This window comes from Hemiscyllium ocellatum, chromosome 47 (assembly GCF_020745735.1).
Source record: "Hemiscyllium ocellatum isolate sHemOce1 chromosome 47, sHemOce1.pat.X.cur, whole genome shotgun sequence".
Lineage (NCBI taxonomy): Eukaryota > Metazoa > Chordata > Chondrichthyes > Orectolobiformes > Hemiscylliidae > Hemiscyllium > Hemiscyllium ocellatum.
Window position 1 is genome coordinate 11,821,434 of NC_083447.1, and position 113,922 is coordinate 11,935,355.

The 113,922-nt window shown below is 46.7% G+C and overlaps 2 protein-coding genes across 2 annotated transcripts; both read right to left on the reverse strand.

The window, feature by feature from the left end:
* Positions 1-18,152: 18,152 nt before the first annotated feature.
* Positions 18,153-32,320, reverse strand: rsph4a (radial spoke head component 4A). Its single transcript, XM_060856212.1, has 6 exons — positions 32,262-32,320; positions 27,106-27,343; positions 24,664-25,422; positions 20,831-20,972; positions 19,525-19,642; positions 18,153-18,459 (listed from the first exon to the last, which is right to left on the reverse strand). Exons 1-6 carry the CDS (start codon positions 32,318-32,320, stop codon positions 18,219-18,221), a joined length of 1,557 nt encoding a protein of 518 aa, XP_060712195.1. The 3' UTR covers positions 18,153-18,218.
* Positions 32,321-34,488: 2,168 nt separating this feature from the next.
* On the reverse strand, positions 34,489-88,554 carry sympk (symplekin). Its single transcript, XM_060856105.1, has 26 exons — positions 88,410-88,554; positions 85,514-85,579; positions 81,984-82,037; positions 81,709-81,782; positions 80,077-80,203; positions 78,477-78,726; positions 75,147-75,317; positions 71,540-71,779; positions 70,642-70,793; positions 68,814-68,964; positions 64,268-64,478; positions 62,459-62,606; positions 60,406-60,641; positions 56,758-56,839; positions 56,561-56,674; positions 54,919-55,066; positions 53,147-53,307; positions 51,618-51,726; positions 49,353-49,453; positions 48,172-48,262; positions 47,096-47,203; positions 44,721-44,908; positions 39,595-39,771; positions 38,580-38,669; positions 36,118-36,774; positions 34,489-35,742 (listed from the first exon to the last, which is right to left on the reverse strand). Exons 1-26 carry the CDS (start codon positions 88,521-88,523, stop codon positions 35,437-35,439), a joined length of 4,326 nt encoding a protein of 1,441 aa, XP_060712088.1. The 5' UTR covers positions 88,524-88,554; the 3' UTR covers positions 34,489-35,436.
* Between the last annotated feature and the right edge of the window lie 25,368 nt (positions 88,555-113,922).

Below are 113,922 nucleotides of genomic sequence, written 5' to 3' on the forward strand. Positions count from 1 at the left end.
TCCGATCTGACTGGTTTGGTGCAGAGATGAAAAGAATTTTGAGAGGCCTTTTGTTTATCTGTAAACAAATGAGACTTCGGGCCAAAGTGGTCACGTTTTAGAAGTGACCTGTATAATGAAAGGGGAGTGGTCAGCTCTCTAGCTGAGCTGAGCAGTTTTAGTTCAGTCTTGAACTGGTTGGAAGTTCAACAGGGAGCTGTGTGGAACTCTCTCTCTCTTTCTGCTCTTCAACATCTACCTGTAAGCGTGTTCCATTTATACTGGGTTTTAAAGGGAGTTTGCTTATTGGGACTGTTGTGTATATTTGGAACAGCATAATGAAGAAGGGCTCATGCTTGAAACGTCGAATCTCCTGTTCCCTTGATGCTGCCTGACCTGCTGCGATTTTCCAGCAACATATTTTCAGCTCTGATCTCCAGCATCTGCAGTCCTCACTTTCTCCCAACAGCATAATTAAGTCTAGTTGGATCGGCTGCGTTCTGGAGGGGTTCTTGATTCTGTTCTTTGTGTTTCATTGTGTAATTTTGTGAATAATTTTTTGTCTGTTTTAAAATCTTGTAGTCAACCTAGCTAACTTATTCTGGGTAATTTTCACTGTACACTTACTGAGACAAATTGCAAAGTTTCGGTCTGAGATATGTTTTGAGTGGTCTGGTCTAGTCCATAACAGTAAGGAGGGCACTGTTTAAGAATATATGGGTGTCTCTCCTTTGGGATTATCAGAACAAGGACTGGGTAGTTTTGTTTGATTCATTCAAGGGATGTGGCATCACTGGGGCAATGTTACCATTTGATACCTGTTCTGAATTACCTGTTGAAAGGTGGGTGAGTCACACTCTTGAGTACAGCTGACTGCTTATAGTTTCAGAGGATAGTTAAGAATCATGAGAAATGGGTGCAAGGGCAGATCATTTGGCCCATCCAGCCTTTTCTGCCATTCAGTACAAACGCGGCGAATCTGGGACTTCAGTTCCGCTTTTCTGTTTACTTCATCTAGCCCTTGATTTCCTGACAGACCAAACACTTTCTGTTCTGCCTTAAGTGATGGGATATTCCACAAGCCTCTGGTGGAGAGAGGTTCAAAGATTCACAATCCTTTGAATCATAGAATCCCTACAGTGTGGAAACAGGCCCTTCGGCCCAGCAAGTCTACAAAATATCCCATCCAAACCCATCCTCTTACTCTACATTTACCCCTGACTAATGCACTTAATCTATACAGCCCTGAACACTATGGGCAATTTAGCATGGCCAATCCACCCCAACCTGCACATCCCTGAACACTATGGGGCAATTTAGCATGGCCAATCCACTCCAACCTGCACATCTTTGGATTATGGGAGGAAACCGGAGCACCCGGAGGAAACCCACACAGACACGGGGAGAATGTGCAAACTCCACACAGACAGTCACCCAAGGGTGGAATTGAACTCGGGTCCCTAGCGCTGTGAGGCAGCAGTGCTAACCACTGAGCTAACCTGCCACTTGAGTAAAGTAATTTTTCCTCACTAAATCCTGGAGCCCCACTATGTTCTAGATTTCCCCAGAGAGAGAGAAACACCTCTCACTGTCTACCCTAGCGTGTCCTTTCAGAATCCCATCCGTTTCAAGGCGATCCCTTCCTATTTTTCAGAAGCAGTCATTTACCTTGCTCTAGATCAGACCAAACAACCAGATATTCCTCCCTGAAGGATGTGGGTGAATCGGATGGGTTAAAGATCGTAAGACATGGGTGCGGTAGTGGCCCATTCGGCCCATCGAATCTGCTCTGCCGTTCAATGAAATCATCAGTCAGCCTCAACTCCACTTTCTTACCTTATCCCCATAACCTTGATTCCCTCAATGACTAGAAGTCTATCTATCTCAGACTTGAACATAGTTTACAAACCAGTGTCCACAGATTCACTATCCTCTGAGAGAAAGTCATTTTGCATTGATGGCTTTCTACAACAGTCCTGTTGGTTCATCGGCACAAATACTGGCAATTATCCTTTTTCTTGGTTAATTAATACTGAATTCCCCACTGCCTGTAGTGGGAATTCAACATATCTCCAGCTCTTCCATCTAATAAATGGGGCGGCACAGTGGCTCAGTGGTTAGCACTGCTGCCTCACAGCACCAGGGAACCAGATTCAATTCCTGTCTATGTGGAGTTTGCACATTCTCCCTGTGCCTGCATAGGTTTCCTCCCACTGTCCAAAGATATGAAGGTTAGGGTGGATTGGCCACGCTAAATTGCCCCACAGTTAGGTGCATTAGTCAGGGATAAATATAGGGAATGGGTCTGGATGGGTTACTCTTCAGAGGTTCAGTGTGGAGTTGTTGGGCTGAAGGGCCTGTTTCCACACTGTAGGGAATCTAATCTAATCTAGTCACCTAATAGCGTAACTGTTAACCTATCCTACCACGTTGGAAGGATTCATATAACCCAATGCCAGTTAATAACCCAATTCCCCCCATGATTAGATTACTTACAGTGTGGAAACAGCCCTTCGGCCCAACAAGTCCACACCGACCCGCCGAAGCGCAACCCACCCAGACCCATTCCCCTACATTTACCCCTGCCCCTAACACTACGTGCAATTTAGCACGGCCAATTCACCCTGACCCGCACATCTTTTGGATTGTGGGAGGAAACCGGAGCACCCGGAGGAAACCCACGCAGACACGGGGAGAATGTGCAAACTCCACACAGTCAGTGATGTTGACGTTGCCCTGAGACTAGAGAGGAATTGTACTCTCCCTGACTCATGGATTCTTTCCAGCAAGTAGAGTTAAGGAGAGGAAAGCTAGCAATGAAAGAGTCAAGTGCAAAATAAGAGATGAGACAATATCACCTGGAGAAGATGTAGATGAAAGTAGAGATGGGGATTTACGGTCGCACATGAAGCTAAATGTTGTGAAGGGAAATGCTCGCCATTTATTGGGCTAATGCCCCTGACCAAAATATGCGTGAAAAGTTAGCTAATTACACCTTTCTTGATAGGAAAGAGTACAGTGATATCCAAGGAAGGCAAGATAGAAAGCATTACCTTGCCAGTCTTGGTCAGATTGTTGAATCTTTCCTTTATTTATCTAAGGTCCAAAGGTGTAATGTTGGCCCTGAATATTGATCCTGAATATTGATCCTGAATATTGATCCTGAATATTGATCCTGAATTGAGAAAGTTGGTGACCATGATCAGTCCTGGGGTAGACACACTTCCTTGACCCAGTGTTTGTGACATCTTTTGTATTTTCTGTACTATGATGAATGGGCTTGTATATTTTACAGAATGGAGGCTCACTTTTTAACAAATGGGTCTGTGTCCTTTGATGAAAACTTTAGGTACTTTAAAGAATGGGTCTTTTACTATAGTGAATGGGTCTGTGTACATCAGTAAATCTGTGTACTTTAGTGAATGATTCCGTGATCATTAGTAAATGGGACTGCATACTTTAGTCAATGGGTCTGTGTGTACTAGTTATAGGGTCTGTGTACTTTAGCGATGGGTCTATGCACTTTAGTGAATGGGTCTGTGTACTTTAGCGAATGGGTTTGTGTACTTTAGTGATCGGCCTGCGTACTTTAGTGAATGGGTCTGTGTACTTTAGCGAATGGGTTTGTGTACTTTAGTGATCGGCCTGCGTACTTTAGTGAATGGGTCTGTGTACTTTAGTATCAGTCTGCGTATTTTAGTGATGGGTCTGTGTACTTTAGTGATGGGTCTGTGTACTTTAGTGATCGGCCTGCGTACTTTGGTGATGGGTCTGTGTACTTTAGTATCAGTCTGCGTACTTTAGTGATGGGTCTGTGTACTTTAGTTAATGGTTCTGTGTACTTTAGTGATGGGTCTGTGTACTTTAGTGAATGGGTCTGTGTACTTTAGTGAATGGGTCTGTGTACTTTAGTATCAGTCTGCGTACTTCAGTGATGGGTCTGTGTACTTTAGTGATGGGTCTGTGTACTTTAGTGAATGGGTCTGTGTACTTTAGTGAATGGGTCTGCGTACTTTAGTGATCAGTCTGCGTACTTTAGTGAATGGGTCTGTGTACTTTAGTGAATGGGTCTGCGTACTTTAGTGATCAGTCTGTGTACTTTAGTGAGTGGGTCTGTGTACTTTAGTGATGGGTCTGTGTACTTTAGTGATCAGTCTGTGTACTTTAGTGATGGGTCTGTGTACTTTAGTGAGTGGGTCTGTGTACTTTAGTGATCAGTCTGCGTACTTTAGTGATGGGTCTGTGTACTTTAGTGAGTGGGTCTGTGTACTTTAGTGATGGGTCTGTGTACTTTAGTGAGTGGGTCTGTGTACTTTAGTGAATGGGTCTGTGTACTTTAGTATCAGTCTGCGTACTTTAGTGATGGGTCTGTGTACTTTAGTTAATGGTTCTGTGTACTTTAGTGATGGGTCTGTGTACTTTAGTGAATGGGTCTGTGTACTTTAGTATCAGTCTGCGTACTTTAGTGATGGGTCTGTGTACTTTAGTGATGGGTCTGTGTACTTTAGTGAATGGGTCTGTGTACTTTAGTGAATGGGTCTGCGTACTTTAGTGATCAGTCTGCGTACTTTAGTGAATGGGTCTGTGTACTTTAGTGAATGGGTCTGCGTACTTTAGTGATCAGTCTGTGTACTTTAGTGAGTGGGTCTGTGTACTTTAATGATGGGTCTGTGTACTTTAGTGATCAGTCTGTGTACTTTAGTGATGGGTCTGTGTACTTTAGTGAGTGGGTCTGTGTACTTTAGTGATCAGTCTGCGTACTTTAGTGATGGGTCTGTGTACTTTAGTGAGTGGGTCTGTGTACTTTAGTGATGGGTCTGTGTACTTTAGTGAGTGGGTCTGTGTACTTTAGTGAATGGGTCTGTGTACTTTAGTATCAGTCTGCGTATTTTAGTGATGGGTCTGTGTACTTTAGTGAATGGGTCTGTGTACTTAAGTGATGGGTCTGTGTACTTTAGCAAATGGGTCTGTGTACTTTAGTGATGGGTCTGTGTACTTTAGCGAATGGGTTTGTGTACTTTAGTGAATGGGTCTGTGTACTTTAGTGATCAGCCTGCGTACTTTAGTGATCAGTCTGTGTACTTTAGTGATGGGGTCTGTGTACTTTAGTGAATGAGTCTGTGTACTTTGGTGATGGGTCTGCATATTTAAGTGATGGGTCTGTGTACTTTAGTAAATGGGTCTGTGTACTTTAGTGATGGGTCTGTGTACTTTAGTGAATGGGTCTGTGTACTTTAGTGATGGGTCTGTGTACTTTAGCGGATTGGTTTGTGTACTTTAGCGAATGGGTCTGTGTACTTTAGTGATGGTCTGTGTACTTTAGTATCAGTCTGTGTACTTTAGTGAATGGGTCTGTGTACTTTAGTGATGGGTCTGCGTACTTTAGTGATGGGTCTGCGTACTTTAGTGAATAGGTCTGTGTACTTTAGTGATGGGTCTGTGTACTTTAGTGATGGGTCTGTGTACTTTAGTATCAGTCTGCGTACTTTAGTAATGGGTCTGTGTACTTTAGTGAATGGGTCTGCGTACTTTAGTGAATGAGTCTGTGTACTTTAGTGATCAGTCTGTGTACTTTAGTGAATGGGTCTGTGTACTTTAGTGATGGGTCTGTGTACTTTAGTAATGGGTCTGTGTACTTTAGTGAATGGGTCTGCGTACTTTAGTGATGGTCTGTGTACTTTAGTGATCAGTCCATGTACTTTAGTGAATGGGTCTGTGTACTTTAGTGATGGGTCTGTGTACTTTAGTGATCGGTCTGCGTACTTTAGTAATGGGTCTGTGTACTTTAGCGAATGGGTCTGCGTACTTTAGTGAATGGGTCTGTGTACTTTAGTGATCAGTCCGTGTACTTTAGTGATGGGTCTGTGTACTTTAGTAATCGGTCTGTGTACGTGAGTGAATGGGTCTGTGTACTTTAGTGATGGTTCTGCATACTTAAGTGATGGGTCTGTGTACTTTAGCAAATGGGTCTGTGTACTTTAGTGAATGGGTCTGTGTACTTTAGCGAATGGGTCTGTGTACTTTAGTGAATGGGTCTGTGTACATTAGTGAATGGGTCTGTGTACTTTAGCGAATGGGTCTGTGTACTTTAGTGAATGGCTCTGTGAGTTTAATGAATGGCTCTGTGCATTAATGAATGGGGTTTTTGTGTCCAAAGAGATTCTTGTTTGCTCTCAGTTTCTCAACAGGAAGTTTTAGTTAATGATTTATGGAGGGTGAGGTGCAGTAACAGGTGTGAGCCAAGGGCATACAGTGATACTGAGATAAGGCCCAGTGAGGCATTTACACAAGAATTCATTCTGTGATAACGAATACCCACGAGATAGTCAGTGACTTGCTACCAGTTGGCTTTCTGCCAACCAGCATGAAGTCACTCGTATTCATTGGTCTCATGGAGTTAGCTACCTCAAAACAGTCACACCGTCTCAGATCAGGAAGGACAAACTAAGACTGGGAGAGACAACAGAGTATAAGATAGAGGAACAATGAGGGTCAAATGTATTGGGTGAAAAACAAGGGAAAGATGTCAGGAGATTAGGTTCCTTTCTGTGTAGGATCTCACACAGTCCCACAATGGAACAGTGTCGAAGGCACTTAAGTGCAATCTTCTTATTTGTTTAATAATTTTGGTATTTCAGAAACTTTGCATTGTGCACAAATATCCGGTTCTGAATCCTGGAACTGTCACAATTAAACAAACAGAAAAGAAGGCTCAAGATTCCAGTATGAAAATCAGGGCTTGCCTCATGAAGGAGTGTCGGGATGTGTCAGAAACAAATTAATCATCCAGCAGTGAAGGCGCTACAATGGATGTGGTTCAGTACAGGACTGCAGCACATTCTGAAACTAGTGTGGACTAAAAGGACAAATATTTCTGTGGATTCCACAGACATAGCAAAGGTCAGGAGAAAAATGGACACACAACCAAGAACATTGTGATTACACACTACTGCACAGAGACACTAGGCTTACACACGACCACACACAAGGATACAATGATTACACACAGTCACACACCAAGACACAATGATTACACACAATCATACGCCAAGACACAATGATTACACACAATCACACACAAAGACACAATGATTACACACAGTCACACACCAAGACACAATGATTACACACAATCATACACCAAGACACAATGATTACACACAGTCACACACCAAGACACAATGATTACACACAATCACACACAAAGACACAATGATTACACACAATCACACACCAAGACACAATGATTACACACAATCATACACCAAGACACAATGATTACACACAGTCACACACCAAGACACAATGATTACACACAATCACATACCAAGACACAATGATTACACACAGTCACACACCAAGACACAATGATTACACACAATCACACACAAAGACACAATGATTACACACAATCACACACCAAGACACAATGATTACACACAATCATACACCAAGACACAATGATTACACACGATCACACACCAGGACACAATGACTGCACACAATCACACACCAAGACACAATGATAACACACGATCACACACCAAGACACAATGATTACACACAATCACACACCAAGACACAATGATTACACACAATCACACACCAGGACACAATGACTGCACACAATCACACACCAAGACACAATGATTACACACGATCACGCACCAAGACACAATGATTACACACAATCACACACAAGGACACAATGATAACACATGATCACGCACCAAGACACAATGATAACACACGATCACACACAAGGGCAGTCTAATTTGTATGGGTTAATTAGGCTCATGAAGACATGGTCTATGTATATATTTGAACAGAGTCATGAACCCGCTAGCTCTGAGCAATGAATGTAACCAGCCCTAGTGAGGTCCATGGACTGAGGAAGAGTCAATTTTAAACAGCTTTCTGGCTGATTTCACTCTTGCACATGTGTAGACCTTGATGAGGAACAGATAGCGCCTGTGCTGAGCTCACTGGTGGGATGTCTTTGGGAATCGAGACAGCTCGCTACAGTTAACAAATAAAGATGTTCAAAAATAGTCTGTGTGTATGTGTGGAATGGGGCAGGTTTAAAAAAAACAAGAGAGCTGTTGCATTACAGTGACTAAATTCATCTCGGGCCAGTCAGACTTCCTCTTCGGTCTAAATAATCAACACACAGTACTGTGCACCTCAACTGTGCCCACAGGCTGTTACTCAATGTACCTATTCATAAGGCTTCCTGTAGGAGTCCCAGCCGCCCGGCCCCAGTTAGTACACTCTGCACAGAATTATCTACAGAAACACTCTTATTTATTTTATCAAAGTTTACGTGGACGGGTCACCAAAATCAATGTCGTTTCTCATTACGGACAAGTGGAAAATGCTACAGGAACGCGGCAGGTCGTTTGAACATCGGAAGGGGGGGGGGAAGGCTGGTTAACAGCTGAGATCCACGAACTGCACAGCACAGGTCAGGCCAGACACTGTATGCCAGCAGAGTTGGAGGGAGATGGTGGCATTATGGGTCGCTCCTATAGATGAGCACATCTGGAGACCCAATGTCATAACGTAGGGGCTCCAATCTCACCTCCGTTGAGCCAATCAATTCGTAAAAGAATGTAAAAGTGTCTGCTGGGTATATAAAGCCAGTTATCAATAATGGTGACGGTGAACTAATGATTGTAAAATCCCATCTGCTTCAGTAAGGGCTGGCTGATGTGTCATTATGGCACTGAACAAGGCCAATACAGAGTCCTAGACACATACAGCACGGAAACAGACCCTTTAGTCCAACTCATCCATGCCGACCAGATAACCCAAATTAATCTAGTCCCATTTGCCAACACTTGGCCCTTATCCCTCCAAACCCTTCCTATTCATATATCCAACCACATGTCTTTTAAATTTTGTCTTTGTACCAGCCTCCACCACTTTCTCTGGCAGCTCATTCTACACACGCACCACCCTCTGAGTGAAAAAGTTGCCCCTCAGGTCCCTTTTAAATCTTGCCCCTCTCACCTCAAATCTATGTCCTCTAGTTTTGGACTCCCCCACCTTAGGGAAAAATCCTTGTCCATCCATCCTATCCACGTCCCTCATGATTTTATAAACCTCTATAAGGTCACCCCTCAGCCTCCGACGCTCCAGGGAAAACAGCCCCAGTGTATTCAGCCTCTCCCTGTAGCTCAAACCCTCCAACCCCAGCAACATCCTTTTAAATCTTTTCAGGTTTCGCAACATCCTTCCTGTAGCAGGCAGACCTGAACATAGTATTGAGCTCTGTGTAGAGCAAACCAGACTGTCCCTATCCTTGTGTGTTCATTCCGTTAAAGCGCCTCTCCAATTTCCTTTTGAAGTCAATGATTGTATCCACTTCCATCACCCCAACTCTCTACCGCAGTCAGTCAGTTCCAGTCGGTTGCTACTTGCTTCGTAAATAATGTTATTTTTCACATCCCATCCCCTCTCCCACCTTGTTCAAAAACTTGAATCTGTCCTCCTTGGTCTTTGTACCATCGGAGAACGGGTGCAGCCTTCCCTAGTTCCTCTTGTCTAAATCTTAGAACACAGAAAGTTAAGGTGGGATATGATTGAGATGTAGTCATTTATGAGGGACTCAGATAGGGAGGAAGTTTTACTCCCCTTAATAAAGGGGCTAATAACCAGGGAGAACAGATTCAAGGTAAGCAGCAGGGGGTTTGAAGGAGGTTTAAGGAAAACTATCATTCAGAGCTTGGTGAACATCTGGATCGCACTGCCCCAAAGGGTGGTCGAATCGGAAACCCAATATTTAAGGATTATTTTGATGAGCACTTGAAAGGCTGTGACATTCAAGGCTACAGGGCAAGTGCTGGAAAATGAGATTGAAATATGTAGAGGCTTGATGGTTGGTGCAGACATGATGGGCCCTTTTTAGTGCTGCAAAAGCTCTACATTTGTCATGATCATGTAGATCCCTATTAGGTGCAACGTGGTCAACTCTGATATGGCCCAGAAAAGGGCTTAGTTCTGTGTGTGAGGTAATAAGTGCTACCTTTGACAGCGTTTCCCATGTCTCAGGAAACATCTGCTGCGGGATTTCGCTTTTACGTAAGGATTCGAGAAATAGGAGCAGGAGTAGTCCATTTGGCCCATCGAGCATATGGCCTACTGGCTTTTATTGGTAGAGGAATTGAGTTCCAGAGTCCTGAGGTCATGTTGCAGTTGTATAAGACTCTGGTGTGGCTGCAACTGGAATATTGTGCGCAGTTTTGGTCGCCATACTATAGGAAGGATGTGGAGGCACTGGAACGGGTGCAGAGGAGGTTTACTAGGATGTTGCCTGGTAGGGTAGGAAGATCGTATGAGGAAAGGCTGAGGCACTTGGGGCTGTTTTCATTGGAGAAAAGAAGGTTTAGGGGAGATTTGATAGAGGTGTACAAGATGATTAGGGGTTTAGATAGGGTTGACAATGAGAATTTTTTTCCACGTATGGAGTCAGACATTACGAGGGGGCATAGCTTTAAATTAAGGGGTGGTAGGTATAGGACAGATGTTAGGGGTAGATTCTTTACTCAGTGAGTTCATGGAATGCCCTGCCAGTAGCAGTGGTGGACTCTCCCTCTTTATGGGCAGTTAAACGGGCATTGGATAGGCATATGGAGGAAAGTGGGCTAGTGTAGGTTAGGTGGGCTTGGATCGGTGCAACATCGAGGGCCGAAGGGCCTGTACTGCACTGTATTTTGCTATGTTTCTATGTCTCTGAGCCTGCTCTGCCATTCAATAAGAGCATGGCTGATCTTTTCACGGACTCAGCTCCACCTCCCCGCCCCCGCTCATTTACTGTTCAAAAATCTATCTATCTTTGCCTTAAAAGCATTCAATAGGTATTTTGGAGTCACTGGAGGTGACTCAGTCAATTGTGTTAATCAGGTGTAACCATTATATCGAAGGTGAATAGAGAGGACTCCTTTACTTGGATTGTCACACAACAGCCAACAGAGGGATCGTAGCATGTTACAAATGGAGTGTCATACGCTGACCAGACCAGCAAAACAAGGAAGGTCACTCAGAGAGTGTGCCACGTAGTGACCAATAAAGAGAAGCATGTTTCATGGACGATGTGCAAAACGGACATTTGCAATATTGACCAGCAGAGCAAATGAGAGAGGGAGTATTTTGCAGGCAGTGTGTCATTGGGAATATCGCTGATCAACAAGACAAGGAATATTACACATGAGTGTCATACACTTGGTGAGCAAGGAGAAATGTTACACAGGGAGTGTGTCACAAGATACTCACATAGGCAGAGCCACACAGAAAGTGGCACACTCTAACCAATAGTGCTACACGCTCAGGTATTGTTCAGCGTGTTACACACTGGGCAGGAATGCAGGGAGTGTTCGATACTTGAGGGGAATGCAGAGAGTGCTAGACACTAGGCAGGAATTGCAAGCAGTATTAAACACTGGGCAGGAATTCAGGCCCTTTTAGAAACTGTGGCGTGGCTATAAATGTGGGTCGCCATGTGGAAATGCAGGATATGTGAGATACTGGATGGGAGGACAAGTTGCTCCATCTTTTCTGTAGATGTTTCAGCTCCTGTTTTGAAGTGAATCCGGATTCCCAGATGCGAACAGAGTCCCTGACTGCAAGTGAACTGAGTGCAATCTCATCCGTAGGAAAGATTGACAGAATGTGGTTTTAAACGAAGGCAGTTTGTCCTATTCTCACTGCTGACCAATGTTAAAACCCAGCCACGTAGTGAGGGCCCTGGAATAATTCCCATGGCGATAGACACAACATTGATGCCCAAGGGTGCATGACCAATTAGTTACTGTGCAGACATTATGATCTTCAGCTTATTTTTATAGAGGGTTTGGAGCCCATCTGCTGTTTTTACATGTGGTAGTTAGATAGTGTCAGGCTGCTGGTCTCAGAGCACCAGTCTGTGCTGTTGGACGGTGATAGAGAGGCCTCTAGTGTCACAATCTGAAACTGCGAAGTTGATTGAGGAAAGTGCTGCTACACGTGGGGAAATGTTGACACCGGCCAGTTTAAATAAAACGAAATTGGGTGAGTTGTAAAGTCACATCGGGTCAAAATTACCTCAAGGTGTTGAGTAGTAAATCCCTCATTCATTTCAACTCCTGTCTCATCATGTTGCAAAGCTTTTAACTATTGAGAAATGTTAGCCCATACTTCTGTTGAGTTTCATAAGAACGTAAGAAATAGCAGCAGGAGGAGGCCATTTGGTCCCTCAAGCCTGTTCTGTCTTTCCATATGATTCTAGCTGATCTTTGCTTCAACTCCATTTTACCGCTCCCTCCCGTATCCCATGATTCTCTGAGACCAAAGTCTGCCCATCTCAACTGACTGACTGTGTGCAGTTTGCACGTTCTCCCCATGTCTGCGTGGGTTTCCTCCGGGTGCTCCGGTTTCCTCCCACAGTCCAAAGATGTGCGGGTCAGGTGAATTGGCCATACTAAATTGTCCGTGGTGTTAGGTAAGGGGTAAATGTAGGGGTATGGGTGGGTTGCGCTTCGGCGGGTCGGTGTGGACTTGTTGGGCCGAAGGGCCTGTTTCTACACTGTAAGTAATCTAATCTAATCTAAACTCTAAACATATTCAAAGAGGGGTCATCTAAAACCCTTTGGGAAAATGGGTCAATGGGCTGAAACATGGCAGAAGGAAGTCAATCTGGATAAATGCGAGGTATTGTGTTTTGGTACAACAAGCAAGAGTAGGGCTTATACAATTAATGGTACGGCCTTGGGTAGTGTTGTAGAACAGAAGGACCGAGGGGTACAGGTACGTAATTCTTTAAAGTTTGCGTCACATATAGACAGGGTGGTTAAAAAGGCTTTTGGCACATTTGCCTTCATTGCACACTCCTTTGAGTTGAGGAGTTGGGATGTTGTGTTGAAGTTGTACAGGACATTGGTGAGGCCACTTCTGGAGAACTGTGTCCAGTTCTGGTCGCCCAGTGAAAAGAAGGATATGACCAAGCTGGAAAGGGTTCAGAAGAGATTTACCGGGATGATGCCGGGTATGGGAGGCTTGAGTTACAAAGGCTGGATATGCTGGGACTTTCTTCACTGGAGCGTAGGAGGTTAAGGGGAACAATCGTTTGCCCCCAAATGTGTCATGACTCTGCAGAATATACAAGCTTATAAAACAATGACAGGTTTGGATAGAGTTGAGGATAATTGTCTTTTCCCCAAGATGGGGAATTTCAAGACCAAGAGGCACACTTTAAAGTGAGAGGAGAGAGATTTAAAAAAGACATAAGAAGCAATTTTTTTTACACAGAGGGTGGTTCAAGTTTGGAATGAACTTCCTGAGGAAGTGGTGGATACAGCATAATTACAATTTAAAAGAGATTTGGACAGATACATGAATAGGAAAGGTTTGGAAGGACAGGAGCACGCAAGTGAGACTAGTTTAGTTTGGGCTTATGTTCGACATGAACTGGTTAGACTGAAGGGTCTGTTTCCATGCTGTATGACTCTATGACTCTAAGAGAATTCCAAAGGCTCTCGGGGCAGCATGATGGCTCAGTGGTTAGCCCTGCTGCCTCACAGCACCAGGAACCTGGGTTCAATCCCAGCCTCGGGTGACTGACGGACACGGTAAAAGATGCCAAGCTGCACGACGTCTTCAGCACCCCTTCCATTGGAGCGCAGTGTAGATACACCTGGTCACGGGCAGACAGGTCTATCCGCTCAAGGATAGATTACCTGTTTGTGTCCCGAACGCTCTCGGTCAGATACACCGACGTCAAGCCGGTGTTCTTCTCTGACCACTGCCTCCTGCTGGCCGACTGTCACCTACAGGACGAGCAGCGGGCGGGTAAGGGAACGTGGAAGCTGAACACAAAGCTGTTGACCCCGGGAAACATTGAGGAGCTCAAGAGGGACTACGCAGGTTGGAGAATCGCGAAGCCCCTAGCGGACTGGTGGGAAACAGTAAGAGGGAACATCAAGAGATACTTCATCCTCAAAGGTGTTCAGGAGGCGAGAGAAAGGCAGGGAAAACTGTCCCAGCTCCAGGAAAGTGTGCAGAACCTGTTCCTGCTGCAGACGATAGGGGTCGATGTCACGGAAGACCTCAAGGAGGTGAAGGGTCAGCAAGCCTAGCTCTTTGCCTCAGAGGCCTCCAAGATAATCTTCCGGTCCAGGGTCCGCTCGGTGGAGCAGGACGAGACGTGCTCATGTTTCTTCTTCCAGAAGGTGCACAAAGAGAGCTCTGTGCTCAGCAGCCTGAAGGAAGAAGATGGCTCGACAACGTCATCTCAGGTTGATGTCATGAGGATCAGTAAATCCTTCTATGCCAGTCTGTATGACGCGAAGCCGACCGACAGCGCGGCCTCCCAGTCATTCCTGTCCTCTATCACGGAGGCCTTAGACGACAGGACACGCAAGAGACTGGACCAGCTGCTTTCTCTGGACGAGCTGACCAAGGCCCTCGAGTCCTTCAAAAAGAATAAAACTCCCGGAAGCGACGGCTTACCGGTCTAGCTCTATTCCGCCCTGTGGGACTTGATTGGCCAGGACCTGCTGGAGGTGTATGTCAGTATGCTTCGGGCAGGTACCATGAGTGAATCCATGAGAAAAGGCATCATCACCCTCATCTACAAGCAGAAGGGGGAGAGGGAGGAACTCAAAAATTGGAGACCAATCACACTGTTGAATGTGGATTACAAGATTCCGTCAAAGGTAATCGCCAACCGGGTCAGGTCTGCTCTGGGGTCGGTGATTCACCCTGACCAAACCTATGCTGTGCCGGGCAGGAAGATCGCTGAGAGTCTCGCACTCCTCAGGGATACGATCGCCTACGTGCAGGACAGAGGGTTAGACACCTGCCTGATCAGCCTGGACCAGGAGAAAGCCTTTGACAGGATATCACACAGGTATATGAGAGATGTTCTCTCCAAAATGGGCTTTGGGAAGGGAATCTGCAATTGGATCAGACTGCTCGACACCAACATTGTCAGTGCAGTCTCAATCAATGGGTGGGAATCAGATAGCTTCCCAGTCAGATCTGGGGTCAGGCAGGGCTGCCCTCTCTCTCCAGCCTTGTTTGTGTGCTGCATAGAGCCATTTGCCGAGTCCATCAGGAAGGATGCGAGCCTGAGAGGGGTGACTATTCCTGGCAGCAGGGGCCTGCAGGTTAAGGCCTCCCTGTACATGGATGACGTCGCCGTTTTCTGCTCGAAACTGCTGTCCGTGCGCAGACTCCTGTGCATATGTGACCAGTTCAAATGGGCCTCGGGGGCCAAGGTAAACCGAGGCAAGAGCGAGGCCATGCTCTTCGGGAACTGGGCCGACCAATCCTCGATCCCCTTCACCGTCAGGACCGACCACCTGAAGGTGCTGGGTATTTGATTCAGGGGGGGCTGGGGCGTGCGCCAAATCTTGGGAGGAGCGTATATCAGCAAAGTGAGGCAGAAACTGGGCAGATGGAAGCTACGGTCACTCTCCATCGCGGGAAAAAAACCTGGTCATCAGGTGTGAGGCACTGTCATTGCTGTTATACATGGCACAGGTCTGGCCTATTCCCAGAACCTGTGCCGCTGCAATCACCCGGGCCATCTTCCAATTTATATGGAGATCAAAGATGGACCGGGTCCGAAGGGACTCGCTGTACAAAGATCTGGGCAATGGGGGAAAAAATACACCCAATGCCACCCTCACCCTGATGCCCACCTTTGTGTGTGGCTGCATCAAGCTGTGCGTGGATCCCCGGTACGCAAACACCAAGTGTCACTACGTACTGAGGTTCTACCTGTCCCCGGTGTTGTGATGGATGGGCCTGGCCTCGCTGCCGCAGAACGCTCCGAGTAGTTGGACCGTTCCGTATCACCTGTCCTTCATGGAGAAGGTTATGAAGAAAAACACCTTTGACCACAAGTCCATCAGGAAGTGGTCAGCACGTAGTGTCCTCGAGACCCTTCGGGAAAAGGAGAGGGTGGATCCTATCGAGCGGTTCCCTGAACAGACTGTCAAAGCCATTTGGCAGAATGCCTCATCGCCAGAACTTTCCAACAAGCACCAAGACATGGCTTGGTTGGTGGTGAGAAGGGCTCTGCCTGTGAAATCCTTTATGCACACCCTGACTCTCTGCCCCATCGCATGCTGCCCTCGAAACGGCTGCGGGGGGGACGAGACTGTCACACACCTCCTGGAATGTGCCTATGCAGAGGAAGTCTGGAGAGGAATGCAGTGGTGTTTGTCGAGGTTCGTCCCGAGCAGCGCCGTGACGCGGGACTCCGTGCTCTACGGCCTGTTCCCCGGGCCGCACACCGAGACGAACATCAACTGCGCCTGGAGGATCATCAACTCGGTGAAGGACGCTCTCTGGGCGGTCCGAAACCTGTTGATCTTCCAGCTGAAGGCGTTGACCCCGACTGAGTGTTGCAGACTGGCACATTCCAAGGTCCAGGACTACGTGTTGAGGGACGCGCTGAAGCTTGGGGCAGCTGCTGCCAAGGGACGGTGGGGAAAGACCACCGTGTAACATCTACCTGCCTAAAGAAGATCAGGGAGCCCACGCAGTCATTTGGGCTCTGCTGACACCTCAGCTAAAAAAATGTTAATTGTACAGACCTGTAAATAGGAACAATTACTCTGTTTCGGGGTATGCAAAGAAATGGAATGTTTACATATGTATAGCATGTCCACTTGTATAGATCATCGAAGTATTTTATGAATAAAGTATATTTTTGAAATTAAAAAAAAGTAGTTAGCACTGCTGCCTCACAGCGCCAGGGATCTGGGTTCAATTCCCGCCTTGGGTAACTGTCTGTGTGGAGTTTGCACATTCTCCCCGTGTCTGAGTGGGTTTCCTCCGGGTGCTCCGGTTTCCTCCCATAATCCAAAGATGTGCAGGTTAGGGTGGATTGGCCATGCTAAATTGCCCCATAATGTTAGGTACATTAGTCAGGGGTAAATTCAGAGAAGATTTACAAGGATGTTGCCAGGATTGGAGGATTTGGGCTGCAGAGATAGGCTGAATAGGCTGGGGCTGATTTCCCTGGAGTATCGGAGGCTGAAGGGTGACCTTATAGAGGTTTACAAAATTATGAGAGGCATGGATAGGATAAATAGACAAAGTCTCTTCCCTGGAGTGGGAGAGTCCAGAACTAGAGGGCATAGGTTTAGGATGAGAGGGGAAAGATATAAAAGGGACCTACGGAGCAACTTTTTCACACAGAAGGTGGTACGTGTATGGAATGAGTTGTCAGAGGAAGTGGTGGAGGCTGGTACAATTACAGCATTTAAAAGGCATCTGGATGGGTATATGGATAGGAAGGGTTTGGAGGGATATGGGCCGGGCGCTGGCAGGTGGGACTAGATTGGGTTGTGATACCTGGTCGGCATGGATGGGTTGGACTGAAGGGTCTGTTTCCGTGCCACACATCTCTATGACTCTAAGTACAGACTCGGAAATGGGTCTGGGTGGCTTTCTCTTTGGAGAGTTGGTGTGGACTTGTTCGGCCAAATGGCCAGCCCCCATACTGCAGGGTATCTAGTCTAAGTGGGGAGACTGCGGAATTAGTGATGAACCCTGCTGTCTCGAAGGTCTTTCATGCAGTATAGGAACAAATTACTGTAGATGCTGGAACCTGGACTGAGAACAGAGAATGCTGAATATCAGAACAAGATCAGACAGCAGCTATGGAGAGAAAGCAAGCTAACGTTTTGAGTCTCGATGACTCTTCATCAGACCTGCTCAAAATGTTAGCTTGCTTTCTCTCTGTGTATACTGGCTCAGCCACTGTTCTGTTTTCAGTCCTTCATGCAATGCTCTCTGTACAACTTGCATCTCTCCCCTCAATTCATCCCTTATAATTCACTCCCTCTTCGTTCCTTGCACTCCCTCACACCCTCCACTCTTTCTCCAACCTTCTCTTTACACCTGCCCATCGGATTTGAGCGCAGATGATGGAAACTTTCGAGCAAAAGCGTAAAACCACAGATGCTGGATATGTGGCATAAACACAGTACAAGCTGCAAACAGGCTGCAGTGCCAGGTGGTGTCTGCAGACAGAGAAATAGAGTTACTGTTTCACATCAATGACGTCCCACCAGCTTGGGTTTGACTTACGCAGTTTAAAAAGAATCTTTTATTATCCTCTATGCAGTTATAAGAAATTAATTTACAAACTTAGTGTTCTTTGAAATATGAGGGGAGCAGCGAGTATCATATAAAATACAGAGAAAAGAAAGTGTCGAAGTTATTTGTCTAGGGGAATCCTTCTTTAATTAGTTGTCTTCGTCATCTTCCTCCTCTTCCTCCTCCTCCTCCTCCTCAGCCTCCTCTGCTGCTGCCAGTCGCTCCTCCAATGCAGCCCGCAGAGCCTGCTCCTCTTCCACCGTCGGGTCGTCTACCTCGGTGATATCGGGACCGCTAGCATACTCTGCCTGCACCGGTGGGGCTGAGGGAGGGCTGTAGTTTTCCGGGCTGTACTTGTGGCCCCAGCCAAAATATACATTCTCAAATTTCCTGTCCAACAGGGAAACGATTCAATTGGGTTACACGAGTTAGTCAAGTGACAGTTTGGAGAAGGTGGGGGAGCTAGGTGGTGGTGTAGCTGTAGCGTCAATGGATTGAAAGTGTGGAGGCTAAAGCTGTGGGGACCTGAATTCAAATCCCATTAGGTAAAAACAATGACTGCAGATGCTGGAATATTTGATTAGATTCCCTACAGTGTGGAAACAGGCCCTTCGGCCCAACCAGTCCACACCAACCCTCCGAAGAGTAACCCACCCAGAACCATTTCCCTCTGACTAAAGCACCTAACACTATGGGGCAATTTAGCATGGCCAATTCACCTGGCCTGCGGGAGGAAACCGGAGCACCCGGAGGAAACCCACGCAGACACGGGGAGAATATGCAAACTCCACACAGACAGATGCCCGAGGTTGGAATCGAACCCAGGACCCTGTGGCTGTGAGGTAACAGTGCTAACCACTGAGCCGCCCCATATCTACAAATATAAAGCTGGCTTTAGTACTGGTGACCATGATAACTACCTTCAACTGTTGTATACATCCGTCTGGTTCACTAATACGCTTTAAGGACAGAAATCTGCTGTCCTTTCCTGATCTGGCCTTCATGTGACTCCAGAGCCAAAACAAAATGGCTGCCTTTGAAACGGCCTAGCAAGCCCTTGATTTAAGGGTGACAAATGTTGGCATTGTCAGTGGCCCCCTTCATTTCTTATTAAAGAATATATCTTTTTCAATAAGGTGTTAATTTGCTAATTAGAGCAGAGCTCCTGAAACCTCAAGCTTCGAAGGTTGTCCCTGAGTTGACTGTCATGCTGTTGCCTCTCGGAGGTTTGAGGGCACACTGCAGCACCCCAACCCTCCAAATGCCAAGGTTCCCATCTGCAACTGTCCCAACGGAAAGAGCAGTTACTTCTCTCAATAACATAGCACGAGACCTAAAGATCCCAATGTACCCCTGATGAAAGGAAGAAGGTAAATACTGAGTTGTTGGCCAATACACCCAAAGCCAACGAACCCATCCCACATTCCCACTGCACCCAAAATAATAGATACTCACTTTCCGATCGCAAAGGTGTAGGCCCCTGGCCACAGGTTGGACCGGACCAAAGCACTGGCGTACTGGGGGATCAGGATGGATGAAGGTTTGACAGCCCAGGGAGGGATATTGTTGACCTCTGAAACAATGAAAGACCAGGAATGAGGCATGAGATCTGCTTCAGTTACTGACACCATCACCATAGAAGGGAAGATTAGATTAGATTACTTACAGTGTGGAAACAGGCCCTTCGGCCCAACAAGTCCACACCAACCCACCAAAGCGCAACCCACCCATACCCCTAACCTAACACTACGGGCAATTTAGCAGACGGGGGTGCACGTAGACACGGGGAGAACATGCAAACTCCACACAGTCAGTCGCCTGAGTCAGGAATTGAACCCGGGTCTCAAGCGCTGTGAGACAGCAGTGCTAACCACTGTGCCACCGTGCCGCCCAAATACACTGAATACAATGAATGTACAATGAGTACATTCCTTTTCCCACTTCCTATGAGACTATGAAAAATGGCGAGGGATAGGAACAGTAGCTTTACAAACACATTGGGAATGATAAATGCTGTGAGACAATGGATCGATGAAATTGAGGGATACAAGAAGAAATTGAGGGGAGAAGGTGGATAATTATGATTGAGGGATGTGGGAAAGACTCATGATATTTGGGGTAAAGTGACCCATGTTCATAGAAACAGTGGCATGGTGCATGCAAAGTTCAGCAGTAACCTGCCCGCTATAGCTATTGGACATAGGATTTGTCTGATACTGTAGCCAGTATCAAGGATCTAAAGCACTACTGTACGTAGACAATAAGTAGTATAATGATTGGTGGATATGGAGAGAATGTGGATAGTTATGATCGAGAGTTATGGGACAAGATGAAGCTAGAGGGTATGGAAAGTGAGTGGATAGTTAGGATTGAGGGATACAGAGAGCAGGTGAATGGGTGAAGTTCGGGGAATTTAGGGAGACAGTGGGTAATCGGAATTGAAGGACGTGAGAAGAAGGTGGGCAACTCAAATTGAGGAATATGGGGGGAAAAATGGATAGGTAGAGGGATATGTCGATCAAGTGGGATTAAGGGATAATTGGGAGGAGGTATGTGGGGACTGTATTAGTGAAAAACGGATTGGCTTGCCTGGCCTCTGGTCTTCTCCTGCTCTCAGAATTTTTCAGCAGTCGAACCCTTGAGGAGAGGGGAAGGAAGTTTCACGGCTAAAGGTAAAAGGTGACATGACAGGGGCAAATAAAGTAAAACCCTGTCCATGCCAGCTGGTGTAGAGGGCCTTACTCTGATGATATTGTGTTACCTGCATCCTCAGAGAGGGGAGTGAGCAGCGGCGGCCCCACCTCTGGTTCTGGTTCGTCTGGTGCTTCTCTCTCTTCTTCCTCCTCCTCTTCCTCAAAATCCTCCTCCTTTTTCTGAACAGGATTAAACCAAACACAACGGCCCTGTGTCAGAGAAAGCAATTTTAGTTAAGAAGCCGGACCTCTCGAACAGGGTTCGGTGTTCTTTAATTTAATCGACTCAACCCAATCTTCTCAAAAAGCTCACTGTAAACACAAGACAAGACGGCATTCCGAGGCACGTGAACAAAGGCAACTGATGAAAATCCTGTCTGAAATGGGTTTTAAGAAGCATCTTAAAGGAGCACAGAGACAGCAAGACTTAGGACTCATAGTGATGTCACTGGTACCACCGATCGTTACCATGCCAACAGTCAGGGAACATGGCCTCAAATCCCACCAGACATCACAGAATCGTTGGTGCAGATGAAAGATGGCCATTTGGCCCATTGTGTCTGTACTGATACTCCGAGCATTTTGACTGTGCCAAACTCCTGCCTTTTCCCTGTATTCCTACATATTCTTTCTATTTAAATAAACATCTAACGTCCTCTTCAATGCCTCGATTGAACCTGCCTCTACCACACTTCTAATCAGTGTAATCCAATCCCAGACCACTTGAGAAGATTTTTTTTCACCTCGTATTTGTTCCTCTTGAAAAAAACACTTTAAAACTATACCCTTTGGGTCTTGACCCTTTTGTAACTGGGAACAGTTTCTATGTATCAACACTCTCCAGACTCCATGCAATTTAGAAAAATTCTATCAATTTGCCTCTTAGTCTTCTCTCCAAGGGAAACAGTCCCAACTTCTCCAAACATCTGCGCTCATAATTGGACTCTCTCATCCCTGGAACCCATTCTTATAAATCTCCTCTGCTCTCTCTCCAATGCATTCCTTCCTAGAGTGTGGTACTCAGATCTGCCCATAATGTTCTAACTGAAGTCTATCCAGGGTCCGTTATAAGTCAAGCACCTCTCGTTTCTTGCAGTTTAAGCCCCTTATTAGTGAATTCTGGAATACTGTACGCTTTATGAAGTGCTCTATCTACCTGTTCTGGCATCTTTAAAGATTTAAGCATGTACACACCCAGGTATCTCTGTTCCTGCATGCCCTAAAGAATAATACCCTTTATTTTAGCTGTCTCTCCATGTGCTTACACCAAAGTGTATTACAGTACCTCTGCACTGAACTTCATCTGCCATTTCTTTGCCTACTCAACCAATTCCTTGAATGTCTACACAGTCCTCCTCAGAGTTTACAATGTTGCATCATCTGCAAAGTGTGAACACACACACACTCAAACACAGACACACATACACGCACACACACACACACATACACACACTCTCTCTCTGTCACACACACAAACACACAAAATACCAACCCTTGGCAACCTCTACTAAAAACCTTCCTCCAGCCCAAGAAATGCTCCTTAACAGACTCTCCACTTCCTAACACTCAGCTAACTTTATACACATTGGTACTGACCATTTCATTCCTTGGTCAATCACTTTCCTCAGAAATCAGTTGTGTGGCACTATATCAACCATCTTTTGGAAGCCTGTGTACACCATGTCAACAACATTGTCCTCATCAATCCTTCCTGTCACTTCTTCAAAAAACTCCAGAAGGTTAATTAGACATGAATTTCCCTTAACAAATCTATTGCTGACTTTTCCAAATAAATCCACACCTTTCCATGTAATGATTTATTCTATCCTGATTCCAGTTAATAAATCTGGATTATAAAGCTAGTCTCAGTTGTAGTGACCATGAAATAATCGTTGACTGTGGTAAAAACCCATGTGTTTCGTTGGTGCTGTGGATTAGCTGCTTCATGGGCCTGTTTAATCAACAGTAGATGGGCAGCATGGTGGCTCAGTGGTTAGCACTGATGCCTCACAACGCCAGGGACCTAGGTTCCACTCAAGCTTCATGTGACTGTCTGAGTTTGCACATTCTCCCTGTATCTGCATGGGTTTCTGCCGGGTGCTCTGGTTTCCTCCCACAGTCCAAAGATGTGCAGGTTAGGTGGATTGCCCATAGTGACCAGGGGCGTGCAGGTTAAATGGATTGGTCATGGGAAATGCAGCGTTACAATGGGGATGGGGATGGGACGGGGTGGTATTCTCTTCAGAGGGTCGGTGTGGACTTGATAGAATGAATGGCCTGCTTACACACTGTAGGGATTCTATGATTCACCAATTTCCTTCAGATAAGGAAATCTGGTATCGTTACACCGTCTGGCATACATGTGACTCCAGATCCAAAGCAATGTGATTGGCATTTGAATGGGTATATGAATAGGAGGGATATGGGCCGGGTGCTGGCAGGTGGGACTAGATTGGGTTGGGATATCTGGTCGGCATGGACGGGTTGGACCGAAGGGTCTGTTTCCATGCTGTACATCTCTATGACTCTCTGACTCTTAACTGCTGTCTGAAATGGCTGAGCAAGACACTGTTCAAGGGACAGGAGAGATAGGGAACATCCCAGGAAGGAATAAAGAAAGACAAAATCCAGGGCTTTGGGTCAAGGGAGCTGCAAGGGTGACCACCAAGGGATAGGCAAGAGGTCAGAATTGGGGAAGCACAGAAATCTTGGAGGTTGAAGGAGCCTACAGAACTTGGGAATCGTGAGACAGTGCAGACTCGTGTTATCAGTGAAGCATTCAATGGGTTAGCCCTGTCAGTGAAGAGCCACTCTGCTGAAGAAACCAGAAATATTGGAAGTAGAGAAGGGCAGTGATATTGCAAGTGGTCTCAATTAGGTAATCAGGAGAGCAGCCAAAATATTCTTTGGCACAACAATTTCCAAACTACAGAACCATGAGTCTCTAAATCAACCTTCAGATGGCCTCCCTGGCTGAGAGCAGGTCATCTACTCTATTATATTCCTGTCCTAAGGGCCTGTGATGTGGTCAATACTAATTAATGGCACCAATCTAGCAAACTGATGATCACCAGTCACTGAATTGATAAACTAAGTGACGAGTACAACTTCGCCAAGTATATTTGCAGAGCAGCTGAGTATCTCAGCAAACAAAGGTACAACACTAACATTTGAGTACAGAGGAACCTTGGTTATCAGGCATTTGATTATCTGAATATTGGATTGTCCGGCAAGATCACATGCTCCCGATGCTCAGCTAAACTATGTTATCCGGCAGGGTAAAAAATGAGGTCTGCAGATGCTGGAGATCACAGTTGAAAATGTGTTGCTGGTTAAAGCACAGCAGGTCAGGCAGCATCCAAGGAATAGGAAATTCGACGTTTCGGGCATAAGCCCTTCATCAGGAATGTTTCCTGATGAAGGGCTTATGCCCGAAACGTCGAATTTCCTATTCCTTGGATGCTGCCTGACCTGCTGTGCTTTAACCAGCAACACATTTTCAACTATGTTATCCGGCATTCAATTATCCGGAATTCGATTAACCGAATGAAATACTCCCCGTCCGTGTCCTTCAGATAATCAAGGTTCCTCTGCACCTCCTTAATTTGGTGGAATTTCTAAATGCCAATAACAGGTATCTCCCCATTCACGTGAGTTCCCAGCAAATGCAGGTTCACAATCTCTTTTATCATCACTTAACGTGCCAGATTTCAGCTCTCTGCTCATAAAGTCCCAGTCACCGTTGGCTCCTAGTTTTTGAGAGTTTATCACTGACTCAGAAAAGCTCATCATCACCACCGCCTTCTCACCTAGGGACCCTGAGAGAATCTTGCGAGTGAAGGATGAAGATTAGGAAGAAGATTAGGAAACTGAAACGTGGAGGTGTAAAAGGCAGGCTTACCTGTGGGAGGATGTGTTGTGTGTGATGGACCCAGTTGGCCATGGTGTCCAACAGCTCTGCTGTAGTAATTCCCTCAAATTCTGGATTCTCCTCGTAATTATCCCTCACTGTCCCTTCCTCCTCCTCCTCCTCTTCATCTCCAAACTGATAGAATCCCAGTGGGCTGATCTGAGAGCCAGCAGATATCCGCGCAATCTGCGCCCTCAGGTAATTCATCTCGTTACCGGGGAACGGTGGATAACTGATGACGGGCGCATCCAAGTTGCCGGTGAAGAATTTCTTGATCTTCCTGGCTACTGTGATCTGTGCTGGTGTAACAGGGGGCAGCTTTACCCATGGCTTGGCAGGTTCACTGCAAACAAAGTAGGTGTACCTGTTGGTGCCGGAGCGACTTTCTTCTTTCGGGATGACTGGTGGGGGTTTATATGTTGACTCTGGAGGCTTATCTTCAGGTTCTTCAGGCTCTTCCTCCTCAGTCCGTTCAAAGTCCTCTTTATCATCTTCCTTTCCCTCTGCGTCCTCCTCTTCACCCAACTCCTCTGCATCCTCCTCCCCCTCACGGTAATCCACCTCAGCTATAATATAATTCCCATTGATTCCTAAGACCTTCCCCCAGAACCGGCACTTCTGCAGTGGATGGGCTTCCACCAGTTGCTTCAGTGCCAGAAAGATGCGGTACATCTCATCACTGCTGAGGCCAATTCCCGCCTGCTCAAAGTAATAGGCCATTTCCATGATATTGGGTAGGGGTGTATCCGCCTGCCAGAGAGAAGAGAAGGATATTAAAGGGAATGGTGCTGAAGTCAGAGAGAGAGAGAGAGAGAGAGAGAGAGACAGAAAGAAAGAGAGTGAGAAAGAGAGAGCAAGAAAGAGGAAATGTTCAGAAAGATGTTGTGTAACTTGAAAGGGTTCAGAAAAGATTTACAAGTATGTTGCCAGGGTTGGAGGATCTGAGCTATAAGGAGAGGCTGAATAGGCTGGGGCTGTTTTCCCTGGAGCATCGGAGGCTGAGGGGTGACCTTATAGAGGTTTATAAAATCATGAGGGGCATGGATAGGATAAATAGACAAGGTCTTTTCCCTGGGGTCAGGGAGTCCAGAACTAGAGGGTATAGGTTTAGGTTGAGAGGGGAAAGATATAAACGAGAGCTGAGGGGTAAATGTTTCACGCAAAGAGTGGTATGTGTATGGAATGAGCTGCCAGAGCCAGTGGTGGAGGTTGGTACAATTGTATCATTTGAAAAGCATCTGGATGGGTATATGAATAGGAAGGGTTTGGAGGGATATGGGCCGGGTGCTGGCAGGTGGAGCTAGATTGGGTTGGGATATCTAGTCGGCATGGACGGGTTGGACCAAAGGGTCTGTTTCCATGCTGTACATCTCTGTGACTCTGTGAAAGACAGAGAAAGAAAGAGGGACAGAGAAAGAGAAAGGAAGGAAGGAAGTCACCTTTCACAATATGAGGAAACCCCAAGTTTACAACAAATAGAATACTTCAGAATGTTGTCACAATTGTCACATAGGAGGCTAATGTCTGTACCCAAAAACAGCGAAGAGAGAAGTGCCTAGTAGGATTATATTGCTAGCTGATGAAATGGTTATAAAGTGAAACTTTTAATGATATATAAAAAAACAGTCTGCAAAACAAGAAATGAACGAGTTGAGATAGGAATGATGCTTTGCTGGGATTTAGTTTCTGTAAAGGATACCGTTGAGAAAAATGTTGAAAGTTTGTTTTGCTGTTTATGATAAGGTATATCTAACCTGTCATGCAGAGGATATATCTCTGTAAATTTGTTTGGCTGTCATTTATGTACTAAACTTGTGTTCTTTTGTTAAAGAACACTGATAGCTTCATATTAGTATGTTGAATAAAGAGTACACACATTAAGCAACTGAAAACAAAAATAAACAAAAAAACTAACAAACGAGATTTCAGCCTGGGAACTGATTTGTTCAGTATTGCCATCAGCCAGGATCGTAACAGATTGGAAATTGCTTTTGGAGGTCCTGAGGTTATGAAAGGTGCTACAAAACCAAGTATTTTTTCCTCTATCTGTTTTAACAACGTTGGTTGAAGGATGAATATAGGCTGGGTCCTGAGAGGAACTCACCTGCTCTTCTTCAAAATAGTACTGTGGGATCGTGTTTATTCACCTCAGGAGGCAGACTGAGCCTCAAATGAGTGATTGGAAACACAGTAATAACATTAAAATGTCGGCCTAGATTGTGGAGAGAGCAGTAAGCCATACCTCTCTGACCAATAATGTGGAAGTGCTAACATTGAGCCTAAACACACACCAAGACTGAAGACATGATCTGAAAAGCATATAGAACAGACAACAATGTTTGAGCATCCAACACGTTGTGCTACCTACTCAGCCCTGTGCACTTCTATTCTGTGACAGTGGAGTACTAAACTGCTGATATCAGTATTTACCACTTCCTCCTCGTGATCTGCTGCCGCCCCTTCTTCTGTCTCAACTGTCTTCACAAAGAGAGATTTTTGAACCTCAGCCAGACCGTACGCCATTGAATTCTCATACTCGTCACGAAGAGTATCCATTTTCTTGGAGAACTGAGACCGTTTCACCTTCTTGCTGATATCTTCAATGATGTCCACAGCATTGTCAGGTCTCTCATCCAACACCCTGGTTAACACCTGTGACAGGTGATCATAACTAATAGAGAAATAACAGAGAACAGAAAGGACACTGTACTCAGTTGGTTCAGTGTTACTCCCTACCTTGTGCTCAATCATCTCAAACATTTAAAATTATATTTTCCTCCTATTTGCTAATACTGCTTACACCTTTCTCCTCTTGAATTTTCACAATGGTGCTGCTGCTAGCTAAGGCTGCCCTTAAATCCATTTACTGAAGTGATGATTACTTGCACGAGGGTTCATACTGAGTGGGTAAGCAGGTAAGTGTGAGAGGAAATCATAGCCCGACCAGATTACAAATGGATGGAGAAAGATACAAAATATATGCCCATTGCCATTGTCATTGCCCAATGTCTGTCTTTGCCTTTCAAGGACAAATACACAATTTAGCTACTCTCTTCCTTTTGTACACTTGAGAAAGCTCTTTCAATCTGCTTTTATATTTCTGGTCAGTTTACCTGGTCACCTCTTCTTTTATCTCTTATCAACTTTTTGGTGACACCTTTCTGACCTCTAAAACATTCTCAATCCTCAGACTTTTTATTATTCTTTGCAACTTGATAAACCTTTTCTTTTAATCTGGTACTGTCCTAAAGTTCCTGAGTAAGCCAATCTTTCTTGTTGAGTTTTTGATTTTTTTGATGGAATGTAATTTTGTTTTTATTTTGATTCTCTGTGGGATGTAGGGCATCACTGGCTAGTCAGCATTCATTCCACCTCTACCTCCTCTTGAGATTGTGGTGGTGAGCTGCCTTCTTGAACGACTGCAGTTCACGTGCTGTAGGTTGACCCATGATGCCCTTCAGGAGGGAATTCCAGGATTTTGAGGCCGAGACAGTGAAGGAACAGCGATATATTTCCAAATCAGGATGGTGAGAGGCTTGGAGGGGAACTTGCAGGGGATGGTGTTCCCATGCATCTGCTGCCCTTGTCTTTCTAGATGGAAGTGGTTGTAGGGTTGGAAGTTGTTTGGCGAATTGCTACAGGTGCATCTTGTACATAGCACACACTGCTGCTATTGAGCATCGGTGGTGGAGAATGTGGATATTTGTGGATGTGCCAATCAAGTGGGTGGCTTTATCCTAGATGGTGTCAAGCTTCTTCAATGTTGCTGGAGTTGCATCAACCCAGAGAAGTGGGGAGTATTCCATCACACCCCTGAGTGTGCCAGGTTGGATTTGTTATGCTTTTGTGTAGAGACCATACTTGAGCAATTTTCCATATTGTTGGGTAGATGCCAGGGTTGTGACTGTACTGGAAGAACTTGGCTAGGGGAGCACAAGTCCTGGAATACAAGTCCTCAGTAACACTGCCGCAATGTTGTCCGTGCCCATAGACTTTGCAGTATCCTGTGCCTCCAACCATTTTGTGACACCAAGGGGAGTGAATCAAATTGGCTAAACACTGGTATCTGTGATGCTGGGGATAACTGGAAAAGGCTGAGATGGATCTGCCATATCTTCTGTACTGATCTGCTAAGTTCTTCCATCCTTGAGGCTGGGAATAGAGGTGAAGTCTCTTCCTCCAGTGAGTTGTTTAATTGTCCACCAACATTCATGACTGGATGTGGCAGGACTGCAGAGCTTAGATAACGATCTGTTGGTTGTGGGATTGCTTAGCTTTGCTGTCATTTGCTGCTTATTCTGTTGGCAAGCAAGTAGTTTTCTTTGGCAAGTGCATCAGGGTATCACCTCATTTTTAGGCATGCCTGGTGCTGCTCCTGGCATGCCTTCTTGCACTCCACTGAACTGGGCTTGATTCCCTGGCTTGAGTGGATGATATGGGAGAAAGTGAGGACTGCAGATGCTGGAGATCAGAGTCGAGGAGCATGGTGCTGGAAAGGCACAGCGGGTCAGGCAGCATCCGAGGAGCAGGAGAATCGATGTTTCAAGCATAAACCCTTCATCAGGAATATGGGGGATATGCTGGGCAATTGGGTTGCAGATTGTGCTGGAGTAGCTGCTGTTGATGGCTCATAGTGCCTAATGGATGTCGAGTTTTGAGTTGTTAGATCTACTTGAAGTTTGTCCCATTTAGCACAGTGATAGTATCACAACACAAGTATTCTCAATGTGAAGGCAGGACTTGGTCTCTACAAAGCGGTCACTCTTACCAATGGACAGATGCAACTGCAGATTGGCAAGGATGTGGTCAAGTATGCTTTCTCCTCTTGTTGGTTCCCTCACCACTGGCCACAGACCCAATCTAGCAGCTATATCGGACTCAACCAGCTCGGTCAGTTGTGCTGCTGCCAAGCCAATCTGGTGGTGGACATCGAAATCTCCCACCCAGAGTACATATTTCAGCCTGGCCACCATCAGGGCTTCCTTCACGTGTCGTTCAACATGGAGGAATACTGAATCATCAGCCGAGGAGAGACGGTACGTGGTAATCAGCAGGAGGTTTCCTTATCCATGTCTAACCGGAAGCCATGAGACTTCATGGGGTCCGGAGTCAACGTTGAGGGCTCCCAGAGCAATTCCCTCCTGACTGTACACCACAGTGCTTCCACCTCTGCTGGGTCTGTCCTACCAGTGAGACAAGACATAACCAGCGATGGTGTAGTGATGTCCAGGACATTACCTGAAAGGTAGGATTCCATGAGTACGACTATGTCAGGCTGTTGCTTGACTAGTCTGTAATTTTGTTGTACATTTTGGATTGTTTGTTTAAATGCTTCTGTCTTTATATATTGGCCACCATCCCGTTTTGTGCATTGAATCAGTCCACCTCAGCAGTCTTCCAGTTACCCACATAACTGGCTCAGCTTAGGTATGAGATTCTTTATTCAAACTTAATGAGGAATTCAATTATACTATGATCAGTTTTTTTCCCAGTGGAACTTTTACTATGAGATTACTAATGAACACTGTCGCACTAGATCTAAAATAACCTTAAAACTTGCTAGTTGCACAACATTTTGTTCAGAAAAGTATCACAAATACATTGTTCAGTCTAAGTATCCAGAGAAACTTTGTCAATGTGATTAGTCCAGGCTACATGAAGATTAAAGTTCCCTACAATTATTACTTAATTCTGAACTCCAATTATTGTTTTCTTAAACAGTCTATGCAACAGTATCACTGTTATCATGGTACCTATAAACTAATCCAATCAGTGTTCTCTCACCCTACATATTTTATGAGGCGGAAGTGGGTACTGCAGATGCTGGAGATTAGAGTGGTGCTGGAAAAGCACAGCTGGTCAGGCAGCATCCGAAGGGCTGGAAAATCGATGTTTCGGGCAGAGGTCCTTTATCAGGAATGAGGCTGGGAGCCTCAGAGGTGGAGAGATAAATGTGAGGGGAGGGGTGAGGCTGGGGTGAGGAGCAGGAGATAGAGAAAGGGAGAGACGCTCTTTTTAGCTGAACTGCTGTAAACTCGGTGGGGGGTGGGGGTGGAGGCAAAAAATCAGATGATCCACTCCCAGGCAAGGGGTGGGGGAAAAGGAGGATAAATGTGTTAATCCAGTAACTTTTACCAGTTTGTTTCGAAGTTTACATACTCACAGGTTGAGGTTCGTTTTGGGGCTTTGCTGCAGCTGAGAGTTCAATAGGTGGACGGAGGTGGAGGTAAAGGTGATAGGTCAGAGAGGAGGGTGGAGCAGATAGGTGGGAAGGAAGATTGACAGGTGGGACAGGTCATGAGGATGGTGCTGAGCTGGAAGGTTGGAACTGGGGTAAAATGGGGGAGAGCATGGGAGAGGGGAAATGGGGAAACTGGTGTAGTCCACATTGATGCCATGGGGTTGAAGGGCAAAAGATGAGGCGTTCTTCCTCCAGGCATTGGGTGGTGAGGGAGTGATGATGGAGGAGGCTCAGGACCTGCATGTCCTTGGCAGAGTGGGAGGGGGAGTTGAAATGTTCGGCCATGGGACAGTGGAGTTGATTGGTGCGGGTGTCCGGGAGATGTTCTCTGAAGCGCTCTGCGAGAAGGCGTCAGGTCTCTCCAATGTAGACGAGACCGTATCGGGAGCAATAAATGACATGTGGACGTGCAGGTGAAACTTTGATGGCTGTGGAAGGCTCCTTTAGAAGGTGGTGAGGTGGGAGTGAGGGGGGAGGTGTGGGCGCAGGTTTTGCAATTCCTGCAGTAGCAAGGGAAGGTGCCAGGAGGGGAGGGTGAATTGTTGTGGGGGGGGGTATGAACCTAATCAGGTAGTCAAGGAGGGAATGATCTTTGCAGAAAGCAAATAGGGGTTGGGAGAGAAAATATATCCCTGGTGGTAGGGGTCCATTTGTAGGTGGCAGAAATGTTGGCGGATGATGCGATTTATGCAGAGTTTGGGGGGTTGGGAGGTGAGGACTGGGGGGTCTGTCCTTGTTGAGGTTAGAGCAGTGGGGTTCCAGGGTGGAGGTGCGGGACAGAGGTGCACCGCGTCTGCTCCCAGGAGAACCAGTTCCATGAACAGCTCACCAACTTCACCAACACATTCCATCCCGACCTTAAATTCACCTGGACCATCTCGGACACCTCTTCCCCCCACCTCCACCCCTTCCTGGACCTCTCCATCTCCATCAATGGTGACCGACTCAACACTGTCATTTTCTACAAACCCACCGACCCCCACAGTTACCTGGATTAAACCTTCTCCCACACTACCTCCTGCAAAAATGCTATCTCGTACTCCCAACTCCTCCTCCCAGGAGGACCAGTTCCACCACAGGACACACCAGACAGTCTCCTTCTTTAAGGTCTGCTATTTCCCCTCCCACGTGGTGGAAGATGCCCTCCAATGCATCTCATCCACATCAGGCAGCATTCAAGGAGCAGGAGATAGAGAAAGGGAGAGATGCTCTTTTTAGCTGAACTGCTGTAAACTCGATGATCCAAACAATCGGATGATCCACTCCCAGGCAAGGGGTGGGGGAGAAGGAGGATAATTGTGTTAATCCAGTAACTTTTACCAGTTTGTTTCGAAGTTTACATACTCACAGGTTGAGGTTCGATTTTGGGCTTTGCTGCAGCAAATAGGCCTTCGCATTTTGGATCATGATTTCATTTGCAGATGTCAGGGTGTGCTCAGACTCCACCTGAACCAACAACTCCTGACTACTTATGCTGCTGCCAAATTCACTGTGTTGTATTTTGCTCTCAGACTCCGACTGGCTCGGTTTAGGCGCTTCGTCTGACATTTTTGTTTCCTTCTGTATAATTTTCACTTTCTACAATCTATTTATTGTCAGCCTGACTCGGTCGCTAGTCGTTTATCCCACTTTTAGAAATGCCACTACGCCCTATACCTCCCTCGCACCCTTTTATTTTGTTTTCTCTTTTCCCATTTTTCCTAATTTTCTCTGCTTAATTACCCTGAAATACCATCTCTCTCTCTCCTCCTTAATCCAGTACCACAACTCTCTCTCTCTCTCTCTCCTCCCCAGTAATCTGTCTCCAGGTAACTCTCACTCTCTCTACCCTTCCCACCAGTAACTCACTCACTCTCCCCCAACAACATTCTCATTCTCTCCCACCCCCCAGGAAATCTCACTCCTCTCCTGTCCCAGTAACTCTCTCCCCCAGTAACAGTCCCCCAATTACTCACTCACTCTTGCCCCTCACAGTAACTGGCCCCCTTCCCTCAGTAACTCTCTCACTCACTCTCCCCCAGTAACACTCGCTGTTCTCCCTCTACCCCCAGCAACTCTTCCCCAAAGACTCATTCACTCTTCACACTCCCAGTAACTTTTGTCCTTCTCCCCAATAACTCTCTCTCCCGTCCCCTCTCCCCAATAACTCCCGTCCCCTCTCCCCAATAACTCCCTTCCCCTCTGTCTCCCTTCCCCTCTGCCCAGTCACTCTCTGTCCCCTCCTTCCCCCAGTAAGTCTCTCTCTCTCTCTCCCGCCGCTGTCTCCCGGGTGATGGTTGCTGGGCAACGAACAACGCGGTCCCGCTACGGCCTACGTCAACACGCTCGAACGTGAGTATACGTCAACCCCCTCCCCCTGGGAATGAACGAATGGGAATAGAGTGATGGGAGGTTACAATGAAGGGGGAGTGGATACAGTGATGGGAGGTTACAATGAAGGGGGATGGATACAGTGATGGGAGGTTACAATGAAGGGGGATGGATACAGTGATGGCAGGTTACAATGAATGGGGAGTGGATACAGTGGTGGTTAGAATGAATGGGGCAGGACACACAGGGTGGGTAATTGTTCAGAATTAATGGGGAAAGGTACTTAGAGCAATCGTCACGGGTACTTGAGGGCTCTGTTTCTGTGCTGTATGATTCTATGGTATATAAGAAGGTTTATTTTTAAAAAGTGCAGAATGCTTACAGTTGTTGCTCAAAGGGACAAGGCGCTGAAATAATCACACCCAAAATCCTGAAGTGGTGCCCTCGCAGAAGGGAGAACTCACCGTGCACCAAAGTTTAAATCCATCATTTTTCTTTTCAGACAGTTAGCAATTAATCTAATTAGCTGAGTACACATCCAGAAATAAATCGACAAGTCTCAGCTAGATCTTGCACTAAGGCAAGCAAGACAGGGAGCATGAGACAGCATATATCAACAAGGCTGAGCACAATCTAACGTATGTGGCACTTCACTGAAGTAGGGACCATGGATTGGTGTTTACTTCATCCTAGTCTGGAGCACGATGATCAACTGCAGTACTCCTAACCAAGCATTGACCAAAAACATAACTTGCGACACTGCCAATCCTTACTCGCCTGTTTGCTGAATTAATTTTGTAGGTAGTTAAGGCAGCTTTATAGTTCAAAAGCAGAATTCAAACATTCCACAACCTGTAAAATTTTGCACTGACAATGGGGATGAAGAGGGAGATATGGAAGACTGGAGAGAACAGGCAAGGCCCTGTTTGTGATGATGGCTGGGCTGAAGAGAGGTGGCAGGGCCTTAGAATTGAGGGATGGTGACAAACAGAGGGCAAGACTCTGGACATAGGATGGCTTGGGGGTAGCAAAGAGATCAGCAGGACTCCACGGTGTAGTGCTTGTGAAGGGTCACAGCAAGAATGTTGGGGATAGAGGCTAGGAGATGTAAGCAGAGAGAGATAAGGAATGCAAGGGTGATCTATAGCTGATTTATGCTATTTGACCAGGAATCCAGTTTCATTCTGACATCCAGGTGCACATACATACAATTTTCCATGTTCCAATAAAGACACCAACTTACTTTTGAAAATTTTAACCTACTCCAATCTTTTATTCATTTCACATTCTTGATGATTTAGGTGTAAAGTCATCCAAAACATTAGTCCCAGCTTGAACACAAAGGTAAACTCAAAACAGCCACAATATACTTTCTATTTTTAAATATCAAACAGACAATATTTTCACTACAGTTTTAAAGGAAAGAGCCTCAGCCCTTCTTGGGCCTTTTGGGGTTATACTAAAACACGTCTGAACTAAGTTGTTTATGGATGCACAATAAACATACTGAGATCCAGAGAGCAGCTGAACACAGAGGACAAAGCAACCCCGCAGCACAGCAGGAGGAAAGCAGGAGAAGCTGGGATGCATGCTCAATCCAGACACAATCTCGACTTCAAATTCAGCAAGGATCAAACATGGCCTCACATTCCACACCCAGCAGACACCCGCCAAGAATCAGTCCAACGGGTCCTCCCATATCAAGTCGATAACTGTCCCCTGGCAACAGAAGTCAGTCAAGTCTTTCAAAATGGGTCTGCGCTCTCAAATGGGCTTGTACGCCTTTGAAGGGCTTCAGGAGTTCAAGGTTCGTTCTGAAGGACTCGAACCCACAATCGGAAGTGATAGCCCCGGAGCTGTATCTGGGGTCAAGGGCTGCATTGTTGACATGTCCCGGCTGATGCGGACAATCTCTGGTCATTACCCATTCAGGAACAGGACCAGAAGATAAATCCCCTCCTCAACTATCACCCCCAAAAGATTTATTTCAGTCCAGCCAGTTGGGGACCTTCCTGGGTTTGAAAAAAAGAACTTAAATTGGATCCTAGTATTAATTGAAGCCCAGGGCAAAAAAGGAAACCGCAGGTAAGGGTGCACTTTCCTGTGAAGTGTGTGCTTTCTATCTGACCCTTTCAGCCAGTACTTGAACGCTATCCATGAGACGGCCAGTAACTTTACAAATACTATCGGCTGAAATCTCTGGTTGGGTTTCTTTAGCTGCTTTTCCTCAAAGCAGATTTGCGTTTGGTGATGGGTTGCTGTGCGTCATTGGCGACTGCCTGTTCCTTCTCCGCATCCTCTTCGACTTTCTCCTCGGACACCCCGCCCTCTGCTCCTTGCTCCATCGGCTCCTCCGGCGTGTTCGCCAGCTCGCTGCCCAGTGCCGGTTTCTCCGCCTGCACTGGCTCATCCCGGACGAGAATCACCTGCTCCGTGACGTCCCCGTGGTCCCGCGCCACCAGGTGTCCCACTTGGTGGAGGACTGGCTGCTGGCTGGCGTGCTCCCTGGGGGCAGAGTCCTGTTTCGGGGGCAAAGAGCACCAGTTACCGAGCTGCGACGGTCAGCATCACCAATCCCAAACATCGCCCATTGGTGCGCCCTCTCCCCACCAAAAGCCCACACGTATTCTCCCATCTGCCATCTCGCACATTACTCAGGAGCAGTCCCCTAACCCAGGACTGGAGATGTACTCAGAACATCCACGTTAAAAGTTGTCTGGTAATGGGCTGTGACAGCAAGAGAGGGCAGCAACATTCCCTCAAGATGAGATTTAATTGGAAGCATCTCCCGTTCAACAATTAAGTTGCACCCCATTGCTTGCCTATCACACAGTGCAAGTATAAGCCTGAACTTAACGTACTGCAATATTAACCACAATACGCTCTTTACGTACAGTATCCATGACAACCATCCCATGGGACGTCTCATCCAAAGCCATCGGTCCCTCCTCCTCTTCCTTCACATCGATGATGATCGTCGGATTCTCTGTCTCTCTGCTTGCAGTCGGGTCAGGAGCGCTGCTGCTGGTTTCCATCGGCTCATCCTTTGGCGCCACCACCAAGGCAGTGGTCGGTTGGGTTGGGGCTGCCTGGCTGGGTGGCGCCAAAGTGGCCTGGGTGGGAGACTTGGAAGCGGCCTGGCTGGGAGGGCCCGGGGCGATCAGGCTGGGAGGAGCCGGGATGGTTTTGACGGCGGGAGACGGGGCGATCAGGCTTGGAGGGGCTGGGGTGATCAGGCTCGGGGGTGCAGGGGTGGTCTGGACTGGGGGTGCCGGAACTATCAGGTTTGGAGGGGCCGGGGCAGACTGGACTGAGGGGGTGGCGACAATCTGATTCTGAGGAGCCACGGCAGTCTGGATTGGGGGCCCAGGGGCGGTCAGACTCGGAGGAGCCGGTGTGCTCTGTAGTGGGTGCAGCTGTGCAGCCAGATGCTGCTGCTGCTTGAGTTTCTGCTCCTCCTCCAGTTTTCTCTTCAAAGCTTTCTCCTGTGCCAGTCGCATGGTGATCAGATCCTTCTGGGTGTGAGCAATGGTCAGATGCTGCACTTCCTCCTAGAATACATCAAGTAACAACCCGCGGTCAGGAAATCAATGGATGAGTCCGGCTTCCAAATGAATCCGGCAAAGTTTATTTTCTATCAACAGAATCATAAAATCCCGACAGTCCGGAAGCAGGTCATTCAGCCCAAAGAGTTTATACTGACCCACTGGACAGCATCACACCCAGAACCACCCACTACACTATCCCTGTAACCCTGCTAATTCACCAAGCCTGAACAACCCTGGACACTATGGGGTAATTTAGCATGGCCTGGCCATCCTAACCTGCACATCCCAGGACACTATGGGGCAATTTAGCATGGCCTCGCCATCCTGACCTGCACATCCCAGGACACTATGGGGCAATTTAGCATGGCCTGGCCATCCTAACCTGCACATCCCAGGACACTATGGGGCATTTAGCATGGCCTAGCCATCCTAACCTGCACACCTTTGGACTGTGGGAGAGAACCAGAGCACCCGGAGGAAACCCTCGCAGACACGGGGAGACTGTGTAAACACCACACAGTCACCCAAGGGTGGGATCAAACCCAGACCCAGTGGATTGTGAGGCAGCAGTGCTAACACTGAGCCACCGTGCTGCCTTAAAAGTTAATGTTAAACGATAGACAAGGGCCAGTTTGTTGGATCAAAATGGTGCCAACAATATAGGGTGCCATCCCTGGGACCAATTCAGAACCTGCCTCCTTGCCCTATCCATAGTACAGGTTGTGTCATTGTGGGTCAGTGAAGGTAGATTTTGAACAGCCAGCTCTCTGTTCAGCCCATCTCTGCAGCAGATGAAGGGCTTACACTCGAAATGTCGATTCTCCTGCTTCTCGGACGCTGCCTGAACTGCTGTGCTTTTCCAGCACCACACTTTTCGACCTATCGCTACAGTAGCCCCTCAAAGAACCTGCAAATTATACCTAAACAAATAATGACTTCCAGTTCTTGAGAAACTTTGGGAAACTGATCAGTTAGTAGACTGTAAATTTCCAGATATCCCAACCCAATCTAGTCCCACCTGCCAGCACCCAGCCCATATCCCTCCAAACCCTTCCTATTCATATACCCATCCAAATGCCTCTTAAATGTTGTCATTGTACCAGCCTCCACCACATCCTCTGGCAGCTCATTCCATACACGTACCACCCTCTGCGTGAAAAAGTTGCCCCTTAGGTCTCTTTTATATCTTTCCCCTCTCACCCTAAACCTATGCCCTCTAGTTCTGGACTCCCCCACCCCAGGGAAAAGACCTTGTCTATTTATCCTATCCATGCCTCTCATAATTTTGTAAACCTCTATAAGGTCACCCCTCAGCCTCCAACGCTCCAGGGAAAACAGCCCCAGCCTGTTCAGCCTCTCCCTATAGCTCAAATCCTTCAACCCTGGCAACATCCTTGTAAATCTTTTTCGAACCCGTTCCAAGTTTCACAACATCTTTCCAATAGGAAGGAGACCAGAATTGCATGCAATATTCCAACAGTGGCCTAACCAACGTCCTGTACAGCCACAACATGACCTCTCAACTCCTGTACTCAATAATCTGACCAATAAAAGAAAGCATACCAAACGCCTTCTTCACTATCTACCTGCGACTCCACTTTCAAGGAGCTATGAACCTAGACTCCAAGATTTCTTTGGACGGATTGGACCGAAGGGTCTATTTCCCATGCTGTACATCTCTACGACTCGATGATAGGACCCCGCAGAAGCAGGATTATACCTCTGCTTTCAGTTAACTATTTTAGGGAGTTCAGGCCTAGTTAAGAAAAACAGGTTGTTTTCAGGAGAAATAAATGTGCAGCACCTACCTCACCCGCTGGCTTTTGCTCAACAGGCTCTGCATCTGGCTTCAAGTTGGCCTCCAGCACAGTCATTATTGACTTAGGAATGTGATTTTGCTGCAAATTAAGTTGATGTAATATTAGTGAAAGTTGCCTTGCCTGGCAGCAGGGCCTAGGTAACTATTCAACCACTTGGCTGCTTACCAATTCAATTCAGTGTAGTTCTTTCATGGAGGTGGGTACTGCTGCCAAGGCCAGCATCTGTTGCCCATCCCCAAGTGCCCTTTAAACTAACTGGCCTTTAGAGGACAACTGAGTGTTAACTCCGTGTCTGGAGTCACGTGTAGGCCAGACTGGGAAAGGATGGAAGATTTCCTTCTCTAAAGGACACTAAGGAACTGGATGGTTGTTCACAACAATCAATAATGGTTTTGTGCTCATCATCTCTTTCAACTCCAAATTAGCTACAAGATTAGATTAGTTTTGAGATAAAACGACGATGATAAGAGAATTGATAGGAGTCTACACAATTACGATAGAGTTAGATAAGGTGGGCAAAGAAACCAGTTCCTATTAGCTGATGCTACAACTACTTGGGGATACAGGTTCAAGGTTTTGGATTGAAGGTGCAGAGGTGTCTGAGGGAAGAACTTCACTCCTTAGCAAGTGTTAATGACCTGGAACATGGTCTCCATCAGGGTGGAGGAAATGGAGAAAAGTTCTTCTTTGCAATTGTTGATTATCAGATGCTTGAGGGAAATACAACTTACAGGGGTATGTGGTTAGAGCTGTAGAAAACAGAACAGTTTGCTTTACCAAGCACCAACACAGACACAATGGGCCAAATGGTCTCCTTCTGTGCTGTAATGGCTTTATGACCAGTGGCAGTTCAGGGTGGCACCAGTCCTGCTGTCAAATGAAGAAGGGAACCCTGAATGGTCAGGTACAAGGGGGAAACTACTTTGGTGGGACCGGGGTGGGGACGCAATTGTGGAAGGATGCACTTTACAATCTTTTCGAGAACTGGAGAGTATCGACATACCTGGTGGGGTGTGAAAGAACGCACGTGTGTCAAGAGTGGCTCGCGAAGCTCTGGACACTTCTCGAAAACATTGGCGAGTTGAGCAGGCGGGAGCTGCAGGAGCACCTGGAAGGACTGAGGTTTCGTTCGCTGGCAACACTTAATGAAGCCTTCCCAGACCTTGGGGTATTTCCAAACCTGCAGTAGCGCAATCAAGAGGAAACTTATGACACAACAGAGGCAGCAGCTTGGGACCACTGGATATTATAATTAGAGTTCACCAACTGCATTGCTGAGTCAGCTCCCTCCCTGTGTGGATGGATTGCCAGGCTAATCATCAGCTTGCTGAACTGTATCATGAACATTCCTAGTTGTCAACGTGCCTTGGAGTGTGTCTGGAACCTAGTTACTTGTTTAGAGGACCCACTGCACTGCAAGATCTCCTCTGATAGCACAGAAACCATGTTACACATAAAGTATCATTCCCACTCGTCCATCAAATGCTGCAGGGTCAAGTATGGCACAAGGAGAGGTACTTGGGCGGCACGGTGGCACAGTGGTTAGCACTGCTGCCTCACAGCGCCTGTAGACCTGGGTTCAATTCCCGACTCAGGCGACTGACTGTGTGGAGTTTGCACGTTCTCCCCGTGTCTGTGTGGGTTTGCTCCGGTTTCCTCCCACAGTCCAAAGATGTGCGGGTCAGGTGAATTGGCCAAGCTAAATTGCCCGTAGTGTTAGGTAAGGGGTAAATGTAGGGGTATGGGTGGGTTGCGCTTCGGCGGGTCGGTGTGGACTTGTTGGGCCGAAGGGCCTGTTTCCACACTGTAAGTCTAATCTAATCTAAACAGTCTAGATGGGTGGGAGTAAAGAACTCTTTACTTTGAGCTATTATACATTCCCAGGTATATCAGAGACAAGATTCCAGAGATGAAAGTAGAGAGGACCACCTAATCAGGCCCCAAACTGGATCTCACTGATCAATTCCTATTCAGATGTCACATCATTCTAACTCGGAAATATATTGCCGGCCCTTCACTGTTCAATTCCAGTCTCCTGGAGATCGCTATTTCACAGGATGATGAGAGTATTTTCACCACAACGCCAGGAGTTCAGGAAGAAACTCATCTTTGAAATGATAGTAAAAACATTGGTCTCGCCATTATTACCCAAGGCTGAACTAAACATCGCCTGCATATTAGAGTTGGTGGTAGGGAAACTATTAAAGAATTCTGAGGGACTGAATTAATCCCAACTTAGCAAAGCAAGGCTTAATCCAGGATGTGATTTGGAGATGCCGGTGTTGGACTGGGGTGTACAAAGTTTAAAATCACACAACACCAGGTTGTAGTCCAACAGGTTTAATTGGAAGGACTAGCTTTCGGAGCGACGCTCCTTCATCAGGTGATAGTGAAGGCTCAATCCTAACACACAGAATTTATAGCAAAAATTTACAGTGTGATGTAACTGAAATTATATATTGAAAAATTGATTAAGCCTTTCATCTGTTAGAATACAGCGATAGTTCTTTCATGTGTAAATCACAAAACCTTTTTTTTTAAAAAAGTTGCATTCTCGGGTTAGCTGTTAACAATGGTGATAGCTAGATAATATGTTGAAGGTGTTGGCCCTCTGTGTTCTCTGTCTATGCCATGATGTTTAGATTGATTCTAATCTAAAAAGTGAGATAACGGAGTTTTACATAAATTCATGCAGTTTTGTAGCAAGCTGCCCGGCCCTCAGGACAACTCCATACAACCCTGTCACGGTAGACGCTGCAAGACATGTCAGATTGTGGACATAGATACCACCATTACACATGGGGACACCTCCCACCTTGTACATGGCAGGTACTCCTGTGACTCAACCAACGTTGTCTATCTTATACGTTGCAGGCAAGGATGCCCAGAGGCATGGCACATCGGGGAAACTGAGCAAAGGCTACGATAACGGATGAATGGGCACCGCACAACAATCAACAGACAGGAGGGTTCCCTCCCAGTTGGGGAATACTTCAGTGGTTCAGGACATTCAGCCTCGGACCTTCGGGTGACCATCCTCCAAGGTGGATGTCGGGACAGGCAGCAGAGGAAAGTGGCCGAGCAGAGGCGGATAGCTAAGTTTGGTACCCATAGGGAGGGCCTCAACCGGGACCTTGGGTTCATGTCACATTACAGGTGATCACCATTGCACTATACACACACACACACACACACACACACACACACACACACACACACACACACACACACACACACACACACAGATATTCCTACACACACAGCTATACACACGGACACACATATGCACACACAGACACCCACACACTCTTACAGACACACACTCCCGCACTCACACATGCACCCCCTCACAGACTTAAGACATTCTGCATTCACTACACACACACACACACACACACACACACACACACACACACACACATCCCCCACCCCGGACAGACACACACACAGACAGACAAAGATCCACATGCACACACACATTTTGTGGGGTGAATTTGTACTTGCAGGGTTACATTGTACTTTGCTCAAAAACTGCATACATTCATGTAGAACACAGCTCAAAAACTGCATGAATTTATGTAAAACTCCGTTATCTCCCTTTTAAATTAGAATCAATCTAAACATCATGGCATAGACAGAGAACACAGGGGGTCAACATCTTCAACATATTGTCTAGCTATCACCATTGTTAACAGCTAACCTGAGAATGCAACTTTTAAAAAAAAAAGGTTTTGTGATTTACACATGAAAGAACTATCACTGTATTCTAACTGATGAAAGACTTAACAGATAATCAATTTTTCAATGTATAATTTCAGTTACATCACACTGTAAATTTTTACTATAAATTCTGTGTTAAGATTGGGCTCTCTACTATCACCTGATGAAGGAGCGTCGCTCTGAAAGCTAATGTGCTTCCAATTAAACCTGCTGGACTATAACCTGGTGCTGTGTGATTTTTAACTTATTCTAGGTTAGTTATTGTAGCTTTGTAAGGGGGAGATCATGTCTAGCAAATTTGATTGAATTTTTCAAAGTGTCTGGGTATGTAGATGACGTTACTACAGTTGAGGTAGTCTATTTAGACTTCATTAAGGTTTTTGACAAGATATCACCTAGAAGTCCAATTAAGCAGCAAAGAGCTGAGGTGATCCAAGGCAATTTGACAAATTTGATCTGAAATTGGCTTAGTGGCAGGAAGCAAAGGGTGATGGTGGAAGGGTGTTTTAGTGACTGGATGTCTATGTCCAGTGGTGTACTATAGGGGTCAATGTGGAGTCCCTCGCTGTTGAGTACATTAATGATCTAGAAGTGAATGTAGGAGATATGATCTGCAAGTTTGCAGAGGACCCGATGGGGAGATGAATTGTGAGGAGGATAGCCTTACACCACAGGAAGATACAGACGGACTGGTCAGGTGGGCTGACACGTGAATAATGGCAAATAGAATGTAATTCTGACAATTACAAGGCTATTCAGTTTGGGAGGACTGAAATGGGAAGGGAGCACATGTCGAATGGTAGGACCCTCAGATGTATCCAGCAACAGCGAGACCTTTCGGTGGATGTCCATAGAGCTTTAAAGCCAGCAGGACAGGCAGATCAGGTGGTTAATGAGGCGTATGGGATACTTGCATTAGTTGAGGCACTGAATGCATCAGCAGGGAGTTTCCTCAGATCGGGATTTAGGATCAGGACTTCCCAAGCTGTGCTTACACGTAAGGCTGTCAAGCCAGAAGGTTGGTTGAGGTCTCGAGTTCTGAAGCAACAATGGCAGCTGAATGCAGTTCAAACCCCCCATCACCTGCTTCCCCTCTCCCCTGCGTACTCAGCCCCTCTTCCACCCTCATAGGGTTTCACACACCTTCCCTATCCACCACTGTCCTAAATCTCTCACCTACATACTAGCGTGATGCCCTGTATCTGTTTTGTGGATGGCACGGTGGCACAGTGGTTAGCACTGCTGCCTCACAGCGCCCGAGACCCGGGTTCAATTCCCGACTCAGGCGACTGACTGTGTGGAATTTGCACATTCTCCCCGTGTCTGCGTGGGTTTCCTCCGGGTGCTCCGGTTTCCGCCCACAGTCCAAAGATGTGCAGGTTAGGTGAATTGGCCATGCTAAATTACCCGTAGTGTTAGGTAAAGGGGTAAATGTAGGGGAATGGGTGGGTGGCGCTTCGGCGGGTCGGTGTGGACTTGTTGGGCCGAAGGGCCTGTTTCCACACTGTAAGTAATCTAATCTAATCTAAAAAAAAAGCTGCAATGATTTAAAGAGGAAACAGGGTGGTTAGCACTGGTCAGAGATCTACACCAGCCATTGCTGTGTGAAGTGGAGCTCTCCGCCACAAAACTTCAGGTAAAAATCCCACAGGGGGAATCACAAACAAAAACAGCATTTATGAAGAGAAATCAGTTAAATTTTCAGGTTGAGTGACCCTTCTTCGGAACGGATGGCAGCTAAGAAAATGTTGGCTTAAATGCAGAAGATAGGGTGGGGAGGGGATAAGGAGTAAACAATGTGTGGGGATAGACATCCAGAAAGAGAGAGAAGAACAGTTCGACAAAGGAGTCAATAACAATCTGGCTGAAAAACTGTTAATGGAGCCGATGAGTGGCTAACAACAGGTAGTGTGTAGGTAACAATAGGCAGACTATGTGACAGTCTGATTAAGAGCTTTCCTGAAGGGCTTTTGCTCGAAAGGTCGACTCTCCTGCTCCTTGGATGCTGCCTGACCTGCTGCGCTTTTCCAGCGCCACTCTAATCTAGGCTCTGATCTGCAGTCCTCACTCTCACCTAGACTATGTGATAACATGCCTGACAAAGGAACATGGCTCTGAGAGCCTGTGGTTTTATATAAACCTGTCATAACCTGGTGTCATGTGACTTCTGACCTAGACAACGGAGAACAAGACAACTTAATCACTACGTAGTCCTGAGTATTTCTAAAAAACATAATCACTCTTCACGCATTTTTCTGGAAGCAATGTTACGTTTTAACCGCAGACTGTTGGCCGTAAGTTCATTGCTGTAGTTTACAGAATCTCTCTCCGAATCGATGCAGTTTACTGTTATTTGCACTGGCTGATGTTAACACTCATTCAGCTGAGCCTTCCTGGTCTTTTTCTTACCTGTTTCATTATCAGCCGAGACAGGATGTTCATGACAAAGCCCCCGAGCCGGGGGTACATTGTAAGCGACTGAATGACTGTTCGCATCAGCAGCATGGGGAGTGGGCTCTGTTCCATCAGCTGCTGCATCACAACAGCAAGAACCTCCGAGGTGTAGACATTCCTCTCTGCGAAGCACAGGTTCGTAGCTTTAAAGACAAAAAGTTTTTAAAAAGTCAAACCACACAAATGAATTCCAAAACAGTGTGCATTTATACAGTACCCTTTAACATAGCAAAACATCCTAAAGTGCTTTACAAAATTTAATATTGTTGTTGTGGTTCGGTTCGCCGAGGTGGGAGTTTGTGTTGCAGACGTTTCGTCTCCTTTCTGGGTGACATCCTCAGTGCTTGGGAGCCTCCTGTGAAGCGCTTCTGTGATGTTTCCTTCAGCATTTGCAGTGGCTTGTCTCTGCCGCTTCCGGTTGTCAGTTGCTGTCCGCTGCAGTGGCTGGTATATTGGGTCGAGGTCAATATGTTTGTTGATAGAATCTGTGGATGAGTGCCATGCCTCTAGGAATTCCCTGGCTGTTCTCTGTTTGACTTGCCCTATAAATGCCAGAGTAAAGATCACAGAAGCACTTCACAGGAGGCTCCCAAGCACTGAGGATGTCACCTAGACAGGGGACGAAACGTCTGCAACACAAACTCCCAGCTCGGCGAACAGAACCACAACAACGAGCACCCGAGCTACAAATCTTCTCCCAAACTTTGAATTTAATATTGTACCCACAGTGGGATTTTAGGATAGGTGACCAGAGTTACGGATTTTAGAAGCATCTTAAAGAAGTAAAAGGCAGGGGGATTTTAGGATGGAATTTATCAATAAGGCCCAGGCCAGTGAAGTCTCTGCCACCATATTTATCTCCATAACCAACTCACAGTCATAGAAATGTACAGCACAGAAACAGACCCTTCAGTCCAACTCGTCCATGCTAACCAGATATCCTGAGTTAATCTAGATTAATCTAAAATTAATCTCAAAGCCCTGAATGAAAATTCACATTGCTACAAAATAACAAGTATCAGTGTACGGTTAAATGAATGAGTGAATTGAATAAAAACAAATGCCCCTGAATCATTAGCCTCTGCATTTCTAGACTGGAGACATAACCACTGAACTATCTTTCCAAAATGAGACGGGTTAATTGAGGGACATTAATTTTAATTACATTACTAATGGCATGAGGTCAATTGATATTTCAAAGCAAAGAAACTTGGTTGGCATGGAGGGGTTAAAGCAAAGAGTCATCCAAGCACGGAAACAGACTCTTTGCTTTAACCCCTCCATGCCAACCAAGTTTCCCAAACTGAACAAGTCCCACTTGCCAGCATTTGGCCTCTATCCCTCCAAACCCTTCCTATTCATATACCCATCCAGATGCCTTTTAAATGTTGTAACTATACCAGCCCCTACCACTTCCTCTGGCAGCTCATTCCATACACGTACTACCCTCTGCACGAAAAAGATGCCCCTTTTAAATCTTCCCTCTCTCACCTGAAACATATGCCCTCTAGTTTTGCAGTCCCCTACCCTGGGAAAAAGACATTTGCTACTCATCCACTGCATGCCCCTCATGATTTTATAAACCTCTACAAGGTCAGCTCTCAGCCTACGACGCTCCAAGTCATCGAGATGCTTTGAAATATGAAATGAAGACATGGCAGGTCATTATGTAAATTTAAAATTAGGAGAAATGGTAATGTTGCTGTCTGAGTAAAACTGGGGGTCAAAGCTAATAGGCTCAAATCGAACCACGGCCACTGGTCAAATTTACGTTTAATGAATTAATAAGTATATCTGCTGTGCTGGGCCACAAAGTAACCATCAATTGTTAAAAAAAAATTCAGTTCACTCATGACTTTTAGGGAAGGAACTCTGCCAACCTGACCTGGTCTAGTCTATGTGCATCTGCAATATGGTTGACTCTGAATTGCTCTCTCCCCCTGTAATGGCCCAGGCTAACTGAGGATGTGCAACCCATTGCCCAACAATAGGAAAGAACAAACCAGCAGTTTTCACAGTCATATCTTTTACTGCTGACCAGATTTCCGATGTAGCGATGGGATGGGTGGCAAACAGTTGCCTTGCCACGATCCCCACTTTCCAAAGAACACAGAGAACACTGTCCTCTCAGGATCTCTCTTCCCACAACTCTCAGACGTTGAAAAGTCAAGCGTGTTATCACTGAGCCAACACCCCTCTGATTTAACTTCTTGACAATATCTAACCTGGATAGTTTGTAAAGGTCTCACATTCTTTCCTAGGACTGTGCCATCAATGGGTGATGAAGGGGAGACAGAATGAGCAGAAGGAAATTTGTGACTATTGATTACCTTTAATTATGGACTTCATGTCACATTTGGTGGAGTCAATGTTGTGCAGAGCTATCAGCAGGTCACCTGGGGTCAGAGGTGAAATTGCTGCTGACACACCTTCACCTACTGAGAAATGAAACCAATATTCAACAATGAGTATGTAATATTTGTAAAACACTGAAACGTGAACCAAATCATTTCCTCGCTCAGTTATATCGCGCTACCTCCCAGTAATGTTTCATTTCCTTTGCCTGCACACCCTCAATAACATTACGCAGCGTGAAATTACTGACCAATCCCCTCCAGCCCCCTGCAAAGTTAATATTGCATAGAGGCACTGGGAGAGAAAGAGAGAGAGGGAAGGAGAGGGGGAGGGAGGGAGAGGGGGAGGGAGGGAGAGGGGGAGGGAGGGAGGGAGAGGGAGAGGGGGAGGGTGGGAGGGAGAGGGTGGGAGGGAGGGAGGGAGGATAATATTTCAGATTGGGTTCACTAGGTCGATTCATGGGACAGAATTATCCGATGAGTGGAGATTGAGGAGACACAGTGACTACATTTTCTAGGGCTTAGAGAACGGGAAGTGACATCACCGACATGTACAAAATTCTTAAGAGTTGGGCAAGGAGACACAGGCATTTTGGGGATGGTAAGGGGTGATGTCTAGAACTGGGGGTGACAATCTCAGATAATAACATGATAGCAGATGGAGTCAAGAACCATTTCTTTAATCTGAGGCTACGAAGCTTTGGAATTTTCTACCCTCGGGAATTGTGATGGCTCAGGTCATTCAACAGAGATCAATGGATTTTTAGAGATCGAGGGATATAGGGACAGTGGGGGGAAAATTGGTCTGGAGGCAGATCAGCTAGGATCTAGTCAAGTGATAGAGCTGACTCGATGGGCTGAATGGCCGACTCCTGTCCCTACTTAAGTTCCAATTTCCGGGACAGGTTATCAGTTGTGAAATATTCCAGTCTTGTTCTCAGAGTATCATTCCTGAGCGATACAAGTCCTCTCCAGTATAATTCCCCTGGGTGCACAAATTCCATTCTCCTTCCCTCCCTCCTTGCCTCAGTGTCAAGTGCGGCAAGACTTACCGTGCGTGGTCCCCAGGAGCCGGTTAAACACCTCCTTCACCACAATGGGATTGAGTTTAATCAATTTGGGCAGGGCCTGGGTTACTTCTTTCTGTGGAAGACAGCCAGTACAAGGACACTAATCATCTAGAAACTTTCTTTAGAGCCACGCTGTATGAACTATACTCTCCAGTCCTGTTGCTGTCTTCAGTTTTTGATAAAGGTGAGACTTTCCTTTTGTTAAGGGGTAGGGGGCTGGATTTGTTTCAGCCTCTGTTTAAGGGTGTAGTGGTTAGATACATCACACAGTATGGCACCTCACCACAAAAACCCAGGAAGTTCCAGCTCCCAGTTACTTAGTTACTCCCAGCTGGACAGCAGCAGCACTGTCCCTATTACAGAATGGTGATGCTACACAGGCCACCTCTCCTCAATCAGTACTCAGCACACAGGCCACCTCTCCTCAATCAGTACACAGTGCCTCCTGTCCGATAGATGCACGCGATAAGATACAATTCACAGTGTGAGATCACCACAGGCATCAATCTGCTGACCGTGCTGGATTTTTATGAAGGTGGGGGGGGCGGCCTGGAGGGTGAGAAAATTAGTGGTTGGAAAAAAAAAGTCAATGAAACCCATAACCGCCACAGGACCCACACATTTAAGAAGCAGCAAACAGATCAAGGATAGCGAGTCACTGGGGATCGAAGTCACCACTATCAAGTGCACAACAGCTCCACCCTCCCAGTGTTTTTCATGCAGCATCCTCACTGACTGAAGAACACTCATCGCCCAACTTGTCCCAACATGCCCCTGTGGGACATGGTCAGGAAGAAGGAGGCCCCAAGAATCAACCACAACCAGACCAGGAGATTGAACCTGTGCTCTCGGCATTATTCACTCCCACCCTCCCCCGCTGCCACCAGTGAACCAGCTAGAAGGGATCAGCAGCCCTTTTCACAGGACGGTCACCTCACGCAGCATTTGGGACAGGGTATCCAACCAGGACCATCCCATTCCCTCACGCTTTGTCGAGTTTGGAAACCCAGTCAAATCCCGCCATCTAACATCCCACCATGGGCAGGATTTTTCTCCTCACCCCCCAACTCCACCAGGATGGAACCCTATCCCTTCTGTACTCAGCACACCACGGCCTACACCTACATCAGAAGCAGTTATTTTACACTGAGCTGACTCATTACCTTCTCGAGGCCATTAAGCACAGGGATTAGGAAGCGGACATCTGGGACCCTCTTGTGGTAGAGATCGCGGACTCGCTTCACTAGCTCAGGTGATGGCGGAACTGTAATTAAACAGAATCATTACATGACAACATGCAGGCCTCTCAACCCTGAATTCTGGTGATGGAAAGAGATAAGTAGTATGTTGGGAAGCAAAGCGCGTCATCAAAACTCTGTGCCACAGTCCGGTAAGTTGACTGGCAAGGATCTTGGAACTGCGTTACTATTGGAATAGTGGGCCGCACGTTAAAGGCTTCAAAATTCCATTGGAAAGGCAATTTAAAGAGAACCTAGTTCTCTGTGGTCATAGCAAAAAAAAACCCACTAAAGATGTCAGATTCTCTCTTTTTATAGAGATAGGCATCGTTGGCAAGGTTGGCATCTGTTGCTTCTCCATAGCTGGCCTTGAACTAAATGGGCTCTCTAGGCCATTGCAGGAGGTGGTGAACTAAGGGTCCACTACATTTCTGTGGGTCTGGAGTCACACGTGGGCCAGACCGGGTACGAACAGCAGATTTCCTCCCTTTAAAGTCAGTGGCGAACCAGATGGGCTTTCGCGACAAAACCAGAAATTACAGCATTAATGAGGAGAAAGCAGAGTTACTATTCCATCTGACGACTCCATCACTGGACTCAAAATGTTAATTCTACTTTCTCCAATGGATGCTGCCAGACTAGTTGCGTTTTGACGGCAATTTCTGTTTTTTTTTTAAAAAAAAGGTTTTGGATGATAATCCACAATGGTTACACGGACACCATTAGATTAGTTTGTCTAAATTCCAGATATTTCATTGAATTCACCATTTGCATTGGTGGGATTGAACCCATGTCCCCAAAGCATAAGCCTGGGTCTCTGGATTATTGGTTCATCAACATTATCACGCTTCCCCCCCCAACCATCATGAAGACCCAAATGCTTCACTCATGTCCTTCAGAGGGGATTCCTCTCTCCCTGGCCTAAGTGTGGCTCTATGCCCACATATAGTTGGGTTTTAGTGCTCTTCAGGGATTAGAGGTTTCTCCACATCCTGAGCATAAATAATAAATAAAACACACATTTCCTCGTCCTAAAGCAACCTTTTCTTCTGAGAACAGAAGGGGAAAATGGAATAGAATGTTTCTGCAGATTCCTCTGAACATGGTTCATCAACACCACAACCCCGAGGACTGTGTACCTGGGAAACCTGACAGGGGAACAGCAGAGAGAGAGTTAGACCAGAGCTTGCACCAAGTTACTGCCAAGCCTTTCAGAAATGATGTTCAGAAAGACTTACCCCACACAAAGATATTTGGAATTCCCTTCTGCTAACAGCTTTTGGTGTTAATTATAAACCAGAGACTGACAATATCTTTGGCCAACAAAAATCAAACAGTATTTAGGTTTGGATTGGCCATGATCTCAAACAGCAACTCAACACTGAGTCGTTTAAAAATATCCATTTAACATTACTAATTTCACTGCAACATCATTTTTGACACAGACTTCCTGATCTGTGGCCTCCCTGCACATGACCTTTCTCTCGATACTTCCACTGTTACTCTCAATCCTTCTTCCTCCGCTGTAGCCCTTGGTTCCTGCTTTTGCCTCCTGCTCTTGCTCCCAGACAATGCCTCCTGCATTTGTTCCCAGCCCCAACCCGAATCCTGGACCCTGCTGCCCTCCTGAGTGCCTCGGGTTCTGTTTCTCTCTCTCTCTCTCTGCCTTGGCCCTCACTCCCATTCTGAACTCTCAAAGAAGTTTGGCCTCCATCTAGTGGCAAACGTAGGTCAGTGCAGGTAATTCTCAGCTGCACTAATGAACTTCTGATACTAAATGAAAACTGGTCAATTTAATAACTGTAGAGTGAGTATCCTGTATATTGCATTACTTTTACATTTAGCGATGTATTTCAGCTCAGAATACCTAGTGCAATCCACGCACGGTACGGTATTTCAACTTGTACATTTGTTTTCCTGGACAGAAATGCCCAAAGGGACCCAACATCGGAACATGCTATACAACTCTACGATCCTATTACTGGGGCTTTAATATCGCATCCTGTGGCAAACTGCGACTCACTTAAAGTCATGATTCTCAGGAAAGCGACCATTACTTTAAGTGAGGACTTGCTGTATTCCATGCAGCGTTACTGCACTGTTTAAACCCAACAGATAAAGAAATCATATGATGTGGATAAACTGGTGAAATTGATACAGGCAGAGAGCAACACAAGGCTCTAAGGTCACCTTTGTCTGTCAAAATGTGCAGGCAACGAGTCACAAGGGTTTCTGCTCCTTTTGGACAGTTCTCCACTAACAGAAGCAGCTCAGGCGAGTTCATTCCCATCCCTCGGATCTGAAGCAACAGGAGAACAAAGGGTTACAACACCGATGTGGGAACGCATTCCTTGTGAGTCTCTTTTCTTTCTGCATTGCACCGTCAACTGAACCAAAAAGACTGCCAACCAAACCCAGGATCAGAAAAATGAGGCAGAGCCACTTGGCAGGAATTGAGCAATCTGGGAAGGGACCCAAGCTGCCTTCACGTTAGCTATTCAACAAGATATTAAAAACAAAAGGAACATCACACTTTCGGTAACCACTCAGTATCTCAGAGCTTCATGACCAATGAAGATGCTGTGGGTTGAAGTCCCACTTCAGACACTCGAGCACAATTGAGGCTGAAGCAAAGTCGGGGGGATGGGGGGGTTAAGTCATAAAGAAAGCCTGGGACCTCTTTCACTCGATTGTAGGAGCTTGAGAGGTGACCGTATAGAAGTTTATAACATCAGCCAGGGTATAGACAGGGCTAATATTAGTTGTCTTTTCCGTAGTGTGGGGGATTTCAAGATTAGAGGGTAGATTAGATTACTTAGATTAGATTAAATTAGATTACATTACAGTGTGGAAACAGGCCCTTCGGCCCAACAAGTCCACACTGACCCGCTGAAGCGCAACCCACCCCCCTACATTTGCCCCTTACCTAACACTACGGGCAATTTAGCATGGCCAATTCACCTGACCCGCACATCTTTGGACTGTGGGAGGAAACCCACGCAGACACGAGGAGAACGTGCAAACTCCACACAGTCAGTTGCCTGAGGTGGGAAATGAACCCAGGTCTCTGGCGCTGTGAGGCAGCAGTGCTAACCACTGTGCCACCGTGCCGCCCACGGGTACATTTTTTAAGGTGAGAGGAGTGAGATTTAAAATAGACATGAGAGATAAATGTTTTACACAGAGGGTGGTTCGCGTATGGAATGAACTTCCTGAGGAAGTGATGGATGTGGGTACAGTTACAATGTTTAAAAGACATTTGGATAAGTACGTGAATAGGAAAGGTTTCAGTGATAAGGGCCAAACATAGGCAGGTGGGATTAGTTTAGTTTGAGATTATGTTTGGCATGAACTGGTTGGGCCGAAGGTTCTGTTTCCATGCTGTATGACTCAGTGACTATGACAGCAAGGGGAGTTTGGCCAAAATGTTTCTTTTATTCATTGGCTGAGATGGTAGCCTGAGCCAGTGCAGGAACTGAAGGTGCTGTTAGCCTCCCTCTGTGCCGAGTGAGCTAACGGGTCTACAACAACCAAGGCACTACAGGGAACCTTCTTGCTCTTCTTTAAACAAAACTTCCACATCCATCGGTCAGAGGTAGACCCATCTGAAAGTTACCTCTGCCAGTGCAGCTTCCCCTCACAAGGACACTGGGACTGTCAACTTGATTGGGTGATCAGGTCTCTGGACAAGGGGCTGAAGCAGCAAGCTGCTGACTTACCGGCTGCTCGATGACACGCAACACCGTGCGCTTAATATCAGCGATGGCCTCAGTGTAGACGGCAGCAAGTTCATGAATAAGTTTGTGGTTCTGGGGAAGCAGAGCAAGGTACAGGTAGAGACACTGTTTCACCATTTCCTCTGTCCAAGGGGCTGCCACCTCTGTCAGTCAAAGGATTTTTGATTAAATTAAAAAACTTCAAATAAAAACCAGACTCCGTTCAGACATGTTCCCAATCCAGACAGCTGATCCGCACAGATATCCAAGCACCCACCACCACCTCGGTCAGCTGACCCACATCCCACCTAAACCATTTCTCACTGGACATGGGTGTCAGTGGACAAGGCTGGCAATTGTGCCAAGCCCTAATTGCCCTTGTATGGCTGGCTGGGCCATTTCAAAGGGCAGTTGGTCTGGAGTCACGTGTAAGACTGGCTGGGTTAGATTAGATTCCCTACAGAGTGGAAACGGGCCCTTCGGCCCAACCAGTCCACACCGACCCTCCAAAGAGTAACCCACCCAGACCCGTTTCCCTCTGACTAATGCACCTAACACTACGGGCAATTTAGCATGGCCAATTCACCTGACCTGCACATCTTTGGACTGTAGGAGGAAACTGGAACACCTGGAAGAAACCTGCACAGACACAGGGAGAAGAATGATTTCGTTTTTGCAAATACTCAGGACTTTGTGGTGAGATTAAGTTGCCTCCTTCTCTATTATCCAGGTCAGAAGTCACACAACATCAGTTTATAACAGGTCCATCTAACAGGCTTTCATTGCCATGTTCCTTCATCAGGCACATTATCACATAGTCTCGGTGAGAGTGAAGAGTGCAGATGCTGGAGATCAGAGTGGTGCTGGAAAAGGACAACAGGTCAGGCAGCATCCGAGAAGCAGGAAAATCAATGTTTTGCGCAAAAGCCCTTCATCAGGAATGAGGCTGGGAGCCTCCAGGGTGGAGAGGTAAATGGGTGGTGGTGGTTGGGGGGGTGGGGGGGAAGAAGAGAAGAGGTAACAGAGTGCAATAGGGGATGGAGGTGGGGATGAAGGTGATAGGTCGGAGAGGAGGGTGGAGCAGATAGGCAGGAAGAAAGATTGGCAGGATAGGATAGGTCATGAGGATGGTGCTGAGCTGGCAGGTTGGAATTGGGGTAAGGTGGCGGATGGGGATATGAGGAAACTGGTGAAGTCCACATTGATGCCCTGGGGTTAAATCACTCTATCCATGCACAGGGGAAATGGTGACTTGAGGTACTGTTATTTGGTGATGTTCTGGGGATGTGGGTTCATGGTAGGTGCTGGAATTTGAATTCAATAAAAATCAGGAAGTAGTGACCATGAGACAACTCCTGACTGCCCGAAAATACGCACCTGGGGAATCCCCTGCTCCAAGTGGCATTGTGGATCAGCCCACAGCAGCTCATCACCACCTTCTCAAGAATGATTTTTTTTAAAACCTGATTCAATAATGTCCTTAAGGGAAAGAAACTGATGCCCTTGCCAAGTCTGAGCTACACGTGACTCCAGACCTAGAGCAATGTGTTCCAACTCCTAACTGCCCAACTAGGGGTGGCAATAAACACTGGCCTAGCCAGCAATATCTGCACCCCGTGCATGAGAAAACACAGTGAACACACACACACACACACACACACACACACACACACACAGTCTCGAGTCCCGTTCAACAGCGAGCCAATGGACAAAGCACCCTAAACGTCCCCAGCCACCTATCACACAGTCAGAAAGGCCATGTGTAGAACTCCCACCTGTGTCCTTGTCAGCCCCGAAGAGGATGGAGGGTGGGTTGGGATGAACTAGCAGCTGCAAGTAATTCAGGGCAAACTTCTCGATGTAGTCACGTAGCTGCTCCTTGTCGTACATTCTTTTGATGAACATCAGTGCCTGGGAGCGGACCTGGAGAGGAGACACCTGACAGTGAACAGGTTGGCAGGAAGCAACCCAGTTCTCCATTTTAGATGCCCTCATTTTACAAACAGGTGGCTCCCAATGGTCCAATGAAACAAAGCATCTAGCAGGAGGGTGCTACAGGTAAAGAGGAGCCCAGCTGCCAACGCCCATTTATGGTTCTTCAGATCTTTCTCAGATGCTGGAGCAGTCGTGGCTACAAATGGCCTTAGTCTGCCTGGGGTTTAGGCGGTAAACAGTTTCCATTTATATGGTGCATCTCACAACCATCGAGACAAGACAAAGCATTTACAGCCAAAGAGCTAATATCAAAGTGTAATCGTAGGTGACAAAGCATGCATACATCTTGCCAGAAAACTGCAATCTGATAACAAGGTTTCTTTAAATGCTGGTTGAGGGATGTATATTAGCCAGGACACTAGGGGAAAGCCACCAAATTATTTTCTTGAACCACCGGCATAGTGGCTCAGTGGTTAGCACTGCTACCTCACAGCACCGGGGACATGGCTTCGATTCCAGCCTCGGGTGACTGTGTGAAGTCCGGGTGCTCCGGTTTCCTCCCACAGTCCAAAGAGGTGCAGGTTAGGGTGGATTGGCCGTGCTAAATGGCAGAGTTTCCAGAGTTCTACAGGCGAGGTGGATTCCCCCATGGGAAACGCAGAGTTGCAAGGACAGGGGTCGGGTCAAGTTAGGATGCTCTTCAGATGGTCGGGGTGGACTCGATGGGCTGTATGGCCTGCTTCCACACTGTAGGGATTCTAGGATTCTTTTCTATTCTATGAAAATACCATCATATCTTTTATACCCATTCCAGAGGGGAGACAATCACAACTGAACTAAAAGGCTCGAGAGTATAGAGCAGTAGTGCACTTCAGCGTCAGTTTAGGTGGGTGTTCGCCACACTCTGTGGTGAGACTTGAAAACTACCACCAGATTTGGAGGCAGGAGTGGGCTAGAGCTCTCTTGATACTCAACAGACGCAGGCCCAGTTTCTGTGTTGTATTAGCCCACCTTTGTGCAGCAGCCCAAGGGTGAACACTGGGCCTACTTGAGTTAGGAAGCTAATAATCCACCAAGAAGATTATTACAGGAAGGTTGGGGGTGGGCACGGATGAGCTGCCCAGTGACAGTCTGAGCCTTCAGGAATGAAGGAGGAAGTGAGGACTGCAGACGCTGGAGCTCAGAGTCGGGTGTGTGTTGCTGGAAAAGCGCAGCAGGCCAGGCAACATCCAAGGAGCAGCGGAGTCGACGTTTTGGGCTTAAGCCTTTCATCAGCAAAGAGTGATGCCCAAAATGTCAATTCCCCTGCTCCTCGGATGCTGCCTGACCTGGTGTGCTTTTCCAGCACCACAACTCTCGACCCTTAAGGACTGAAGGAAAACAGTGCTGGGGCATGGCAGGAGGGGGAAGACAGACCAGAGTGAGATAGAAATGGTGGATAATTAAACTGAAGCGGGGGTGGCTGCATTTTGAGTCTTTCACCTTGTCCTTCTCATGAGAGCTCAAATCGAGCAGCACATGGAGGTACTGCAGCTGCTTTGAAGGCCTCTTGAAGATCAGATCCCTTAGTGTTGACATTCCAAGGTAAATGCGAGTCTGCAAGAAAGATAAGGGAGGATCATCACCAGCACTTTGGAACTGACAAAAGGTCAGCCGACTGCTAGTATCCCGACACCTACCTTATCCTCGCAGTACCGGCGGATCACCTCTAACGCACTGTCAGTTATACACGGAGCCTCCAGAACCAGCTTTGTAAACAGCCTAATGGAGGAAGATGGACAATCAGAAATTACAACAACAACAAACTTGCAGCATTTGGGAAGCACACATCCATAATACATCCTTGCTAATATCAAGAGTCTGCTATTGCACTCATGGCATATGAATAGACTGGAGTGAATGGTGGGTGAAAGCAACAACTTGTATTTATACAGCACTATTAAACAGCAGAAAAGGCACCAAAACACTTCAGGGAAGCATTATCCCACAAAATCTGCCACACAAGGAGATATGGTGGGTGTTATGGACCAGAACAAACTTCTTCAAAATATGCTAAGATACCTTTAAAATAAGAAAATGTTATGAAGTCTAGGCTAAGTGTAAGGCATTGTTTTCAGGACGCAATTTGGTCAAACTATCAGATTTGAAGCAAAACACACTTCACGAAAACATTGTAGTTAAAATACGACAAGAAAAGGAAGCAATTGGAATAATTAACTCAGTTAGTAAGCTTAAATAGATTATTTTACTACTGATAAGGTAAGATCCTATAAACACACCCTTGACAGAGGCAAATTCAGGAAAATAGATAGTCTCACAGGCAATTCTCCAGTCCAGGAGGTAAATCATCGAGAAACCTCAGAGAGACAGAGTGCAACAGAGAGAAATAGAGACAGTGCAGCAGGGAGAGATGCACTGGAGCTTCCAAACTTCGCTTTCAGATCCCAGCAACCACTACTGAAAAACTCAAAAACATCCTGATTCTGTGGGATATTGACCCCACCCAATCAGGCTGCTTCTATTGTTCCAAACTTAAAAAACCCAAAATCTCACATGCTGTTTACTTTAAGGGCTTTCATTAGGCAGCTCTTCACCTCTGACTTAAAACCTCTCTTCAAAATAAAAGCAGGACAAAATACACTTCTTAAAGCCATAGCACAGTCACATAGATGACCACGAGCTTGGTCAAGGTGGCACCTTAATCAAGGGACAGCAGGAGGTTGAAATGTGAGGAGCACAGATGCTTTAGGGGAATGTAGGCCGGGGTGAAGATTACAGATCATTGGAGGAAGAGGTTGGTAAACCAAGGCCATGGAGAGAATTTAATGAAAAGGAGAATTTTTAAGTCAAAGTGCCGACTGACTGGGTGTCAATGTGGGTCAGCGAGCACCGGCCTGACGTGTGCCGTGGGTTATGACCTGGACAGCGTTTTAAATGAGCTTAAAATATTCTAAAGTGGTAGCTCAGCCAGGAGTGCGTCTACAAAGCAGAAGGCAGCTGCCTGGAACAAATAATCATCAATCTTTCTAAAGTTTACATTTGAGTGACCAACCAGGCTTAGGCCTGCATTGCAGAGCTCCCAGTGACAACAGGCAGGTTCTATTCATCCACACAACCCAAAAAGTTCAGCAGATGGTGTATCGATAAGCCAAATCTATCAAGAATGTCTGAGGTCCCATCCATAATTTCCTGCAGTCACCTCGTAGAAGGCAAGTCTATGAGGTGACTGCACGTAGAAAGCATACTAGGTGACTGCACGGTGGCTCGCTGGCTCAGTGGTTAGCACTGCGCCTCACAGCACCAAGGACCTGTGTCAATTCCAGCCTCGGGCGACTGTCTGTGTGGAGTTTGCACATTCTCCCAGTGTCTGCATGGGTTTCCTCCCACAGTCCAAAGATGTGCCATTCGGGTGAACCTGCTCTGCTAAATTGCCCGTAGTGTTAGCTGCATTAGTCAGAGGTAAATGGGTCTGGGTGGGTTACGCTTTGGGGGGTCAGTGTGGACTTGTTGAGCTGAAGGACCTGTTTCCACACTGTAGGGAATCTAATCTTGAGGGTGGCACGGTGACTCAGTGATTAGCACTGCTGCCTCACAGCACCAGGGTCCCAGGTTCGATTCCAGCCTCAGGTGACTTTCTCCCAGTGCCTACATGGGATTCCTCCGGGTGCTCTAGTTTCCTCCCACAATTCAAAGAATGTGCAGGTCAGGTGACTTGGCCATGCTAAATTGCCCGTAGCGTTAGGTGCATTAGTCAGAGAGAAATGGGTCTGGGTGGATTACTCTTCGGAGGGTCGGTGTGGGCCGAAGGGCCTGGTTCCACACTGTAGGAAATCTAATCTATCTAACCAGAACAGGACAAAACTCTGGATGTTGCGATCCACTCCATAACCAAATAATCTAATATTCACAGCTGTTTGAAATAAATGAAGAATAAGACAAGACCCTGGGAAACACCATGAATCAGAATGACCTTGGTGGGCATGTCCACTGGTCCCTTAAGGCAGGAGGACAGATCAATCAACTGCTTAATAAGGTATATGGCAGGTGGGACCAGATTGGGTTGGGATATCTGGTCGGCATGGACAAGTTGGACCGAAGGGTCTGTTTCCGTGCTGTACATCTCTATGACTCTATACGGGATACTTGCCTTTAGTAACCAAGGCAGAGAGTGTAAGAGCTGGGAGGTTATGCTGGAACTGTACAAAATGTTAAATAGACCACTGTTGCGTGCAGTTCTGGAATCCACATTATGGGCAGGATGTGATTGCACTGGTGAGAGTTGAGAGGACATTTACCAGGATGTTGTCTGGGCTGGAGAGTTGTAGTTATGAAAAGAGAATTGACAGACTGGAGTTGTATTCCTTGATACAGAAAAGACTGGGGGGGGATATGACTGAGATGTGTTAAAAACATGAGTGCCACAGATAGGAAGAAACCTTTCTCCCGAACATGGATCAACGACTGGGGGTGCACAGCTCGAAGGTAAGAAGCAAGATGTTTAGAGGGGATGCAAGGACATTTTGTGGAAGAATGCGGAATTCCCCACTTACAAGGCTGGTAGAAGCAGAAATCCACATAATTTTAGTAGTATCTAGACACGTGATGCCGAGCATTCAAGGGCATGGGTGAAGTGATGGAAGATGGGATCAGAATAGCACGGTTCTTGTTTTAGACAGACACAGACCTGATGGGCCAAAGGGTCTTTTTTTTTTATATAAGCAGCATAGAATCCCCACAGTGAGCAAACAGACCCATCGGCCCAACAAGTCCACACCGACCCTCTGAACAGTAACCCACCCAGACCCATTCCCCTATCCTATATTTACCCCTGAATGCACCTAACCTGCACATCCCTGAACATTATGGGCAGTTTAGCACGGCCAATCCACCCTAACCTACACATCCCTGAACACTATGGGGTAATTTAGCATGGCCAGTCCACCCTAACCTGCACATCCCTGAACACTATTGGCAGTTGAGCACAGAAAATCCACCCTAACCCACACATCCCTGGATTGTGGGAGGAAACTGGAGCACCCGGAGGAAACCCCCAGACACAGGGTGAATGTGCAAACTCCACATAGGCAGTCGCCCGAGGCTGGAACTGAACCTGGGTCCCTGGCGCTGTGAGGTAGCAGCACTAACCACTGAGCCACCACGGCTGCGTGGCACATCTCTATGACACTGTACAGGTTCATTCAAGAAGGATGGTCACTTTGGTGAGATACAGCAGGAAAGATTAGAGGGTGATGGAGAAAGCTGGAAAAACAATTAGCAAAGTTTGATTAGAAGTGTTGAGAGTGGATTCTATCAGCACAGTTACTGACCCATCCTTCTGGTCTGGTTTCTCCTGCAGCCCAGACAGTAAGCTGGTCAAACATTCATCGTAATTCTCCAGATTGCCATTGGGCCACTTGTCCAGGTACAGGTTGTACTCCTGGTACAGCCAGGCAAACGCAAGGTCCACACGGTTCCGGATATCCTCCAGGATGAAATCCATCATCTTGCCTTTCAACTTCCCATCAAATTGCGTCACGAGACGGGCAAGAATCTTCACACGAATCTGGAATTGAGAAGTGGAACAGTCAGAAAATTGTAACATAACAGCAGAGAATCTGACCAGAGAGGGCAATCTACATACTTCTAATGATACAAGTGCTGCAGTCCATCTTTCTCAATATAAAATCATGAGGGGTATGGAGAAGGTGAATAGCCTTTTTCCCAGAGCTAGAGGGCATTGGTTTAAGGTGACAGGGGAAAGATTTAAAAGGGATTTAAGGGACAACATTTTCACACAGAGGGTGGTGCGTTTATGGAAGGAGCTGCCAGAGGAAGTGGTGGAGGCTGGTACAATTACAACATTTAAAAGGCATCTGGATGGGTACATCAATAGGAAGGGTTTAGAAGGATGCGTGCCAAATGCCGGCAAGCGGGACTAGTTAAGTTTGGGAAACTTGGTCGGCATGAAGGAGCTGGACCAGAGTCATACAGCACAGAAACAGACCCTATGAGCCGATTTTGAAGCTAGAACGGGAATGAAGCTATTAAACTTCTGTCAGAGCCCCATAGCAGCCATTGTTGCCTCAAAACTCATGACCCCAATTTTCAGCTGGTGATCTCATTTGGTTACCCAATCTAACCCAACCCCAATCACCCCTTCCCAACCCAAATCAAACCCAACCGCACAACCCAAACCCAAGCATAACTGTCCTCGCCCCAACTCAACCCAAACCAAACTCAACTGCCCCTGCCCAACCCAACCCAAACCCAACTGCCCCTGCCCAACCCAACCCAAACCCAACTGCCCCTGCCCAACCCAACCCAAACCCAACTGCCCCTGCCCAACCCAACCCAAACCCAACTGCCCCTGCCCAACCCAAACTCAACTGCCCCACCCAACTCAACCCAAATTCAACCTCCCCCGCCCCACCCAACCCAAACCCAACTGCCCCTGCCCTGCCCAACCCAAACTCAACTGCCCCTGCCCAACCCAAACTCAACTGCCCCTGCCCAACCCAAACTCAACTGCCCCTGCCCAACCCAAACTCAACTGCCCCTGCCCAACCCAACCCAAACTCAACTGCCCCGCCCAACTCAACCCAAACCCAACCTCCCCCGCCCAACTCAACCGCCTCCGCCCAACTCAACCCAAACCTAACCTTATTAAAAAAAACTTGGATTAAATAGGAGAGGGTAGCTATAACATGAGACATACAAGGGTTATATGTACAGTAAGCAATTAGTAATCCAAATGGTATTGCATCCTTTATGAAAAGGAGTAGAAAGTATAAGATTAAGGAAGGCTTAATGCAATTATATAATCCTGACTATAATAAGACCACATTGAGAGTTTTGGGCTCCATATCAATGCAATGATATTCTTGCCTAAGGGATGCACAGCAAAGGTTCACTGGACTCATCCCTGACCGAAGGGTGCTACAAAGGGAGACCGAGTAGGTGGGTGTAAACTCCAGGTAATTAGAATAAATGAAAAATGATCTCAGAAATGTGTACACTTCTGAGAAGGTTTAATGGGGGGAGTTCAGACCGCCTGCTTGACACAGCTAGTGCAATGTCTCAGGATAATGATGTCAGCTACTTTGGGCTTAACAGAGAAGAGAATTCTTTGTTGAAAAAGTTGCATATCTTTGACACTGTCACCCTCAAAGATAAAGATGCTCAGTCGCTGGATAAAATACAATATTGGGACAGATAGACACTATGGGGAGAGGGCAGGAAAGTGGATTTGATGTAGAAATTCAGCGAGTTTATTGACTGGTGCAGCAGGCTTAAGGAGCAACTCCAACTCTCCGTTACGTCCCCACACACAAACGCAGAAGGTCCATGGTCACAAACGTTACAGGAAAAAGCACACAATACCGCTCCAGCTCCACCTCGCGCGACTGCTTTCTCCGCTTTGAGGATGCGTTGCACGGCTCCGAGCTTCAGCTTGTCGATCTTATCCGCAGGCAGCTGCTGGACGACGTCTCCCAGGCGGAAAACCTTCTTCCGCCCGCTCTGCCCCGGCCTGCAAACAACAAATAACCCATCAGCTACTAGGTAGGACCTAACCAGTACCCGGGCAAGGGAAGGTTTGAAAACATGCCAAAAGGTTACAGAAGCCTCAGCTCCGGTTAGGGATCTTAGGTTCGGAAGAACATCGCTGTTTCTCTGTTCAGTTAGCAGATCTCTGCAAACGGCCTACATGTCTCAGGGACTCGTAAATGGGGGAAAAGTGCATGTCCTGACAATGTCACCAATGTTTAGTGGGCTTTTTTTTTAAAGATTAGATTACTTACAGTGTGGAAACAAGCCCTTTGGCCCAACAAGTCCACACCGGCCCGCCGAAGCGCACCCACCCAGAACCATTCCCCTACATTTACCCCTGCTCCTAACACTAAGGGCAATTTAGCATGGCCAATTCAACTAATCTGCACATCTTTGGACTGTGGGAGGAAACCGGAGCACCTGGAGGAAACCCACGCAGATACGGGGAGAATGTGCAAACTCCACACAGTCAGTCATGTGAGGTGGGAATCGAACCTGGGTCCCTGGCGCTGTGCAGCAGCAATGCTAACCACTGTGCCCTAGTTGTTGAATACACTCGGATAGTGTACCCGATGCCCAAGGGCCCTCTTTGGCCTCATCCCGCTAATCGTATCATCAATTGAACACCCCTCAACAATCTGGAAACAGAAAATGCTGGGTCAGACAGTTTCCACGGACAGGGAGTAAGCTAATGTTTCGATCTAGATGACTCTGCATCAGAGCCCTCAGCAATCCTTGTGCTGTTTTCAAGTCCTTACATCCATCCTTCGGAAGCAGTACCTTCAGCTTTTGTTTCAAATTAATTCGCAGGATGAGGCTGTTGCTGGCTGGACCAGCATTTATTGCCCAACCCATTTGATGTCAACCACATAGCTGTGGGTCTGGAGTCACATGTAGTCCAGACCTGTTAAGGTGGCAGTTTCCCTCCCTTAAGGACATTAGTAAACAATCAACAATGGATTCATAGTCTTTGTTACAGCCTTAATTCCAGATATTTATTGAATTCAAATTCCACCATCTGCCATGGCGGGATTCGAACCGGAGCCCCCAGAATGCTACCTGGGTCTCTGGACTAACAGTCTAGCGAGAACACCACAAGGCCGTTGCCTCCCCTAGCTTCCAGTTGAACTCTTTTTAAAACCCATCCCCCGTCAAAGATGCTCCGTACAATAAACTTTTTGGAGCAAGTCTTTGGTCACACATCCATTTTTCTCTACAGGCAGAGTGTCAGAGGGCCTTTTTTTTTCTTTCTACTGTTTTTTTTTATTAACCCCCACACTACCGCCTAACAGCGATAGTGCTTATTTTTCCCCAGCACCCATGGTGTGTGTGTGTGCAGGTGTGAGACACAGTGTAGGACACAAAGTGTACAAATCTTTATTCAATTTCTACCACCAGGAAAATAAGAAAACACCGAGTGGCCTGTGACGAGCAGTGCCCTTCACATCAAAGGGCAATGCTGTGACAGAGGGACTTTATTGATGCTCCTCAAACAGCCTTTGCATATTCTTCTACATTAGAGAGAGGATGCTACAGTAATGCAGGCATTTGTTGAGCTTGTTGGTTGGGGACATTCTATTCACAGCCTAGGTACCTGAGCAACACACCCATGAGTGTCCATTTTCCGAAGTGACCACCTACCTTGACTGACTAGACTGCAAAATGGGTTCCACTCGACGCTTTGCTTGCATCTCCTCCTCTTTGGTGGGCTGGGTAAAGGGTGCTCCGACAACAGAGATGGCTTGGCCGTGCCGCATCATGGAGTAACGCCGCTTGATAACCAGCCCCTCGCTTTTCACATCTTTCCCCTGTTTCAGGTCCTCGTCAGATTGGAGCTTCATCTGGTCGACGCCTGAGGGAAAAGCAGGCAGATAATGTCAGGGGTGCCTGCCCCTCAGACACAAATCCACCTCAAGGGGCAGCCATTTTCCCTCCATTGTAACATAATCAGCACCATCAGGAATGCCTTTGCTGAGACTACTGCACTAAAAACGCAGCCTGTGACATACTGAAAGAGTGCTACAAGGTTAGAGGTATCGCCATATATAGGAGACATCACACAGGCTCTGGTTGTACCCTCAGACAAATGTTTAAAAACTCCATGACATTATTTCGAAGAGCAGGGGATTCACCCAGGTGTTGGAGACAATATTTACCTCCAAAAACTAACGCTAAAAACAGATTAGCTGACGTTTTCAAATACATTAGGTGAAATCTTGCCATGTATAAATCGGGTGCCACACTCCCTGTAATTAACTGGAAAACATTTTAGAACATCCAGAGGTCATGAAAGGTTCGACACAAATGCAAGTCTTTCTTTTTGACGCCCTTGATGACCTCTTGACCCAGCATCTGAAAATTTCCATCTTCGCTCCAACTGTTTTTAAAAAAAAGGACCCGAGGGGCAACTCTTTCACGCAGAGGGTGGTGTGTGTATGGAATGAGCTGTCAGAGGAAGTGTTAGAGACAGATATAATTACAACATTTAAAAGATGTTTAGACAGGTACATGGATAGAAAAGGTCAGAGGGATATGCAGGCAAACAGAACTAGTTCAGTTCAGGAAGCCTGGTCGGCATGGAAGAGTTTGGCTGAATGGCCCGTTTCCGTGCTGTACAACTCGATGACGTAAATAAGCATTTGGAGCAAAATTTAAAATGGTTTAAAAGGAATGATCTCCGAGTGACACTTCAGTGTTCATGGCCATGGCCATCTCTCTGCCCATGTTCCAGTATTACCTACTGACAGGATAGTAGCAGGCTCATTGTGCACTACTTGAAGACCACAGCAGTGACTGGAGTTACAGAAGATAAGGACATTCAGTCTGGGATACTGTAAGTACCTGAACCCAGTGACATCCAGAATGACGCAATTGCAAACAAAGGTAAAAATCACAAAACACCAGGTTATAGTCTAACAGGTTTACTTGAAGGCACTAGCTTTCAGAGCACTGCAATGATGATGGAGCAGCGCTCTGAAAGCTACTGCTTCCTAGTAAACCTGTTGGACTATAACTTGATGTGTTGTGATTTTTAACTTTGTACACCCCAGTCCAACAACGACACCTCCAAATCATAGCAAACGAAGTTCTGAGCGTGGAACAAATAAACAAAAGGCACTCCCTTACTTTTGCTTGTCTCAGTGTCCATGTGTAGTGGGAATGCAGCTAAAGAGAATTTTGACTGAAATCACGAAACTAGCTTCGAGTCTCAATCGGTAATTAACGTACAAGTCCCTTTCAGTGATGGCTGCACTGAGTCATAACGAAACGTGCTGTGGTCTCTCTCAAATGATAAAGAACTATTAGTGGACAGCATTACTGGGAGGACATGCTTTTTAGATCATGAGAGCACTGCTGAGTTGCTCAGGGGAGTTTTATTTATCTTGCATGCAGACAAACGCCACAGATTCCTGTCAATCAAAACATCTGTTATAGATGGTATTGTGCACAATAAAGTATCTCACAGTCACAACATTAAACACGAACTGTACCCAGGACTATAGGAGTTGGAAAGTCTTGTTGCAGCTGTACAGGACATTGGTTGGGCCACTGCGTACAATTTTGATTTCCCTGCTATAGAAAAGATGTTGTTAAACTTAAAAAGGTGCAGAAAAGATTTAAAGGATGTTGCCAGAGTTGGAGGGTGTGAGCTATAGGGAGAGGCTGAACAGGCTGGGGCTGTTTTTCCAGGAGAGTCGGAGGCTGAGAGGGTGACCTTATAACGGTTTATAAAATCATGAGGGACATGGATAGGGCAAATAGCAAGGGTCTCTTCCCTGGGGTGGGGGAATCCAAAACTAGAGGGCATAGGTTTAGGGTTAGAGGGGGAAGATATAAAAGGGACGTAAGGGTCAACGTTTTCACACAGAGGATGGGGCAAGTCTGAAATGAGCTGCCAAAGGAAGTGGTTGATGCTGGTACAACATTTAAAAGGAATCTGGGTGGGTACATGAATAGGAAAGGTTTGGAGGAATACAGGCCAAATGCTGGTATGAGACTAGATTATTTTATGGACAAATTGGGCCATAGGGCCGGTTTCCGTGCTGTACTACTCCATGACTCTACTGAATTTTCTGAAACTTCTTTTTCTCTTGCAGTTGGACTAAAACATGGCCGCTGAGGGCATAGTGACTTTTGCAATTTCTACAAAGATTCAGATACATCTGAAGTTTCCAGGTGAATAATCATAGGCAGCTCACTCGAATTGAAGGACCAAAACTCATTTGTGGAATTCTCAATGTTTGTGGAATTGTCCAAACCTCAAGAATCGACAGACTGCTGGACCAGCTGCCTGCAAGCTGGACGTTTAGAGAGAGACAGAACGGCTACAGCGTACGAGGTGGTCACTTGGTATCCAAAACATTGATTCGCCTGCTCCTCGGTTGGTGCTTGACTTGCTGTGCTTTTCCAGCGCCACACTTTGACATGGCATGTTACGCCCACACCTGCTCCCGAAGGGACAATGCAGATAGCTCCACTTCCCTACTCCATTGTCACAGCCCCACATGCATCTCCCAGCCCAAAAAATCCATTCCCTTCTGTATTTCACAACCGAGCCTCCTTCCGCCACTGGCCCAGATAATGAAAGTTACAGAGAAACAGAAAGATGTTGTGAAACTTGAAAGGGTTCAGAAAAGATTTACAAGGATGATGCCAGGGTTGGAGGATTTGAGCTATAGGGAGAGGCTGAACAGGCTGGGGCTGTTTTCCCTGGAGTGTCAGAGGCTGAGGGGTGACCTTATAGAGGTTTATAAAATCATGAGGGGCATGGTTAGGGTAAATAGACAAGGTCTCTTCCCCAGGGTGGGCGAATCCAAAACTAGAGGGCATAGGTTTAGGGTGAGAGGGCAAAGATATAAAAGACACATACGGGGCAACTTTTTCACCCAGAGGGTGGTACGTGCATGGAATGAGCTGCCAGAGGAAATGGTGGAGGTTGGTACAATTTAAGAGGCATTTGGATGGGTATGTGAATAGGAAGGGTTTGGAGGGATATGGGCCGGGTGCTGGCAGGTGGGACTAGATTGGGTTGGGATATCTGGTCGGCATGGACAGGTTGGACCGAAGGGTCTGTTTCCATGCTGTACAGCTCTATGACTCTATAAATAGGTGTGGATGTGCACTACCTATCCCCCTTGTGTAGCACCTCAAACCATTCCAGGTGGGTCAGAGTGGTCACCTAGCTGAAAGTGATCACAAATAACAGATGACCCCAAGCAGCCAAGATGTGATCAATCAGTTTGCAAATGACGAGATCCTGGCAGCAAGGGAACACTACCAAAGCTTGAAAGCTGGAGCTTACAACATCTGAAGGACTCCAGGTCTGTACAATTCATCAGCGGTCGAGAAAACTGACCTCCTGATACCAACTAACTTCATGACTTCCTGAAAAACTCTCTCTTCAGAGGAATACTCCTCATTAGGACACTGGCTATTGAATCGACCTGGACTCCTCTTCAGGCCTTCTTCACAGAGTCTGCTTCTTTTCCAAAGTCACATGATTTGTACATCAGTTGGGAAGGCAATGGCCTCTTGGCATTATCGCTGGACTGTTAATCCATGGACCCAGGTAATGTTCTGGGGTCCCAGGGTTCAAATCCCAGAACACTGAATTAAATTCAATAAATATCGGGAATTAAGAGTTTCAAAGACCATAAAATCATCGCCAATTGTCTGAAAAAAAAATCTGATTTGCTGATGTCCTTGAGGGAAGGAAGCTGCCATCCTTACCTATCTGGTCTACACGTGACTTCAGACCAGTGCTGTCGTTGACTCTTAACTGCCCTCTGGGCAAGTAGGGATGGACAAAAAATATTGGCCGAGCCAGTGACACCTTCATCCCATGAAGGGATAAAACAAAACATATAAAATGGCACTATCCTCTAACTGTATTTGAGTGAGAGAGTAATAAGTGACTGAGCATTAGGTTTTCAGTGTACGCCCAAACAATCAATCTTATTTAAAGAATCGAAGGTCATTGTTGGTTATTAAAATTGACCATAACTCACATTAAGAAAGACACACTGATTTCAGAGTTTCAGTTCTCTCTCGTCTCTGTCCGGTACAGATGGTGATACCATCAAGAAACCCAGATTCTCATGGGAAACAGGTAACATCAGACAAGATAAAACCCACAACCAGATACTCATTCCCATCCATCTGAGAGACCTCCGCCTTTCCACCTTACCTGGCCCGAGACCTGCTGATGTCATCTGCGTGGCCATGAGCCGGGCTAAGTGTTTTATCTGGGCGTCAGTCCCTGCCGATTCAACCGGGGTGTAGGTGGCCTGGAAGGAGGCTGGCATCACATCTGGAAGGTACACCATGCTGATCAACACCTGAAACATGCAAAAAAGGTAAGCTCTCTGTGGGGCCTAGCACTGAACATAACCATCAATACAACAGAGCAAGCACCTGCTGCCCCTCAAGAACAACACAGAAATGACAACAGCAACGGGTTAACCAGTCTCTGCATTCGAGTAACCCAATGTTCATGCAAAGCACTTTCTCCAACAACCTGGATATATACCGCCCCTTGAACACAGACAGAACCCTCTCTGTTTGGACCACTAACTCCAATGGCACATTTCACAGCATCACACCATCTTTGGAACAAGACTTGCTGGGATTCTGTTTTAATTTATTTCCTCTTCTACCTCATTTTAAACATAGGAACTGTTCCATTTGGTGCCATTCTTGCTAATCTATAACACATCTCCAAAATCACACGTCAATTTGTCTGTTTTAATGAAAAGACCCAATTTTTCAGAGGTTCCCTTTGTAGGTGCTTATCCTCAGACTCACTCAAGTGAGTCCATACTTTCCTAAAGTCTCACTACCCGCTTCTTATAGGTTAAATGTCTTCCCTCTCTTTGCTGCGTTTCTGTACTCATGACCCATTCAAATCAGAGCTCTGTCATAGCTCAACAGCTCTCAACTTCAGAGCAGAATATCGAAACATAGGGAATCTGGCCCTTCAAGCCTACCATTCTATTAAAACCATTGACCTTCTGCCTTAACCCCATCTTCCTGCGCTGTCCCATCACCTTTGATTAGATTAGATTACCCACAGTGTGGAAACAAGCCCTTCGGCCCAACAAGTCCACACCGACCCGCCGAAGCGCAACCCACCCATACCCCTACATTTACCCCTTTACCGAACACTACGGGCAATTTATCCTGGCCAATTCACCTGACCCGCACATCTTTGGACTGTGGGAGGAAACCGGAGCACCCGGAGGAAACCCACGCAGACACGGGGAGAATGTGCAAACTCCACACAGTCAGTCGCCTGAGGCGGGAATTGAACCTGGGTCTCCAGGCGCTGTGAGGCAGCAGTGCTAACCACTGTGCCACCGTGCCGCCCACTTTGGTGTCATAAACATCTCGAAGTCTATCAATCTTAATCTTAAAGATGCTGAAAAGCCCGAGCCTTCAGATTTTATGTTATAGCTACAATATGATATAATCTGCACAAGGCACTAAAAATAGGTCATCCTTTCCAACAGAGATTCTTCTGAAAGGAAAAAAGAAGGTTTCTCTCAGACAGCAGGCTCTCTTGTGTAAAGCTCCACTGAACCAAGCAATCCTGCTCAAACAGCGTTTATATCTTTACATACCGATAAGGAAGGACACTACTTCGATTGGGACAACACATCCATCTTAGGACAGGCCAAACAAAGACACACGAGAATTCCTAGAAGCATGGCATTCCAGCCGGAACTCTATCTACAAACACATCAAGTTAGACCCCTATCTACCACCCCCTGAGAAAAGGAACAGGAAGTGACTTCACCACAGGAAATGACATCACCACCCCAAAGAAACCCAAACATATAAATAGAAAGCAGGAATTTTCAGCGGTGCTTCGCCTGAGGCCCACTAAAGATGTTATCTAGTATGGTGACGAAACATCTGGAAATGAACCTTCCAGCTCAGCGAGCAAGCCTCCACCCAAAACCTCAACCTGAGCTACAAATCTTCTCAAAAGTTTGGTATAGCTATCCAAAACTTACCAGATTCGCTACATTCTCTGGTGAAAGTAGCGGCATTAGAAACTGAGCTGTGACATCAATGGCGGACTGTGTACTCTGGGACGATGATGGTTTAGAAGTGGAAGTTGCCGCTTGTTCAAGGTCCTTGTCTTCATCATCCTCACCTAACGGCTCTGTCAGCAAAACAGACATTGGTCAACAGCAGTAGCAGCACTTAACCAGCCACCCAAAACAAAATTACAGTCAGCCATGGCTCAGCAATTAGCACTTTCCACCTTGCAGGGTGAGAATTCATTTCCCACTCAAGACTTGAGCCCAGAACCCAAACAGATGTGCTTCACAATTGAGGAACTGCGCCAGACCTTTCTATGAGGCATTTACCACAAAATACAACAATTGTCAGTAATTATCTCAGCCTCCATTTCGCTTCTCATGACTTTGCTTTCGGACAGCAGTTCATTGTTTTGCCATTCACACCTCCTCTGGACCCATCTATCATTTCTTCACTTGACCCATTATCATGCCTTTTGACTCTATAGCACCAACCTTTTGTTTTGTCATCCTCCTATCTTCAACCTTATCATTAAATTTCTCATTTCTTCTTTTTCCACCCACTTGCTTAAAACCTAACGCATCTCTGAATTTCTGCAGAGCTGACTGATGTCCAATGTTGTGCGATCTTCCACTCTTTATTCCAGGAACCCCAAAATTAAGCTCTGATCTCCAGATCAGAGAAGTAAATCACTCTACAAAATCCTCAAAAAATCAAGGCAGCAGATACCAATTGGATTTTGGAATTTTTCAACTCAAAATCTGATGACAACATAGTAGTACAGGTCACACCAATGCTCTACCAATCCATAACGGAGATATTTTTTGCCAGGGTGGATCATTTCCAAGGTCAAAACAGCCCTCTTACCTATTTTGATTTTCTTCATGCCCTGATCAGTGTCCTCTCCCCGCCGTTTCCTCATGTCCTTCAGGTTGGGCATGTTGCGGGCAATCTCCTGTTGCTGCGTGCCCAGGTCCAGGAGCAGCGTGGTGATCTGGGCATGGAATTCCACGGAGGACGGGTGCTTCAGCACGCTCAGCAAGTGCAGCTTCAAGTTCTTCCGCACACTGCTGACCTGCGACTTGGCCAGGGTCGGAGGCAGGTTCGCTGAAATCAAGAACAGGGCATGAAACAAAAAAAAAAAAAGAGGATGGCCCCTCAGACAAATGAGGGACCCAGCACTTCTTCACAAACCAGAAGAGCACAGCTCACTGGACGAGCCTTCTGCAACTAGGGAAGTGATAGCCTTGTGGCATTATCACTGGACTATTAATCCAGAGACCCAGGCAATGTTCAGGGGACCTGGGTTCAAATCCTGCCACGGAATTTGAATTCAATGAATACCTGGAATTGACAGTTTAACAATGACCATGAATCCATTGCCAATTATCCGGATAAGCCCACCTGGTTCACCAGTGTCCTTTAGGGAAGTGCCATCCTTACCTGGTCTAAACAGGCAGGAGGCTGGAAGAACACAGCAAGCCAGGCAGTATCAGGAGCTGGAGAAGTCAACGTTTTGGGTGTAACCATTCTTCACCTCTTGATACTGCCTGGCTTGCTGTGTTCTTCCAGCCCTGTGTATTTTGGATTTCAGCATCTGTAGTCTTTTTGTTTCCAACCTTACCTGGTCTGGCCTACATGTGACTCCAGACCCACAACAATGCGGTTCACTCAAATTACCTTCTGGGCAACAAACCTTGGCCTGGACAATGACACCAACATCCCATGAATGATTCTTCTTACTTTTACATTTCCTGATCTTCTAGGCCAGTGATTCTTAATCTGTTCTGGCTGAAGGGCCTCTTTACAAGTGGATTAATCAGACACCCTCCAATAAATTATACTATTGTGTAACACGATGTGACAGTGCTTAAACATAAATAATATTTTGTCCATAATCCTGCTTAAGAAAACAGGGTCTTTACCATTCACATATAAATGAGATGGAAATGAAAACAAAAAAAAACGCCGGTGATCACAGTGGGTCAGGCAGCATCCCTGAAGAGAAACCGAGCGAAAGCTTCGAGTCTTGATGACTCTTCATCAGAGCTGACGTAAGATGGAGGAGCCTGCTCCTCACTGCAACATCAACCCCTGACAGAGGCCCGAAGGTAGATGCACCCAAGGAGAACTTAGCATAGAGAAAGCCCTGAGAAGAGTTAGAAAGCAGCTGCCCCTAGGCAACAGCAGCCCCTGAGTGGACAGGGGTGAGGTAGGTCAGGAGGCATCAGCTGGCAGGGGGTGGGGGAATGGGATCTGGAAGAGGAGCTCTGATGCAATGCTTTTGAGGAGGTGGGGCTTTTACGAGAGGAAAAGCAAAGCAATTGTAATATGGAACCTCAAACAGGTAGAGGAGAGTAGGCAAGAGAGCAGCGGTGAAGGAGGCCCAGGACCTCCATGTTCTCGGCTGAGTGGCAGGGAGAGTTGAAATGTTGGGCCACGGGGCGGTGTGGTTGATTGGTGCGGGTGTCCCGGAGATGTTCCCTAAAGCGCTCTGCTAGGAGGCGCCCAGTCTCCCCAAAACCCCAGGGCATCAATGTGGACTTCAACAGTTTCCTCATTTCCCCTTCCCCCACCTCACCCTAGTTCCAAAATACCAGCTTAGCACTGTCCCCATGACTTGTCCGGACTTGTCCGACCTGCCTATCTCCTTTTCCACCTATCCACTCCACCCTCTCCTCCCTGACCTATTACCTTCATCCCCTCCCCCACTCACCCATTGTACTCTATGCTACTTTCTCCCCACCCCCACCCTCCTCTAGCTTATCTCTCCACGCTTCAGGCTCACTGCCTTTATTCCTGATGAAGGCCTTTTGCCCGAAATGTCGATTTCGCTGCTCCTTGGAGGCTGCCTGAACTGCTGTGCTCTTCCAGCACCACTAATCCAGAAACACCCTTTACCCTGTCAGTCCCTTCAGCAGCAGAGCGGAGCACTGAGCGAGAGTTGGAGGAGGGTGACAGCACTACAGCAGAGGAGAAGGGATAGGAGAAAAGACAGGGAGTGTACGAGGGGAGTCGAGCTCACCTCGCCTCATCACTCATGCATTTTCTCTCAACCACAGAGTAACCTTGACAGGAACCTATGAAGCCAGCCATGCAACGCTGATTCCGTGAAGGTACCTCCAGTCTCCTGCCTAAGGATGACTCTGCTCTGCGTGAGACCCCTGGAGACCAGCAGGCACCAGGTTTGAATCAAACACATTCTGCCAACTTCAGAACCAGCTTCAAGGACAGGTGGCTGAGACGCAAGAAAACTCAAATATCCTCAACCAGTGATTCACAAGAGGTGCAAATACAGGAAGAAACACCATTTGGCAATGGACACAAGTGAAATTAAGAAACAGGCATTTTGACAAAGCTGTTGACTTCCAAAAGAAAACCTATGAATATGCTTAAGCCTGGGTTCTTCCTGGATTTCTGTAATAAACCAAGTATTTTCAACTCAAAATCAGTTATAGGCCAATTAGCTCACTTCAGTCATAAGTCAAATGGTTCAAACTGCACCTCAATCTCAAGGGGCACTCCACTGCAAGACTGAAGCATTGTTTGCACATTTGGAGGTGCCTTCTTTCCAATGGGTCTTTAAACCTGATAGCTCTGTTAGCTGATCAAAGTTTGTGAGAAGATTTGTAGCTCGGGTGTTCGTTGTTGTGGTTCTGTTCACCGAGCTGGGAGTTTTTGTTGCAAACGTTTCGTCCCCTTTCTAGGTGACATCCTCAGTGCTTGGGAGCCTCCTGTGAAGCGCTTCTGTGCTGTATCCTCCGGCATTTATAGTGGTTTGAATCTGCCGCTTCCGGTTTTCAGTTGCTGTCCGCTGCAGTGGCCGGTATATAGGGTCTAGGTCCGTGTATCTGTTGATAGAATTTGTGGAGGAGTGCCATGCCTCTAGGAATTCCCTGGCTGTTCTCTGTTTGGCTTGCCCTATAATAGTGGTGTTGTCCCAATTGAATTCATGTTGTTTGTCATCTGAGTGTATGGCTACTAAGGATAGCTGGTCGTGTCATTTCGTGGCTAGTTGGTGTTCATGGATGCACTGACAACCGGAAGCGGCAGATTCAAACCACTATAAATGCCGGAGGAATCAGCACAGACGCGCTTCACAGGAGGCTCCCAATCACTGAGGATGTCACCTAGAAAGGGGACGAAACGTTTGCAACAAAAACTGTTAGCTGAGCATAAAAGGACTCGGGACTCAATTTGAACAAACACAGGGGAGACCTCCCTCTTGTTCAGACCAATACTTATCCCCTAAAATTTATTTTTACATGATTGATATTTATCACTTATCAAGATCTAGTCATCACATTGTTATCTGTGGGAGCTTGCTGTGTACGAATTGGTTGCCATGTTGCCGACACTTCGGCAGTGACTACACTTTGAAATTACTCCAGTGGTTGGAAAGCTCTTTGAAATGTCGCAAGATCACGAAAGACCCCACAGTAACAAACGTCTTTCTTTCTGATAAGATCCTTACCGTGTAGGGTCTCGTAGGCCTGGATGACCTCAGACATGTACATCGGGCGTTGCCTGGCGATGGTTGCCAAGGAGCCCAACGCAACAGTCAGGTTGATGCTGGAAATGGCGGGATGCACCATGAACTTCAGGAGTTGATCCAGTGCCATTTTACCTTCTTGCTGAAGACTGCCTGGAACAGGTGTGTACAAAAAGTAATCAGAAATATGACCATCAAATTTGCAACTCAATAATGTAAGGGTAATGGTGATTAAACGAGGAGCAGAGTCAGTAATTGCGTTGCATTCCTCCTCTGTAAGTGGTGACGTGTCTCCTCATTCCCACCACAGTGTTAGCTCCTTAAAATAGAGCATTCCATTCACACCCAAGAATGCTCCAGACAGTGGGACTAACAAACAAAGGGCACAAATTCAAGCAAAAAACAAAAAAATGAGTTGTAGTGGTGGGTGAGTAGGTGAGTGCATGAATGTGAAAGAGAGCAAGAACAAACATGAAAGAACGTGCGTGCGCGAGAGAGAATACAGAGTACTTGGTGAGTAGTGAGTGTCTGTGTGCTCACATATGTGTTGTTTTTGGCAGCAAGATGACAGGTTGTTATCCCCCTCAGCAGTAGGTTACGAACTGCAATGCTTAAAAACTGGATGAGGCAGATTTGTGACCAAGTTTGGAAAGAGAATCAAAGCTACCTGAAGAGAAAACGTCAAGGGAATGGAACGAAGTAAACAGCTCTTCCAAAGAGCCAGCAAGGGCACGATGGTCCAAATGGCCTCCTTCCAAGCTGCAGATTTTATTCAATTAATAGGCCACTGGCGCACATTACATTTTGTTCAGAAAAATAAGGAGTTCACTTGGAATAAACAATCGAAATGGAGGGTAGCAATGAAAGGAGTTAAGCAGTCAATTCATTAAAAATTGTGACAAAGCTTAATAAGACCACAACAAAAACCAACCAAGGAACAAGGATTAATTTGCAGAGGAACAAGATTAAGTAGAGTACTTATGATAAAGGCATGTCAAACCTTGGGTTAGCCCACATTAGCAGTATTATGCCCCCTTGTGGTTACCTTATTATTAAAGGATTTTGAGGTACTGAAGAGGATGCTAAGATTTACAGGGATCACAAAGAAATGCAAATTTATACCCATAGCAAAGGATGAACAGACTGGACCACTTCTCTCTGGAAAGGAAAAGGCCCAACAAAGGCTTTTAAAATTATGAAATGCTTTGGGAGGATAACTTGAAGGTAACACAATGATCAACAAATCAAAAAAGGAATTCTAAAAAACTGAACGATGAAAATACAGAAGTCTCTGCTACAGGGGAACCTTTCAAGTTAATGTGCAGATACATTGAAGGACAAGCTGGGGGAACACATTGGTCAGTGTTTCCTCAGCTTTCTTCTGAGAGTGAACCTATTTTAAAGCCCCATACACTTGCTGTGATTTCAAACTGGTAGCCTTCACTTACTGAGTAGCGGGTCATAACGTCATAGAGATTTACAGCATGGAAACAGGCCCCTCAGCCTAACTTGTCCATGCCGCCCAGTTTTCACAATTCATCCATTTTGGTCCATATTCCTCCACACCTGACCCATCCAGGTAGCTACCCATGGATGACAAAATTGTACTTACCTCCAACACTACCTCTGGCAGCCCATTCCAAATTCTCACCAGCTTCTGTGTGAAAAAAAATTGCCCCTCTGGACCCTTCTGTATCTCTCCCCTCTCACCTTAAACCTCAAGTGTTACACTCCCCTTCCCTTGGAAAAAGGCTGTTGGCTTCCATACCTTAGCTATGCCTCTCAGGATTTTATAAGGTCACCCTTCCCTACACTCCAGGGATAAAAGATCCAGTCTCTCCTTATAAATTTAAATTTATAAATTCATAAAATCATAAATTTAAATCCTTCCAGTCCAGGTAGCATCCCAGTAAATCTCTTCTGCTGGTGCGCACTAGGGAAAGTTTTAAACAGCAGATTTTTGCTTTGCAAAAAAAAGAAACTTTTATTTCTGCAGCAGACCTCAAAATATATATCCCTTAGGGCAGCCATTCTCAATATGGAGCCCAATGAAACATGCAGGAAAGCACCAAGCTCAAGGACCGCGTTAGTCCTGATGGATGTTTAATGTCATACAATCTTTTTTTTAAAAGTTTTGTACAGTGTGTCAGAATGTTCAAGTTTTCTTGGTGTTCAATAATGAATGATTTTCTGTCTAGCTGTTTGTGTTGTATCCCTGTTCGGAGGGGTGGGGGAGGGGCTCTGGAACCGGAGAGGGGCTCCTGAGGTAAGTACAATTCTGTCGTTTTAAGAAACATTTGGGTAGCTACATGGATGGGTCAGGTGTGGAGGAATATGGACCAAACGCAGGAAAATGGATGAATTGTGAAAATGGGCGGCATGGACAAGTTAGGCTGAGGGGCCTGTTTCCATGCTGTAAATCTCTTATGACGTTATGACACGCTACTCAGTAAGTGAAGGCTACCAGTTTGAAATCACAGCAAGTGTATGGGGCATTAAAATAGGTTCACTCTCAGAAGAAAGCTGAGGAAACACTGGCCAAAACACAGTTGAGAATCACTGCCTTAGGGCAGTGCCCACTGGATAATTGGGAACAGCCTCAAAGCTGATCGTGTACAATCCCAGCTCCACAGCATCCACTGCTGCCTAGGAGCTCATGAACTCAGAATTTCATTTTGCAACCACACAGAGCTGTGACCCATTGGTTTGGAAAACCTTGAATTCAGGAGAAGGTTATACTGATGAGAGCTAGCTTAGAAAGGGATTCGAGGAGGCTCGAATCGAACATAGAGGCTGGAATGGACTGGTTGCCGCACATACTACAGAATCCAAACAAGACTCCCCCGGCAATCAGCATCATTATCTGGCATTCCAACACACGACCATGTAAACAAAGCCAAGCACGTGCCAAATCTCAACCATGTAATTGTGGAGGTGGACAAAGTCACACAACGCCAGGTTATTGTCCAACAGGTTTATTTGAAATCACAAACCTTCGAGCGCTCCAAAAGCTTGTGACTTCAAATAAACCTGGTTAAAAATAACACAACACCAGGTTATAGTGCAACAGGTTTAATTGGAAGCACACTAGCTTTCGGAGCGCTGCTTCTTCATCAGGAGACTCTAAATCAAATAAACCTGTTGGACTATAACCTGGTTACATGATAAACTGAACAGACATGGGCAGAACCCATTGGACCTTGCTTTATGTCCACCCAACTAATTGTCCATGCACCTTTGAAGGTAGATGGACTGGCCATTGTCTTTAGCCTTTGAATTACTGCTAACCAGTGACAAGCACACGATACCCACTGGCATTAATGTAAGAGTGATCCTTCACGATGCGGTCCAAGCTGATATCATTCTCCTGCCGTTTGGGGACATCTGAATCCGGGGTGCGAGGCGACAGCGTGATAATCAAACTTTCGATGAACTTGATGGCGTGAGTGCGGATTCCATCGTTGTCAGAGTCCAGCATCAAGACAATATCATCCTGCATGTTACTAACCATGTCCCAGCACGCCTCCTTGACCTCATTGATAACCTTGGACTTCACCATCCACTGAGGAAAGAAAAGAACAATCATAGAATCCCTAATGTGACAGTTGGCCATTCAGCCCATCAAGTCCACACCGGCCCTCCAAAGAGCATCCCACCTGTGACCCATGCCCCCTATCTTATCCCTGTAATCCTGCATTAAGCACCCAGATGAAACCCACGCAGAGAATGTGCAAACTCCACACAGACAGTTGGTGGAAGTTGGAGTCGAACCCGGGTTCCTGAGGCTGAGAGACAGCAATGCTAACCACTGAGCCACTGTGCTGTTAAAATCTCCATAGGACAAGGGAGGCCGAGGGACATGTTCCTGAGCAGTACTGTTCTATGTTTTAAGCAGAAGAGAAAAAAGCACAGATGGCATGTTATGCTCCTTCATATTCTTTTTGCTGCCACACAGATCTCCAAGGTCAGTGTGCAACAGCAATTTCCAAATTCAGGGCTTTCCGAAACCAGAAGTTAGTGTGCCCGAACACAAACCATCACATGTGGAACTTCAGCACAGCTGAGGGAATGTTAGTGGTGTGTTACAGTTCACTCAGAGCAATAGCAATATGTGCTTAATCTGGAGCCATGGATATTTGTGGTAGAGGTATTCCTTCCATCTGAGGCAGACCAAGAATCTCTTCCCACTCTTTCTGTCTCCCATTGATATATGTTGGAAAAACTCACAAGTCGATCCCAATTCTGTTCGACCGTCGAAAAGTGTGCTGCTGTAAAAGCACAGCGGTCAGGCAGCATCCGAGGAGCAGGAGCGTCGACGTTTCTAGTATAAGCCCTTTGTCAGGAATTTTGAGCTTATGCTCAAAACGTCGACTCTCCTGAACCTCGGATGCTGCCTGAACGGCTGTGCTTTTCCAGTGCCACACTTTTCGACTCTGATCTCCAGCATCTGCAGTCCTCACTTTGGCTGTGTGTTGACTGCACCCTTCTTTGGCCATCCCGTTTACATTCATGTGTGGCAGGGTGGGTTTATATAGGGTTCAGAATTAAAACGTGTAAAGTTTAACAATTTGGTTTAATTGTTGACCTGTAACTAGAATCTAAAGACCTGTAGTAGTTCACAATTTGTCATGTACAGAAACCTCGTCTGTGCTTTCTATCAAGCTGGGTCTGAAAATCAGATAGTTTGCACATTCATTTTAGAACCTTTTGGTGATGCCTCTGGGAACAACAGGGCAAGAGTGAGTTGTGACAATTTGTAGACAAGCATCAAATATGTCTTTGTCCCTCTGAACTGCTCAATATCTCACCAATACTTTCATTCCCTTTCACCAGGTGACAACCGCACAAACAGAACCACCTCTGATGTCAAACATGACATGCTGTTAGATTCAGGATGTGCATGCAAACTTACCTGGAGAGCCACCTTGTATAACTGTGTCATGGTCAATATAACCTTCTTCACCACGTTGACATTCTCATCCTTTAGCAGCATGTTGAGGTTGGCAATTAGCTTAGGCAGCAGCTCATTATCCCGCTTACTAGAACGGAAAATAATTGAATTGAATAATTTCTTGTATTTTATCTTGAATACACATGACAATCAAAGGTTTATATTGTTGCTGTGCATTTACTTAAAACATTATTAACTTTCTTTATTCTTTATTTGAAGTTAAATTAAAGAGAATCCAATTAAGGATCAACAGAAACATGTTTTGGAACAGTCCAATGTAGAGTCAGAGTTGTACAGCATGGAACCAAACCCTTCAGTCCAACTTGTCCATGCCAACCAGATATCCGAAATTAATGTAGTGCCATTGGCCAGCATTTGGCCCATATCCCTCTAAACCCTTTCCTATTCATACACCCAACCAATGCCTTTTAAATGCTGTTATTGTACCAGCCTTCACCACCTCCTCTGGTAGCTTACTCCATACACCCACCACCCTCTGCGTGAAAAAGCTGCCCCTTAGGTCTCTTTTATATCTTTCCCCTCTCACCCAAAACCTATGTCTTCTAATTCTTGACTCCCCCACCCTAGGGAAAAGACCTTGTCTATTTACCCTATCCATGCCCTTCATGATTTTATAAACCTCTATAAGGTCACCCTTCACTCTCCAATCTTCCAGGTAAAACAGCCCCAGCCTAGTCAGCCTCTCCCTGTAGCTCAAACCCTCCAGTCCTGCCAATGCCCCTGCAAATCTTTTATGAACCATTTCAAGTTTCACAACATCTTTCCTATAGGAGATCAGAATTGCAGACTGTATTACAAAAGTGGCCTAACCAATGTCCTTACAGCCACAACATGACCACCAAGCTCCTGTACTCAATTCACTGACCAATGCGGGAAAGCATACCAAATGCTACATTAGAATATAGAAAAGTACAGCAGAGTACAGGCCCTTCTGCCCACGATGTTGTGCTGAGGATTAATCCTGATCTAAAATAAAATAACCTAACCTAAGCACCCCTCAATTCACTGCTGTCCACGTGCATGGTCAGTAGTCGCTTACACATGGACAGCAGTGAATTGAGGGGTGGATAGGTTAGGTTATTTTATTTTAGATCAGGATTAATCCTCAGCACAACATCGTGGGCAGAAGGGCCTGTACTCTGCTGTACTTTTCTAAAGGCGGCATTTGGTATGCTTTCCTTCATTGGTCAGTGAATTGAGTACAGGAGCTTGGTGGTCATGTTGTGGCAGTACAAGACATCTGTTAGGTCACTTTTGTAATACAGTGTGCAATTCTGGTCTCCCTCCTACAGGAAGGATGTTGTGTTTACTATCCTGTTTACATGGGACTCTACTTTCAATGAACAATGAATCTGCACTCCAAGATCTCTTTGTTGAACAATACTCCCCAGGATCTTACCATTAAGTGTATAAGTCCTGCCCTGATTTGCCTTTCCAAAATGCAGCACCTCACATTTATCTAAATTAAACCCCATATGCCACATCTCGGCCCATTGGCCCATCTGATCATGATCCCGTTGTACTTTGAAGTAACCATGTTTTAGCAGAAAAAGGAAGTGAAAAATTACTAACCATGCCTCCTCCATGAATCCAATGACAAATTTACGAACATCGATGGATTTATCTGACTGAAATGCAATGATCTCCTGCGAAGAATAAGATTTTTGTCAGTTTCCTGAATTGCAACATCTCAAGTGATCTTGACTGTACAACCAGAAATCAACGGCACCTCGTGTTGCTTTCCACCCCCGAGCACAGAGCATTAACCCCACCACCCCTACCTCCAAACAAAAAGACAGCCTACACCACCAGCTTCTCTTAAAGCTCGAAAGGTTCGGTTTACTCACATCCAGAAAGTTGTCAAGAAGCGTCGGATCCTTATTCAAAATTAGCTCCTGGACCTGAGGGAAGGAATAAAAATTCCAATAAAAGCCACAATGTACCTTTCTACACATTTAATGGAGGACAGGGAACTACTTTCTAGTCAGCCTGCTCAGTCATGTTATTACACACTTCTGATACAGATGGGAACTTGAATCTGAGCCTCCTGGCCCAGAGGTAGGGACACTACCACTGTGAGGCAAGAACCCACTTAGAGGACAAGTGGATTTTTTTTAAATCAACCAGTTCAGATACACTTCTGGAGCAGGAACTTCAACCTTCTAGCTTAGAGTTAGGGACACAACCACTGCAACACCATTAGTTTAAACCTATTTTCTAATCAAACCTTTTAGACACTTCTGTAACAGGTGGGACTGGAATGTGGCCTCCTGGTTCACAGGTAGGGACATCAGCACTGTGACTTAAGAACTCTATCAGAGCACAGGTAGATATTTTTAATCAAACTGTTCAGACACACGACTTGAACCTAGGCCTTCTGGGTTCGATAGATTAGATTTGCTTCCCTACTATGTGGAAACAGGCCCAACCAACACTCCGAACAGTAACCCACCCAGACCCATTTCCCTCTTACTAATGCATCTTACACTGCGGGCAATTTAGCATGGCCAATTCACCTGATCTGCACTATGAGGGGAAACCGGAGCACCCGGAGGAAACCCACACAGACACGGGGAGAACGTGCAAACTCCACACAGACAGTTGCTCGAGGCTGGAATCGAACCTGGGACCCTAGTGCTGTGAAGCAGCAGTGCTAACCACTGAGCCACCGTGCCACCCCTAGGATCACGACCGCTACACCACGAAACAATTGGAACACTTATCTGACAGCCGCTATCCACCACGGAGCTATTCACCCCATCACAGATTGAGGAGCGTGAACCTGTATTAGACTTCAGAATTTGGAAATGGATACAGTAAAGAGTATGGGGAAGATTCTCAAGAATGATACCAGGTTCAAAGTTTGTGCGAAGATTTGTAGCTCGGGTGCTTGTTGTAGTGATTCTGTTCGCCGAGCTGGAAGTTTTTGTTGCAAACGTTTCGTCCCCTGGCTAGGAGACATCATCAGTGCTCTGGAGCCTCCTGCGAAGCGCTTCTTTGATGTTTCTTCCGGCATTTATAGTGGTCTGTCCTTGCCGCTTCCAGGTGTCAGTTTCAGCTGTCCGCTGTAGTGGTTGGTATATTGGGTCCAGGTCGATATGTTTGTTGATGGAGTTTGTGGATGAATGCCATGCCTCTAGGAATTCCCTGGCTGTTCTCTGTCTGGCTTGCCCTATGATAGTAGTGTTTTCCCAGTCGAATTCATGTTGCTTGTTGTCTGAGTGTGTGGCTACTAGGGATAGCTGGTCATGTCGTTTCGTGGCTAGTTGATGTACATCACTACAGCGGACAGCTGAAACCGACACCCGGAAGCGGCAAGGACAGACCACTATAAATGCCGGAAGAAACATCAAAGAAGCGCTTCGCAGGAGGCTCCAGAGCACTGATGATGTCTCCTAGCCAGGGGACGAAATGTTTGCAACAAAAACTTCCAGCTCGGCGAACAGAACCACTACATGATACCAGGCCTGGAGATGTTCGAGCTAGGAGGCAAGGCTGGTTGGCCTAGCGTGCTTCCCCGAGAAACAAAACTCAGGAGGCTGAGAAAAGGTCAAGAAGCTGACCTGGTTTCTAAGTTTACAAACAGACTTGCTGAGGTAAAGTAGCTGGGGGAATACCAAAACCAACAACGGTAACAAGAGAAGAGTCATTGAGAAGGCTGTGATGATGACAATCAGGAGGAACATGAAGTGTAGCAGTGAAATTTCTGAAACAAATTGAAATACAGAGTGATAAAAGCGAAAACAATTAAAACGGTGAACAGAAAAAAACCCAAATAAAGTACTTTAATTTTAAAAGTATGCTTTATAACGGGCACATGCAAACGCATTAAAAACAAACTCGAGGTGAGGATGCCCAGTAATTATCATTATTGGTTCACACCAACCATTCACTCTCCATTGGAAAATCCAACTGGGACTTTACTCCGAGCAGAATTTGCTGCCACAATTGAGAGGAAGAACATGAGGAAGTTGGATGAGTGCATGAGGAAGAAAGGAATAGCAGAATGTGCTGACAGGTCACGAGAAAGGGCTGGATGAGGACATCTGCGCATGAACCAGAGGTGGGTGAATGACTTGTTTCTATATTGTACACACTTTACAATGAGGGGCAAAATAATTAATAACTGAGAATCTGCCCACCTGTAATGAATCCATTTGTTTAAAGGATATTGTTTACGCTAAACAAGACCATTGGGAAATGACTTGAAAGCAACAGGCCAGAATAAAGACTACTCTCACACTCATCTGATATTGATTTGCTGTTTAGTCTGCAAGGGTCCTCAAGATGGTCCATGTACTGGGGCAAAACGGGAACCACTGGCTTGGAACAAAACAGCCATGGCAGCATGAGAGCGCGAACGTTTCCCACCACTCGCTTGGCACACAACCAGACTGCCTCCCATGTACACATGCAATGTACTATCTTAAGCAAGATTTATTTCACTGTTATAACAGGCGACGGGTGTGACCAGACTGTGGATGCACAAGTTAAACAAGGAGAAACTGACTGAATGTGGAGCCTGGCATGAGATTAAAACTCTCCAGCTTGAAATCAGGCATCACTTAAATAGTCTCTCAGCAAATGCAGCAACCATTATCCCCATGAATGCAATTTAGCATTTCTTGTGGTGGCAAGGGAAACTGGGTGGGTCAGGACTGTTGGGTGGTCCATTGGGGTCTTTTGCCCTACCTAAGTGGAGAAAACAATGTTTGGGAACCACTGCCACAGAGTACATGGACAAACTAACCACAAGCAAGGCGACAGACGTTACACTAATACACGCACCCTTGGAACTAAGACCTTGCTGGAATTTTGGATTAGGCCGCAGGCAGTGCAGGTCACTTGCAGCAACAACCCGCACGCAAAGCTGGTAACCTGCCCCCAGCTACACGTGCCAACGCAGCACGTAACTGACGCTCTGGAATTCTCTTCCAAACAGCGCTGAGTGTTGTTACAGCCCAAGAATGACAACAGTTCAAAAAGGCAGCTCACCACCACCCTCTTCAGGGCAATAAACATTGGCCTAGCCCATATCCCATGAATGAATAACAAGATAAATTGTCCAGGTACATTATTTTTAAATTTTCCTGAGTTAAATTGGAACATTGTCGAACTAGCTAGCTAGCTGGTTTTTGGGTAGCAGGATTTGAGGTACTCCACTTGTGCAGACTAAAATTAAAAACAGCCACAGGCTCCATACATTTTCCCCACGTTACTGGGTTCGAAAGAGGCGGCATACTGGACACAAAACATGAACTGCTTCTTTCTTCACAATGCTGCCAGCCCTCTGGAGTTTCGTCTGTACACTGCTTTTATTTTAGATTTCTGGCATGCGCAGTATTTGGCTTTTCGGATTTATTCCTACATGACTGACCTGTTTGAGAACACTGATCTTGTTGTCAGTGACAATCAGTGCTGCTTGATTCAACAGATCCACCACCTACAAGACAAAATGAACCAATTACTCTGCAGTCGGTATTCAGTAGATGTGCTGCCATCTTATAAACTTAATTGTAATAACATTATAATGGTCAGTTATATAAACTTGGCTTTGTGTTCTTTGACTTTATAAATATTTTTAACCAACCTATTCATTCATGTTATCACAGACCTCTGGAACTGGAGGACTTGAACCTGAGCTCTGGACCAGAGGTAGGGAGTAAAAAGTGAGGTCTGCAGATGCTGGAGATCAGAGCTGAAAATGTGTTGCTGGTTAAAGCACAGCAGGTCAGGCAGCATCCAAGGAACAGGAGAATCGACGTTTCGGGCATTAGCCTGATGAAGGGCTTGTGCCTGAAACGTCGAATTTCCTGTTCCTTGGATGCTGCCTGACCAGAGGTAGGGACACTACCACGACACAACAAAAGTCCTACTCTCCTTTTGACTTGATAAAATTGGGCTGATCTCGCTGAGGAAATAAGGTTGATAGAATTTCCCTTGGTCTATCCCATTCTTCATCACCCTGTGCTCACTGATCTATAATGGCCCCTGATCCTGATCCTTGTTTCCAAATCCCTGGCCTCACTTCTCCCTACCCCTGCAACTTACACCAGCTCAGTAATCTGAGATTTTCACCATAGAACTGTTTTTCCAAACAGCACCCATCGCCTCTTCTGAAATGGACATACCCCGCTCCCCCCTTTGCCCTAACCATCCTCCTCCACCCAAACCCCAACTTTTCTTCAGCCTCCTCCCCCATTCCCTGGACCCCGAGCCCTATCTCGCCATTCTCCTGAGCTCTAACCCACCTGCGCTTCACCCATCCCTCACATTCCCCACCCCATCACCATACTCCTCTCCTATCCCTTCCGCACCTCCCTCATGCTCCCTTCCACCCACCAAACCCCACTCACCTCCAAACCCCTTGCTCCTTCCCAATCACCAGCCCCTCCCATAACCCCACCAGCCCTCTCCTCTCCCTTCCACCCGATCTCTATCTCCACCTAAACCCCCAATCTGCTCTTCCCTTTCCCTCCCCAAACTTCCACCGTCACACTCCTCTCCCTCACCTTCCCCCATCAGCCCCTCAACAGTAACCCTAGCTCCAATTCTCCCCCCCCACATCTCCACCCCAACTTCCACCCACACCACTCCCGACGCCCCCCCCAACACTCCCCGACGCCCTCCTCGACACTCCCCTCCCCCGACGCCCCCCCGACACTCCCCCCTCCCAACACTCTCTCCTCCCGACACCCCCTGACACTCCCCCCCGACGCCCCCGACACTCCCCTCCCCCCGACGCCCCCGACACTCCCCCCTCCAGACACTCCCCCCTCCCAACACTCCCCTCCCCCCGACGCCCCCGACACTCCCCTCCCCCCGACGCCCACCGACACTCCCCCTCCCCCCTCCCCCGACACTCCCCGCCCCCCGACACTCCCCCTCCCCCCTCCCCCGACACTCCCCCCTCCCCCGACACTCCCCTCCCCCCGACGCCCCCCGACACTCCCCCTCCCCCGACACTCCCCTCCCCCCGACGCCCCCCGACACTCCCCCTCCCCCGACACTCCCCTCCCCCCGACGCCCCCCGACACTCCCCCTCCCCCGACACTCCCCTCCCCCCGACGCCCCCCGACACTCCCCCTCCCCCGACACTCCCCTCCCCCCGACGCCCCCCGACACTCCCCCTCCCCCGACACTCCCCTCCCCCCGACGCCCACCGACACTCCCCCTCCCCCGACACTCCCCCGACACTCCCCCTCCCCCCCTCCCCCCGACACTCCCCCTCCCCCCGACACTCCCCTCCCCCCGACGCCCACCGACACTCCCCCTCCCCCGACACTCCCCCTCCCCCCGACACTCCCCTCCCCCGACACTCCCCTCCCCCGACACTCCCCCTCCCCCCGACACTCCCCTCCCCCGACACTCCCCCTCCCCCCGACACTCCCCCTCCCCCCGACACTCCCCCTCCCCCCGACACTCCCCCTCCCCCGACACTCCCCCTCCCCCCGACACTCCCCCTCCCCCCGACACTCCCCTCCCCCCGACGCCCACCGACACTCCCCCTCCCCCCTCCCCCGACACTCCCCCTCCCCCCGACACTCCCCCTCCCCCCGACGCCCACCGACACTCCCCCTCCCCCGACACTCCCCCTCCCCCCGACACTCCCCCTCCCCCCGACCCTCCCCTCCCCCCGACACTCCCCTCCCCCGACACTCCCCCTCCCCCCGACACTCCCCTCCCCCCGACACTCCCCTCCCCCGACCCTCCCCCTCCCCCCGACCCTCCCCCTCCCCCCGACCCTCCCCCTCCCCCCGACCCTTCCCCTCCCCCCGACCCTTCCCCTCCCCCCGACCCTCCCCTCCCCCCGACCCTCCCCTCCCCCCGACACTCCCCCTCCCCCGACACTCCCCCTCCCCCCGACCCTCCCCTCCCCCCGACCCTCCCCTCCCCCCGACCCTCCCCTCCCCCGACACTCCCCTCCCCCCGACACTCCCCCTCCCCCCGACACTCCCCCTCCCCCCGACGCCCCCCGACACTCCCCCTCCCCCCGACACTCCCCCTCCCCCCGACACTCCCCCCGACGCCCACCGACACTCCCCGCTCCCCCGACACTCCCCTCCCCCCGACACTCCCCCCGACACTCCCCCTCCCCCCGACACTCCCCCCTCCCCCCGACGCCCACCGACACTCCCCGCTCCCCCGACACTCCCCTCCCCCCGACACTCCCCCCGACACTCCCCCTCCCCCCGACACTCCCCCCTCCCCCTCTGCCCCCAACTCTCCCCCAAATCTTCTCTCTCCCCTGAAACCCCTCTCCGTCCCCTCACCCGCTCACTGGTCGTCAGGCTCTCGATCGCATTATTCTCCTCCTCGTTGAAGTACTGGGTGGCGAGGCAGCGGCGGGAGGAGCCGCTCTCCGCGGCCGGAGTGCTGGCGGCCATCGCCAAGCCTGAAGCCCGAGGCCTGGCCCAGCCCGTCACTACGCATGTGCTGAAGAAGGTGCGCGATAAACCCCACTGCGCATCCCACCCCTAAACTACAACTCCCGGCAGACCCCGCGCCAGCCGAACCCTCAACCAACTTTATTGGTACTTTCATTGTCCTCTCTCTTATTCAATGATCATTGCAGCTACCAACCTGGACTAAAAGAAGTCCCTCATTGCACACTGCCAATGGCTGATAGGTTAAAGCAGTTTGGCTGCTAGTTATAGAGTCATACAGATGTACAGCATGGAAAGAGACCCTTTGGTCCAACTTGGCTAAACCACTCATATCCTAAATTAATCTAGTCCCATTTGCCAGCAACTCTTCCTATTCATGTACCTCTCCAGAAGCCTTTTAAATGTTGTAATTGTACCAGCCTCCACCACTTCCTCTGGCAGCTCATTACATACTGTGGGATATAGGAAATTTATGTTTCTTCTGCAATTCTAAAATTCATTATATAAAAAATAACTGAACTCCATTAGTGTGCAATTGTTTCAGCCAGGAGCTGAGTCAACAAGAATGTGAACTCTGTGGAGGAAATGCTAATTGGTTTGCTAAGGATGTAACACATGGTAAAGCCATTTAGAAGGGCTTCTTGATAAGATGCTTTGAAAACAGACAGTTAAACTCAATATGCCTGTATAAACATCTGTTTCCCATTTTTACAGAAAGAGGAACAAAACCACAATTAATCGAGTCTTAATAATAAGATGCTGAGAGGAGCAGCACCAATGGAAGGAGTAAATCATGATTAGGGAAGCAGGCAAAGGGCAAACAGCCCTGAGAATAGGAATGAGCATGTTTTTTACAGACAAGACCGGATAAGACACGAGATAAGCAGGAGGGTCTCAGGGAAGTGGAGGATGTAAACGGGGGGGGAAACAATGAAATAAGGAAAAAATATGTGGTAACCAAATTGTATAAATATCGAGTATTTGTTGAATTTGGTGTGTGTTTTGTCCCTGCCTTGTGGACATCACACCCACTTGCAAGTGTGAAATAAAGAGCTCTGCTGATTCAGATCTTGTCTCAGACTGAAATTATTGCAAGTGAGTGAGCTTTGTTTCTGATACATACACACACCACCCTCTGCATCAAAACGTTGCCCCTTGGGTCCCTTATAAATTTCTCCCCTTTCACCCTAAACCTACGCCCACTAGTTCTGGACTCCCCCGCCCCAGGAGACAAACATAAGAAAGGTCACTAAACTTGAGAGTTGACTCGGCTTTCTGTCCACAGATGCTGCCAGACCCGCTGAGTTTCTCCAGCAATTATTGCTTTTGTGTAACAGCATAAGAGGTAGGAGTGAAGTAGGCCTTTCATCCTTTTCGCTACTTCTCCACAATTTGGTACAATCATGATTGATCTCATCTCATCCTCACCTCATGCCCACATTACATAACCCTGAAACCAATTGCTAATGAAAAGATTGTCTCAGCATCCACCTCACCCTAGGGTAGTGAATTCCACAGATTCGTGACCCTTGAAAAAAGTAATTCCTCCACATCTCTGTTTCAAATCTACTACCCCTTAACCTAAAACTATAAAATCTCATTGTAGATTGCCCCACAATAGGAAACATCCTCTCTACACTTACTAACAACCAGAATAAACAAACAGAATTACTTAATTCACAAAAGCCGAAATTGCTGGGGAATATCAGCATGAGTATATGAATAGGAAGGGTTTGGAGGGATATGGGCCGGGTGCTGGCAGGTGGGACTAGATTGGGTTGGGATATCTGGTCGGCATGGATGGGTTGGAACTAAGGGACTGTTTCCATGCTGTACATCTCTATGACTCAATCTCAGCGTTCGTAGAGAGAGAAAAAAAGAGTTCAATTTCAGAACACTGAACGCTTCAGAACATTTCTGAAGAAGGATCACTGGACTCAAAACATTAACTCTGCTTTTTCTCCACAGCTGCTGCCAGACCTGCTGAGTTTCTCCAGCAATTTCTGTTTCTGTTTAAGATCTTCAGCATCCGTAGTTATTGAATTAACTCTTTCTCTCTCCACAAATGGTAATGAAGTTTAATTTAGATAAATGTGGGGTGTTGCATTTTGATCAGGCAAATTAGGGCAAGATTTTTACACTTAAAGGTGGGACCCTGGGGAATGTTGCCAAAAAAGAGACCTTGGGTGCAGATTCCTTGCAAATGAAATTAGAGGTAGACAGGATAGTGAAGAAGACATTTGGTACACTTGCCTTCATTGGTCAGTGCATTGAGTACAGGAGTTGAGATATCATGTTGCAGCATACAGGACTGAAAATGTGTTGCTGGAAAAGCGCAGCAGGTCAGGCAGCATCCAAGGAGCAGGAGACTCGACGTTTCGGGCATGAGCCCTTCTTCAGGAATCCTGAAGAAGGGCTCATGCCCGAAACGTCGAGTCTCCTGCTCCTTGGATGCTGCCTGACCTGCTGCGCTTTTCCAGCAACACATTTTCAGCTCTGATCTCCAGCATCTGCAGACCTCACTTTCTCTTAGCAGCTATACAGGACACTGGTTAGGCCAATTTTGGAATACAGCATCCAGTTCTGGCCTCCCTGCTATAGGAAAGATGTTGTGGTACTTGAAAAGGTTCAGAAAAGATTTACAAGGATAGTGCCAGGGTTTGAGGATTTGAATTGTAGGGAGAGGCTAAATAGGTTGGGGCTGTTTTCCCTGGAGTGTCAGATGCTGAGGGGTGAACTTATAGAGGTTTATAAAATCATGCAGGGCATGGTTGGGATAAATAGACAAAGTCTTTTCTCTGGGGTGTGGGAGTCCAGAACTAGAGGGGTTCAGGGTGAGAGGGGAAAGATATAAAATAGACCTAAGGGGCAACTTTTTCACACAGAGGGTGGTACATGTATGGAATGAGCTGCCAGAGGAAATGGTGGAGACTAGTACAATGGCAACATTTAAAAGGCATCTGGATGGGTATATGAATAGGAAGGGTTTGGAGGGATATGGGCCAAGTGCTGGCAAATGAGACTAGATTAATTAGGGTATCTGGTCAGCATGGACAAGTTGGACCGAAGGGTCTGTTTCCATGCCTTACGTATCTATTACTATCTTACCGCCATCTCCCAAGTGTGAGATATTTGAAAACAGCACTGCCACGGGGTGGAACAGGATCTTGACAAATGACCCACAATCAGCTGGAATGTGTCACAATGGGAGAATGCACAGAGGCCAGATCCGCTCAACTGTCCAGCTCCTCGTCCATTTAATTAAACTCAGCAGTGACTCAATCCTCTTTCTTCATTTATCTAAGATTCATAGAACATTACAGCACAGTACAGGCCCTTCGGCCCTTGATGTTGTGCCAACCAGTGGAACCTATCTGAAACTTATCTATCCTACACTATTCCATTTTCATCCATATGTTTATCCAATGACCATGTAAATGCCTGTAAGTTGGTGAGACTACTATGATTGCAGCAGCGTGTTCCACACCCCTACTACTCTCTGAGTAAAGAAACTACCTCTGACATCTGTTGTAAATCTATCACCCCTCAATTTAAAGCTATGTTCCCTCATGCTAGCCATTACCATCCGAGGGGAAAGGCTCTCACTGTCCACCCTATCTAACCTTCTGATTATGAGATTAGATTAGATTACTTACAGTGTGGAAACAGGCCCTTTGGCCCAACAAGTCCACACCGACCCTCCAAAGAGTAACTCATCCAGTGCCACTCCCCTAGCCTATATTTACCCCTGACTAATGCACCTATCTCCGAGGAAGATTTAGCATGGCCAGTTCACCTGACCTGCACATGTTTGGAATGTGGGAGGAAACCTGAGAAAACCCACACAGACACAGGGAGAATGTGCAAACTCCACACAGTCACCTGAGGCAGGAATCGAACCCAGGTCCCTGGCGCTGTGAGTCATCATGCCGCCCCATTTATCATATATATCTCTATTAAGTCACCTCACAACCTTCTTCTCTCTAACGAAAACAGCCTCAAATCCAAAATCGCAAAGCACCAGCTTAGAGTCCAACAGGTTTCTTTGGAAGCACTAGCTTTCATCCACCTGATGAAGAAGCAGCGCTCCGAAAGCTAGTGCTTCCAATTAAACCTGTTGGACTATAACCTGGTGTTGTGTTATTTTTAACTTTGAACACCCCAGTCCAACACCAGTACCTCCAACTCAAGCCTCAATCCCTCAGCCTCTTCTCATAAGACATTCCCTCCATACCAGGCAACACCCTAGTAAATTGCCTCTGAACCCTTTCCAAAGCTTCCACATCAATAAATTGTCTCATTTGTTGGAATGTTTTGTAGATCTGCAGGTTCCAGGGAAGCTGTATGAGGATAATTTCTCCTGTTTCTAAGATTGTGCTCAGAATTACTGTGGGAATCTGTGGAGGAATGTTTCAGTGGACAGGTATGAAATGGTTGCTTTTTGTTACACGACACAATAAAATATCCGACTGGCTTGCAGTTGTGACTCATACGATAAGAACAGGAGAGTGACTAACATCTGATGTTAGTAATAGTGCACTCCTTCAGGAACTGTCCCCTAGTAAGAGTCAGCCCCTTCAGAATCTGTATCCCAGTGTGAGTCAGCATCTTCAGGAACTGTATCCTAGTGAGAGTCAGCCCCTTCAGGATCTGTATCCCAGTGAGGGTCAGCCCCTTCAGGAACTGTATCCCAGTGAGAGTCAGCCCCTTCAGGAACTGTATCCTAGTGAGAGTCAGCCCCTTCAGGAACTGTATCCTAGTGAGAATCAGCATCTTCAGGAACTGTATCCCAGTGAGAGTCAGCCCCTTCAGGATCTGTATCCCAGTGAGAGTCAGCACCTTCAGGATTTGTATCCCAGTGAGGGTCAGCACCTTCTGGAACTGTATCCCAGTGAGAGTCAGGTACTTCAGGATTTATATTCCAGTGAGAGTCAGCACCTTCAGGAATTGTATCCCAGTGAGAGTCAGCACCATCAGGAACTGTATCCCAGTGAGAATCAGCATCTTCAGGAACTGTATCCCAGTGAGAGTCAGCCCCTTCAGGGAGTGTATCCCAGTGAGAGTCAGCCACTTCGGGATCTGTATCCCAGTGAGAGTCAGCACCTTCAGGATTTGTATCCCAGTGAGGGTCAGCACCTTCAGGATTTGTATCCCAGTGAGAGTCAGCACCATCAGGAACTGTATCCCAGTGAGAATCAGAACCTTCAGGAATTGTATCCCAGTGAGAATCAGCACCTTCAGGAACTGTGTCCCAGTGTGAGTCATCACCTTCAGGAATTGTATCCCAGTGAGAGTCAGTCCCTTCAGGAATTGTATCCCAGTGTGAGTCAGCACCTTCAGGAACTGAATCCCAGTCAGAATCAGCACCTTCAGGAACTGTATCCCAGTGAGAATCATCACCTTCAGGAACGGTGCCCCCCCCACCCCAACCTGAGTTGAGGTTGTTTTCTGTGCCAATTATGAAGACACATCCCAGCACCCAGCAATGCCCTCTCCAATCAGTAAAACCAGCAGAGACTACCATCCTGCATTTTATTTAATCAGAATCACATAGCAAATGAATTAAAACTGAAAACAGCAACAAAATTCAATAGACGAGTCACCAAAAAAACATCAGTGAGACCCTGGAAGATAAATCCAATCAATTAGACACGGAACAGTTCATTGGGGAGAAGCTTGGCGATGGGTTTCACATTTCCATCACCTCATGTTGGACTGAGGGCTGGTCCGACACAGGTCTTGGTTGTAATGCACAAAGCTTTGGTTGAATTCATCAGAATGCTTTCTGAAACACGTGACAGCTGTCAGGTCACACTCACACAGCTTGTTAACACACGGAAACCATGTTAACCATGATCCACCTGTAAAAGAGGAAATCGTCAATGTCTACTTTTGCCCAGATTGATTCTGTCGTGATCAGTGGACGTCACCAGCGAGATGATAATCCCTAGTTGCCCTTCTTTTTCTGCTGAATCCCCATAGTGTGTAAACAGGCCATTCAGCCCATTGAGGGCACACTGACCCTCCAAAGAGCATCCCAACCAGAATAGAATAGATTCCCTAAAATATGGAAACAGGCCCTTTGGCCCAACAAGTCCACACTGACCCTGTGAAGAGTAAACCACCCAGACCCATTTCCCTCGGCCTAATGCACCTAACACTATGGGCAATTTAGCATGGCCAATCCCCCTGACCCGCACACCTTTGGGCTATGGGAGGAAACTGGAGCACCCAGAGGAAACCCACGTTGACATGGGGAGAATGTGCAAACTCCACACAGACAGTCGCCCGAGGCTATTAGAAAATCCAATTCTAATTGTGCCCAATTCCAGACACCACATTTCAGGAGAGTGAAGGCAGTAGATGGTAATTTCACCAGCCTTGCCAACGACGTTCATCCCACTCAATAACTTTTCAAATATAAAGGTAACACAGAGGATGTACAAAGGATTTATGAAAATGATTGCAGGGATAAAAGACTATAGTTTTCTGAATAGACGGGAGAAGTTGTTCTCATCTGAGAATATTCAGATTTGATTGGCTTGTTCAAAATCACAAAAGATTGAGGCAGAATAGATAGCGATACAAATATGGGATAGAAAGTTAGAGGTTCAGAGAAGACAGAGGCTAGCGAAAGAAGTAGCTAGGGTGAGGTTTTTCACATGATGTGCAGTGAGGATTTGGAATATGCTGCCTGAAATTATGATGCAGGTAGATTCAGGTGAAACTTTCAGAATGAGGTATTGGATAATCACCTTCCCTTAATTTGTTTAATGAATGTAGATGTCATTGGCAAGACCAGGTATAGAATTAGTCAGGAAATTAATATTTCATGATTGATACAGCTAAAATATCACACAACAGCAGGTTATACTGCAACAGGTTTATTTGGAAGCATCACAGGAGCAGCGCTCCGAAAGCTAGTGCTTCCAAATAAACCTGTTGGATTATAACCTGGTGTTGTGTGATTTTTAACTTTGTCCATCCCAGTCCAACATCAGCACCTCCACATCATGATTGATATAGTTTAGCTGTACTCAGCATATTTGTCAATTAATCTAGTGTTGTTATTCTGCTTAACTCTGGTTAATGCAGATGTTAATACTTTTATATCATGTGACTTTGCTGGGCTTCGCTTGTCAAAGAGGTGCACCATGGGATAGTGAACAAAGACCATGCTCCAATGTCCTGGAGTAACAGCTACAGGGCTGCGAGGACTATTTTGGCTCCTTTCGAGATTTTGGCTCCTTTTGAAGAAGGCACAGTTGGAAACGTCCCGGTTTATTTGCCCTTATCAAGAAATCGCAACCATAGCTGTGTCATTGTACATGTGTAGTTTTAATTTTACAAGTGAAGAATATTTTGTCTGAATGTAATCTTTGTATTAGAGTTAAACTTATTATAATGTGTTTCCCCCAGGAAGATGTCAGCACCATCAGGATCTGTATCCCTGTGAGAGTCAGCCCCTTCAGGATCTGTATCCCAGTGTGAGTCAGCACCTTCAGGAACTGTATCCCAATGAGAGTCAGCATCTTCAGGAACTGTATCCCAGTCAGAGTCAGCCCCTTCAGGAACTGTATCCCAGTGAAAGTCAGTCCCTTCAGGAACTGGATCCCACTGAGAGTCAGTTCTTTCAGGAACTGTATCCCAGTGAGAGTCAGCATCTTCAGGAACTGTATCCCAGTCAGAGTCAGCCCCTTCAGGAACTGTATCCCAGTGAAAGTCAGCCCCTTCAGGAACTGGATCCCAGTGAGAGTCAGTTCTTTCAGGCACTGTATCCCAGTGAGAGTCAGCCCCTTCAGGAACTGTATCCCAGTGAGAGTCAGCATCTTCAGGATCTGTATCTCAGTGAGAGTCACTTCCTTCAGGAACTTTGTCCCAGTGGGAGTCAGCACCTTCAGGATCTGTATCCCAGTGAGAGTCAGCATCTTCAGGATCTGTATCCCAGTGAGAGTCAGCCCCTTCAGGAACTATATCCCAGTGTGAGTCAGTCCCTTGAGGACCCCTATCCCAGTGTGAGTCAGCACCTTTTTGTAATTTTACAGCCACACTGCCAGATCATTTGTGCAAATTCCTTAAGGAACTCTATGTCTCAGAACTAAGTCATGTCATGCATATTTGTATCATTCTGCCAGCTGGAAAATGACCTATTTATCTGTTGCCTCTTCACCAGGCCCTTCTCTCTGAGAGCCAGAATAGAGCTGTGGTTTGTGCTAACTCGGCATTCTCCTGTCGATGGAAGGAAGGGGATAGAGGTGCAATGGATCTTCCTCAGAGCCAATCTGTTTGGGGGGGGGGTCATTGTTCTACTCACCACATGAGGGGGCAGCATCATAGCAGCGAGAAATATAAAGTGTGGTCCAGATGGAGCAGCCCATGATAATGGCTTCACCGTAACATTGGTCATGTAAATAGCAGCATCTATGAGGGTTAATAAATGGAAGGTGTTATTTCACAGCAACAAGTCTTCCTGTAGCAACTGAATGTCATAATAATCTGATTAATAGTCCCCAGCATAGTGTTACACAGAGTTTCCAACTCTGACCTGAAATCTCTCTGAATCTCCTAGCAAAGTCGACGATTATAGTAAAGTCTTTTCTTTCAACCCTCACTTCATTTGAGCAATTTTGGTTTTTGGAGATGGATTTGGTGTTGGAAGGGGCCAACGGGGAAGAGGAGGGCAGCACAGTGGCTCAGTGGTTAGCACTGCTGCCTCACAGCGCCAGGGTTCCAGGTTCAATTCCAGCCTCAGGTGACTGTCTGTGTGGAGTTTGCACATTCTCCCCCGTGTCTGCGTGGGTTTCCTCTGGGTGCTCTGGTTTCCTCCCATAATCCATGTGCAGGTCAGGGTGGATTGGCCATGCTAAATTGCCCGTAGTGTTAGGTGCATTAGTCAGAGTGAAATGGGTGGGTTACTCGTCGGAGGGTCAGTGTGGACTGGTTGGGCCTGTTTCCATACTGTAGGGAATCTAAACGATGCTTGTCAGATGATGAACAGTCACACACTGAGGTTGGTGTTTGATGGCTTTGTGATTGGCAAGGAAAGGTGTATCAGTTTGGGGATGGCCCTATCAGCTGATCAACAGTGGGACTATGGGAAAGAGACGTTTCGAGGTGGAAGGTGAACTGATGGAGAACGTCGCAATGCATCTAATTAGCATCGGCCTCCCTTTCCTCAGATCAAATTCTTTCTAAAGTGGGGCTGTTGTGTGTACAGCCTCTGGGCAGGAGCTCCAGGTTCAAGTCTCTCCTCCAGTTTGAGGGTCACAGAAAATGTGTGACAGTGAGGGTTTTTCACCAATCTGTAAATCTTCCGAACTGTTTGTAAGTGGGGCTAACAGCTGGTGTATTTCCCTGTTAGCCAGAACCAAGAGGCAGCTCCCCACAGTCAGAGTCTTGCAATGGGCAAGTGTCACACCCCATACCCCACCCCACCCCCAACTCCACACACACACACACACACACACACACACACGTATACACACACACACACACACCGCACATAGATGCACTTACACTACAGATAGATACATGCACACACAAACACAGCAGATGTACACAGACATGCACACCGACACACACACAAACACATAGATGCACACATGCATGCAAACACATGTACACACATACACATGCACACAACAAATGCACACGTGCGCAGATGCACATACACACGCGCACACTTACACATGCGCACACGTAGATGTACACGTGCACACACATGCACAATTACACACATGTGCACAGATAGATGCACATGTGGGCATTCATGCACACAGATGCACATACACACATGTGCGCGCACACACACATGTGCGCACACATATCGGTGCACATGCGTGCACACATACATATTTTGAACTCATTGAAAAGAACAAAGGACAAAGCCTACAGCAACAAAAATATAACATTTGCATGTTATACAAAACAAGATACATGGAACAACCTGATTGTAATAGAGAAGGTGTGGGAAATATTTATCAGGATGTTGCCTGGCCTGCAGCAATTCAGCTATAGAGAGAGGCTAGCAAGAGTGGGAGTGTTTTCTTCAGAGCAGAAAAGGCTGAGGGTGGAACCTGATTTGAGATGGACAAAATTGTGAGGTGCATGGATAGAGTAGAGAGAAAGAAACTTTTCATCTTAGTTGTGAGCTGTGGACTCCTCCACCGGCAGAACACAACTACACGATGGCTGGAGGAGGAGCGCCTCATCTTCCGCAACCTTGGACTCCTCCACCGGCAGAACACAATTACACGACGGCTGGAGGAGGAGCGCCTCATCTTCCGCAAAACTCCCCCTCCCACTCCACCGAGGACATGCAGGTCCTTGGACTCCTCCACCGGCAGAACACAACTACACGACGGCTGGAGGAGGAGCGCCTCATCTTCCGCCCCTACAACAAATCTTAGTTGTGAGATCAGTATCCCAGGGGACATAGATAGAAGGAAAAAGGGCAACAGGTTTACAGGGGATTTAAGGAAGACTTTTTTTTCATTCAGAAGGTAGTGGGTATCTGGAACTCAGAGTAAAAAGTGAGGTCTGCAAATGCTGGAGATCAGAGCTGAAAATGTGTTGCTGATGAAGGGCTTTTGCCCGAAACATCGAATTTCCTGTCCCTTGGATGCTGCCTGACCTGCTGCGTTTTAACCAGCAACACATTTTCAGATCTGGAACTCACTGCCTGGTATGGTGCTGGAGGTGAGAACCATGACAACATTTAAGTCGTATTTAGATTCACACTTGAAACACCACAGCACACAAGGCTGTGGGCTGAGTGCTACAAAATGGGATTAGAGTATATAGGCACTACTACCTGGTCAGGTCCACACCCCTCCAACAACCCACCCTCCCCTGCCACCACAGGAATTGCAAAACCTGTGCCCACACCTCCTCCCTCACCTCCATCCAAGGCCCCAAAGGAGCCTTCCACATCCATCAAAGTTTTACCTGCACATCCACTAATATCATTTATTGTGTCCGTTGCTCCCGATGTGGTCTGCTCTACATTGGGAAGACTGGATACTTCCTAGCAGAGCGCTTTAGGCCCCTTGGACCAACATTTCAATTCCCCCTCCCACTCTGCCAAGGACATGCAGGTCCTGGGCCTCCTCCACTGCCGCTCCCTCACCACCCGACGCTGGAGGAAGAACGCCTCATCTTCCGCCTCGGAACACTTCAACCCCAGAGCATCAATGTGGATTCCACTAGTTTCCTCTTTCCCTTCCCCCCACCTCACCCCAGCTCCAACCTTCCAGCTCAGCACTGTTCCCATGACCTGTCTTACCTGCCAATCTCCCTTCCCACCTATCCACTCCACTCTCCTCCCTGACTTATCACCTCTATGCCCACCCCTATTCACCTATAGTACTCTTTGCTACCTTCCCCCACCCTCCTCTCTGACCTATCACCTCCATCCCCACCCCCATTCATCTATAGTACTCTTTGCTACCTTCCCCCACCCTCCTCTCTGACCTATCACCTCCATCCCCCACCCCATTCACCTATTGTGCTCTTTGCTACCTTCTCCCCAGCCCCACCCCCCACCCCCCCATTTACCTCTCCCCCTGGAGGCTCCCTGCCTCTATTCCTGATGAAGGGCTTTCAAAAAAAAACATCGATTTTCCTGCTCCTCAGATGCTGCCTGACCTGCTGCGCTTTTCCAGCATCACTCTGATCTAAACTCTGGTTTCCAGCATCTGCAGTCCTCACTTTTGCCTATATAGGTGCTAGCTGACTGGCACAGACGCAATGGGCCGAAAGGCCTCTTTCTGTGCCGTTAAACATGATGACTATGACTTTATGACAAGAAGTCAATAAATCACCAACACTTTCAGAGAGAGGCCGCACAACTCTGTCTATGGGTAGAAAAACATGTTTTGAAGGCAGACAGAGCTCTTGCCACAGTACACTAACCTTTGCTCCTTCTCTGTCTGTCTGTCTCTCTCTCTCTCTCTCTCTGGAGCACTGTCACCCCATCAAACCTGGTCAGTTGACAATAGACAATAGACAATAGACAATAGATGCAGGAGTAGGCCATTCAGCCCTTCGAGCCTGCACCGCCGTTCAATATGATCATGGCTGATCATTCCTAATTAGTATCCTCTTCCTGCCTTATCTCCATAACCCTTGATTCCACTATCTTTGAGAGCTCTATCCAACTCTTTCTTAAATGAATCCAGAGACTGGGCCTCCACTGCCCTCTGGGGCAGAGCATTCCACACAGCCACCACTCTCTGGGTGAAGAAGTTTCTCCTCATCTTTGTCCTAAATGGTCTACTCCGTATTTTTAAGCTGTGTCCTCTGGTTCAGCACTCACCCATCAGCGGAAACATGTTTCCTGCTGCCAGAGTGTCCAATCCTTTCATAATCTTATACGTCTCAATCATAAACCCCTCTCAGTCTTCTAACCTCAAGGGTATCCAAGCCCAGTCGCTTCAGTCTTTCAGTGTAAGGTAATCCTGCCATTCCAGGAATTGACCTCGTGAACCTATGCTGCACTCCCCCAATAGCCAGAATGTCTTTCCTCAAATTTGGACACCAGAACTGCACACAGTACTCCAGGTGTGGTCTCACCAGGGCCCTGTACAGCTGCAGAAGCATCTCTTTGCTTCTATACTCAATCCCTCTTGTTATGAAGGCCAGCATGCTATTAGCCTTCTTCACTACCTGCTGTACCTGCATGCTTGCCTTCATTGACTGGTGTACAAGAACACCCAGATCTCTCTGTACTGCCCCTTTACCTAAATTAATTCCATTAAGGTAGTAATCTGCCTTCCTGTTCTTGCCACCAAAGTGGATAACCATACATTTATCCACATTAAACTGCATCTGCCATGCATCTGCCATGCATCACCTAACTTGTCCAGGTCACCCTGTAATCTCCTAACATCCTCATCACATTTCACCCTGCCACCCAGCTTTGTATCATCAGCAAAATTTGAAACTCCACTGGAAGCCCTCATCACCGGAAGGGATGAATTCTTAAAGGTGACATTTGAATGTACACTGCTATCTCCAGGATCAAATTTCAGGCAGTCTTGAATGATTGAGGAACGAACCCCAACACCAATGTTTCCTTTTATTTATTCATTTTGTGGGATGTGTGCATCACTGGCTGGGCCCAGCATTTATTGCCCTGCCTATTTGCCCCTAGAGAGGGTGGGGGGTGAGCTGCTCGTGAAGAGGGTGACTGGAGCTACGGATCAACATTTGGATAATCTGCGAATAGTCCTTCTCGTCAAAGTGTACTGCTCGTTGGCCTAAGATACTACACTGTGGAGTTGTATTTTTTTCCCCCAGCCTTAAAGGAGGTTGTGTGTTTTGAGTTGAAAATGTGTTGCTGGAAAAGCACAGCCGGTCAGGCAGCATCCAAGGAGCGGGAGAATCGACGTTTCGGGCATGAGCCCTTCTTCAGGAATGTATAGGAATTCAGGAATTTAAGAAGCTCTCTTCCTCCCTCTACAAAAAAAATTCACTTTCTCCTGTGTGTTTTGAGTGTCTATATGTGTATCACAAAGATTTATACGTTTTGTTCATCATTTTTGTTTGTTTCTTTTGCAATATCTACTTCCTTACTTGTCAACTTAAGGACCCTGGCACTTGTCTCTGGTACTGAGCTCCATACAGTCTGAAATATAATTTGCAAAATCCCTCGCTTTCTAAGTTTAATGTTTCTTGTATGCAGTGAAGGAACGAGGCAAGGAAAGGAGTGAGTCCAGTGTTCCTCATTGGCTGTAACACCATCCTAAACTTAGTTCCATCCCAATCCCCATTCACACTTGTCCCTTTCTGACCTACTGGACTCTCCAGAAATGCATGACCCAACTTGAATGTTCTTGTCCTGGTTTTCACAGAATCTATTGATTCACAGAATCCCTACAGTGTGGAAGCAGGCCACTCGGCCCCTCAAGTCCACACTGACCCTCTGAAAAGCATCCCACCCCCGCACCCACCTCCTTACTTTATCCCTGTAACCCTGCATTTCTCATAGCTAACCCAACTCGTCTGCAGATCCCCAGATGCTCAGGGGAATTTAGCACGGCCAATCCACCTAACCTGCATGTCCTTCAAACCGAACGCCCTCCCTATCTTCGGAAACCCCTCCAAACCTATGACTTTCTGAGATATCAACGCTGCTCTAATTCTGATCTGTTGAGAATCCCCAATTTTAATCTTTCCATTCCAGCACATGTTTTCATTTGCTCAGGTCCCAAGCTCTGGAATTCTATCCCAAATCTCTCTTTCCTTTGAACTTACCACTCTGACCAAACTTTAGGCCACCCACTGCCTTATGGGATTGGGGTGTCAAATCTGATCCAACAACATTTCTCGTCAAGAGCCTGGGGGTGAGTTATTACATTAAAGGTGCTGCATAAATGCAAGTTGTACTGAACAGAAAGTGTTTGTTGTAAGACCATAAGGCGTGGGGGTAAATGTAGGCCATTTGATCCATTGAGTCTGCTCTCCCATTCAAAGAGATCACAAGTGATCACATTAACCTCAAGTCCACTTTTCGGCCTTTCCCCGTCACTATTGATTACAAATCTATCTCCGCCTTGAATATACTGAACCGCCCAGCCTCGACAGCCCTCTGTGGTAAAGAGTTTCACAGATTCATTAGAGAAAATATTCCTCAACATTCCTGTCTTAAATGGACAACCTCTTATTCTGAGATGGTGCATTCTGTTCCATGGCCCCCCCACAAGGAGATACAACTGATTCACATCTACTCTGTCAAGTCTCCTAAGAATCCTGTATGTTTCCATAAGGTTCTTTCTAAATCCAGTCTTCTCTACGCAACCTCTCCTCCACATCTGGGATCAATCTGGTGAGCTGTCTCTGGATTACCCCCAACGCTACTTTGTCTTTCCTTCGATAAAGTCACGGTGGCTCAGTGGTTAGCACTGCTGCCTCACAGCATCAGGGACCCAGGTTCGATTCCACCCTCGAGTGACTGTCTGTATGGACGGTCTCCCCAAGTCTGTTTGGGTTTCTACTGGGTGCTCTGGTTGCTGCCCACAGTCTAACAAGATACAGGTTAGTGGATTGTCTTTGGGATGTGCAAGCTAGGGCAGATTAGCTATGGGAAATGGGGGGGGGGGGAGGTCTGAATGGGATGTCCCTCTGCAGGGTTGGTGTGGATTCAATGGGGAAAATGGTCTGATTCCACACTGTAAGGATTCTACAATTCAATAAGTGGACTGAAACTGCTGTTTAATGTGAGGAGGGGGAAGTCAAAGCTTTATCTTTACAACATCTGCAGCTTAAAAACAGATGAGCGTGTTGGATACGAGGAATTCAGCTGTGGTCTGATCGATGTCTTGTATGGTTTTAACAAGACCTCTCTATTTTTATACTCCTTTCCCTTTGAATTAAAGTCCAACATGATAAATGACATTGCTTCCCATTACCTGTCAATGGCATCAACAGGCCGGTTGCCCGTCCCTCCAATCCCACAGAAGCAGCCATAGTTGTAGATAGCCAGGCTGTTGGCACCCTCCGTGGCACAGTTCACCACAGAGGCAAAATTGCTCATCCTCCTGCCTTCGATCTCAAAGCCCCGAACGGGAATTAACGTTGCTGCAAAGTGACAAGTATCAGAGTGAATGAGTGAATTCAACATAAAAATGTCCTCGAATCTCTAGCCTCTGCATAACCACTGAACTATCTTGCCAAAGCAAGGAGGGTTAATTGAGGGACATTACTAATATTGTCAAGTCAATTTATCATAGGAGGAAGTGAGGATGCAGACGCTGGAGAGTCAGAGTCGAGAGTGTGGCGCTGGAAAAGCACAGCAGGTCAGGCAGCCTCCGAGGAGCAGGAGAGTCAATGTTTCGGGCATAACCCCCTCATCAACCTGATGAAGAGCTTATGCCTGAAACGTCGAATTTTCCAGCAACACATTTTCAGCTCTGATCTCCAGCATCTGCAGACCTCATTTTCACCTTAGGTATTCACCCTATCCATATCCCTTATGATTTTATAAACCGATATAAGGTCACCCCTCAGCCTCATATGCTCCAATGAAAAAAACCCCAGCTTATTCAGCCCCTCCCTTTAACTAAAACCCTTCAGTCCCAGCAACATCCTTGTAGATCTTTTCTGAACCCTCTCCAATTTAATAATATTCTCCCTAAAGTAGGGTGACCAGAACTGTACATAGCATTCCAAAAGTAGCATCCTATACAATCTCAACATGATGTTCCAAATCCTGTACTCAAAGACCTGATCAATGAAGGCAAATGTACGAAACACCTTCTATTTCATAGTGTCTCTATTCTACAAAACTACCCAGGGTCCTATCATTAACGGCATAAGTCCCACCTTTGTACTACCTTGCATTTATCTAAATTAAACTCCATCTGCCACTCTTTAGCCCATTGGCCTAATTGATTAAGATCTCTCTGTAATCTTAGATAACCTCCTTCACTATTGACTATACAATGAATTTTGATGTCAATTGCAAACTGACTGACCATGCCTCCTAAATCCTCATCCAAATTGTTCATGTTAGTAAGTTTGCAGATGACACCAAAATTGGAGGTGTAGTGGACAGCGAAGAGGGTTACCTCAGATTACAACAGGATCTGGACCAGATGGGCCAATGGGCTGAGAAGTGGCAGATGGAGTTTAATTCAGATAAATGCGAGGTATTGCATTTTGGGAAAGCAAATCTTAGCAGGACTTATACACTTAATGGTAAGGTCCTAGGGAGTGTTGCTGAACAAAGAGACCTTGGAGTGCAGGTTCATAGCTTCTTGAAAGTGGAGTCGCAGGTAGATAGGACAGTGAAGAAGGTGTTTGGTATGCTTTCTTTTATTGGTCAGAGTATTGAGTACAGGAGTTGGGAGGTCATGTTGCGGCTGTACAGGACATTGGTTAGGCCACTGTTGGAATATTGCGTGCAATTCTGGTCTCCTTCCTATTGGAAAGATGTTGTGAAACTTGAAAGGGTTCAGAAAAGATTTACAAGGATTTGCCAGGGTTGGAGGATCTGAGCTACAGGGAGAGGCTGAACAGGCTGGGGCTGTTTTCCCTGGAGCGTCGGAGGCTGAGGGGTTACCTTATAGAGGTTTACAAAATTATGAGGGGCATAGATAGGATAAATAGACAAAGTCATTTCCCTGGGGTCGGGGAGTCCAGAACTAGAGGGCATAGGTTTAGGGTGAGAGGGGAAAGATATAAAAGGGACCTAAGGGGCAACTTTTTCACACAGAGGGTGGTACGTGTATGGAATGAGTTGCCAGAGGATGTGGTGGAGGCTGGTACAATTGCAACATTTAAGAGGCATTTGGGTGGATATATGAATAGGAAGGGTTTGGAGGGATATGGGTCGGGTGCTGGTAGGTGGGACTAGATTGGGTTGGGATATCTGGTCGGCATGGATGGGTTGGACCGAAGGGTCTGTTTCCATGCTGTACATCTCTATGGCTCTATGTAAATGACAAACAACAGTGGACCTAGCACCAATCCATGTGGATCACTGCTGGTCACAGGCCTCCAGTCTGAAAAACAACCCTCCACCACCATCCTCTGTCTCCTATCATCAAGTCAATTTTGCATCCAATTGACAGGCTCACCCTGAATCCGGTGTGATCTAACTTTATTAATCAGTCTACCATGTGGAATCTTGTCAAACGCTTTATTAAAGTTCATGTAGACAACATTGAGGGTGGTTGGTAGCTCAGTGGTTAGCACTGCTGCCTCACAGCGCCAGGGTCCCAGGTTCAGTGACTGTCTGTGTGGAGTTTGCACATTTGCCCCGTGTCTGCGTGAGTTTGCTTCAGTTTCCTCTCATAGTCCAAAGGTTAGATGGGTTGCCATCCTAAATCACCTGTAGTGACCAGGGATATGTAGGTTAGCCATGGGAAATGTAAGGTTGGGGGTTAGAGGAATTAGGGACAAGTGGGTCAGAATGGGCCACTGTAAGGATTCTATGATACTGCTCTGCCTTCATCGATCGTTTTGGTTACGGCCTCAAGATATTCAATCATGTTTGTGAGTCATGACTTCCCACGCACAAAGCCATGTAAAATCTGGAATAGAAGGCTCGGGTCACTATCAAGATCAGGAGACATGGGTGCTTTTTAAAAAAAGCCATCAGTAATCCTCATGTCCTTTGAGCAGGGGTTTCCACTGTCCTTACCTGGTCTGGTCTATATCTGACTCCACCCAACTTCAGTGTGGTTCACTACCCTCTGAAATAGCTGCTGAAAAGTCACTCAATTGTAGCTAATAAAACAGGGGAGCTGCCAGTGTAGTGGTAATGTTGCTGAACTAGTAAGGCAGATCCCCCAGGCTGAAGTGCTGGGGTCTGTGAGTTCAAATCCCACCATGGTGAAACGTGAATTTAATAAGATCTAAAATTAAAAAGCCAACCTAATACCTGTAGTGACCACTGTCAATTGTTGTTTACAAACCTACCTATTCATTGATGAAAATGTGTTGCTGGAAAAGCGCAGCAGGTCAGGCAGCATTCAAGGAACAGGAAATTCGACGTTTCGGGCTAAAGCCCTTCATCAGGAATGAGGAAAGTGTGTCCAGCAGGCTAAGATAAAAGGTAGGGAGGAGGGACTTGGGGGAAGGGCGATGGAGATGTGATAGGTGGAAGGAGGTCAAGGTGAGGGTGATAGGCCGGAGTGGGGTGGGGACGAAGAGGTCAGGAAGAAGATTGCAGGTTAGGAAGGCGGTGCTGAGTTCGAGGGATTTGACTGACACAAGGTGGGGGGAGGGGAAATGAGGAAACTGGGGAAATGTGAGTTCATCCCTTGTGGTTGGAGGGTTCCCAGGCGGAAGATGAGGTGCTCTTCCTCCAACCGTCGTGTTGTTATGGTCTGGCGATGGAGGAGTCCAAGGACCTGCATGTCCTCAGTGGAGTGGGAGGGGGAGTTAAAATGTTGAGCCACGGGGTGGTTGGGTTGGTTGGTCCCTTTAGTGAGGGGAAATCTGCCACCCTTACCTGGTCTGGCCTACATCTGATTCCTAACCAATAGCAATGTGATTAACTTGCAACTGCCCTCAGTTCCAGGGGCAATTAGGGAGAATGTTGGCCTGGCCTTGTCCGAAGAGTAAATAACTCCACACCATTTTCTCAAAGGCAGTGGGGATTGGTTGTAATCACTGAATCATAGAATGTGTCGAGGGAGGCCATTCAGTCCATCAGGTTCAAGCTGTCTGTCTGTAAAAGAAATATAGTTAGTACAACTCCCCCACTTTTCCTTTGATGGCCTGCTCTTCCAATTTCTCCTTGGAATCATGACTGAATCTGTCTCCATCGGGCAGTACATTTCAGATTGCACTTGAATCGCTGTGGGAAAGCGTTTTCACTCAAATCCCTTTTGTGTATGACCCCAATCTTTATAAATTGGTCCCCAACCGCTAATTGCCCCCCACTGACCTCCTGACAGGAGGAGGAGAGCGATGAGGTTCGGGGGCTCCTTGGCTTCTCGTTTCCTTTGACAGAGATGACTCATCCCTGTCTCTACCCCTTCGATCACACCGTCGGGATCGTTCTGCCCAACGTTCACTCTGCAGAAGTAAAGAGGGGGGAGCTCCCCCTGGGGCACTCATTCTAATATCTCACCGTTCTCCCCAAAGTGTGACAGCACTGTCACGGGGGTGGGGCAGGGTCTTGACGAATGGCCCACAAGTGACATCAAATGGAATGTGTCACAATGGCAGAATGTGCAGGAGTCAGAACCACCCAAATGTACAGCTCCCAGTCCATTCAATCAAACTCAGCAGTGACATTAATGGTCTCTCCCCAGTTAACCAGTGTGTAAATATTCCAAACAGTGTGGGACTCAGACTCTAAGTCTGTATGTTCCAGTAAAGCAGCACCTGGGCAGTTCCTTAAATTACTGAGATTGAGCTTGGAATCATTTACAATGGGATTTTTGGTGAGGAACAGTTTGGGAGTGGTTGTGATTGCACTACACTGTCAAATATCCCACTGATACATGCCTTGAAGGCACATATGCAATAGCCAGAGAGGTTTAGGAGAGTAATAAACACGCAGGGAGGATGTGAAGGCATCAGTGAGCCACAGAGATGTACAGCACGGAAACAGACCCTTTGGTCCAACCCGTCTATGCCGACCAGATATCCTAAATTGATCCAGTCCCATTTACCAGCATCTCCCATATCCCTCCAAACCCTTCCTATTCATATACCCATCCAGATGCCTTTTAAATGCTGTAATTGTACCAGCCTCCACCACTTCCTGTGGCAGCTCATTCCATACACGTACCATCCTCTGCGTGAAAAAGTCCCTTTTAAATCTTTCCTCTCTCACCTTAAATCTGCCTAGTTTCGGACTCCCTTACCCAGCGGAAAATATCTTGGTTGTTCACCCTATCCATGCCCCTCATGACTTTATAAACCACTATAAGGTCACCCCTCAGCCTCTGATGCTCCAGGGAAAACAGCCCCAGCCTGTTTAGCCTCCGTCTACAGCTCAAACCCTCCAACATCCTTGTAAATCTTTTCTAAACCCTTTCAAATCTCACACCACCCTTCCTATAACAGGGAGACCAGAACTGAGAAAGAAGCAGGGTGGCACAGTGGTTAGCTCTGCTGCCTCACAGCGCCAGGGACCTGGGTTCAATTCCCGACTCATGCGACTGACTGTGTGGAGTTTGCACGTTCTCCCCGTGTCTGCGTGGGTTTCCTCCGGGTGCTCCGGTTTCCTCCCACAGTCCAAAGATGTGCGGGTCAGGTGAATTGCTAAATTGCCCATAGTCTAGGTGGATTAGTCAGGGGTAAATGTAGGGGAATGGTAAGACCATAAGACATAGGAGTGGAAGTAAGGCCATTCGGCCCATAGAGACTACTCCGCCATTCAATCATGGCTGATGGATATTTCAACTCCACTTACCCACTTTCTCCTCGTAGCCCTTAATTCTTTGTGACATCAAGAATTTATCAATCTCTACCTTGAAGACATTTAGCGTCCCGGCCTCCACTGCACTCTGCAGCAATGAATTCCACAGCCCCACCACTCTCCAGCTGAAGAAATGTCTCCGCAATTCTGTTCTGAATTGACCCCCCTCTAACTCTAAGGCTGTGTCCACGGGTCCTAGTCTCCTCGCCTAAAGGAAACAATTTCCTAGTGTCCACCCTTTCCAAGCCATGTATTATCTTGTAAGTTTCTATTAGACTTACAAGATAATACATGACTTGGAAAGGGTGGACGGTAGAAATTGTTTCCGGTAAGCGAGGAGACTAGGACCCGTGGATACAGGTCTGGGTGGGTCGCTCTTCGGAGGGTCGGTGTGGACTTGTTGGGCCAAAGGGCCTGTTTCCACACTGTAGGGAAGCTAATCTAATTCCAAGGGTGGCCTCACCAATGTCCTGTACAGCTGCAACATGAACTCCAAACTCCTAAACTCAATATTCTGACCAATATAAGAAGGTTGCAGAGGAATTCATGAGAATGGCGGCAGGGATAAAGAGCCTCAACGATAGGATTAGATTGGAGAAGCTGGGACTGACTTCTTTGCAGAGAAGCGTGTGAGGAGATTTGATGGCAGTGTAGGACGATCATGGAGGGCTGGACTGAGCAGATAAAGAGGAACAGTTCTCATTGGTGGAAAGATTCAGAATTGGGGGACTGAATCACGGCATTTAGAAGGATAAAATAATAAAGTCACCATAGTCATATCAGACCACAGAACTGTCCTCTCATTATAAAGAGAAGGACGACTGATGGTGCTTTAACCTGGGGGACACCGGGGTGTGTGTGTGTGTGTGTGGTGTGTGTGTATGTGGGGGGGGGGGGGTGTGAGTGTGTGTGTGTGTGTGTGTGTGTATGTGGTGTGAGTGTGTGTGTGTGTGTGGGTGGGGTGTGAGTGTGTGTGTGTGTGTGTGTGGTGTGAGTGTGTGTGTGGTGTGTGAGTGTGTGTGTGTGTGTGTGTGGGGGGGGTGGGGTGTGAGTGTGTGTGTGTGTTTGTGTGGTGTGAGTGTGTGTGTGGTGTGTGAGTGTGTGTGTGTGTGTGTGGGGGGGGGTGAGTGTGTGTGTGTGTTTGTGTGTGTGTTTGTGTGTGTGGGGGGTGGGGTGTGAGTGTGTGTGTGTGTGTGTGTGGTGTGAGTGTGTGTGTGGTGTGTGAGTGTGTGTGTGTGTGTGTGTGGGGGGGGTGAGTGTGTGTGTGTGTTTGTGTGTGTGTTTGTGTGTGTGTTGTTTAAGAAGGAACATCCCCTTCTCCAGGGAAGGGAGTACAAATCTAGATGGCGTAGGTTTAAGGTGAGAGGTGAAAGATCTAAAGGGATCTAAGGGGCAACTTTTTCATACAGAGGGTATCACGTGTATGTAATGAGCTGCCATTGTGAAGGCTGGTACAATTACAACATTTAAAAGTGTGGGAAACAAAGCTCACTCACTGCAATAATTTCAGTCCGAGACAAGATCTGAGTCAGTAATGCCCTTTATTTCACACTTGCAAGTGGGTGTGATGTCCACAAGGCAGGGACAAAACACAGTGAATTCAACAAATACTCGATATTTATATAATTTGGTTCCTACACTTTTTTTCTTATTTCATTGTTCCCCCCCCCCCCCATTTACATCCTCCACTTCCCTGGGACCGGTACCCATTACTCCTGTTTATCTCTTGGCTTATCTGGCCTTGTCTGTGAAAAAAATGCTCATTCCTGTTCTCTCAAGGCCGTTTGCCCTCATCCTGCTGTGGGCACATCCTTACCTTACCATTATCTATTCCCTCCATCTGTGCTGCCCCTCACAGCATCTTATCACTAAGACTCTTTTAATTGGGGTTTGTTCCTGTGTTTCTGTAAAAGTGGGAAACATATGTTTATACCTACTGTTTACACAGGCATATTGAATTTAACTGTCTGTCTTCACAGCATCTTATCACAAAGCCCTTTTAATTGGGGTTACCATTGTTGTGTAGTCCCGTTTCTTTCTTGCATACATTTTCAGCTAATACAAAAAAAATTATGCATTTCCTCCACAGAGTTCCTATTCTTGTTGACTCAGCTCCTGGCTGAAACAATTACTCACTGATGTGAGTTCATTCACCTTGTATCAGAAATTATAATTGAGAATTGCAGAAGTAACATTAATTTACCACAAAAGGGATCTAGATGAGTATAGGAATAGGAAGGATGAGAGCAATATGGGCCAAATGGTAACCTCAGCTAGTGTGGGAATTGAACCCACACTGTCGGCATCACAATGCACCACAAACCAACAGCCCAGCCAACTGGGCAAACTGGAGAGAATGTTTGTGACCTGGAACACACTGCTCAGAGGTTGGTGCACACAGTTCCAATCAACACTTACAAGAAAAAAATAGATTATTATTTGTAAAGGAAGAACGTGTGGCATTTTGGGGAGAGTGCAGGGGAATGAAACCAAGAGGATTGCTGTTTTGGAGAGCCAATACAGATATGATGAGCTACGTGGCCACTTTCTGGGTCATAAACATTCTGTGATTGAACTTGTGAGATGGAACTGTTCCCCCAGTGAGAGTCAGCCCCTTCTGAAACTGGTTGCAATTTCCCACATCACTTGGCTACTTGTGGCTAGTCACATCTCCCTTTGTACACTGCCCCAGTCCCAACTGCTCTGCAATAGGTTTTTTTATCAACTGCTTGAATCATTAGCTGACCAAACAGCACTTAAATTGAGTGTAAGGGAAGTTTTTAAAAAGTGCAATAATCCTTCAAATATCTCTTGCTTTTAAAGCAATAAATTTTCCCATTTCAGTCCACAATCAACAATAAGGAAAATAAAAGGATCGAGGTTTATGAGAGATAAAGAGACAGAGAAAGAAAAATAGAGATAGAGAGAGAGAGAGAGAGATGGACAGAGCTCCTGGGGGTCATCACTGACCATAAACTGAACTACATTAACTCTACAAATATTGTGGGTACAGGAGTAGATCAGCGACTAGGAAGTCTGCAACATTTCTCGTTAAAGGCTTATCCGCCATGTTCAAAACACAAGTCAGGAGTGAGATAGAATACTCTCAAATTGCCTGGTTGAGTGCAGCTGCATTCAATACCATTGAGGACAAAGCATCTCGCTTGATTGGTGCCACAAATATTCACTCCCTCTACCACTGACGCTCAGTAGCAGCAGTGTGAACCATCTACAATGTGCACTGCAGACATTCACCAAAGTTCCTTCGTCAGTATCTTCCAAACCCATGACCTCGACAATCTAGAAGGATGAGGGCAGCAGATAGAAGGGAACACCACCCCCAGCTTGTTCCTGACAACATCCTGAATTTGGAAATATATCACTGTTCCTTCAATGTTTCTAAGTCAAGCTCCTGGAATGGAATTGTGGGTCTACCTGCAGCACATTGAGTCACAGAGTCATACAGCATGGAAACAGACCCCATCGGTCCAACATGTCCATGCCGAACATAATACCAAACTAAACCAGTTCTACCTGTCTGCGTTTGGCCCATCTGCCTCTAAACCTTTCTCAATCATGTACCTGTCTAAATGTCTTTTAAATGTTGTAACTACCACTTTCTCTGGCAATTCATTCCACATACGAGCCACTCTTTGTATGATAAGGTTGCTGCTCACGTTCCTTCTAAATCTTTCTCCTCTCACTTTAAAAATATACCCCTTAGTTTTGAACTCCCCCTACTCTAGGGAAAAGACCTTTGCCATTCACCTTATCAATGCCCCTCATGATTTATGAACCTCTATAAGGTCACCTCCGGTGAAAAAAGTCCCAGCCTATCCAGACTCTCCTGAGAGCTCAAACTGTTCATTCCCGACAACATCCTGGTAAATCTTGTCTGATCACTCTCCAGATTAATAATATCCTTCCTATATTGTCTGAGTTGAGATGTCACCTATTTTTATAACACCTTGTTATCTCAAGAATGTAACTTAAAAGAGGTTCTAGGATTTACATATTAATGAACCAAAACCTGCCACCCATTCTAAAAGATGAAAGACTTAACAGCAATCTAGGTTTGTTCAATATATCGTTTTAATTGCATGACACTTTTGCTATAAATTCTGTGTCTTATGATCCTACTCCACAGCTACCTGATGAAGGAGCAGCGGTCTGAAAGCTAGTGCTTCCAATTAAACCTGTTGGACTATAACCTGGTGTTGTGTGATTTTTAACCCTGTCCACCCCAGTTCAACACTGGCACTCTACATCAATCCTTCCTATAACAGTTAAAAATTACACAACACCAGGTTATAGTCCAACAGGTTTATTTGGAAGCACTAGCTTTCAGAGTGACGCTCCTTCATCAGGTGGTTGTGGAGAATAGGATTGTAAGACACAGAATTTATAGCAAGTGTTTACAGTGTGATGTAACTGGAATTATATATTGAGAAAGACCTGGATTGTTTGTTTTTTTTAAATTTTGTGATTTTCATATGAAAGAACTGAAACCAACATGGT

Bases quoted from the DNA above. Each gene is read 5' to 3' on its own strand.
- rsph4a (XM_060856212.1), bottom strand. From the start codon at position 32,320: ATGATCCAAAATGCGAAGGCCTATTTGCTGCAGCAAAGCCCAAAATCG. The intron at 27,344-32,261 runs GTGAGTATGTAA...TTTCTCTATTAG, and splicing joins CCAAAATCGAACCTCAACCT to TTATGATCACCTGTCACAGG. The intron at 18,460-19,524 runs GTGAGTATCTAT...CCTGTTGGACAG, and splicing joins TACACCTTTGCGATCGGAAA to GAAATTTGAGAATGTATATT.
- sympk (XM_060856105.1), bottom strand. From the start codon at position 88,523: ATGGCCGCCAGCACTCCGGCCGCGGAGAGCGGCTCCTCCCGCCGCTGC. The intron at 78,727-80,076 runs GTAAGTTTGCAT...TTCTTTCCTCAG, and splicing joins TATACAAGGTGGCTCTCCAG to TGGATGGTGAAGTCCAAGGT. The intron at 55,067-56,560 runs GTGAAAGACTCA...TCTCCTCTCCAG, and splicing joins GCTCTCATGAGAAGGACAAG to GTCCGCTCCCAGGCACTGAT.